Source organism: Oncorhynchus mykiss, chromosome 2, assembly GCF_013265735.2.
Source record: "Oncorhynchus mykiss isolate Arlee chromosome 2, USDA_OmykA_1.1, whole genome shotgun sequence".
In the NCBI taxonomy this organism is placed as follows: domain Eukaryota; kingdom Metazoa; phylum Chordata; class Actinopteri; order Salmoniformes; family Salmonidae; genus Oncorhynchus; species Oncorhynchus mykiss.
Genome location: NC_048566.1, coordinates 71,104,102 through 71,248,280, shown reverse-complemented (window position 1 = coordinate 71,248,280; position 144,179 = coordinate 71,104,102). Strand labels below are relative to the sequence as shown.

The 144,179-nt window shown below is 42.8% G+C and overlaps 1 protein-coding gene and 2 long non-coding RNA genes across 3 annotated transcripts; 2 read left to right on the top strand and 1 right to left on the bottom strand.

The window, feature by feature from the left end:
- The first annotated feature begins 84,223 nt into the window (after positions 1-84,223).
- Positions 84,224-114,016, top strand: LOC110495479. The gene is made up of 3 exons (XR_005037744.1): positions 84,224-84,464; positions 96,238-96,324; positions 113,226-114,016. It is a non-coding gene; the product is annotated as an uncharacterized LOC110495479 (long non-coding RNA).
- On the bottom strand, positions 98,307-139,379 carry LOC110495464 (multiple C2 and transmembrane domain-containing protein 2). The gene is made up of 23 exons (XM_021570741.2): positions 139,240-139,379; positions 137,082-138,171; positions 134,843-134,902; positions 134,643-134,739; positions 131,607-131,749; positions 131,304-131,380; positions 131,112-131,223; positions 130,979-130,999; positions 128,280-128,480; positions 127,436-127,566; positions 127,023-127,209; positions 126,752-126,845; positions 126,537-126,639; positions 126,335-126,437; positions 126,110-126,211; positions 125,873-125,947; positions 125,409-125,528; positions 113,375-113,494; positions 112,276-112,317; positions 106,647-106,756; positions 106,349-106,458; positions 102,222-102,319; positions 98,307-99,973 (listed from the first exon to the last, which is right to left on the bottom strand). Exons 2-23 carry the CDS (start codon positions 138,126-138,128, stop codon positions 99,914-99,916), a joined length of 3,213 nt encoding a protein of 1,070 aa, XP_021426416.1. The 5' UTR covers positions 138,129-138,171; positions 139,240-139,379; the 3' UTR covers positions 98,307-99,913.
- Positions 139,380-142,549: 3,170 nt separating this feature from the next.
- On the top strand, positions 142,550-143,975 carry LOC118941478. The gene is made up of 2 exons (XR_005037743.1): positions 142,550-142,888; positions 143,624-143,975. It is a non-coding gene; the product is annotated as an uncharacterized LOC118941478 (long non-coding RNA).
- The last annotated feature ends 204 nt before the right edge of the window (positions 143,976-144,179 follow it).

The following is a 144,179-nucleotide window of genomic DNA, read 5'->3' as shown; positions in this document are numbered from 1 at the left end:
CCCCCTATATCCAAGAAGTTAAGTGACCGCTTATGTCGCTTATGTCTGCAAACCAACCAACCTCATACTATAAGTATCATCAAGTATTTTCACAGCTTGCTGGAGTATTGCGAACTGCTGTAGCGCAATGGTCAGAGCAGTGTGCTTCTGCTTCGAGCATCACGAGTTTGTGCCTGGTGCTCGGCAATCTTTTTTTTGGCGAGTGCCAAGGAAGGCATATATTGACGATCTCAGGACCTTTTCAAATGCAGAAATAAAAATATATTTCTAGTGATCAGGCTAGTTGCTGAGCAGGATGAGCAACCCATGGTGTCAAAAACACTTACAAATGTCTAAATTTGACCTTTCGAGAAATGTAGATAAACATCAGAATCTGAAGTAACATTGGAAAAATCAGGAGCTCATGTTAGCCCACTTACATGCTCTAGCATTCAAAAGTAGCCCTGCTTAAGGCTATGAAATACCTGTAAATTAATAATCATATCAATGGGTGGAATCAGAGAATGAATGGCTGCAACAACGGTCTGACAAGCACATCTGACACCTGGCGCTGAATAGCAAATTAGGCTTAATTAGACAAAGAACAATTATATTTTTTGAACAAGATAATAAGATGTTTGAATGACAGTAGTATCTTGTTTGAACAACTTACTATCTCGATTGAACAACTTACATAAAATCGAAGTATTTTTTGGGAGGGTTGAGGACTTCACGACTTCTGTATATTTGTATATTTTGTCATTTGTATTTTTATGTTTAGCTCACATAATCATTTTAAAGTTTCCATTAAGGTAATAGTATAAATGTGGCAAAAACATGTGTAGACATTAATAAATGCATTTCTATAGCTTCCTAAATATATTTTTTTAACAGTTGGGGAGTGCCAAGATGGAGGTGCTGTGGCTTCAAAACAGAACCCCCTTGTTAGTCATCTAGTGTATACATAAATCATTGTTCAAGACACAGAGACTTTCAGGTCAGGAAAGGTCACAGAGGTAACATCCTTGCGTGAAGGCCACATTGTTCCACCCACTTATATGGATCAAAGGCTTATATCAGATGGCCATGAGCTGCCTGTTGCACCACCAGGGCCTGCGATCTGAACTGCTCTCCACTTGGTTTATCTAGCTGTTGGAGTGGAGAGCCTCTCCTGTCCCACTATGTTCTCTGTTGTTTAGGGACAAACATGACTAACAGGGTGTGTCTGAGCCATTTGACAGCACCTCTTTGGGGAGTCACTCTCAGAAAGAGGATATCCCAAAGTAATGCTGTTGTGGTTTACATTGAAGACAAGCCACAAGGGAGTCAGACAACGACAGGGCAGGATCTTCCCTAGTCTTTAAATCTAAGTGAAAGGCCACTTTAATATTAGGTGTTCAATGTTCTCATTGGGGCCAGTCATAGGATTTGACATTTATGAAGTGCTTTAGTAATGTGTGTTATCACTTACTGGCCTTTATCCATGGCTTTATGTGACTGGAAGCATTTATTAAAGTGACACACAACAGTTACTTTAAAACTTGGGCTGTCAGTGCTTGGCATTGCAAAGCTGTCCTAGTCTGCAACTTGGGGTTAGGAAGGTTAATACTGCCAAGTGCTCAAAATTCAAATCGAGACAGGAGGAGCTCATTGATGAATGACTGATAGTTGACCCCATATTTCACTTGTCATTGTCTCCACTAGAGGTTTGTCAGAATAGGTTTACAGCTTATCCCTTTAGTTGTCTCCATCTTTCCTCTGCGTTGTCTCCATCACAGCAGATAAGTCAATCCCTTATCACAACTCATCGCCAGGCCTGATTAAATAGGATCTGCTCTACAATCAGTTTCCCTAACCTTAGGGTTATGTTTTAGATGATTGTGTGGTCAAACTGACAAAATAATGCAACAGGCGAAATGAAGAACAAGTTCTGCTTTATCTACTAACAGGTCACAAGTTGACTGCGGGTATTTATATATTTGTATTTTATTTGTTCAAATGTATGAAAAAACAACAGTATGAGACATCATACCGTGGTTATTTCAAAATACCCTGGTATACCGCCTAGTGTGTGTGTGTGTGTGTGTGTGTGTACACATGCACAGCTTCTGATCTACCTGGGAAATTCTACCCAGTGAAATAGACTATTATTGAAGGCAGACTCAGTCAGAAGTTACATATTCTTTGGAAAAGGCATTTTAAGAACTGTAGGCTAAACATTTTGTTCCTTGAAACCTTGGTGAAAGTTAAAAATTGACTAGCCTAACCATGTTTTCCCTATCCTAAAAATGACCTTTAGATATGGACACTTGCCAACAAAACACGTGATACCACTTCTCTGTCACATGCTATACAGCTAGATGGTGATCCCAAAGTGGCCTGATTTGGTCACTTTTGACCTCCAACATGCCCATGTCTTGTGGAAGGGCTGATACCCACATTTTACCCAATGTTTTGCCCTTTCCAGAATTTAGCTGGAGGATAAGATACTGGGACCTTGCAATGATTAGGGCAATGTGTCAGTCAGAAGCATTTCAACTCTAAGCCAGCAATTAGTCCTATCAACATTGGATCAGTAGTCTGGTTGAGGAATCATAAGACAAAGTGTACTGTACTCAACAAGCATGATTTGATTTGATTCTGATTCTTAAAGGTCAGTCCAAACAGACTAGGCTTGATGTAAGTGTATTACAAAGTTACTGCCCAAATACACCAGCGTGTTCCAACATACTACTTTTTGACACAACATTAAGACGTGGAGAGAAAGTATGTTGGACCTACGTTAAGGAGCATGTTACATACATGTTGTATACTGTTCTCTTGGGATATATTTTTTTTAAAGTTACCATAACATGGCCACCCTTTCCCCAACCAACACATTGACAAACCTTGAGGAGTGTCTGTGTACAGATAATGCAGAGAAAGAGACAAAGTACAAAGAATAGCCTACATATCAAAATGTTCTGGTAGTGCTGTCTTCTTGCTAGTCTCCACCACTGTGTCTTAGCTCCATTGATCATTGCACATGACAGTGAGTTGGCAATTATAACGTCAATAAGATGCTATCATCACTGGTCTGACTTCCCTCATCTCATCCCTGCACTGTACAGAAACCCTACTAGAGCAGACAGAATCCCCCTGAGTCAGTCTCCCCCTGCCTACCCCCTGCCTAGCCCCAGCACCGCTGCACCACGCAGCCATTAACCACCATTACCGGCAGGGCCATTTCATGGTCAAAGAGCATTTCAGTGTTAGCTCTCCCTGGGGCTACAAACTCACCCATGTGAGTTTCAACCATGCATGCTGAGCTACATACTCAATGTTTTACATTTCCCCTATTCTTCCTTTTATTTTTCCCCCTAACATCTCCGTGTTGTGCACTTTGACTCTGCAAGTGTGACACAACGGAAGTTAACTATACATGATCAATAGTGTGTAACTCTTGGGGGAATTGGGCAGTTATACTGAACTTCAAATGCTGCTAAAGGAAATGTATCCTCAAAGGCAAGTCAATGGTATGTTAAAGCTGGAATTGAATGCCATTTGTTTATTGCATCACTGTAACAATAACATAGAAGTGATGTCAGCCCTAAGTGGGCATTAAGTCCGAAAACTTAAGGTTAGGCATTAACTCCATATTGTTATGGTAAGGGTTAAGATTTTGGAGAGGCTTAAAACAAAAATATCAGAAACAACATTCTATTGCTGGACTTGAACATGCTATCTTTGGCACCAAAGACAGATGTTTATGCCCATTCACCATCCCAGTCCATAATACAAAACTGAAACCAGCTTGAAGCTAACAGCGCTCACCATTACCCCTAGTGGCCAGTCATTTGGAACTGCTTAAATGTTAACCATCCTGATTATGGTTCAGATTGTGTTAAATCCTCCATTGGCCAAAACATATTACTCAGCTTACTTTCCATGCCAAACGTTAACACCGGGTTTGAGTCCTGCACCTAAAAAAACAGATGTAATGGCTAGAATGGGGTTGCCTTACACAGGCATGATAAAAAATGTCCTATAGGTGCTGAATCTGTAACAGTGTTGGGAGTAGGGTGAAAGCTGATATTTATGCTGGTGTAGGATAGTAATTGCTTCCAAATGCAAATATTTGGGGCTTCTCTCAACCTTATTTCCACTATCCCCCTGTGTGGAGACTGAGTCACACGTCGGAGCATCTGGAATTTTTCAAAAATAAAGTAATCAAAATTGACGCATGCTGCTCTGTGAAGTTTATTCCCAAGAGTAAGCAATCTGGCTCACAATCAATATGCAGTGTAAAGAAACGTTTTCATTAACAAATAGCAGTGCTTTAAATGATATATGATATTATACAGCAGTGTGGAACATAGCATGCAGCTGTTGTCAGCAGCAGACAGTGCAGTCTTGTGAGGGGGCTGACTGCCATCTGGCTGATCCCATTGTGTTGAGTTAAAGCTGAGTTTAGCCTTCATGTTCGAAATCTCATGTTTGACCAACCTGGCAAATTTTACTAGTGTTATCTTCCAACCTCTATGCATTTCCTTCAGACCAATTCTCTCACTTTCCATATACTGTATACAAGTGGAGGCTCATCAGCGGAGGAAGGGGAGGACTATCCTCAGTGAATTTCATAAAAATAAAAATAGTGAAACATTAAAAAGTTATCATTTATAGATAAAACTATACTAAATATATTTACATCACCAAAAAATGTATTAAACACACTGTTTTGCAATGAAGGTCTACGGCAGCCTCTAGCACTCTGTAGGGTAGCACCATGGTTTTGCCGGAGGACAGCTAGTTTCCATCCTCCTCTGGGTACATTGACTTCAATACTAAAACCTAGGAAGCCCGTGGGTCTCACCCCTACCATAGACTTATACAGTAATTATGACAACTTCCGGAGGGATGTCCTCCAACTTATCAGAGCTCTTGCAGCAAAAACGTACATGTTGTCCACAATTAAAGGATCAGATAATTAATCTAGTACTGAAAGCATAAGCTACAGCTAGCTAGCAGTGCATAACATGTGGTGAGTAGTTGATTCAAAGAGTGAGAAAGACAATAGTTGGAACAGTTTTTAACTAATTAATCTATCCAGAAATGAAGGAGAAGCAAGAGGGAGAGAGAGAGAGCTAGCTATATTTCATATTTTTGCAGCTAGCTAGCTAGTTTAGCCTACTCAAACACCTGGCTGAAACATAGAGGGATGCTATGTTAGCTAGCTGGCTATGGCTATCCAACACTGGAACTCTTCAAAGTCAAGATAAACTTTTGATTATATTGATTTATTGCCACCAGGGCCCACCAATGTAACTGATAAACTGCTTGCTAACTGTACTTTACTACATGATTGTAACGGGTTTACTAACGTGTTAGTTCTAGTAGCAATGGTGTTGACTTTACGTTAGCTAATATGGTGACAACGATGTAGGCTGTGTGCAGCGGTTATGATATGAGGGTTTGGCTTTGAATGTTTTTTTCACTTGGTCACAGACAGCTAATGTATTGTGCACTGAAGTTCACAAGCGAAAGGAAAAGGTGAGAGGAGGAGTGCGAGAAGGAATGATACTTTCTGGCTGCTATGAAAGTGAACTGTGTTTGTGTGTGATCAGGAGTGTATTCATTTCGCCTATTCTGTTGAAAATCGTTTCTTAAACTGAAGAAAATGGAATGAGGAAAAACATACCTGAATATGTCCAATAGAAACTCTTGTTTGCAACTGTTGCACTAATGATTACACCCTAGATCAGCTAGATGCAGGCAAGATTGTGCAAGGCGGTATTGAATGTGTCAATGTCTGTCACCTTGATTACTCAAAATTTCCCTCGACCTGTGCACCTACGTTGTAAACTTTCATTAATAGGCTAGGTTGTAGCAACTTCATGATGGGTATAGGGAAAATTTGAGTATCATGTAGTAAGTAGCCTAACCCTATCCATGTTACATTGTCCTCCCTCATCTTAAATGGCACCGACCGCCACTGCTGCATACATCCACCTTGAGACATGTTCTACCAAATCTAACAACCAGGTCACCAGCACAAGTCAAAAAACAACATTATGAAATTAAAAGATGCTTTCTTTCTGCACAAGATAAATGCTATTTTCAACTATTCTGGAAAACTTTCTGTCTAGTTATGATTAAATGGGGCCCATATAGTCAATTCTGTGATGTACAGTATTATGCTGCATTTGCATTCAAGTAAAAAGCCACTACAATGTCTGAGGTGGCAGGATATCATTGTGTATACTCTGTAGGTGGTTCTCAGGGAAGCAAGGGATAGAATATTCACCCACTGTCAAAATGCACACAAGCTCAACAGCCCATGGAGCTCTGACAGTCCCCACAGCTGTACATTTTATGCTATGTGAAGCCCAATAATTAGCATTCAGTTTTAAGCTAAGGAAAATAAATGGTCATTCATCCATTACTGCACACACCACGTTCATAAATGTGTCAATGTTTTGAGGCCTCAGCTTTCAGAATGAAATTCCCTGTTGTTCAGATTTGGTATAATTTGTGTCACTGTTACAGTTGTCAGCACTAAGCTGTCAAGGTAAGCCATCTTCCTCTCGTAGAAACCTAAACATGCCAGTTCTGCCTCATGCAACTGGTGAATGATAGTCAGATGGGATCAGTCCTTCTCAGTATGCAGTTTCCTCTCAGTTGAACCAACCAGCTGTTTGTTTTGTGATAATGTTCTTTTTACAGATTTAAGTGGAATACATTTCTTTAATGTTTGTTATAGCAAATCAGTCTAATAGTAAAGAGGGTTTGGAACATGTACAGTTAAAGTCGGAAGTTTACATACACCTTAGCCAAATACATTTAAACTCAGTTTTTCACAATTCCTGACTTTTAATCCTAGTAAAAATGCCCTGTCTTAGGTCAGTTAGGATCAGCAATTTATTTTAAGAATGTGAAATGTCTGAACAATAGTAGAGAGAATGATTTATTTCAGCTTTTATTTCTTTCATCACATTCCCAGTGGGTCAGAAGTTTACATACACTCAATTAGTATTTGGAAGCATTGCCTTTAAATTGTTTAACTTGGGGCAAATGTTTCGGGTAGCCTTCCACAAGCTTCCCACAATAAGTTGGGGTAATTTTGGCCCATTCCTCCTGACAGAGCTGGTGTAACTGAGTCAGGTTTGTAGGCCTCCTTCTTTTTCAGTTCTGCCCACAAATGTTCTATAAGACTGAGGTTAGGACTTTGTGATGGCCACTCCAATACCTTGACTTTGTGGTCCTTAAGCCATTTTGTCACAACTTTGGAAGCATGCTTGGGGTCATTGTCCATTTGGAAGACCCATTTGCAACTAAGCTTTAACTTGTGCTTCACGGTTGGGATGGTGTTCTTCGGCTTGCAAGCCTCCCCCTTTTTCCTCCAAACATAACAATGGTCATTACAGCCAAACAGTTCTATTTTTGTTTCATCAGACCAGAGGACATTTCTCAAAAAAGTACCATCTTGGTCCCCATGTGCAGTTGCAAACCGTAGTCTGGCTTTTTTAAGGCGGTCTTGGAGCGGTGGCTTCTTCCTTGCTGAGCGGCCTTTCAGGTTATGTCGATATAGGACTTGTTTTACTGTGGATATAGATACTTTTGTACCTATTTCCTCCAGCATCTTCACAAGGTCCTTAGCTGTTGTTCTGGGATTGATTTGCACTTTTGGCACCAAAGTACGTTCCTTTCTCCTTCCTGAGCAGTATGACAGCTGCGTGGTCCCATGTTGTTTATACTTGCGTACTATTGTACAGATAAACGTGGTACCTTCAGGATGAACCAGACTTGTTTTTCTGAGGTCTTGGCTGATATCTTCTGATTTTCCCATGATGTCAAGCAAAGAGGCAATGAGTTTGAAGGTAGGCCTTGAAATACATCCAAAGGTACACCTCCAATTGACTCAATTATGTCAATTAGCCTATCAGAAGCTTCTAAAGCAATGACATCGTTTTCCGGAATTTTCAAAGCTGTTGAAAGGCACAGTCAACTTAGTGTATGTAAACTTCTGACCAACTGGAATTATGATACAGTGAAATATAAGTGAAATAATCTGTCTGTAAACAATAGTTGGAAAAAGTACTTGTGTCATGCACAAAGTAGATGTCCTAACTGACATGCCAAAACTATAGTTTGTTTAAAATAAATTTGTGGAGTGGTTGAAAAACGAGTTTTAATGACTCCAATCTAAGTGTATGTAAACTTCCGACTTCAACTGTATATACTGCGCACTGCATAAGTACTTAAATGTGGGTTTGGCCCTTTGTATAAAAACGGTATATTAACTGAATAGAATCCTCAGTTTACATTTCACTATAATGTCAATAAAGCAGACGCGTTTGTAATAATTGTTCAGATTATCAACAAATTTGTCTGAGGATGCATGCATTTACATAATTGAATGCCACCAAAATAAAACAATTGGGATGATACTTGTTAGTGCACACTTATTACAGTATACATAATTTATTAACAGACTGTAACCTACATCATAACTAGTTCTTTTCGTTGTTTGGTTTTAGAGAAAGGTACCGGAAACAGGATATTCCACAATCCAAGATCACATTTTCTAAAAAAAATAAAAAATCTCCATAAGATTGAGTGGCATTGATAAACAAAGAGAGCGAGGTTGTTCTGTTGTGTGTGTTTTGTCCTACAGGCAGAGTAGCAGGACGAATCAGCAGGCCTCAGGACAAACCTCCTGTCACTAGAGATGGAGAGCCTGGCCAACTGCATTGACTGATTGTTAGCATTAGTGGCTGTGAGTGTGATTAATATGCCTGCCCCTCACATAGCACTCAGGAAGAAAGAGAGGTGTTGCTTAGAACGAAACAGGGGTGGCCACATTTCATCGTTTTAAAGAAGATAATGCATAACCTCAGCGAGGCTGGCTGTATACGTAGCATGTGCCAGAATGGATGACTCTGGGAGTCCAGGTGCCGTTGCATTAATTCCTCAAACCCAAATCAGAGTGAATGTGTACCCTGGCCTAATGAGCTTGTTGTGTGGGATGCTGTGAGTGCTGCTGAGATGCTGGGAGAACACACTGTGCTCCGCTTTACTGAATTCTCAACTCTCATAATTGCTGCACTATGATGATTATTTTCTTCTTCCAAGCAGCCCCTTAGCATCTGCTTGTTTGCCTGGGCCTCCTGTCTCCTACAGTACTGTCATACCACTCCCTCAGCTGACACACACACACACACAGACTGGGCCTGTAACATTTGCCTAAACATTTGGACTCAAATTGGAGAGGATTAGGTTCCCATGCTGATATTTCAAATACTGTGACTGTACCACAACCATTTGGTTTTAGTGGAATGCTGTCTGTCACTATGCCCTGGGACGCCACAGGAAGGAACAGAAATGTCAACATTTGGGCTTTAGAAAATACATGCCATGCAATCATCCCCTCTGGCAGAAATTGATAGAATACAAGCTCAATAGAAACAGTACGGTACACTTCTATAGAATACTGTGAAAGTGATTAATATGGTGACAAAGGAAAGAAAAGTGATTCATGCTTAATCACAGAGGAACCCTAATCCGGGACAGACATGACATGAGGACTCCCTCATTCAATCTCTGTGAACCTTTCTGAGAAGGCTTTGAAATGGCCAAGCGATTCTCAACATCTGTAAGAGGTTCATCTGTGCAGCAGAGATCGTGGGCTCAGGCCCTCCCTCTGTGCCCCTATGGAAAAAGCGGCCTGCCAGAATGAGCAATGATGCTGAGGGCCCTGATTATTAGGATTAATTGTCTTTTAGCCGTGCAGTGGAGCAAGTGTGCCAGGATAAAGCAAGGTGGAAATAATAAAGGCCTGTGAGTAGTCAACGTGTTTTCCTTCAAGCCACCCTTCACGAGACGGTTGTTTTAAGGTCCTTCGTCTGTCATCGCCAATGAGAATGGCGTTAAGAAAACTTCTCTTCGAAAAGGACAATGAGCTGTGAAGTATAGCTTTTCACTGGGGTATACTGTACTTACAGTCATGTAAGGGATGACTGGGTTTTTAGCAAATACCATAGATTTAGAGTAAAAAGCGTTATAGTGGGTGGCCCTCTACCTGCATACCTGCCAGGGTAACACCCAGGGGTATGTCTTAAGTGATGTGATCTGTGCTCTTTGTCATGTTCCCTTGACCTCCTATACATCACTGATAGTAAAGCTCCCCCTATCACTAGCATGTGGCTGCCTGGCAAGATGTAATGCTACATGACAAAGATTCATGTGTTTTAGAAAAACAGAATGAAATTATTGTTTTCATTTCCTCCACATTTTAGGTGGGTTGGTGTCTGGGGAAGGCCATAGTGGAGGTGCTTTCAAGCTTCTGTTGAGGTAGAGAGCACCTGGAATGTCCTAAGATAAACACATACAGAGGAGCCTGTCAAGACCTTTTATATTACAATATTTTTATTAGCAAGCTCAGTGAGGATAATGTTGCTGTTTGTCAGTGTACAACACAAATGATGACAGCTATGCTGTCACCCAACACTGACCTCTTAAAACTAATGGGGATTTTGGATTCAGTTTGCCTTACATTACGGTAATGGATATGTCTATCTACTATTGAAGTGTTTGTTTTATCTTTACTCCAACATTTTTTGAAACCCATAATGTGGTAAAGTTGTTTTGGGTACACCTCCTCAAAGTCAAACAGACCGGATTTCAGGGGAAGTTACAAATAGATACCTGACTGCAAACAAAGCACCCAAACAGCTGTCACTTCCAGGCATGTTCATTCATCATTATTAGATAATAAGTAGGGAATAGCCCCTGAAAGCCTCTATTACCTTCATGTACTCTGCACAAGTGTACCACCGATAACAGATGAGGCCGGACCCAATGTAAAATGAAATTGCTTTTTATATTGGTTGCAATTAATGGCTGTTAGAAGCAGTGCAGCTCAGTGCATTTGAGGATGTGTCCTATCGACTCTTCCAGGGAGGAACCTATCAGCTCACCACGGGCCTCTGACTGCATGCAAACTATTCTAATCTGTTCACTTTCAGACAAGCCCCTTTGAATAACTTTCAAAAACTTTCAGTTTGATGATGGAATATCTGTCAACAGGATGTCATTAATGTTGTACATGATTAAGTGTATTTAGGACACTTGTCAAACTAAAGTTTGGAGGTGTCCCAGGTTTTTGCAAAGGCAGAACGTTTCACCCACCGCAGGATTATATTCTTATATATGTTTTTAGGAAACTTGGCCCTGTTAATGATATTGTAAGTGCTCTGGCATTCAACGACATGCTTGACATGGAATTTCTCTCAAGGTGACAGGGTTTTAGTTCATTTCATTTTGACTAATCATTGTTGTCTGTTTCATTAATTACATTAAAATGTATACCTGTCCACTTCTATATATCCTTTACAATATTACCCTGTTAGTGTATGCATGATATTTGTCACAAATACCACCGAAGGTTGCTCCCCTTGCTGTTCGGGTGGTGCTCGGTGGTCGTCGTCGCCGGTCTACTAGCTGCCACCGATCCCTTTTTCCTTTTTGTTTGTTTTTGTCTAATTGTTTTCACTTGTTCCTTGTTGGGGTTTTGGGATGGGTGTTATTTAAGTTTGTTTAGCCCGCTGGTGTTTGTGCGGGCTTGTGGTTATTTTACTTTAGTGGTGTTTGTGTAATATTGGTAACAGTGGGTTTGGGTTTTCGCTGTCCGGTATCTTGGTAACAGTGGGTTTGGGTTTTCACTGTCCGGTATCTTGGTAACAGTGGGATTGGGTTTTCGCTGTCCGGTATCTTGGTAACAGTGGGTTTGGGTTTTCGCTGTCCGGTATCTTGGTAACAGTGGGATTGGGTTTTCGCTGTCCGGTATCTTGGTAACAGTGGGTTTGGGTTTTCGCTGTCCGGTATCTTGGTAACAGTGGGATTGGGTTTTCGCTGTCCGGTATCTTGGTAACAGTGGGTTTGGGTTTTCGCTGTCCGGTATCTTGGTAACAGTGGGATTGGGTTTTCGCTGTCTGGTATTTTGGTAACAGTGGGATTGGATTTTCGCTGTCCGGTATCTTGGTAACAGTGGGATTGGGTTTTCGCTGTCCGGTATCTTGGTAACAGTGGGATTGGGTTTTCGCTGTCCGGTATCTTGGTAACAGTGGGATTGGGTTTTCCCTGTCCGGTATCTTGGTAACAGTGGGATTGGGTTTTTGCTGTCCGGTATCTTGGTAACAGTGGGTTTGGGTTTTCGCTGTCCGGTATCTTGGTAACAGTGGGATTGGGTTTTGTTGCGACTTCGTTTTGGGCTTCACCCATGTTTGTCCCTGTTACTGTGCTTGAGGACATTAAAGCGTTTTTTCCCATCTACCTTCTGCTCTCTGCGTCTGACTCCACACCCATCACTATCCCGACGTTACAATATTTCACATTTTACAATCCTTGTGTCATCCTTGAGCATTTGTTATACTGTGTTTTCCCATTTGAAAGGCCGGTTTAGTTGTCTTTGTAATTCTGATTAGTTTTTTTCTGTTTTCTTTTAGTGTTTGCAGATACCTCTGGGCCACAGCAAATCTCCCAACGGCCTCGGCTGTGACAATATGTTGGTTGAAAATAAGTCATAGGAGAAATCCGTTTGATTCTGGGGTACAACTCAGAATCTTGCATTGCCTTGGGTGAGAACACAGAGGAGGAAGATAGAGGTACAGTACAATGGAGGCACTGAACATGAACTAATCAGTGCTTTGGGGATATATTTGTCCCTCTTCGACTTTCAAGGGAGGGAGACTGTTTTGAAGTTGTTTCTCATCCACAACATATCTTCCCTGCAGCACTTCTTCTTCATACTTCCAATAATAGTGACTGGTTCAAATGCCAAATTGTGCATTGCTCTGACATATTGCCCACACCATGTGGTATCATCAGAGTATAATGTGTGTGCGTGTGTGTGTGCATGTGAATATGTGTATGTGTATGTGTATATTAGGATGGCTGATGGCAGTCTACCAGATAGTCACGAACCTAGAGGACTACATTTACCATTTCAAAGATGCCTGCTTTTCGGAAGTTTACACACACACTCTCACACAAGCACACTCCCACACGCAGCTTCCTCAGCTTGTCAATGTGCAACGTGGGTTGCGGAGGCTTTGCACGAACAGATGGGAGGAACACACCGGCGGAAAATAAAGTTAAACTAGAACAAAATGACTATGCGAGTGGCGTGGCCGCCCTTTGTTTGCCAGGAAGGTGATCCTCAGCATCTGGGGATGATGGAACGCATGATTAAAATGACCAGAGGGAATGATTAATATCTCCTTAAAGCACACACTTCCAGCTTATCAATCATCTCATTACTCTAGAAATGTTAATTGTGTGAGGGGAGGGGCCCCTGAACCATGAAAAAGTAGCCCACCCCTCGACATGTTTACTTACACAACAGAACAGACCCGATAACTCTACATGTGCATATCCCACCACTCCTTTCACATGCAAGATCTTAAAGCATGATCATTGTACAGTATATAGAACATTATTTGCAGTTACTTCAAAGGGAGACATGTTTACATATTCCATGTTGTCATTATAACAACGTATTGCATTGCTAATGTTTCTACTTTCATTAACGAGTTTATTCTATCAGAGTACCTTGTAGAAGGAAACAGGATTACACCAAAGGTGAAAACATACAATGATCAGCTATAGTAAATTGATGCACTGCGGTGTAATAAAATGTAAGCGCTATGACAATTAACCCTAATATATTTAAATATTTAAATAAATGATGCAGTGTTTCCGTGTATGTGTAGGCTGTGTGTGTGTGTATGAAGATTATTTAAACAGTTAGCCATGGTGAGTGTGTTTGTGGCGAGAAGAGTGGAGGTAGGGGTCCCTGTGCCTACGGTGGCCTGGCTTGCCCTTGCCTCGCCTCCCTCCCCCTGGCTGCCGGTGTGTCCTACTCTCTGCCCTCTCTGCTCCGCTGCGCTCGCCCCCTCCCCCCTTCCCACCTCTCCCTGCGTGCCTGCGCTGCCTGAGCCAGCTGCTCCTACTTCATCTTCAGCAGCGTCACCAGGCGGGGTATTAATCATGTTTTTCGAGGGGGACACTCCGCTATTTATCTCCCTGACACTTCCAGCATTCAGAGGCCCGTTGCTGGGCACAGCCCATTGAGTAGTAAGATTACACATTACCTCGCTCCATTGCCTCTCCCTGCCCTCTCCATTGACTGGCTGTTCAACAGTGGCATCGTGCTTGCACGATCGGACATAATTTATGCCTTACATGTATAAAAAATACTATCCTGTTTTTTTTCCCTTCCTATCCCTTTTAACTTGAGCTTAAGTGTAGCATGTGCATTTGTAATGGTAATCATATGTCTGTGCTCCTTTATACGTACAGTACAAGGCATACGTACGTGCTACTTTTGTATTTGCTTCACATGGAGAGTACATTCAGAGTAATAGTTCAAAGATAGTTGAACCTTGACAAGTTAAGATGCTCTATGACAATATAGTAGTGGTGGATTCATTTTCCTTCTTTTTTAAAGAATCCCCCAATTGTTAAAGAGAGAGTTCATGCAAATTACAGAATGGCATGTTGGTTGTCTTACCCTGTAAGCAGTCCATTAACCAGGTATGACAGCAACCCATGCTTTGGTTTTGTTTACCTGGCAACTGCACTAGTGTATTTTATACTAGTACAATTGCTCAGAGAAAGAGATTTTGTTTACATATTCTTTATCAAAATTATTGACGCCCCTGTTTTCAATACCTTTGAGCCGTTAAAAAAAATATGTTTTAATAGTTGGAGAACACATTGGGAGGGCTCTTATACCATTCCTTCATAAAGAATCCTTCCAGATCCTTGATATTCTTCTTCTGTGCTTATGGACTGCCATCTTCAATTCAAACCACTGATTTTCAAATAGTTTCAAGTCTGGAGACTGAGATGGCCATTGCAAAATGTTGATTTTGAGGCCAATTAACCATTTCTTTGTGGATTTTGATGTGTGTTTGAGGTTATTGTCTTGCTGGACGATCCAAGTTTCAGCTTCCTGGCAAAGGCAACCAGGTTTTTGGCTAAAACATCCTGGTACTGGGTAAAGTTCATAATGCCGTTCTCTCTCTCCATCTCTCAATTTCTAACAAAGTATTTCTGCTCATGTGTCAGTATCTTCAAGTTCAGAATCGTGTCTCGAGATCTCACATTGGTCTCATCCATCTCAGTATGCAAGACTCAGTAAACTAAGGAGGGAGTTAAACATAACATACTGTACAGTGTGAATAAGACATCAATAGTCTGATGAGCTGTTTATTTTAGGGATTGGGATATCAGAGACAAGACTCACTTTCCACTCACCAATACCACCTGATAATGTGGAATTTCTGTAATTATGTATTGGTAATTTGCCCTTCAGGTATCTTGTAAATCTTGGCGGAGAGACTGAGGGGTGATAGGTGGCTATTAACAAGATAAAACAGCCCCTGGGCAGTCAGTGTAGGGCCGAAGGAGACCTGTGTTTTTCTTCTCCCCCCGGCCCCCTTCTTACCTCTCATATTTCCTTTCTATACTGTAGTTATAAACCAAGCTCAGGCTTTAGAGATGAGTAGAGGGGGCGGAAAACTTAGATAGAGAAAATAAATGCTTGCCATCCCATCAGTATGTGGGCATGCTATATCACTACTTAATTGTAGCTAACTGTTTTGGGTTTCTATTTTGTCATGGGGACTCCAATGGGCCTCAGGAGAAGTGATTACAGTCAAAGAGAAAATCCAATCCAAGCTTTTTTTCCTCTTTTTCTCAACACTCCCCGGGGACTTGTTGCAAGCACATATGGTTCAGATTCCAGGTGTGAAATAGGCTTAAACACCAGTTATTTTATGGTGTAAACACTGGAGAAATATTTTCAGACTTGTAACTACTTAGCATAGATTAGCCTTGCCTATACATTTCTCCTACATTAACTGCACACAACGATTTTACAACACACCTTAATGTCATAGTTTTAAAACCAAGGACTCCCTGTCCCGCTGCTTAGGTCAGTTGTTTTATGAGAGTCCAACCACATCCCTCCCCTCTTCCACTCCCCCCCTCCCTCCTCCCCAGGCCCCTGCTGCCAGTGGTCCAGGCTTGCTGGGTTAATATGAAACAGGAAATGGCAGCATCAAGGCTGAGGGGTGTAATGTCTGCTTACACTGCCTGTAATTGGTTGACTTCAGAACCATGAGGAGTGGGTGTAAGTGATGGTGGGGGCTATGGGGCAGGGGGCTAGCACCACTTCATAAAGCCACCATAAGACAGCTATAGCCTAAGACCTAACACAGCTAAGTAAGAAAATATAGTAACCTAATTTGTCTCATATTCTATGTATCTTATATTTTTTGTTTTTATGTTTTTCTGTTGTGACCTAGAGACAAATATTGTGCAAAGTATTATCATCTCCCCGCAATATTATCAGTAAGATTTACCCCCACCTGTCAAAGTATTTATTTTCATTTTAGTGTGTGTATGTTTGGGTTGTCTGTCACTTGGTATTTGGTTGTAACTGTCATCTCTGAACATAAGTTAACCATCAGTCACAATGTCATTTCTCATAACACTGTTGGCTTCTGTGTAGATGGTGGCTCTTACATGAAAGGCCTGGACTCCTCTCAAAAACCTGGGAAATGGAGCTCGGAATATAGGACTGATAACAAGACTTTGGCTTCAAACAAGTAAAACATCAAATACTTCAGCAGTGTGTGTGTGCGTGCGGTGAGTGTGTGCAAGCGAATGTGTGCGTGGCTGCACGTATGTTCACCCACAGACATTTGTGTTTGTGTGTCTTTACAGCCAAACCCACCCATCTTGAGCTCTAATGACACAGGCTGTTGTGGTTGAGGCCATGGGATTTGGACATACATTCACCTTACTTTTGATGAACAGAAATTGAGACCAGAAGAAAGGGGACAACATTTGGACCAGGGATTCACCAAAGGGAATAAGATGAAAAGGGAAGGCCTAGATGGGGGTAGTGAAAATACTGTCATGACCAACAGAGTGGCCCATTCATCTGCTGTAATTCAGGGCATTAGTGCCTTGTATAGGATCAGCATTGTCAAGGCTACAAACAAGACTTGTTATAGACTTCAGTAGTTCTTTAGATGTGTTCCACTGCATTCTTTCATGTAGTACATTTCACAGTACAATCCTAGTAGCTTTCATTGTTGTGGTATGATAGTAATAGCAATATTACTATCAAAAGGATCATCATAGGATGTACTGTAATGTGTCAGCAGTAATACACAATATTGTCCATGAACCTGGTTTTTCTATAGATATTGTATATTCAACAAAATAACGTAAATATTTATAAACATAATAATTTGCCTTCCTGAAGTTAGTTAACCCGGTCATTTGTCTGTGATTAAGCTGGGGAATTTGTGTCTCTACCCCAATGCTCTGACCTTACGAGTAATACTTCCAATAATAAAGTCTTGCCATGATGAATCACCTCTATCTGGCGCTGAGTCCTGGAGGACTGGTGATATTCTATCTCCAAATTTCCTACTGATTCTGATCATACTCTGTAAAGTTGTGGCATGACCTCTCTTTAGAATTCTCTCCGCCATGCTGTTCTCTGTGCATTTGAGCCTCTCCTCAGTGGGAAGACTCATTAATGCTTTTGCAAGTGGCTTTATTGCAATGTCTCATTTTTGGACTCTATGATTGATTGTTGACATAGAAATAGATTAGAATAGCTCTCTCCCGTGATTGTTTTGTTAATCAACTACAGACTATCCATTACTAAAGGCATTTTTTGTTTTCCCAGAATGCTTGATCCCTGTCTATATCAAGTCTATTTTATTTCCAGTCCACATTTAAAAACACAGCCAACGACTCCGGAAAGTCATATCAGCAATGGATTTACCTTTATGTATTAAAGTTAGCGTTTGTTTTTCAAGAAGTAGTTAATATTGTTTCTGTCTTAAGTAAGTTTAAGAAGCTATTAGAAGTAGATGGAATATACACTGTATGCACAACAGATAGAAAGTTACTGTCAAATTATTCTTAATGGTTTTCTACGCTTTGTTTTCAATGTTTAATTATTCTTTACTTTGCTTTTATGTTTTCTTTGTATACAAGGCATTAATGCCCTGTGTGTGTGTATACAATTTTTCTTAAACATTTTTCATATTTCTTCAATCATATTTTGATCAGCAATTTATTGAATTCTTAAAGCAAGTACGTCTGCTTATTTAATCAGTGTATTTGAGGTGTGTGTTTAAGGGGTTGTTCATTAAGGGCTCTGTAATGAAATAACTCCTGCCATTTCATTTGTAATTTTTAAAATTGTATTTAGTTAGTGGCCATTTGCCTTAATTTGATAAAAAAATTTATGGAAAATATGCATCCTTCTTTTGGGTGTTTTTACGCGATTATATCCAAGTATAAATCAAATATTGATCCATTGAATGTATGATGGCCAAGTCCTCTTAGTTCTTCATAATTAACTCCTGCTGTGTTCCTTCTATTGGATTATACAAGACCCCCTCGTAGCACTATTAATATCTTTCATCAGTGTTGTACTAAACAGGACATGTGTCCTCAGCATGCATTAGAATGGATATGTTCATTTGAACTTCACAGTTGAGATTGAAATTCCAATCCAGCAAAGGGAGAAAAATCATTGATCCCTTATTGCCGTCCCAAAAGGGTCCACCGGTGAGGTAAAATTAGGAAGCCCTTAAACTCTGCAATTGGCAATAATGAGCTATCATTACTCAAATTACAACAAGCACTGATTGGGTTTATAGTAATGAAGAAAACAACATGATCAATCATCATCAAGGGCCCTGGCCGTTATGCGTGAGCCCAGGCCGTGTGCAGTGTGGAACCCAGTGTGGCTGCTGGAGCAGGGCTCCATCTATAGGGGCCAGGCTGGAGCAAGTCAGTGGGGTACACATCCATCCTCCATGATCAAACTCTCTGTATGGGACACAACAACTTTGCTGTGTCCCAGACAGTCCTGGCATTCACTGTTCTCACCCGTACCATACAGTAATTAGTCAATTATACGCTAACTGCATTTGATAGATTAGGGTATGGAGGATTTAGTCAGGATTCATTTGGGTCTGTGCTCATCAGTAAATCCTAATCCATGGAATTTGCAATGTGTTTATGTTCATAATGTATCAAAACCTTTTGGAGAAAAGCTCTTGATATTGCCTTTATTATTGCCGGAGTTTAAAATGAATTTTAAAGAATAAAAAACAATGAAATGAATAGCTAGTTTTTTATAATCCCACTTTAAAAGAATAGAGCAGAAGAGAGCATTTGCACGACCTATTATCATTCTAATACCCTGCTGCATTTACTTGCTGACAAAAGAGTTTTCTAAAGGAAGTAGTCTTGAGGAAAGGGAAGTCATTTACACCCATGGTTCATCATAGATGCTCTGTGAATATAAGAGACCCACATAGTACAGCAAATCTAAGGCATATATGCAGATGGCCAGATGTAATCCCTGTGGTGATTAGGAAATATTAAGTGATGAATTATGTGACGGATGACGAGAGAAAGTAAGTGTAGGTGTGTGTGTAAACGTTTTACTATACTTGTGAATGCCAGAAGTCCTCACAAGAATAGTAAACCAACTAAAATTCAGAGAAGTGAGGACATTTTGACGGTCGTCACTTGTAAAAAGGCTATTTTAGGCTCAGAGGTTAGGTTTAGGGTTAGAATAAGGGTTAGGGGTAAGGGTTAGGCGTTAGGGTTAAGGTTAAGGTAAGGGCTAGGTTTATGGTTAGGGGAAATAGGATTTTGAATGGGAATCAATTGTTGGTCCCAAAAAGTCCTCACAAGTATAGTAAGACTTGCGTGCTTGAGAGCTCACCTCAATGTCGTATAATATGCCTTGCCATTTCATGTTGCTGTTTTCTTGTTGACTGCATTGTGAGACGAAGCCTACTTCTCCTCACCTATTTCTCCCCATTCAGCTCCTCCAATGTGGTGAAGCAATCGGTAGACCTACACCAGCAAAGTTGCATTGCTGATCCAATCCCTGCACATATTCACTGTGCATAAAAGCTCCTAAAGTTGCCTACCATCAATAATGAGGTCTCATTTACACAAATTACTCTGAACGCTGATTAGGTATTATCTAACGGCAAGGGCCACCTCGATCAATCATCATCAGCCCATGGAGCATCAATGGACATCGAAAGGTTAACCCAGATCTAGGAGGCCCCTGGCAGTGTCAGCAGAATCAGTGAGGGAGGGCCTCTATGCTGTCGATAGAGCAGCCAGACAATTAGGTAATGATTCAAATAGCAGCACCTAGGAGTCAATAAGAAAATGAGCCATCCCGGCATAATTTGAGAATGATTTGTTTACCAATCTATACAGCCATAGAAGAAAGTCACTGAAGTGCAATGTATTAAATGCAGGTTCTTAGGCTCGGCCATTACCAAATTCCTGAAGTGCTCTCCTGCATGTGTTCAGAAGTGTATAGAGAGCAGGTAGGCTCACTCTGGGCCTATGGATACAGGCTAATGCATGATCTACCACCATTTTGGTTTTCAAGGGTGGTGTTCTTACGGTCTACAATGACACGGTAGTGGTTTGAATAGTTTCATCATAAGGTCCGACCACAGGGGTTGTAAATGGTACTGATTTGTCATTATAAAACTAACGAATGCACCATAGAATTGAAATGGCTTTGAAGCATTCTCTAGGAGGGTTCATATTATATCCCAATGTTTTGGGTGTCTATTCTACACGTTGAAAACAGGTTTCTTCTATTCCACATACTGCCATTATATTGGCTCGCCATCTTACATCATTGTCTTGTATCTTTTCCAGTTTCAGCCATTTGTGTTTGTTTATTGAGAAAGTTTGTGTAAGTTCAAGTGTACTGAGTGTCTGTGTGCTTTGTGTCATCTGTGTGGGCAGAGTGTTTATGTAGTCATATATCAGAGACACATAGACATGGGTCAGAGATGTTCAGAGCCTCTGTTCTTCCAAAAAACAGCTGGTAGTTTGCTATGAAACATCAGTGATAATGGCAAGTTGTGGCAGGATACAATATACAGGTTGTGGACTGATAATAAAGATGGATGGATAATGGTGAGATGCTTCTGTTTTTAGAGTGTGTGGAAGTTGAGGGAGAGAGAAGAACAAGAGGCCTATGCTACAGTAGAACAGAGATGTTGGTCTGATAGACTGCATGCAGAAGCTGTTTGCTGGTTACCGACTCAGGGTTTGAATATATTATCTTGGAAAACCAAGAAATAGGCGTACACTCGTGTAGAGTATTTTCAGTGCAAAAGAGATGAGATGAGTTATTCAAACCATAGGTCTGTACAATTCCTGACATTTGCCCAAGCAATCCCGAGTATTGCATGCAAATAAAGATAGACTATATCCTAGCAATGGACCAGTCTTTTACATTAACTTACATTTTCTCTCTACTTTCAAAGAATGCCAGGTTTGTGTTAGTTTTCTATTGGTGTTATTCTTTGTATTCATCCTATCTCATCACAGTCATGAGTTGTACATTCAGGGAATGGCCTCATCACTGGTTAAGCCAACTCTAGGTTGATTTGAATAAGGAAATGAAATCACATCTCTTTCCTTCCTTGGCCTTCCATTGTGTGTCTATCACTTACTAGGGACAGAATAGGAACATGTCCCCTAATTTAGAAAATTATTTGCACTGAGTTGCTGAGAACAGATAGCAAATAAGAGCCAATCGTGAAGAGAATGAGAGTGCAGTCTCCTAGAACACCCTTGCATAAAATGCACTTTCCCTCTCTACAAAAATGTATATTTACATGTAATAGGTTATGCAACCTTGGATGGTTCTGTTAAACTGTGATTCATTTTGTTTGTGTGTTTGTTTCCCTCTTGGCCACAACAAAATGGTGATAACAATTTGATGGAAACCTTGTTTTACATTTCCATGTACATTTTGTTTGTGAAGGACACATGTCTAGCCCTGATATCACCTGGTATTGTTAAACAAGTCTTCCCAAAGGCTCATGTACCACTAAACCACAATCCTAAATATCGCCTCACAACCCTGCACCAACTACATTACATCTAGTTCAAGTCAAACATTTGCTCTTAGGAAAGCCTGTTACCCGTATCAGCTGGTGGTCCCTGGTATACATCTACCCCATAAGTCAGGAGTGTGGAACATGCTGTGTGTATCCCCTAATACAAATTAACTCCTTTAGCTAGGTCCGGCAAATTGATAATAGCTTATAGCAGTGAACAAACAGAGCAGGGTTCTTATCTAATGGATAGCAGTAAGGCATGGCAGTGTTATGATGAAGCTCACAAGGCCCATTGCCTCTGGATCGAGGGTGCTGTCTCACGACTGGGATTAACACATGTCCCCCACAGCCAAGTTGCATGCAGCTCCCTGTCTCTGGAGCTGCAGGGTTACAAGTGTTATTACTCTCACCTTTTAGAAAGGCTTTAGACAGAGAGATTATTAAATTAACCACAGGCCACTGCTTTTGTATCCATAAGTACGTAAGCCACTCTTGGGGCCATGCTCTCTGTATCTTATGATGCGAAATCTAAAGCCTGTGTTGCACAGAGGAGCCAGTAGGTTTGCACCTGTAGTTGCCTTTTTGTCGAATGCCACCCTGCTCTTTAGATCCAATGTAACTCTCTCCACCCTGAAATGACACAGACTTAATAGTACACAATAGGTAGAATAGTATATTATAGATACAGTTGAAGTCGGACGTTTACATACACCTAAGCCAAATACATTTAAACTATTTTTTTGTTATTATTATTTTTTTTACAATTCCTGACATTTAATCCTAGTAAAAATGCCCTGTCTTAGGCCAGTTAGGATCAGCACTTTATTTTAAGAATGTGAAATGTCAGAATAATAGTTGAGAGAATGATTTCTTTCAGATTTTATTTCTTTCATCACATTCCCAGTGGGTCAGAAGTTGACATACACTCAATCAGTATTTGGTAGCATTGCCTTCAAATTCCTTAACTTGGGTCAAACGTTTCAGGTAGCCTTCCACAAGCTTCCCACAATAAATTGGGGTAATTTTGGCCCATTCCTCCTGACAGAGCTGGTGTAACTGAGTCAGGTTTGTAGGCCTCCTTGCTCTCACACTCTTTTTCAGTTCTGCACACACATTTTCTATAGGATTGAAGTTAGGGCTTTGTGATGGCCACTCCAATACCTTGACTTTGTTGTTCTTAAGCCATTTTGCCACAACTTTGGAAGTATGCTTGGGGTCATTGTCCATTTGGAAGACCCATTTGCAACCAAGCTTTAACTTCCTGACTAATGTCTTGAGATGTTGCTTCAACATATCCACATAATATTCCTCCCTCATGATGCCATCTATTTTGTGAAGTGCACCAGTCCCTCCTGCAGCAAAGCACCCCCACAACATGATACTGCCACCCCTGTGCATCACGGTTGGGATGGTGTTCTTTGGCTTGCAAGCCTCCCCCTTTTTCCTCCAAACATAACGAGTGTCATTATGGCCAAACAGTTCTATTTTTGTTTCATCAGACCAGAGGACATTTCTCAAAAAAGTACGATCTTTGTCCCCATGTGCAGCTGCAAACCATAGTCTGGCTTTTTTATGTCTGTTTTGGAGCAGTGGCTTCTTCCTTGCTGAGCGGCCTATCAGGTTATGTCGACATAGGACTTGTTTTACTGTGGATATAGATACTTTCGTACCTGTTTCCTCCAGCATCTTCACAAGGTCCTTTGCTGTTGTTCTGGGATTGATTTGCACTTTTGGCACCAAAGTTCATTCATTTATAGGAGACAGAACGTGTCACTTACTAGGGAAAGACTTCCATGAGACAGAAGGCGTCTCCTTCCTGAGCGGTATGATGGCTGCGTGGTCCCATGGTGTTATACTTACGTACTATTGTTTGTACAGATTAACATGGTACCTTCAGTGGTGGACCAGACTTGTGGAGGTTTACAATTTATTTTCTGAGGTCTGGCTGATTTCTTTTGATTTTCCCATTATGTCAAGCAATCATTTTCTGGAATTTTCCAAGCTGTTGAAAGGCACAGTCAACTTGTGTATGTAAACTTCTGACCCACTGGAATTGTGATACAGTGAATGATAAGTGAAATAATCTGTCTGTAAACAATTGTTGAAAAAATTACTTGTGTCATGCACAAAGTAGATGTCCTAACCGACTTGCCAAAACTATAGTTTGTTAACAAGAAATTTGTGGAGTGGTTGAAAAACGAGTTATAATGACTCCAACCTATGTGTATGTAAACTTCCGACTTCAACTGTAGGCAAACCTTGCAGATCTTACCTTTTTAATTTTGTTATTAGACTTCCATGAACCTCCTGCTGTCAGGAGAGTTTGTTTTATCTAGCTGAGATGGCTATACTTTAACATGAGAGAATGATTGGCAACATCCACTCACAGAAAACTGTACAGTTTGTCACAAGCAAGCATCCCTCTTTTGTTCCAGTACTTCAGCTGTGCTTTTCACATAGTGAATTCGCTAAATCATTGTCAATAAATAAATCTGATCATTTTCAGAGAAGACAGCTGTTTGTGTGTGACAGCTTTGTTGTCTTGACTCGCTGCATCCTGTCATTCTCACAGAGGGAGAAATTAGTTTTATACACCCTGACTGCCTGCCATCCAGGGAGTGGAGACATTTGCACATGAATCAATTGTTAACATCACTGTACTCAGACAACTCTGTGACAGCTCAAATACATTGAGAGATGTTGTTGTGCACTTTTTTCTTTGTACAGTAGCATCCAAAGTTTACGCAGGTATTTTTTTCTGGTGGTGATTCAGAGATGGAATATCAAGGTTATTGCATCACTATGAAAACACAAGTGCAGAAAGCTTCAGAATTATGGGCGTGACAAGAACAGGAAACTAGATAAAACATTTTTCTTTTTTCAAAATATCCCCTCTTTCAACAACTACTTTGAAGTGAGTCACGCGGATTATGATTAAGGCTCTTGTTACTCAAGATAACTGCTTGACATTTGCTAAATCAGTCAGTGTCAGTCTTAGGTACTAAATTTTCCATCAACTTGAAAGCTCTCTCCAACTTTGGCATTTTGCAATGTTCCGTTACTCAAGCAGGATTTGCTATTGTATCAATGAACAAAATATACACTTGGTACTATAGAAAACATAAAGTATGTTTTTATTCCAGAAATAACATACAGTGCTTTCCATCCCTACAATCTGTTTGAAAATTATGATGGCATTGTAGGGGAAAAATAAGATTTTCATTGTGGTGAAATGTTAATCTTCCTCCTTTACCCCATTTGTAGCAGTCTTAGTGTAGGCTTCAAGTATACGTCTTGATGTTGGCTACAAGTAGACGTCTTGATGTAGGCTACAAGTAGCAGTCTTGATGTAGGCTACAAGTAGCAGTCTTGGTGTAGGCTACAAGTATAAGTCTTGATGTAGGCTACAAGTATAAGTATTAGTGTAGGCTACAAGTGTCACGTTCTGACCATCGTTCGTGTGTGTTTTCCTTGTTTTAGTGTTGGTCAGGACGTGAACTGGGTGGGCATTCTATGTTGGATGTCTTGTTTGTCTATTTCTATGTCCGGCCTGATATGGTTCTCAATCAGAGGCAGGTGTTAGTCATTGTCTCTGATTGGGAACCATATTTAGGTAGCCTGGGTTTCACTGTGTGTTTGTGGGTGATTGTCCTTAGTGTTACTTTGCACCAGTTTAGGCTGTTTCGGTTTTCATTACGTTTATTATTTTGCACTGTTTGTATTTGGATTCATGTTGCTATAGTCACAATAAACATGGATCGCAATCTACACGCCGCATTTTGGTCCGACTCTCCTTCACACCTAGAAGACCGTTACAGAATCACCCACCACAACAGGACCAAGCGGTGTGGTAATGGGCAAAGGAAAAAGCAGCAGCAGGAGCAGCGCGAGGAGGTATGGACATGGGAGGACGAATTAGACGGTAAAGGACCTTGGGCTCAGCCAGGAGAGTATCGCCGCCCCAAGGAAGAACGGGAGGCGGCGAAAGCGGAGAGGCGCTGGTATGAGGAGGCAGCGCGGCGTCGTGGATGGAAGCCCGGGAGTCAGCCCCAAAAATTTCTTGGGGGGGGGCTAACAGGGAGTATGGCTACGCCAGGTAGGAGACCTGAGCCAACTTCCTGTGGTTACCGGTGGGCTAGAGAGACCGGGCAGGCACCGTGTTATGCTGTGGAGCGCACGGTGTCCCCAGTGCGGGTGCACAGCCCGGTGCGGTACATTCCAGCTCCGCGTATCGGCCGGGCTAGAGTGGGCATCGAGCCAAGTGCCATGAAGCCGGCTCTACGCATCTGGTCTCCAGTGCGTCTCCTTGGGCCGGCTTACATGGCACCAGCCTTGCGCACGGTGTCCCCGGTTCGCCTGCATAGCCCAGTGCGGGCTATTCCACCTCGCCGCACTGGCAGGGCGACCGGGACCATTCAACCGGGTAAGGTTGGGCAGGCTCGGTGCTCAAGAGCTCCAGTGCGCCTGCACGGCCCGGTCTATCCGTCACCACCTCCACACCCCAGCCCTCCGGTGGCAGCTCCCCGTACTAGGCTGTCTCTCCGGCCCATCCGTCCAGAGCCTTCCTCCTCTCCAGCGCTGCCGGAGCCTCCCGCCTGTCCGGCGCCTCTGCCGGAGCCTCCCGCCTGTCCGGCGCCTCTGCCGGAGCCTCCCGCCTGTCCGGCGCCTCTGCCGGAGCCTCCCGCCTGTCCGGCGCCTCTGCCGGAGCCTCCCGCCTGTCCGGCGCCTCTGCCGGAGCCTCCCGCCTGTCCGGCGCCTCTGCCGGAGCCTCCCGCCTGTCCGGCGCCTCTGCCGGAGCCTCCCGCCTGTCCGGCGCCTCTGCCGGAGCCTCCCGTCTGCCCGGCGCCTCTGCCGGAGCTTCCCGTCTGCCCGGCGCCATCGGAGCTTCCCGTCTGCCCAGCGCCGCCAGTGCCGCCCGTCTGCCCAGCGCCGCCAGTGCCGCCCGTCTGCCCAGCGCCGCCAGTGCCGCCCGTCTGCCCAGCGCCGCCAGTGCCGCCCGTCTGCCCAGCGCCGCCAGTGCCGCCCGTCTGCCCAGCGCCGCCAGTGCCGCCCGTCTGCCCAGCGCCGCCAGCGCCGCCCGTCTGCCCAGCGCCGCCAGCGCCGCCCGTCTGCCAGGAGCCGCCAGCGCCGCCCGTCTGCCAGGGGCCGCCAGTGCCGCCAGTCAGCCAGGGGCCGCCAGTGCCGCCAGTCAGCCCAGCGCCAGCGCCGCCAGTCAACCAGGGGCCGCCAGAGCTGCCAGTCTGCAAGGAGCTACCAGTCTGCAAGGAGCCGCCAGAGCTGCCAGTTAGCATGGAGCAGCCAGGGTCGCCAGTCAGCATGGAGCAGCCAGGGCCGCCAGTCAGCATGGAGCAGCCAGTGCTGCCAGTCAGCATGGAGCAGCCAGATCTGCCAGTCGACCAGACTCTTCCAGATCTGCCAGTCGACCAGACTCTTCCAGATCTGCCAGTCGACCAGACTCTTCCAGATCTGCCAGTCGACCAGACTCTTCCAGATCTGCCAGTCGACCAGACTCTTCCAGATCTGCCAGTCGACCAGACTCTTCCAGATCTGCCAGTCGACCAGACTCTTCCAGATCTGCCAGTCGACCAGACTCTTCCAGATCTGCCAGTCGACCAGACTCTTCCAGATCTGCCAGTCGACCAGACTCTTCCAGATCTGCCAGTCGACCAGACTCTTCCAGATCTGCCAGTCGACCAGACTCTTCCAGATCTGCCAGTCGACCAGACTCTTCCAGATCTGCCAGTCGACCAGACTCTTCCAGATCTGCCAGTCGACCAGACTCTTCCAGATCTGCCAGTCGGCCAGACTCTTCCAGATCTGCCAGTCAGCCAGGATCTGCCAGAACCGCCAGCCAGCCAGGATCTGCCGGATCTAACTACCTGCCTGAGCTTCCTCTCAGTGCTGTGCTACCCATCAGTCCCGAGCTACTTCTGTCCCGAGCTGCCCCTCTGTCTCGAGCTGACCCTCTGTCCCGAGCTGTCATTAAGAAGGGTCACCTATCTAGGGACGCTAAGGAGGTGGACTAAAACTGTTATGGAGTGGGGTCCACGTCCAGCGCCAGAGCCGCCACCGCGGACAGATGCCCACCCACACCCTCCCCCATAGGTTTAAGTTGTGCGTCCGGAGTCCGCACCTTGGAGGGGGGGTACTGTCACGTTCTGACCATCGTTCGTGTGTGTTTTCCTTGTTTTAGTGTTGGTCAGGACGTGAACTGGGTGGGCATTCTATGTTGGATGTCTTGTTTGTCTATTTCTATGTCCGGCCTGATATGGTTCTCAATCAGAGGCAGGTGTTAGTCATTGTCTCTGATTGGGAACCATATTTAGGTAGCCTGGGTTTCACTGTGTGTTTGTGGGTGATTGTCCTTAGTGTTACTTTGCACCAGTTTAGGCTGTTTCGGTTTTCATTACGTTTATTATTTTGCACTGTTTGTATTTGGATTCATGTTGCTATAGTCACAATAAACATGGATCGCAATCTACACGCCGCATTTTGGTCCGACTCTCCTTCACACCTAGAAGACCGTTACAACAAGTATAGGTATTAGTGTAGGCTACAAGTATAAGTCTTGATGTAGGCTACAAGTATCAGTCTTGGTGTAGGCTACAAGTATACGTCTTAGTGTAGACTACAAGTATAAATCTTGGTGTAGGCTACAAGTAGAAGTCTTAGTGTAGAATATAAGTAGCAGTCTTAGTGTAGGCTACAAGTAGAAGTCTTTGTGTAGGCTACGAGTAGCAGTCTTAATGTAGGCTACAGTTCCTAAAAGCTTGTCTAAATGCCAACATTAACAACCCAGAACGATTTTCAGCCAAGTTAAGTACAGACTCAGGCTGCTCCTAGACATTTGAAAGCCATTGGCCTCCAAGTCACAACCCATGGGTAATTAAGTATTAGGAAAATGAAGATGTGCTGACCTGCTGTCGGCACAACAAGACACTTACACAACCAGGCAGGCAGTGGCACATTGATCCTCTGTGGTGAGAGGAACCCTCTCCAGTTACAGTTCATCCTGCTGAACATCTCGTAAACGTTGGGCCAGTGTCAGTGCTCTCCGAGTGCTCCCAGTGAAAAGATAATCACAGCGATCAGTGTTATTTTAAAGCTTGACCAGCCACAATAATCTGTTCACATCAACAATCGTGCACTCACTTGTGCCTAATGGCTTTTAAATTCACTGGCCCCCTCCAACTCACAGCCCGCCAGCTCCGAGGCTGATCAATTAAAACGACTTTAACATTTATAGGCCCATCAATAAGCAGTCCCCTTTGGCTCAACAGTTCTTGCCTACGACATAGTACAGGCTGGCTTTGGTTTGCATGTGAGGAGTCAGTTGTTTTCAGTCGATCGGCTTCAATGTCATAAACAAGGCAAATTCACTGCCAGGGATCGATTAGATGGGAGCTAAATGTTGATTTACTTTCAGTCTTCATGTCTCCAGAAAGGGCTGTCCTCTCTTTAGTCTGTTCTCACCTGTACAGCAGGCTATGCAAGCTCATTGAAATTGCTGTAGATTGTTTATGGAATTCCTGTCATATTTTTGGAGTATACAGTGTGTAGTTCTTTACGTAATGGCTTGTCTGTTCTGGCTTAGTTTCCATGTGATGTTTTCTCTGATTAAACTATCTTATTGTACTGCACTACAGATCGTTAAACAGACTGATGCGAATCCTTGAACAGGAATAGTTTTATTAGGGAGAAACCTACTCTACTGTACGAGGGAAGCGGGAGTTGCGTTCACCTCAGTGTGGTATGAGATGAGTTGGAAGTTGATGCTATAAATGGTCTGCTCCCTTAAGGGAGCCTCACTTGACATGTGTTACTAAATCTTACAGAGCTGCCATCTGCCTCCGTGTTAACTGCTGGGAATGCTGACCTCTGCCGGCACTAAGGTCGTCCAAACCTGATCAAATCCTGAGTGGCACACTCACGATCCTCCAGGATGCTAAATGTGAGTTTTATACTTTCTTCATGTTGCTATTTCGATACTACAATTCATTAGATCTGTGTACAACATTCTTGCTGAAGCGTGTAGTGTAGCCTTCACCCCGGATGTGTGTGTATGTGTGTGTCTATGCATGTTTTTGTACTTGTATGTTTGTAGTAGAGTTACACATACAGTAGTAGGCTACAGAAAAGGGCACACATGTTAGTGAACCCAAGGCCCGGGCCATTGTGGGTGCAAACGAAGGTCATTCCAGCTGGACTCCCATTGTAAACTGAGGGCGTTGCTTCTGGCCATTGACAGGATACCCATGACCTCCTGCAACCTTAACATGCTGAACACCACAATTAGCCAAGACAGAGTATAGCTGAGTACAAACACAGGTCTCCTCCATTTACATGTACTGACCACTGTTGTTTACATGTAAACTCAGCAAAAAAAGTTACGTCCCTTTTTCAAGACCCTGTCTTTCTAAGATAATTCCTAAAAATCCAAATAACTCCACAGATTTTCATTGTGAAGGATTTAAACACTGTTTCCCATGCTTGTTCAATGAACCATAAACAATTAATGAACGTGCACTTGTGGAACAGTTGTTAATATACTAACAGCTTACAGGCTGTTTAAGGCCAATTAAGGTCACAGTTATGAAAACGTAGGACACTAAAGAGGCCTTTCTACTGACTCTGAAAAACACCAAAAGAAAGATGCCCAGGGTCCAAGATGCCCATCTGTGTGAACGTACATTTGGCATGCTGCAAGGAAGGATGAGGACTGCAGATGTGGCCAGGGCAATAAATTGCGATGTTCGTACTGTGCGACGCCTAAGACAGTGCTACAGGGACAGCTGATCGTCCTCGCAGTGACAGACCACGTGTAACAACATCTGCACTGGATCGGTACAGCCGAACATCACAGGTACAGGATGACAACAACAACTGCCCGAGTTACACCAGGAACGCACAATCCCTCCATCAATGCTCATACTGTCTGCAATAGGCTGAGAGAGGCTGGACTGAGGGCTTTTAGGCCTGTTGTAAGGCAGGTCCTCACTAGACATCACCGGCAACAACGTTGCCTATGGGCACAAACCCATCATCGCTGGACCAGACAGGACTGACAAAAAGTGCTCTTCACTGACGAGTCGCAGTTTAGTCTCACCAGGGGTGATGGTCGGATTCATGTTTATCGTCGAAGGAATGAGCGTTACACCGAGGCCTGTACTCTGAAGCGGGATCAACTTGGAGGTGGAGGGTCCGTCATGGTCTGAGGCGGTGTGGCACAGCATCATTGGACTGAGCTTGTTGTCATTGCAGGCAATCTCAACGCTGTGCGTTACAGGGAAGACATCCTCCTCCCTCATGTGGTACCCTTCCTGCAGGCTCATCCTGACATGACCCTTCAGCATGACAATGCCACCAGCCATACTGCTCGTTCTGTGCGTGATATCGTGCAAGACAGGAATGTCAGTGGATCGGAGGGTGAGGGCTAGGGCCATTGCCCCTAGAGGTGAAATAAATAAATGTCCAGGAGCTTGCAGGTGCCTTGGTGGAAGAGTGGGGTAACATCTCACAGCAAGAACTGGCAAATCTGGTGCAGTCCATGAGGAGATGCACTGACTGTTACTTCTGATTTTGACCTCCCCTTTGTTCAGGGACACATTATGTCAGGTGTTGAATCTTGTTATGTTCATACAAATATTTACACGTTAAGTTTGCTGAAAATAAATGCAGTTGACATTGAGAGGACTTTTCTTTTTTTTGCTGAGTTTATTTGCTGTATATGTTTTACTCAGTAATGCAATGTACGTGGGTTAAGTTTGACATAGTGATCGGAAACAGACTGTGTAATAGAAGCTGTGGAGATAGTTGGGGGTGGAAACACTTGCCCGGAGCGTGAGGTCATGGCTTTGACATACCAGGACCTCCGTCCTTAGAAGTGACTGACAGGAGGCAGCTTGCTGATGCCTTTCACGTGGGAATCCCAGCTTGCAGCAATTTTAAAACGAAACCGTCTGCAGGACTTTATGGGAACATTTAATTGTGAGGTTTTTGGGTCCCTGTCTGTTTCTCTTAAAGAAAAAAACCCATCCTAAGTTTGTTAGTTCAGATAACATTTTAGTCAGAAGAAAGAGCAGCTGTGTTTTCAGTCCACTCCTCAATGTCGTCCAACATACATTTACGGCAAAAAATAACTCAAAGATCATTTGAATACCAATTCACTTTTTTAAAGTATTTCTCCAGAGTTGGTGTTGAACTAGTATTGCTGTCTTAGAACAATGAACTTATGATGACATATAGTGGAAATAAGAAACCTCACAGAGCACCATCCTGTCAGCTGTATAGCAGCGGTAGCATCAGTGATTTTAAAAGAGTCTTTCTGCCATGTACTATTGTGCAATGTAAATTCTTTAAACAGTTGGCAAGCTAATAAAACATACTGTATATTAGCTATAAAGCCATTAATTCTCCATACCTCAAAGACATATTGCTTAATGGACAGTGGGGGGCTGCAGCAGGCTTTACAGAATGTGCTGTATGTTCTTCACTCAGTCCTGTGTGGAAGTTTAGCAGGCTTATTATTACTCAAGGGGGGGGGGGGGGGTTCTTCACTGTTTTCCTACCGTGTCCCATGGGTGTCTTTTCCAGCTGTAATGAGGCCTCCAGGACCACAGAGCTCTCTTTAAAACGGGGAGCAATGAGTCCATGTTGGCACAGACAACAGGGATTTGCACTCCTCAGTGGAACGGGAAGGTCACTGAGAGGAGTTTTATTTTGGGAATCTGTCTTGTTTCTGAACCGAACAGAACTTAAAGGGACACACTACAAAGCCTCTGTGGCTGTGGTTGTCTATCAAAAATACAATGGCATGAAATAAAGATTTGACAGCTGTGGTGGCTACCCTCACCTTGATGTTAATATTGTGAGTATGGAATATCACATGGGGCAATTTTACTTGAGTATGTGCTAGTTCTTTGTAAAAGGGCATATATGTCTGACATTTTATAGGCATTTTGAAGTTGAGTAATCAGAGCTTTGAGAAAATCTTTCAAACTTGTGTCACTTCAATCAAGCGCCACAGAATAGTTCATTCACATGTCAAAGACTATTATGTCTGTGTCCTGCTTCAGCTTTTCAAGGTCAGCACTGAGGTTAACTTTCAAAGAGGATAAATTGTAAGTTTGATTAAATGCATAGAATAAAATATACGTGACATGCATATAAAACAGGCTATGTTGAAGATACACTACATGATCAAAAGTTTGTGGACATCTGCTCGTTTGAACACTCATTCCAAAATCATAGGCATTAATATAGAGTTAATGCTATAACAGCCTCCACTCTTCTGGGAATGTTTTACACTATAACTTGGAACATTGCTGCGAGGACTTGCTTCCATTCAGCCTCAAGAGCATTAGTGAGGCACTGCTTGGCTCACAGTCGGCGTTCCAATTCATCCCAAAGGTGTTCGATGGGGTTGAGGTCAGGGCTCTGTGCAGGCCAGTCAAGTTCTATCCACACCGATCTCGACAAACCATTTCTGTATGGACCTCGCTTTGTACACAGGGGCATTGTCATGCTGAAACAGGAGAGGGCCTTCCCCAAACTATTGCACAGAATCATCTAGAATGTCATTGTATGCTGTGGCGTTAAGATTTCCCTTCACTGGAACTAGCCCAAACCATGAAAAACATCACCAGACCATTATTCCTCCTCCACCAAACTTTACAGTTGGCACTATGCATTCGGGCAGGTAGCGTTCTCTATGCATCCACCAAACCCAGATTCATCCGTTGGACTGCCAGATGATGAAGCGTGATTCATCACTCCAGAGAACGCATTTCCACTGCTCCAGAGTCCAATGGCGGCGAACTTTACACCATTCTTGCCGATGCTTCGCATTGCACATGGTGATCTTAGGCTTGTGTGTGGCTGCTCGGCCATGGAAACCTATTTCATGAAGCTTCGGATGACCAGTTTTTGTGCTGATGTTGCTTCCATTTCACAATAACAGGACTTACAATTGAATGGGGCAGTTCTAGCAGGGCAGAAATTTGACGAACTGACTTGTTGGTAAGGTGGTATGCTATTATGGTGCCAAGTTGAAAGTCACTGAGCTTTTCAGTAAGACCATTCTACTGTCAATGTTTGTCTATGGAGATTGCATGGCGGTGTACTTGATTTTATACACCTGTCCGCAACCGGTGTGGCTGAAATAGCCACTAATTTGAAGGGGTATCCGCATACTTTTGTATATATAGTGACCTCGCTCTCTCTTGTTCGTACTGTATCACCAAGTCCCTTTAATGGACTTGGGAATTAGACATCAACATTTTGAAATTGTACGAAACCGAGAAAGGTCAGCCAATAACTTGCACGAAGGGTAGGAAAAACACTATACACTTTCAACAATTCATGCTGCGTTTAGCCTGAAATGGGTCCTTCACTTGCCCACCATTCACCCCAAACTAGAGGCGCTTCAGTGTAGCACCTGCTAACCCAGGGCTAGGTAAAGAGGACACAGCAGGCCTCATGTCATCCCTCTCCACCCTTAATAGCAGTCCCCATCCCAGTGAGCCTGCCACTCTAACACATTCAGGGATAATTACCCCTGACAAGAGGGCAAGTCATCAGCACAGGCCTGATAAGCATTACAGCCAGATGACAGCGTACAGAAGTGTATTAGCAACAGTGTGACATATCACATTACCACTGTGAATATAATAAAGGAGATCATAAACACTAAGGCAGCTTTAAAGACGAGCCATCTCTTTCCTCTCCCAGCAGGCCATTACATCCCATTTACGAGAGCTGATATGTTGATTCCAACTGTCACCTTGGAATATAGATATTGACAAGATTAAGACACATTTGAACCATTATAATGCCAGATAAGCAATTAACTTATATCATGACTTGAGTAATGGTAAGAATCCTGTTGTCGTAGGTGGTATAGTGATATTATTTAGTGAATTGCTTTGCTGGTATCACAAAACGAACATGGTGCTGCACAAAGTTCAGCATCAATCTCTTGTGAGGAGCAGAAGAATACAATCTACTTTTGGGAACATTGTCTCATGTTTAGCTGATAAACATGTACATAGTTCTACAGCAACATTGCCACATTTTTAAAGAACGGTTTAATGACATTTTGAAAATGTGTCAGAATGTGTGTACATGTTGGACATTTGGGCAACTAAAAAGCCATTTTCCTGAATTGTTTTAACACTTGTACTAAAGAAAGAGCCATGTGTAACTGGAGCCCTAAGATACTGGGGCAGGTCTTGAACCTGATAACTTGTACATGTTTTATCACTGTTACATTATAAATGATTTCCGCAGACTGGGGCCTTGTGGGATCATATTCTGTCAGCTTCAGTTCCTGGTAACATCATTTAATGATATTAACACATTTGCAGCTCTAGTGTTTCAGCGTTATCTGGGAAATCTTAACCGCCTACATGGTAAATACTTGGTTATGATATTATCAGGAGCAGCCCATTGTTCCCAGGGTGTATCAGATGGCTATTAAATGTGTGGCAGCAGTGCTAGTAACTAAACTCATAAAGGCCTGTGACGCTGTCTAACAGCCTGCCTGCATTTCCTGTTGTAACTGAGAGAGGTCGGCTGGAAAAGCAAGAAAGAACAGCCGTTGTAATGGATGCAGAAGCAACATTTTATGGTTTATTTTTCATGGCTCCATGGTGCTCTGTTAAACCTCTCATTAACCTCCTCTTTAACTTCCTCTGCCACATTTGATACAGTATTTTTGCTTAACTTCAATGGTGCCAGTGCTAATGAGACCAGCAGTAAACTGTGTGTCCGAAATGAACGCATTTTAGGGTTCACACTCTTATACAAGCCTTTTGTAATGTTCAATTAGCTTCAAACTATTTGTATAGATTCTCCTTCCAAATTGAGCGCTTTCATTAGGCTGTACATTTACCTTGCCATTTATTTTTTATTAATGCCATATGCCACATAATGTTCCAAGGGCAGCTGCCAATAAGTTAAGGTACACATGTAATCGGTGTATAACTCCTGTTCTACAAAGTGGCAACAGTATGTGGTTATTTTTAAACCTTGACATGGCCTCAATCATTTAGCTCACTTTTATAGCCATAGGGTGTCCACATTCATCACCATACAGGATGCAGGATCTTAATTTGAGCCAGTTTTCTACAGCAGGAAAATAATCCTGTAGCAACAGGAAATGTTAATTATTATGTGGATTATAATTAATGGACATTTTTGTAGGGGTTGATACATTTTTCGTAAGGGAAAAATAATTCTGAAATTTCTAAGTGAAAATGACAAACTTCAAAAACATTTTGAAAACTCAAATCCACCACAGTTGGTGTGGTGGATTTAAACCACAAATCCACCAAATCCTGCAACAGGGTGATCAAAATAAGATCATACAGCTGTAGTGTTTCTACATTCAGCCAATGACAGGCTCCTCAAACATACCAATGCCCTTATTAGAACCCCATCAGGTTTGACTAGTGGAAAGATATTTTACAGAGGAATAAGGCAATATGAATGAAGTTGAAAGGGGTAAGGTGCAGCAAGAACATAATGAACAGATGTCATCATTATAACTGGCTGAGATTTAGTAGGTATATTTCAACGTTTGTGGCTTTTGTTATCTAAATAAGAAAACTTGACTTGTAAATCTGATACTAATGAAAATGTACATGGAATAACGAGCTGCCAGATATGATTCGGAGCAACCATCCGGACATGTCCTGCTTCTGTGGTCGCACAAGACATGACACATTTTAATTTGAGCACGGAACTATGCCAAAGCTCATTTCATGCGGCGGACAGGGAGAGGGATTTACCTCCACTAATGGAGTTCAGTGATTGCAGCATGTCAGATAACTAATAACCATAAGGAGTCATGGGAAGTGAGTGACGGGATAGACCTAGAAGGGTGCTAAGGGAGAGTGTGTGTGTGTTGTTTAAGGGGGAGGCCTCCATTGTCACAGTGCTCTGTAACACTCTGGATTTCTAACAAGCACAACAGAGGAGATGGGGAAATGTTCACAAAACCTCCTTAAAATCAGACCTAAGGGGCCATAAGCAGCGTCACTCTAGACAGCTATTTATCGGAGATGACAGTTTGCAAATATCTCAATCTTGGAAAAGGCACTCTGGGTGACACTGAGGAGTGCCGTGAAATTGGAGGAGTCAGCAGGCAGCATTTATTTCATCTAGCTTTCTCCAATGAGGTACAGTCGCCTGACAGCATGAGATTGCTGCCAGATACGTCACAGCAGTCCCAACAGACACTTTAATCCATTCTGCATAGATCAGAACTAAGCAGTCTAATGAAAATCTAAAAACTCAAAAGAGAGAAAAAGAAAGGATAAGATAGAACTGCCATTATTAAGGTAGGATCTGAATCTGAAAGTAGCAAGAGTTTAAATGTCCTGTGGAAATCATTACAGCCTAAATTATCCGTTTTAAACCCCCATCATGTTGCATTGAGTGTACAGAATGTACAGTACAATTGTTAATATTGTCGCTGTCAGATGAAAACCTCTCATCTCCAAAACATACGTTTTTCAAACAACCATATTTTACCATTAATGAACATACAATTTTGATTTTGGATACATTTTCTTGGTCCTAGATTCATGAAATGTTCAGAGTACACTGAGGACAGTTACTGCTTTCAATATGTGTAAAATTAAATATGCAAAAATGTAGCTACAAGGTTTTCATCAGACAGTCATAATATGATTTACAGTAGAAGTCAGAAGTTTACATACACTTAGGTTGGAGTCATTAAAACGTTTTCAACCACTCTACAACATTTCTTGTTAACAAACTATAGTTTTGGCAAGTCGGATAGGACATCTACTTTGTGCATGACACAAGTAATTTTTCCAACAATTGTTTACAGACAGATTATTTAACTTATAATTCACTGTATCACAATTCCAGTGGGTCAGAAGTTTACATACAAAGTTGACTATGCCTTTCAACAGCTTGGAAAAGTCCAGAAAATTATGTCATTAGAAGCTTCTGATAGGCTAATTGACATCATTTGAGTCAATTGGAGGTGTACCCGTGGCTGTATTTCAAGGCCTACCTTCAAACTCAGCGCCTCTTTGCTTGAAAATCAAAAGAAATCAGCCAAGACCTCAGAAAAAAACATTGTAGACCTCCACAAGTCTGGTTCATCCTTGGGAGCAATTTCCAAACGCCTGAAGGTACCACGTTTATCTGTACAAACAATAGTACGCAAGTATAAACACCGTGGGACCACGCAGCCATCTTACCGCTCAGGAAGGAGACACGTTCTATCTCCTAGAGATGAACATAATTTGGTGTGAAAAGGACCTTGTGAAGATGCTGGAGAAAACAGGTACAAAAGTATCTATATCCACAGTAAAACAACTACTATATCGACATAACCTGAAAAGGCACTCAGCAAGGAAGAAGCCACTGCTCCAATAACACCATAAAAAAGCCAGACTATGGTTTGCAGCTGCACATGGGAACAAAGATTGTACTTTTTGGAGAAATGTCCTCTGGTCTGATGAAACAAAAATAGAACTGTTTGGCCATATTGACCATCATTATGGTTGGAGGCAAAAGGGGGAGGCTTGCAAGCCCGAAGAACACCATCCCAACCGTGAAGCACGGGGGTGGCAGCATCATGTTCTGGAGTTGCTTTGCTGCACTAGGGACTGGTGCACTTCACAAAATAGATGGCATCATGAGGGAGGAAAATTGTGGATATATTGAAGCATCATCTCAAGACATCAGTCAGGAAGTTAAAGCTTGGTCGCAAATGGGTCTTCCAAATGGACAATGCCCCCAAGCAAACTTCCAAAGTTGTGGCAAGATGGCTTAAGGACAACAAAGTCAAGGAATTGGAGTGACCATCACAAAGCCCTGACCTCAATCCTATAGAAAATTTGTGGGCAGAACTGAGAACGAGTGTGCGAGCAAGGGGGCCTACAGACCTGACTCAGTTACACCAGCTCTGTCAGGAGGAATGGGCCAAAATTACCCCCATTTATTGTGGGAAGCTTGTGGAAGGCTCCCTGAAACGTTGACCCAAGTTAAACAATTTAAAGGCAATGCTACCAAATACTAATTGAGTGTATGTAAACTTCTGACCCGCTGGGAATGTGATGAAAGAAATAAAAGCTGAAATAAATCATTCTCTCTACTATTATTCAGACATTTCACATTCTTAAAAGGAAGTGGTGATCCTAACTGACCTAAGACAGGGAATTCTTACTAGGATTAAATGTCAGGAATTGTACAATTCTGAGTTTAAATGTATTTGGCTAAGGTGTATGTAAACTTCCGACTTCAACTCTATGTCACTGTCCTAGCCTCCAACATAGCATTATGGCTGCTGTAAGGTATGTGCTCAGCCTCTCCTCCCTAATCCCTCCTCCCCACTATTCCAGGGTGTATATATCAGTCCCAGGGCTTGGATCTAAGCCATGTCAAAGCCAATGGCTTCCATGAGTCTGTAGATTAGAGGAGAAGGGAAACGATGGTGTGCCAGCAGGTATGTGCAGCTGAGGAACACTGCTGTGCAAACATTATTTAACAAATAAGGAAAATATTTTCTAAAGGAAGCTAATAATTCACCGTAAAAATTGAGGGAAAGGTGGGGAGGAGGACGCAAGGTATAAAGCATTCCCTCCCTCCCCAGCCCTCCTCCACCCTCTGCCCTAGATCATTCCCAGCATGTTTTCCGAGTTCCAAACAGGGTGATTTAGTGCCATTGCCTCTGCCTGTGCTCATATGGCTCTTTCAAATATAAACATGGACCAAAAGGTGAACATTAAAATGTAATTATGGTAAGTGCAGGCATATGTAGAATCCCAGACCTATTCTGTAGAATCGACATTTCAGTCAACTTTGAACTCTGACCCCTAAATGAGGTCTGGAGCAAACTGACATCATCATTATCAGCTGCAATTTTTATGATTTCTAAAATACTTTCATTCATAAGAAGCTCGGCTCAGCCCTGCCTCTCACACAAGTCAGGACCCCTTACCTCTCCCTGCAGTATCAAACGGCATAAGAGAATGCCAGTGTGTTTAAGGCCGGCAGCACACATGAGAATGATTATCTAGCTGACATAATGCTATGACCTTTAGCTGTGATCAGAAGTGAAGGGGAGTATGGCCTCAGCAGTCACAGATACCCTCCAATCAGCAGTGACTTCCCTCTCCCAGGCCTCCTGACCTCCCCCAGCATGACACAACACTCTGGCAGTCCGTCCAGTCCTAGTGGTTAAATGGGAAAATCCACTCAAAAACTATATTTTAGTATTGTTTTCATTAATCCATTGTTGATACAGTCCCATTTTTCTTTTGCACGTCAGAAGTCGAGTTTTCAAGAAGCAAATTATCACCAGCCATATCATCAAATGATGCATTTTGGGAAGTCTTGTGTCAATTGAGAACAGTTGATTAAATCAGTCAGTGGTTCAGCTGTTCCAGAGGTAGCTCACTTGATTCAACTTGTCAATTAACACAATAATAAAACCTATGGAATTTTAACAATATAATATGCCTGACTGAAATAAAAAAACCTGTATGGTTCTTCAAAAGGATCTACAAATAACATTTCAGACTGAGAAAGGTTCTTTATAAAAAATATTCTCCTTAAAGTATGGGCGACAGGTGTAACCAAAAGGTGGCTAGATTGAATCCCTGAGTTGACAAGGTAAAAAAAAAATGTAATTCTGCCTCTGAACAAGGCAGTTAACCCACTGTTCCCCGGTAGGCTGTCATTGTAAATAAGAAGTTGTTCTTATTAACTGACTGCCTGGTTAAATAAATACAAATAAAGGTTCTATAAAACTCATAAAAAAGTGTTCTATATAGCCCCCCCCCCCAAAAAAAAAAGGGTGGGGGGCTATATAGAACTAAGCTAACTATAGCTTACCCTGGAAGCCAGCTGCACCAATGTGTCAGAGGAAACACTGTTCAACTGAAGTCAGCCTGCAGGTGCATGGCCTGCCACAAGGAGTTGCTAGAGTAAAAAATGCATGGCTATATACAGGGAGTACCAGAACCAAGTTGATGTGCAGGGGTATGAGGTAATTGAGATGGTTAAAGTGTCTAGGCAACAAGATAGACAGTAGCAGCAGCAATGACCTACATGTGTGCATATGTTGAGTGTTGGTGAAGAATGTGTGGGTAGAGTTGAGTGTGTGTGCATAGAGCCAGTGCAGGTGTCACTGGTGCACTGGTGCACTGGTACTGCTTGTTGTGAGATAGCAGGGGGAATGGCTTGGGTGGTTGGAGTCTTAAATTTTTTCTGACACGACCTGGTATAGAGGTCTTGGATTGCAGGGAGATCGGCCCCAGTGGTGTACTGGGCCGTACTCACCACCCTCTGTAGCGCCTTTCGGTTGGGTGCCTTGCAGTTGCTGTACCAAGCGGTGATGCAGCCAGTCAAGATGCAATCAATGGTGCAGCTGTAGAATGTTTTGAGAATCTGAGGGCCCATGACAAATCTCTTCAGCCTTCTGAGGTGGAAGAGGCGCTGTAGTATCCTCTTCACAACTGTCTGGGTATGTGTGAAGAATGTGATTTCCTTTAGTGATGTGGACGCAGAGAAACTTGACGCTCTCGATCTGCTCCACTGCAGCCCCATCGATGTGGATGGGGGTGTGCTCGTCCCTCTGTTTCCTGTAGTCCACGGTCAGCTCCTTTGTCTTGCTGACGTTAATGGAGAGAAAGGTTGTTGTCCTGGCACCACACTGCCAGGTGATCAGTTCTACCACCGTTGTGATGTCAGAAAACTTGATTATGGTGTTGGAGTCGTGTGTGGCCACGCAGTCGTGGGTGAAGAGTAAAGAATTAAGCACACACCCTTGAGGGGCCCCTGTGTTGATAGTCAGCGTGGCTAATGTCAGGAAGTCCAGGATCCAGTTGCAGAGGGAGGTGTTCATTCCCTGGGTCCTGAATGTGTTGTTGCCTACCCTCACTGCCTGCGGGCATCCCGTCAGGAAGTCCAGGATCCAGTTGCAGAGGGAGGTGTTCAATCCCTGGGTCCTGAGCTTGGAAGGGACTATATGGTTGAATGCTGAGCTGTAGTCAATGAACAGCATTCTTACATATTGTAAGTATTCCTTTTGTCCGGGTGGGTGAGGCCATCTGTGGATCTTTTGGGGCGGTATGCGATTTGGAGTGGGTCCATGGTGTCTGGAATGATGGTGTTGATGTGAGCCATGACTAGCCTTTCAAAGCATTTCATGGCTATAGAGGTGAGTGCTACGAGGCGATAAGTTCTCTTATTATGAACATTTCTGATCACATTTCTTGCAGTCAAGTTGGCTTCTTCCTCCCTGACACTCAAACCATGGGTGTGTTCAGTTTTCTATGTTTCATGACAGTCTGTACTGAACAACATGTTTCCCCAGCCTTTGAGGTACATTCGCTCCTGTTTGGTGGGTGTGGTGAGGTGTGGCCTGATCAAAATGGGTGTGACCATCTGAAATTGCAAAAACTCGTGCAGCACACCTTGTGGTAATTGTCCTCACAATCACAACGTTTTTCATCTGGCCGTGCAGTACAGTACCGTTTCAGTTTAATTAAAAGTTAATTCTGTCACACTGAACGCAACCCAGTATGTGGCTATAGGTGTAGCTTGGGAGTGAACAGCCTATTCACTTATCAAGAAACCATGGAAAATTGTGGGTTACACTGTCTGAGCTGCCGAAGTCTCTCACCATTAGCTTGGACAAATTGAAAACGCTAGTCATTGGCGACTCCATCACCCACAATATTAGACTTAAAAATAATTATCCAGCGATCATACATTGTTTACCAGGGGGCAGGGCTACCAACGTAAAGGCTGATTTGATCCTGGTGCTGGCAGAGGCTAAAAGTGGCGAATGTAGATGGTATAGGGATATTGTTATCCACGTCGGCACCAGCGATGTTAGGATGAAACAGTCAGAGGTCACCAAGCGTAACATTACTTCAGGGTGTAAATTAGCTAGAAAGATGTGTTGGCATCGAGTAATTGTCTCAGGCCCCGTCCTAATTAGAGGGAGTGATGAGCTCTACAGCATACCCACAAAACTCAATCGCTGGTTGAAAACAGTTTTCTGCCCCTTCCAATATTGAATTTGTAGATAACTGACCCTCTTTCTGGGACTCCCCCACGAACAGGACCAAGCCTGGCCTGCTGTGGAGTGATGGACTCCATCTAAGCTGGAGGGGTGCTGTCATCTTATCATCAACATAGACATCTTATCATCAACATAGAGGGCTCTAACTCCTCTAGCTCCAAAATGAGATAGGGTGCAGGCCAGGCTGTTAGCCAACCTGCCAGCTTAGTGGAGTCTGCCACTAGCACAGTCAATGTAGTCAGCTCAGCTTTCCCCATTGAGACCGTGTCTGTGCTTCGATCTAGGTTGGGCAAACTAAACATAGGGGTGTTCGCCTTTAGCAATCTCACTGGAAAAAAGACCTCCATTCCTGTCATTATTGAAAGAGAGTATTATAACATCTCATATCTCAAAATAGGACAACTTAATGTTAGATCCTTTACTTCCAAGGCAATCATAGTCAATAAACTAATCACTGATTATAACCTTGATGTGATTTGCCTGACTGAAACATGGCCTCTCCTCCTGGTTACACTAGTGATCATATCCCCCGCGCATCCCGCAAAGGCGGAGGTGTTGCTAACATTTGCGGTAGCAAATTTAAATAAAATAAATAAAAATGACTACGTTTCTGTCTTTTTAGCTTCTAGTCATGAAATCTATGTAGCCTACTCACTTTTTTTATATCTACTGTTTACAGGCCTCCAGGGACATGTACAGCGTTCCTCACTGAGTTCCATGAATTCCGATCGGACCTTGTAGTCATGGCAGATAATATTCAAATGTTTTGTAACTTCAATATTCACATGGAAAAATCCACAGATCCACTCCAAAAGGCGTTCGGAGCCATCATCGACTCAGCGGGTTTTGGTCAAAATGTCTCCTAACCTTCGCAGCGCTACAGTCATTCCATGGATCTAGTTTTGTCCCATGGAATAAATATTGTGGATCTAAATGTTTTAATACGTTTGCAATCACAACAAATGATCTGCTCAGACCTCAACCAAGGATTATCAAAAGCCACGCTATAAATTCTCAGACAACCCAAAGATTCCTAGATGCTCTTCCAGACTCCCTCCACCTACCCAAAGATGTTGGATTACAAAAATCAGTTAACCAGGATCTAAATTTAGCGTAATACCCTAGATGCAGTCGCACCTCTAAAATAAAAAACATTTGTCACAAGAAATTAGCTCTCTGGTATACAGAAAATACCAGCGCCCTGAAGCAAGCTTCTAGAAAATTGGAACAGAAATGGGGCTCCACCATACTGGAAGTCTTCTAACTAGCTTGGAAAGACAGTACCGGGCAATATCGAAGAGCCCTCATTGTTGCCTACTTTTCCAACCTAATTGAGGAGAATAAAACATATTTTTTGATACTGTCACAAAGCTAACTTAAAAAGCAGCATTCGGGGCCTCCCGGGTGGCGCAGTGGTTAAGGGCACTGTATTGCAGCGGGAGGTCCGTGGGGCGACGCACAATTGGCCTAGCGTCGTCTGGGTTAGGGAGGGCTTGGCTTGTAGGGATATCCTTGTCTCATCGCGCACCAGCGACTCCTGTGGCGGGCCGGGCGCATTGCGCACTAACCAAGGTTGTCAGGTGCACGGTGTTTCCTCTGACACATTGGTGTGGCTGGCTTCCGGGTTGAATGCGCGCTGTGTTAAGAAGCAGTGCGGCTTGGTTGGGTCGTGTATCGCAGGACGCATGACTTTCAACCTTCGTCTCTCCCGAGCCCATATGGGAGTTGAAACGATGAGACAAGATAGTAGCTACTAAACAATTGGATACCAAGAAATTGGAGAGAAAAAGGGGTAAAATTATATATTTTTTTATAAAAAAAACTATGATTAATTCATGAACTTCTTCGACGAAAAGATCATTAGAAATCAAATTATGAACTCCTCTTTCAATCTGCGTATTTCTCCAAAACTCAGTTGTCCTGAGTCTGCACAGAACTGCTAGGAACTAAGATCAACGGAGACACTCACATGTTTTATACTGTATTTCTCAACATATTCACGAAAATAGTCATGGCCTCTAAACCTTCCAGCTGCCTACTGAACCTTATTCCAACTAAACTACTGAAATAACTACTTCCTGTGCTTGGCCCTTCTATGTTGAACATAATAAATGGCTCCCTATCCTCCAGATCTGTACCAAACTCACTAAAAGTGGCAGTAATAAAGCCTCTCCTGAAAAAGCCAAACCTTGACCCGGAAAATGTAAAAAACTATTGTCCAATATCGAATCTCCCATTCCTCTCACAATGTTATTGCTGTTGTGCAGCAACTCATTGCCTTCCTGAAGACAAATAATGTATACGATGTATACGAAACGCTGGTCTCGTTTTAGACCCCATCATAGTACTGAGACTGCACTCGTGAAGGTGGTAAATTACCTTTTAATGACGCCAGACAAAGGCTCCTTTAAAAAAAAAATTATTTCACCTTTATTTAACCGTGTAGGCTAGTTGAGAACAAGTTCTCATTTGCAACTGCTACCTGGCCAAGATAATGCATAGCAATTTGACACAATACAACAACACAGAGTTACACATGGAATAAACAAAACATACATACAGCCAATAATACAGTAGAACAAAAAAAACAAAAAGTATATTTACAGTGAGTGCAAATGAGGTAAGATAAGGGAGTTAAGGCAATAAATAGGCCATGGTGGCGAAGTAATAACAATATAGCAATTATACACTGGAATGGTAGAATGGTGCAGAAGATGAATGTGCAAGTAGAGATACTGGGGTCCAGTATGGGGATGAGGTAGGTAGATAGATGGGCTGTTTACAGATGGGCTGTTTACAGATGGGCTATGTACAGGTGCAGTGATCTGTGAGCTGCTCTGACAGCTTGTGCTTAAAGTAAGTGAGGGAGTTATGAGTCTCCAGCTTCAGAGATTTTTGCAGTTTGTTCCAGTCATTGGCAGCAGAGAACTGTAAGGAAAGACGACCAAAGGAGGAATTGGCTTTGGGGTTGACCAGTGAGATATACCTGCTGGAGCATGTGCTGTGAGTGGGTGCTGCTATGGTGACCAGTGAGCTGAGATAAGGCGGGGCTTTACCTAGCAGAGACTTGTAGATAACCTGTAGCCAGTGGATTTGGCGACAAGTATGAAGCGAGGGCCAACCAACGAAAGCGTACAGGTCACAATAGTGGGTATTGTATGGGGTTTTGGTGACAAAATGGATGGCACTGTGATAGACTGCATCCAGTTTGTTGAGTGTTGGAGGCTATTTTATAGATGACATCACCGAAGTCGAGGATCGGTAGGATGGTCAGTGTTACGAGGGTATGTTTGGCAGCATGAGTGAAGGATGCTTTGTTGCAATATAGGAAGCCGATTCTAGATTTTATTTTGGATTGGAGATGCTTAATGTGAGTCTGGAAGGAGAGTTTACAATCTAACCAGACACCTAGGTATTTGTAATAGTGCCGTCCAGAGTAGTGATGCTGGACGGGAGAGCAGGTGCGAGCAGTGATCGGTTGAATAGCATGCATTTAGTTTTACTTGCGTGTAAGAGCAGTTGGAGGCCACGGAAGGAGAGTTGTATGGCATTGAAGCTCGTCTGGAGGTTAGTTAACACAGTGTCCAAAGAAGGGCCAGAAGTATACAGAATGGTGTTGTCTGCGTAGAGGTGCATCTGTCCTTGTGCTCCTCGACCTTAGTGTCGCCTTTGACACCATCGATCACCACATTCTTTTGGAGAGATTGGAAACCCGACTTTGTCTACACGGACAAGTTCTTGCCTCATTAGATCTTATCTGTCGGAAAGATATCAGTTCGCCTCTGTGGATGGTTTGTTCTCTGACAAATCAATTGTACGTTTCAGTGTTCCTCAAGGTTCCATTTTAGGACCACTATTGTTTTCACTATATCTCATGGTGATGTCATTCGGAAATACAATGTAAACTTTCACTGCTATGTGGACGACAAACAGCTGTACATTTTGATGAAACATGGTGAAGCCCCAAAATGTCCTACCCTGGAAGCCTGTGTTTCACACATAAGGAAGTGGATGGCAGCAAATGTTTAACTTTTAAACTCTGACAAAACAAAGATGCTGGTTCTAGATCCCAAGAAACAAAGATATCTGTTTGTTATGAAAATTAATCTTCATGGTGATCAAGAATATTTCAAGGGCAGCTTTTCTACATCTTCGTAACATTGCAAAAATCTAAAACTTTTTGTCCAAAAATGATTCAGAAAAGCTAATCCATGCTTTTGTCACTTCTATATTAGACTACTGCAATGCTCCTACTCTCCAGAACACAGATAAAGCAATAAAAAAACTTCAGTTAGTGTTCAATTTGGAAGTCTTTGTGGTTCCAGACTTCTTCCATTTAAGAATGATGGAGGGCACTGTGTTCTCTGGGAACTTCAATGCTGCAGAAATGTTTTTGTACCCTTCCCCAGATCTGTGCCTCGACACAATCCTGTCTCAGAGCTCTATGGACAAGTCCTTTGACCTCATGGCATTGTTTTTGCTCTGACATGGACTGTCATTTGTGGGACCCTTATATAGACAGGTGTGTGCCTTTCCAATTCATGTCCAATCAAGTTGTAGAAACATCTCAAGGATGATCAATGGAAGCTCAATTTCAAGTCTCATAGCAAAGGTTCTGAATACCTATGTAAATAAGGTATTTCATTTTTGTGTATACATTTGCAAACATTTCTAAAAACCTGTTTTCGCTTTGTCATTATGGGGTATTGTGTGTAGAGTGATGAGAACTTAAAACATTTTTTTTAATAAGGCTGTAATGTAACAAAATGTGGAAAAAGGGAAGTGATCTGAATAATTTCCAAATGCACTGTATGCTGTTTAGAATGTAACTGACACAATAACTCTGCGATGGTTTTCCAGACACAATGAGAGAATGTGAAATGTAAGCCTCACAGTTTATGAGGCACTGGCTGTTTGTGTGCTGATATTTTTTAATTGCTTCAGACAAATTTGTTTTGAGACAAGTGTCAAATTCTGGAACATTAAAGTGCATTTCGGCGGATGGAGCACGTAAAAGGCGTGTCCTCAGGGAGTACTGTGATGCGCTGGTAATGAGTGGAGGTAATGAAAGACTTCACACTGACAGATGTATCCATTTAAAATAGTAATAACAACAGTTAAGATGGCAAAGAGCAAATTACACACAACTTTCATTAAAGCACATGTTTATCCGAGCTCTGCAGGGACCTATCATTTTTATCCAGTTTCCAAGAAAATAAGGGAATGCACAACTATCATTGCCCCTCAAACAAGGTCAAGACGGTGATAGAGCCTTGAAAACATGTGCAACAGGGTTAGGTTCCCCCTGAGGACAGGCTTAATTCACAGTGTTACACTGTATATCCACTATTGTGGATATCAACATGTCATCAGAAAGGTCTTCGCTGAGGCCTGCTCTTCATCATATGATATGGAGGTTAGGATATACAGTAGTCCAAAAGTTGATGCTGTTAGGGGAATGCACTTATTTATGAATGATGATAGCTGTATTTCTTCAGGAAATGCAAGTTATTCTAGGAATAGTGATATCTATAAAATATGCTATATTTAAATTGCATTTCAAATCTATCGCTCTCACATGCTCATTTCTGCTAGCTAACAAACAGGCAAAGAAAGGTAGCTAGCCAATGAATGTGGTTTTGTTTTGATTAGCTAGCTAATGTAAAGTTTTACCAGTCAGTTTAAAACATGTAGAATACATTCCAGCTCCGGCATACGCTCCCTCTCCTGCCTTCTTGTCATTCTTGTAATCTAAAATTGTGCTGTCAAATATGAGTTCCCAGAAAATCTGAAAAATTATTAGGGGATGCAGCCAGGTAAAACAACATCAGAATCATTCAATGAATCTCACCCAGGCGGCCATGTAGGCGTGTTTTGCACCGGCTGAAAGTTGATTACATTTGATTTGGAACCGGGCTGCCCCTGGGTGTGAGCCAGGTGCCCCACTCTGTCCGACAGCGAAGTCTGCTCAAAACAATTGACGTAATTAAGCAAGTGTAGTAATGAGTGGATTTGTGTTTTCACGTGCAAAAGTGATTGCTTCTGATGAAAACGCTTTATCTGCTTTCTTTCCCCGCTGACGTGATGGGCCATAGCCTTGAGTACCCCAGGCCAGATTAATCTAACCCTCTCACTACTTGCTTAAATTGTGCGCCATGCTGTGCGCAATCAATAGAAAATGAGATGCTTGCTAACCTGGTCAGATACGTGACTAAACAAGTCTGTTTTCAACAGATCAACTGTTTTAGACGATTGTATTTTAACCAAGTAAGAGAAATAAACATTCAATCAGTACTGAGTGAATTAACAAAATTATTTTGGAACAAACGCTTCCAGACTGTTCGTTTAAATGGGCTGTCAAAATCAACATTTCTAGAACGGGGTTTGTAGTGTAATGGTTAGAGTTATCACCTGTGGATCTGAAGATTGTGGGTTTGCCTCCCAGAGGTCATGAACCATTATTTTGTTTAAAGTTTTGACAGCTCCCTCAAGACACAAACACACATTTATTTTAATTTACTAGGTGGCTCTTATAAGAGCCTTTAGGTCCGTGGAGTGGCAGGCAAGTGGTGGTGTGTACTACTGCTTGCATCTTGCTAGAATGAAGGAGAGACCAGCTCTCAGACAGGTTGTTGCCCTCATCCATGAGATGCACGCCATCCCTACGGTACTGCCCAGGGACACAATGCGTTATGGCAGTGGGATGTATTGTGGGCATGCTCCTGTCACGGGGAAATACAAGCTAGCCCAAGTGGACCTGACAAACGACTTTTGCCAATTCAAATGCATGCCATACATATGGTACTTCGCACACTATTAATATTTAAACCGTATGTTCTGTTCCAAATCTGTGAGTACTCCCATCTGTTTTCATATTTATACTACCATTTATAAATGTGGGAATGTATGCTCATTTACTGGAGTTGGACAATTGAAGACAGAATTTTTAAGGACATTTGAAGCTAAATGATTTAGAGCACCTATGCAATGTCAGATTTGTAAATACAGTTGAAGTCGGAAGTTTACATACACCTTAGCCAAATACATTTAAACTCAGTTTTTCACAATTCCTGACATTTAATGCTAGTAAAAAATGCCCTGTCTTAGGTCAGTTAGGATCACCACTTCATTTTAAGAACGTGAAATGTCAGAATAATAGCAGAGGGAATGATTTACTTCAGCTTTTATTTCTTCACATTCCCAGTGGGTCAGAAGTTTACATACACTCAATTAGTATTTGGTAGCATTGCCTTTAAATTGTTTAACTTGAGTCAAATGTTTTGGGTATCCTTCCACAAGCTTCCCACAATAAATTGGGTAATTTTGGCCAATTCCTCCTGACAGAGCTGGTGTAACTGAGTCAGGTTTGTAGGCCTCCTTGCTCGCACACACTTTTTCAGTTCTGCCCACCTTGACTTCGTTGTCCTTAAGCCATTTTGTCACAACTTTGGAAGTTTGCTTGTGGTCATTGCTCATTTGGAAGACCCATTTGCAACCAAGCTTTAACTTCCTGACTGATATCTTGAGATGTTGCTTCAATATTTCCACATAATTTTCCTCCCTCATGATGCCATCTATTTTGTGAAGTGCACCAGTCCCTCCTGCAGCAAAGCACCCCTACAACATGATACTGCCACCCCTGTGCTTCACGGTTGGGATGGTGTTCTTCGGCTTGCAAGCCTCCCCTTTTTCCTCCAAACATAACGATGGTCATTATGGCCAAACAGTTCTATTTTTGTTTCATCAGACCAGAGGACATTTCTGCAAAAAGTACGATCTTTGTCCCCATGTGCAGTTGCAAACCGTAGTCTGGCTTTTTTATGGCAGTTTTGGAGCAGTGGCTTCTCCCTTGCTGAGCATCTTTTCAGGTTATGGCGATATAGGGACTTGTTTTACTGTGGATGTAGATACTTCTGTACCTGTTTCCTCCCGAATCTTCACAAGGTCCTTTGCTGTTGTTCTGGGATTGATTTGCACTTTTCACACCAAAGTTCATTCATCTCTAGGAGCCAGAACGCGTCACCTTCCTGAGCGGTATGACGGCTGCGTGGTACATTGTTGTTTATACTTGCGTACTATTGTTTGTTCAGATGAATGTGGTACCTTCGGGCATTTAGAAATTGCTCCCAAGGATGAACCAGACTTGTGGAGGCCTACAATTTCTTTTTTTTAGGTCGCTGATTTCTTTTGATTTTCAAATGATGTCAAGCAAAAAGCCGCTATGTTTGAAGTGAGGCCTTGAAATACATTTACAGGTACACCTACACTTGACTCAAATGATGTCAGTTAGCTTATCAGAAGCATCTAAACCATGACATCGTTTTCTGGAATTTTCCAAGCTGTTTAAAGGCACAGTCAACTTAGTGTATGTACACTTCTGACCCACTGGAATTGTGATACAGTGAATTATAAGTGAAATAATCTGTCTGTAAACAATTGCACAAAGTAGATGTCCTAACTGACTTGCCAAAACTATAGTTTGTGAACAAGAAATTTGTGGAGTGGTTGAAAAACGAGTTTTAATGACTCCAACCTAAGTGTATGTAAACTTCCGACTTCAATTGTATACATTTATTTTTTTTCAGGGGGTGGATCAGCTTTAATATTGAGGATAGATTGTTGCTTCCATCAATGTAATTGTCTGCATCATTTCCATTCCCCATATCTTTTTTGGTAAATATACACACTACTGTTCAAAAGTTTGGGGTCACTTAGAAATGTCCTTGTTTTAGAAAGAAGCTTGCTCGATTGTCTTAGGAGAGGTCATGGGAAAATTTTCCAGTTTACTCCATATTGGCTATGGGTTTCTAGTTTTTCACTTCCCTTTGGAAAATCAGGTGTTAATATTAACTAAATACTAACTACATGATTTCTGTTTCCATTTGTCATTGTTGTTTACTTCTACTTAAGTTGTATTTCTTTGTTATGCTGTATTATAATGTGGTATAATAAGGTTCCATCTACCATTCCATGTACTATTCAAAAGTTTAAGGTCACTTAGAAATGTCCTTGTTTTTGAAAGAAAAGCACATTTGTTGTCCGTTAAAATAACATCAAATTGATCATAAATACAGTGTAGACATTGTTAATGTTGTAATGTTGTAGGCAGAGTTCCTCTGTCCAGTGTCTGTGTGTTTTTGCCCATCTTTTATTTTTATTGGCCAGTCTGAGATATGGCTTTTTATTTGCAACTCTGCCTAGAAGGCCAGCATCCCGGAGTCGCCTCTTCACTATTGACGTTGAGACTGGTGTTTTGCGGGTACTATTTAATGAGGCTGCCAGTTGAGAACTTGTGAGGTGTCTGTTTCTCAAACTAGACAGTCTAATGTACTTGACCTCTTGCCCGGTTGTGCACCGGGGCCTCCTACTCCTCTTTCTATTCTGGTTAGAGTTTGCCAGTTCGCGCTGTTCTGTGAAGGGAGTAGTACACAGTGTTGTACGAGATATTCAGTTCCTTGGCAATTTCTCGCATGGAATAGCCTTCATTTCTCAGAACAAGAATAGACTGAGGAGTTTCAGAAGAAATTTCTTTGTTTCTAGACATTTTGAGCCTGTAATCGAACCCACAAATGCCGATGCTCCAGATACTCAACTAGTCTAAAGAAGGTCAGTTTTATTGCTTCTTTAAACAGGACAACAGTTTTCAGCTGTGCTAACATAATTGCAAAAGGGTTTTCTAATGATCAATTAACCTTTTAAAATGATAAACTTGGATTAGCTAACACAATGTGCCATTGGAACACATGAGTGATGGTTGCTGATAATGGGCCTCTGTACACCTGTGTAGATATTCCATTAAAAATCATCCGTTTCCAGTTACAATAGTCAATTACAACATTAACAATGTCTACACTGTATTTCTGATCAATTTGATGTTATTTTAATGGACAAAAAATTTGCTTTTCTTTGAAAAACAAGGACTTTTCTAAGTGACCTCAAACTTTTGAATGGTAGTGTACTACAGTAGCGATGTTGGAATTGTACTTCAAACTATGTGTAGGCAGGTTGCTTAGGATTCAAACTTTCTCAAACTGCCTAATTCATACTCTTAGAGGAGGTTCTTCCTCGTGAATTCCCTTTCTTTTTCGGCTTCAGACCAATGCCTATTCTCACTGAAAAAGTTTTGGGTTTTTAATGAAGATATATTTTGCATCATTTGCTGCAAATGTTGTTCACACTGTTTTGTATAATCCATAACTAAATATATAATAACTGCTTCTTGCAATGCCCAACAGTCTACATAATGTTGTAGGCCTACAGTATTTTGCTACTGAAAATGTATGATTGCACAACAACAGTTTTGTTTCACATTAACAGTGGTTCTGGAAGGGATTCTGAATGTACACTTTGCCTGAGGACATCGCATGACTGGCATTGTAGTTTACCATTATACAGCAGTATACAGCAGTATATCTCTTGGTGGTGAAGTGATTTAATTCCACACAAAATATAATTTCAGATGATGATACATGCCATTCAAACAGTGCACATATGTCACTTAAAACAATGCTATACACTGAGTGTACAAAACATTAGGGACGACATAGAATGACCAGGTGAATCCAGGTGAAAGCTATGACCCTTATTGATGTCACCTGTTAAATCCACCAATCCGTGTAGATGAAGGGGAGCAGACAGGTTAAAGAAGGATTTTTAAACCTTGAGACAATTGAGACATGGATTGTGTATGTGTGCCATTCAGAGGTGATTGGGCAAGACAAAAAATGTAAGTGCCTTTGAACAGGGTATGGTAGTAGGTGCCAGGCAAACCGGATTGAGTGTGTTAAGAACTGCAACGCTGCTGGATTTTTCATGCTCAACAGTTTACCTTGTGTATCCAGAATGGTCTACCACCCAAAGGACATCCAGCCAACTTGATACTACTGTGGGAAGCATTGGAGTCAACATGGGCCAGTATCCCTGTGGAACGGTTTCAACATGTTGTAGTCCAAGCCCCGATGAATTGAGGCTGTTCTGAGGGCAAAAAAGGTGTTCCTAATGTTCTGTACACTCAGTGTACATTTACCCGGACGGGTCATAATGCATTACTTCTGCATGCATGGCATAGATGGTCGAGAGGAGAACGTCACGTGGTCATCCATATGGATGATGAGGCCGCTTGGTGACTTGGTAAATTGCATTCAATGGAGCAGGGCAGTGGTTCTCATCGGGCAGATTCTGGTGTATTGGCTTGGACCAACCCTTTCATCCCATGGCCTAGCTGTTGTCTCAGGTACAGACAGTCAGTGAATCATTAAAGGTCAATCGACTCCAATGACAGGCCATAACAGTACCTCATCCTTGTCTGATGGAGAGAGGAGGAGTGCAGGTTAGAAGACATGGCTGGAGTGTACCGCAGGGCTTCTTACCTGTGCATTCATTTGTGGCCTCTAATTGTCCTGGTAACCGAGAGCTGCTCTGAAGACAGCTATAGAACTCTCTGTTTGGTGTTGTTGGGGAGTCACGGTAAATGATGGATGGTGGGTCATTGAGTGAAGATCAACCTTTTCTCGTGTGAGCGAGTGTACAGTGTGTGTGCGTGTTCGTGCGTGTGTGTTTCCACTCAGTGCCGCCTCCTTCTTTATTCCAGGTGGGGTTCTCCCCCTATTTATCCTGATTTAGTGTGGACAGATATTATTTTAAACAATGGTGTGGCCAATGACTCAAATCGGTGGTGTGAAATTTTGGAGGATGTGTGCGTGAACGTGTGCGTGTGTATGTGTTTGTGAACTGTAGCTGTTGGAGTCTCTTTGTGGCACTAAGAAATGCCTCTCTCTCTGTCAGCCTGCATGGAGATGGGCTGTGTGTGCCACAGCACTCCTGCCCACACGCCTAATGGCTGGGATGCGGAAATTAGTTGCTGGCTCTCGCTGTGTGTGGAGGCAGGGGATGTGTTAATTGAAAGTTAGGATCACTTTGTGACCATTACAGGGAAACCTGAGATGTGTTAACGCGGTGGAGTCAGGCAGCACCTGCTGTCACCGGCTAATTGTGTTGGGTTTGGTCATGTCTGTCAGCCAGGGCTCCCATCATGCTCTGCCTCCAGTTACATCTGTATTATTACCAGGGTTGACATTATAGCAGCCACAGGGGGGTTCTGGGTAACCTGCGACCTCACTGCCATGTCTCAGACAGAAATGCTTCCAAAAAATAAGCAAATATTCTTTAATGTCTTTAATTTTGTGGTTAATTCAGTGTTTACATTTTAGTTTAAGAGCCTTACATTTATTTCAGTTTCATGTTGTATTTTGTTTTTATATGTTGTGTTTGTAGGGGATATATTGATTTAAGCAAGAGAGAGAAACGAATGCTATGCATTTTAAATTCAGCTTCACTTACATATGCATGATGCACTCCTGAACCAGGATGCTGTGAGGATGACTGGTGGTGAAGCCATACTGTGCTTATGAGGGCCAGCTAGGGGCAGCTATGTATAATCTGATTTAGAATGGAGCAACCTCCTATTTATTTTTAATTGTCCCACTGTAGCATTTAAGAGCTATTGATCCCAGGAAAAGCATTAAATGACAGAATCACTATTACTGTTAATACGCTGCTTGGGGAAGGTACATCAAAGGACATTTTAATGTCACTGACTTTCTAAGGGAATTTGAAGGCGGGGTTTGAACAGGCTAGCCAATGAGTGAAAAGGACACACAATAGACAAACGCAGAAAAGAATGTGAGGGCAATTTGCAGCTAATCAAATTGTATCTGAGCATTGATTTTCAAAGTAGAAGTTTATGCTGCAGGAATTTCAAAAGCTGACACCATTGAAAAGTCAAATGTTGTGTTCCCATGGTTCATCCTTTAAACTGTGAGTGGCTACTGGGAAAGGGTGTATTGCTATTCATAGAGAAAGATACAGTATACAGTTTTACAGTGTATTATATTGAGGGAGAGACCTGTAAAATAATGGATTGAGGAACTTTTTTTTTATGAAGCTCATAGGTTTTGACAACTGTCTCCTGTCAGATATTGTTCAATCAGCACATTCATGTCTTCAAGCTTCGTGTGGTTGCATCAGATATCACACCTTTAATCTAGCCAGGCCCTTTGTTGAACAGTTGACTTGCATCCTCTCTACTTGCAAAATATGGTCCTTTCAAGTGACACCTCCCCCTTCTTCTGCCACCAACCCCAGATGTTTTGATTAGCAGCGACTCGTATGCTGGTCAGATCCCGGGATTAATGATGGATAATTTGCCTAAGGTTGGCATGGCAAACCGCCTCGCTGCCAGCCTTTGGATGCCATATGGGCAGAAGCAGCTGTTTTCATTACTCTCCCTTGCCCAGATGTGTCAAACAGGATGCCGGCTTCAATCCACAGTCTTGCTGGCACTTGGTGGGGGGTGCTTTCTACTAGCCTGGCAGCTAATTACTTTAATGTAGCCGAGGATGGAGGCCCTGTGTGTTTTTTAAAGGCCTTTTACAAACAGCTGAATGCCAGCTGTCACCTCTGTGCACAATGAGGGAAGACAGATAGATGGTGCCCGAGCTACTGATGAGTGTGGCCATGGGCACAGACACATCCCAGACCAGGGGCAGAACAGAGGCAAACAGGCCTCCTCTCAGGAACAAAGGGAAGGTCATCTCAAACACACGCTGCAGAAAGCCACCGCCACCGCCACAGCATCATACTGACTCCTACAGTCAGACAGTGAACTGATAAACGTCTGCTGCTTTCAGATAACACCTTTTCCATGAAGCTCATGTTGTCAGGTTTGTCCTCCCAACCTCCAGAGATGGTTGTTTATGTTCTGTAGATAGAATCAGTCTCTGATGCTGCAGTAATGTGAGCAGGGGAAGCAGAGTGCCAAGTCACAGCGAAGACCACACACAGGATCAGCTGGCACAGGAGCAGAGAACACAGAGCACAAACAGAATGGAGGATGGTGCCAAAATGTCAGCCATGTCTTTACACAAGTTTCCAGGGACCAGAAACATGTGTTACAATGTTCCCAGTTACTATAGAGTAACTCTTTGTTGTTCAGTGTTACAGAAAGTCCTGAGATTTGTTATAACTGGTCATTTTATGTTGTTATTAGCATATGTAATACAATTCAGAAGATGTAATATTTCCCCAGCAAACATACATTAACACATGTCAAACTGTTTGAATAATACAGATGATAGCTCAGCACATTCAATCAATATCATCATTACAGCAACACAGGGCATCAATACGTTTTCATTTTAGTGAGTTCGTTTTTTCTCTCGCTTTGGTACTGTTTCAAATCAAATCAAATTTTATTGGTCAAATACATGTGTTTAGCAGATGTTATTGTGGGTATAGTGAAATGCTTGTCTTTCTAGCTCAAACAATGCAGTAATATCTAAAAAAGTAACATCTAACAATACACACAAATCTAAGTAAAGGAATGAATTAAGAATATATAAATAGATGGACGAGCAATGTCAGAGCGGCATAGACTAAGATACATTGTAATAGAATAGAATAAAGTACATGCATACAGTGCCTTGCGAAAGTATTCGGCCCCCTTGAACTTTGCGACCTTTTGCCACATTTCAGGCTTCAAACATAAAGATATAAAACTGTATTTTTTTGTGAAGAATCACCAACAAGTGGGACACAATCATGAAGTGGAACGACATTTATTGGATATTTCAAACTTTTTTAACAAATCAAAAACTGAAAAATTGGGCGTGCAAAATTATTCAGCCCCCTTAAGTTAATACTTTGTAGCGCCACCTTTTGCTGCGATTACAGCTGTAAGTCGCTTGGGGTATGTCTCTATCAGTTTTGCACATCGAGAGACTGAAATTTTTTCCCATTCCTCCTTGCAAAACAGCTCGAGCTCAGTGAGGTTGGATGGAGAGCATTTGTGAACAGCAGTTTTCAGTTCTTTCCACAGATTCTCGATTGGATTCAGGTCTGGACTTTGACTCGGCCATTCTAACACCTGGATATGTTTATTTTTGAACCATTCCATTGTAGATTTTGCTTTATGTTTTGGATCATTGTCTTGTTGGAAGACAAATCTCCGTCCCAGTCTCAGGTCTTTTGCAGACTCCATCAGGTTTTCTTCCAGAATGGTCCTGTATTTGGCTCCATCCATCTTCCCATCAATTTTAACCATCTTCCCTGTCCCTGCTGAAGAAAAGCAGGCCCAAACCATGATGCTGCCACCACCATGTTTGACAGTGGGGATGGTGTGTTCAGCTGTGTTGCTTTTACGCCAAACATAACGTTTTGCATTGTTGCCAAAAAGTTCAATTTTGGTTTCATCTGACCAGAGCACCTTCTTCCACATGTTTGGTGTGTCTCCCAGGTGGCTTGTGGCATTAAACTTTAAACGACACTTTTTATGGATATCTTTAAGAAATGGCTTTCTTCTTGCCACTCTTCCATAAAGGCCAGATGTGTGCAATATACGACTGATTGCTGTCCTATGGACAGAGTCTCCCACCTCAGCTGTAGATCTCTGCAGTTCATCCAGAGTGATCATGGGCCTCTTGGCTGCATCTCTGATCAGTCTTCTCCTTGTATGAGCTGAAAGTTTAGAGGGACGGCCAGGTCTTGGTAGATTTGCAGTGGTCTGATACTCCTTCCATTTCAACATTATCGCTTGCACAGTGCTCCTTGGGATGTTTAAAGCTTGGGAAATCTTTTTGTATCCAAATCCGGCTTTAAACTTCTTCACAACAGTATCTCGGACCTGCCTGGTGTGTTCCTTGTTCTTCATGATGCTCTCTGCGCTTTTAACGGACCTCTGAGACTATCACAGTGCAGGTGCATTTATACGGAGACTTGATTACACACAGGTGGATTGTATTTATCATCATTAGTCATTTAGGTCAACATTGGATCATTCAGAGATCCTCACTGAACTTCTGGAGAGAGTTTGCTGCACTGAAAGTAAAGGGGCTGAATAACTTTGCACGCCCAATTTTTCAGTTTTTGATTTGTTAAAAAAGTTTGAAATATCCAATAAATGTCGTTCCACTTCATGATTGTGTCCCACTTGTTGTTGATTCTTCACAAAAAAATACAGTTTTATATCTTTATGTTTGAAGCCTGAAATGTGGCAATAGGTCGCAAAGTTCAAGGGGGCCGAATACTTTCGCAAGGCACTGTATGAGATGAGTAATGCAAAATATGTAGACATTGTTAAAGTGACTAGTGTTCCATTATTAAAGTGGCCAGAGATTTCAAGTCTACGTATATGGTAGCAGCAGCCTCTAATGTGCTAGTGATGTATGTGGAGAAATTTCACAACTCTTAGTACAAAACTTTAAGCACATTTTCAATTGACTTAAGTACAACACACAAAATCACACAGTAACTGTTTCACCAAGCCTAATCAATGTTTCATGTAGAAATACCTTTCATATAAAGTAATTGCCTTTCACAATGCAATGCTCACAATACTTTTCACATGATTCTTTTCTCATTATTATTTTGTTTAAATACATTTGACCATCACTTAGTCCAACTGTGCTTAATGGTTAATCACTTAACCTTTTGGTAAACCTATAGATTCTAAACTGTTTTTTTTCTACTATATATGGACTTTGAGAACTACAGGAAGAAAATGTGTGTTTATAAAGTATAAACATCTAAATTACATGTATGATACATGATAACCATACATAATGACTACTCGTTATTAGTAATTGATTTAACATAGTGGTAACCACAATTGGTCACTGTATAAAAGGGTGTGTGTGAACACTTGCAATTTCTTTCAACATGGAGCAGGTTAGACAGCAAGGGAGACGGGCCAGTCAGAGAAGTGGACATGGGCCCCGTCAACGAGGTGGACATCAGAGAGAGGGATGCAGACGGCAGGAAACTGTTGTGTCTAATGAAGTCTGGGCCAGAGGTCTTACCATGGCAGAGGCTGCCAGATTAGTTCACCCCAATCTTAAAAGAGAACATTTTGCCAAGAAAACCAGTAAGTCTGCAAGATATGCTCTATGCTTTACCATTACATTTACAGTAAACTACATATTGTCAGTGGTGGAAAAGGTACCCAATTGTCATACTTGAGTAAAAGTAAAGATACCTCAATAGAAAATTACTCAAGTACAAGTGAAAGTCACCCGGTAAGATACAACTTGAGTAGAAGTCTAAAAGTATTCGGTTTTAAATATACTTGTAATGAGTACGATGGGAGACAGAGTGCTGGATTTCAAGCGCAGGGCAGGGCGCAGCAAGGTTTTTTCTGTAAAGGACCACAGGAGGAGGCAGGTAGCTCCGAAAAGGTAACAGCACAGGCAGGGAAAAGGCTAATAACGTAGTCTGAGAGATCAGGTAAGAGGTTGATGACAGGACATCTGATAGGCAAACGTACAGGCAGGGAATAGGCAAAAAGGCATCGTTAGTGAGGATGGCCGAAAACTATGATGCACAGGAGGACTAACATGGAAATAACAGCACTCCGAATAGAATGTGTATCAAAACAAACAATACCTCACAATGATGGGGTGCGAAGAACTGAACTAAATAGTGTGTGTAAATGACATACAGGTATGTGAACAGGTGATCAGAATTCAGGTGATTGGGATCTGGAGAGTGAGCTGTGTTCAGGGGATCTATGTTTTTGAGAGTGTGAGCTGGGAAGTGAGCTGCGTTCAGGGGATCTATGTGTTTGAGAGTGAGTTGGAAGCAGATGTTACAATACTTAAGTATCAAAGGTAAATGTAATTGATAAAATGTACCTACGTATCAAAGTAAATGTACAAGTACAAATATAAATAATTTCAAATTCCTTATATTAAGCAAACCAAATAGCACAATGTTATTGTCATTTCAATCTACAGATAGCCAGGGACACACTCCAACACTCAGACATCAATTACAATTGAAGTATTAGTGTTTAGTGAGTCCGCCAGATCAGAGGCAGTAGGGGTGACCGGGAATGTTCTCTTGATAAGTGTGTGAATTGGACCATTTTCTTGTCCTGCTAAGCTTTCAAAAAGTAACAAGTACTCTTTCAGTGTCAGGGAAAAAGTATGTGGTAAGGCCATTGAGTTGAACGATGACACCAATGTTGCATCCAACAGCCTACCAACAATCTCCCTCCTTTTGAAGAGACACCAGGTATCTATAAAACACATTTACTTGGTGCCTTTTTGAGAGAAACAACAATCGGGTGAAATAACTGCGATCCGAGTATGTTCAAGTATAGCACTATGTACTGTATTACTGTTACTATTTGATACACATGCTACTTGACAATATCATATTGGAAATATACTGTTAACATAACTAACCAAAAGATATGTTTAGATGGTGATGGTGCTTGATGCTGCTGTGAACCATCACAAGTATATCTCTGGTCATGAAAAGGGCCTCAACCTGGCCAAACTCGGCACCATGGGCGGAACCTCATCGACCAACGGGCGACCGTCAAATTGCCTCGACAATGTGGGGGAAACATCTCCATGTGTGCAGCTATCTCTGAAGATGGTGTGGTAGGACATAGGCCATTACTTGGATCCTACAACGCTGCACACCTCATTGTGTTTCTCAAGGAACTTGAGCAGGCCTGTCAAGGTGATGGGGTCACCTATGTCATTGTGTGGGACAATGTCAGGTTCCACCATGCAGAGGTAGTTCAGGTATGGTTTCATACCTATCCACGATTTGTGATCCTATACCTTCCCTCATACACTCCTTTCCTCAACTCTATTGAGGATTTTTTTTCATCTTAGTGGTGGAATGTGTACAATCGCAATCCCCATGAGCGTGCCACCCTCCTTCTGGCCATGGATGAGGCATGTGACGACATCAATGCAGACCAATGTCAAGTTTAGATTCGCCTTGCCAAAAGGTTTTTCCCACGGTGCATGAACAATGACATTCACTCTGATGTGGATGAGAATGTATGGCCAAATGCTCAAGACAGGCTTGGATGCAAATTAATGCGTGCTAAACGTTATGTTTTATTTTCATTCAATTAATTTGATTAATGAAATTTCTTACATTTGATCACATACAGTACAGCTATGTTGCAATTATATCTGAATAATAAAATGCTTTCTTTGCATGAATGATTGTAGAGGATGTCTTCATTGATCACACCTTTGATTACACATTGGTTAGATATTATGGAAATTTCTGATTTTCTGTCAATTTTGTTGGGTAATGTAAGTGTATTGCCTAATGTGAAAACGGTGTAATTTACAGTACTGTAGCATATTCCGTTCAGCAGCAGTACTTCTAACGGCGATTTGAAACACATCTTGCATTGTTTGCTATTGGATTAACTGGTAGTTAAAACGGCTAAATTGAAAAGATATCATTATGTTGTGTTTTGGTGATTAAACCAAGAGAAGCTAACCCTGTAGACTTAGCTTTTCGAAGTAATCACCTTTACACCCCGTAGGCTTAGCTTCTCGAGTGTTCAACTTTATACCCCGTAGGCTTAGCTTCTCGAGTGTTCAACTTTACACCCCATAGGCTTAGCTTCTCGAGTGATCAACTTTACACCCCGTAGGCTTAGCTTCTCGAGTGATCAACTTTACACCCCGTAGGCTTAGCTTCTCGAGTGATTAACTTTACACCCCGTAGACTTAGCTTCTCGAGTGATCAACTTTACACCCCGTAGGCTTAGCTTCTCGAGTGATCAACTTTACACCCCATAGGCTTAGCTTCTCGAGTGATCAACTTTACACCCCGTAGGCTTAGCTTTTCAAAGTGATGCTTTGACAGATGTAATTGGTGTATGTCTTTACCACATGAGTAATGCCAGTCAATACTAGTGTGACTTCAGGGGCAAAAGACAATGGAAGCTATGCCTTTGTTCTCTGTCTGCAGACAGTACATAACTAATGTACACAGAGCCCTGGGTAAATGTCATGTTTTCTTGCCTTATGGGACACTCAAGAGAGCTTAAATTCATGCATCTTGACTTGAAGAGTCATTGAAGGTTACACTATTGATATGACACAAAACATGAGTGGATCATGAGTTCAGTCTGTGAAACCCTTTTCTCCAGCTCACCCTAGCTAGCACTCAGTCACTTGGGGGTTTTGTTGATGTGTACAGTATTGATCACAAGCTTGTTTGCTTTTATTAGGGAAAAAGATGGGAATGAAGTGCATTTAGCAAAAACAAAAGATGCTCATTAAGTAAGAGTAAGCATTTGTCCCTCTGTATTTTTTGGCTACATTTTGCTCAATTGAGTTAGCTACTGCACCATAAGGGTAGGGAAGAAGCGAATCCTTAAACGATTATTATTGTACAGACAAATGTTTCTTTATTTCTCTGTTGTGGCACATAATTGGATATCTGTTGTTTTGTTTATCATTGCCTGCCTCATGTAATCTACTGTGTGGTGAGGAACCCCTTCATTGTCCTTCTTTAGTCATGCTCACTCATGGGTGTCTGCGTCTTCTCCCATAGGAACCCATTATTTTCCTTTACATGCAAGAGCTCACTGGATTGTGCATCATACTCACTGAGGGACTTGACACTTGTTTTGTAGAGCTCATGCATTTGTACAGTCTGCTCCTGTCTAGTGCAGGGGTGCTTCTCATTTTGAAAGCCCGACTCAATGTGAAAGCGTTCATATTGAAAGTCACATGTTTGGAGAGAGCATGAAGGGTTATACTGTGGGAGAATGAAGCATAAAGGCAGGGATACCTCATCAAGCATGAGCTTGATTTGTTGAGCTTTTTCCAAATCGCAACAAATTGATGATAAGATTAGAGCTTGTTTGCACCTGTCACCTATTCATTTCGTAATTGTTAGAGTGTGCAATTGCTTGCTTGTAGCTTTTAGCTTTACCTGAAATCAAGTTATAAAACATTGTCTATGTTTGACACAGTACTTCAGTCATTATTCCTATTAATTTCGTTAGTTGGATACTCCAACTGGTCTACCATTAGCTACCAGTAGCTCGCAGCCCACCTATGAGTAGCTCGCCAAACAATTCTGAAGGTACATGCAATTTTCACACGTTCCACCGCAAACTGTCATAAACAAAACAAGTATCAGACCCCACAAGCTCCCACAGTTACAGTTACTATATAATCAATGCAACATTTACATCATCCCGTCCCTGGTTAGCCACTATTTGCTTAAAAAGACAAACCTAACAAAATCTGCCAATTAATATTGCATTTGTCTGTGTGTGGTGCGCACGTTGTCTATCACTCCGTGTGTAGCCAGTTTATGTGATAACCGTCTTGTGTGTTGACAGAAGTACTTTCCCAAAACCTTCTTAATTAAATGTTAACTGAAAAGTAGCCTTACATGGCAGAAGTATATAATGAGTACGTATATCATTTGCCATAAAATGAGCAGCAGCAGTATAGAACCATCGCTAGACCGACACTTTAGATGGCACATTTGTCATGCCCCGTTTACATTGTGATGTAAAGCTAGGCTAGGTTGAAGATACCATTGTAGCTAGCGACTTCCACCTAATAATAGTCATCAATAACAAATGTCCTTACCATCACAATGAATTGAAACTGGAGGAAACAGTCATATAATATAACTAACTTAACAGCTTATTTAACATTACTATTAAAATAGTACTCACTTATAGGAACGGATAAATGTTTACAACTTGCTAGCTGTCCCATAAATCCAACCAGAAAACCACATTGTCATCTTCTTCTGTGGTTTGGTAACTTCCTGTTCTTCAACGGACTCTGGCTGACTGAAGACGACGCAAAGTTAGAAAAATGTACAAGAATGCGGCGTCCGTTTCGCAACGGAGCCTTGAACCGCAAGGGGGCGTTGCTTTTCCGCTTTTTTTGTGGACGTTCCCATTAAAATGACATCTGGCCCAATGTAACGGAGTGCTTATGGGTAGTGTGAACGAGGCTTCACTAGATGCACAAATAAAGGGCCAGATGCATAATTAAAGGGGAATTACACAAAAAAATCTAAATGTGTTTGTTTTCTTCCAGACCAAAAGTAGAATGTCTTCTGATGTGATTTAAGCATTGAGTTGTTTCTCTATGAACAATTGTTATTTTAAGAATAAAAAACAACATAATTTGGGAAAATATCAAAAAGAATTTGGGAGAATTCTTATAAGGCCTCCCTTAGTTGTTTATTAACCTTTACTTTACTAGGTATATTGACAGAAAATAGTGCACTACTTTCTCTTGTACACTAAGGACCTCGGGAAGAGTTACAGGGGAGAGGAGAAGAGAAGAATGTGCCTGTCACACCCTGATCTGTTTCACCTGTCCTCATTATTGTCTCCACCCCCTCCATTTGTCGCTTGTTTTCCCCAGTGTATTTATACCTGTGTTTCCTGTCTCTCTGTGCCAGTTCATCTTGTATGTCCAAGCCTACCAGCGGTTTTTCCCATTTTCCTGCTTTGCCTTTTCTCCTTTTTCTAGTCCACCCGGTTTTGACCCTTGCCTGTTCTGGACTCTGTACCCGCCTGCCTGACCATTCTACCTGACCTCCAGCCTGCCTGCCACTCTGTACCTCCTGGACTCTGATCTGGTTATGACCTTTTGCCTGTCCACGACCATTCTCTTGCCTATTCCCTTTGGATCTATTAAACATCTTAAACTCCAACCATCTGCCTCCTGTGTCTGCATTTGGGTCTCGCATAGTGTCATGATAGTGCCTATTTAAAAGCTATAATTGATTTTGTAGCTGGCGACATATTTCTTTTTTTTTTAAGTCGCTCTCATGCTAGGAAAGGTTGGAGACCCCTGCCAAGGTGATGACTTTCTCTCAGTAGTTTTATGGCACATTGAGTCTCCCACCTATTTGACTGGGAGTCACATTATCAGTTCTATTTTAGATCTTTTTTTATTTTTACCCCGTTTTCTCGCCACTGCAACTTGACACAATGCCCACTTAACCCGGAAGCCAGCTACACCAATGTGCCATAGGAAACACTGTGCACCTGGCGACCGTGTCAGTGCGCATTGTGCCCAGCCCACCACAGGAGTCACTAGAAAGTAATGGGACAAGGACATCCCTGCCGGCCAAACCCTCCCCTAACCCGGGAGACACTGGGCCAATTGTGTGCTACCCCATGGGTTTCCTGGTCATGGTGTCTTAGACCACTGCACCACTCAGGAGGCCTCCACATATTCAGTTCTAACATAGAACATACTGTTCACAATACAATACATTTTAGTCATTTGTTTTACCCTCTTCATTTAAAGTATCTAAGGTGCTAATCAGAGTTTGAGCTCATTACTGAACTTCACAGTGACTTAACATTTTTTTAGTTTTAGTAATTGTTTTACTTTTTTAAAAGTATTGTTATATGAATTTATTTTCTGTCATTATGGTCTGTTTGATACATTTTTTTCCCACTTAAAGAAACATGGTTTGGTCCTAAGCCACATTCAATTACCAAGTATGTATTATTGTTCTCTCTGGTCTATGGAAATACTATGTCTGAATAGATTTGAAGGGAAAATGAAATTCGGAGTCTGAGTCTCCACGCCCCCACTGAAAAGCAGTCTATCCAATGCTTTGATTTCAGCTATGAAATTATAACTTGAAAAAAAAACAAAGAAGGGAACATATTGTACTCATTCAAATCTAACTTTGTTCCCCCAAACTGGAAGATTGGATTTTCTTTATTAAATTAGCCCTCTTCTTCACACACTCAAGGGGGCCATTGGCTCAAGGCAGTGAGAAAAATGTCTGGGTTTTGGGGTGCAAGGCTGGCATAATGCTGGTTTGTGAAGAGAATGAAATGTTTTGTTCTGGTGGTGCCCTTCTGCAAGAAAGGGTCCATTTGGACTCCCGTTTTTTAACTGGCCGTCCCTGCTTTCTTCTGTGCTCCTCTGTGTTGTGCCAGCTTCAGCCCTGAGCCTCTCACCGAGAGACAGCTTTGATGTGGCCCCGCTGGGCCGCCGCCCCCCCTGTGCCCTGATTGGTGGATGGCTGGCGGGGCGATGTGGGAGTGGATGGGGGATGAAAGCGCACGGGGCAGCGAGGGGGCACCTGCACACAGAGCCTGGCCTGTGTGGCTCCTTCATCTTCAACCGCTTCCCCTGACCGCCGGCTGAACTCCCGTGTCAGCGACCATCACACGGTCGCTGTGACCTCTCCATCTCTGCCTGCCTCGTTCTCTCTATTCACTCGGTCTGTCTCTGTCTCTCTCTCTCTACTCACTCAATCGCTCTGTCTGCATCTCTTATTCCTTCTCCGTCTTTCTCTCCAACTCTCTCTCTTTCCATATAAGTGTATTATGAGAGTGTAGTTGTCAGTTGACAGGTGTAGTATGTGTTGTGTATTCAGCTGAAATATACAAGGTGAAACAATATGTTGCAAGGATATTGATGTCTGTGCCTCTGGAATTTAACTGGTCTTTGTACAAGTGATCCCAGCATGTGCTCTGAACAAAATTAATACATTGCCAATATACAGTTATAAAGCATTTACTTTGTGTTGGATCTTCATCTAATGTCATGTCATACTAATATTCCAGGAACACAGAAATCAGTTTCACTGTAAGGGTGTGGTAATGAAAATTGTAATGACAATTTTAAATATTTTACATATTAATATTAAGACAATATCCATTTAATGTGAAGCAGATGAAAATTTGCCAACATCTGTCAAGTTTCAGCTGTAGGGCTGATTGATTTGCCACTCTTGACCTCTGTGGGAATTTGATTAACCATAAAATGGTGCATTATGTCACCCCTATTAGGACCATTTAGTATTGCCAGAAGGTCAGAGCAAAAAATACCTCTTTTTCACTTTTATTGAGATGTCTCAGCAATAAGGGCACTGTTTCAGTACAGCTGTATGCCAAGAAGGCGCAATCAACTACAATGAACTCCTCTGTGCCATCACATTTCAGACATTTCACTGTGTCCAAAAGAATATGTGATGCGATTTCTTACAAATAAAACAAATAGAAAGAAGAAGAAGAGAAAAGGAATGTTGCCCGGTTGATAAACTCAAATAAATGATTTTAGTTTGAGTAACATGATTATAAATTCATTTTGGTTTATCATGTTTACATAAGCTTGGATTCAGTATTTTGGATGTGAATAAAAAATGATCACATTTTAAGGCCAGAAGAAAAACTTGTGTCTCTGATTTGACGAGTTTGTGAGTACCTGAGAAACTATTTATTTTTCCCACTTACGGCGTTGCTGTTGAACTAATACTTACGAGGCTTGCGACAATGCATTGTCTATTAGGCTGAGATGATAGTTGTGTATAGATTTACTGCAGTGTGTCTGTATGAGTGGGGTTGTCCAAATAACGTGCTGTATTTTCTGCTAGACCGGGGTCCTGACCTTACTTACCTTATGCTGCCGGTGTGTACCAATGTCCCAGGTCTCAGGGAAGACTATATGATTATGATCCCTCTGCTTTTTAGAGCCGTTTGGAGAACAGAGATCTGAGCTGACCCTGTGTAAATGCAGTTGTTGCAGAGGGGACCTGCTTGTAAATGAGGGTCATGGTTCAGGTGCTAGAGGTCACAGGGGTTGGACCTCTTTGTGCATGAGGGCGCCTCAGTGCCTGCCTCCTCTTCGACCTCCTTTTGCTGAACGTGCATTCGATTGTGTTAGGGCCGATAACGTATGGAGCTCAATGGCAACAGAGTCACCTCTGGGCCCAGCGAGATGTGAAAGGTGACAGGCAGCAGGATCTAAGCCAATAGACCTCAAAGAGCATCTGTCAGATGTCTCAGACAGAAGTGTGTGCTCAGCAGTCACAAAGCACTCTTTAAAAGCGACACAGTGATTGTATAGATGGACAGGTGGTACCTCACTATTGTCTAGCGCTGAGTTTTGTTTAACCTTTTACAACATCCCATGTTTGTTTGTTGTTTACTTTTCCCCCATTAAGCTTGGGAGATCTTTCAAATACTCATTTATTCTGACGCTAAAGTTTCAGCTTATACATTTCCATGTCATTTATCTATTGTTTCCTTCTTATACCTAACTACCTGTCCAGACGTTCGGTGGGAAGAGCTTGAAGGAATTGCCAAAGGACGTGTGAAAGTGCTGCACTTCTGGCCGCGCAAGAGAATTTCAGAGCAAAGCGTCAGGACTCACAGCACTTAGGCCCAGTCCCAAAGGCTGTGACTGGCGCAGTGGGGCCCACATTAGCTCAGCCACAGCTCTCTGAAATGGACTCGCCTGAGCGGAATGAAGCACATAAGGCACCTTGCACACCATGCCAAGGGGTTTATCAGGCACAGATCAATGGGCGCCTGCATTCTCTCAGAGCGCCCGAGCCACAAGGGCAAATACAGTATCTTGGGGGGGTGGCGGAAGTCATACTGTATATAGGCTTAGGGCTGTGTATGTGTGTGTGTGTGTCTCGCCTGCTTTAATCAGGTTGTCCAACAGCAAACACTGTGCTGTCAAGTGAAGCGTTTCAGGCGGCAAAGCCTTTCAGTCAGAACAAAAGGTGGGAGAAGCCGTGGGACTGCATGGCCCAACCCTCTCATTCGCTGAATGCTCCTCAGTTCTCCAGTGGAGCTCAAAAGGCCTTTGCCCTTCCAGCTGTAAAATTGGCTGACAGGGAGCCTCTAAAGCCCCCCACTCATAGATGAGTCCACACAAACTGCAGCATTTACTCAGGCTGATTGAGTCTTTTCATCAGGATGATATTTCACCCAGGTAGCGACTGAAAATTAAACATTACTTCAGGGCCTGTTTTGGCAAAGGTTGTGATGATCATGATTAGATTATAGCGGCATTATAACCAAAGCTATCCATTGTTACATAGTTTATGCTAATCAATTAACAACATATCGAAATGCATATATTAGCTATGTATGATAAGCTTCCAATAAGTCTTATAAATATCTATTTTAGATAATCAGACAAAATTAAATCCTACTAATTGAGGTGATGTATCTACAGGAACAAAGCTGAGTGATACACGTTTCCCTGGAAAACACATTGGGAAAATATTGATTTCCAGAAAAGATGTATCTCTGAAACCATAGGGACGGCCTATTAACAGAATGAATAAGAAAGAAAAATCAATGGTAATGTCCAAGTAGATTTCCGTCTTCTAGCTAGCTATTATAATAGTGTGGAGCCTGAAAACTCTCTCAGCCTGTCATGATGGTGGCTATGTGAACGCAAACACAGCCATTAGTTTCTCATAATGTTGATATTTGGTAGCATCTTGTTAGCATGTAGTTCCTTGAAGGCCTTTAATTCTGTGATTCAGAACCTGTGTCCGAAAATACACTAAAGTGTATCCTTTGGAAATTGACACTGATAAGAAAGATTACAGCAAAAGGACTGCTGATTAGAATAGGAGGCGGCATCCTCGAGCCATTTGTAAATGTATGAAATTGGCTAACGACAAGGTCGTGGCCGTGGGCACCAGGATATTGAGCAGTACAGAGGAGGAGATCTGCAGTCGGCACAGAGCACCAACAGTCAGGGCCTCGCCATGTTGTTGACATGATTCCTAGGATTCTCCTTTCATCACGGCCGCTGCCACTCTCTGTCAGGAGGAAAGAGAAAGGATTGTAACTTTGGCCCTATTGTTTAACATCTCCCAAAGACGGAGGACACAGAAATTATTCTGAAGAGCAGAAGACACACGGTGGAAAACGACCTTTAACTGCACTTCCTTAGCTGAATCTCATCCAATTAGAGCACTGTATATTTTCCCTAATAGCGGCTGATGAGGCAGGGCCTATGAGCAAGCACGCCCGACCGGCGTTGCTATGCAGCGAGATGGCTGCTTAGCACCGGAGGAGCGCTAGGGAATAAGTGAGCAGAGAGCTTTAATTTGATAGGGTTAGAATCCTGCAGGCTCCAGGGTCGGGGGTCATCAGGAGCTCGTCTCACACTGAATATGAAGAAATCACAAGTAAATTGCTTACATCTGCTGCCGGTGGCTGGGAGGGCTATGATTGGTTCCCAGAGGTGTGCACCATCTCACGCGGGCAGCGGAAGGGGGCCTTGGTGCAAAGAAGGCTTGTAATTTGAGTAATTCTGCATTAATAGATGTTAAAAAATCATTGGAGCAGCTGGTTTGAAAAGCAGAGCCTTTATGAAATGCTTGTGGATCACGGGGGTGTTTTTTCCACCTTCTTCTTTAAATGTCTCTGCTATTATCACTACAGCCTCTTGCAAGTGCTCGCTCGCGCTCTCTCTCTCTCTCTCTCTTGCGCTCTCTCTCTCTCTCTCTCTCTCTCTCTCTCTCTCTCTCTCTCTCTCTCTCTCTCTATCTCTCTCTCTCTCTCTCTCTCTCTCTCTCTCTCTCTCTCTCTGATGGAGGAGATGATGTGGTGCATATGCAATATGTCAGACAGGAAAGTAGATAAATAAGGCAAACAAAACCGCCATGTGAAAATGACTATCCATCAACATTGTCCAAGGCCTGGAATGAAGAAAACAGCTTGTAATATTACTGCTCATGAATAATGCTACTGGGGTTTGAAGTTCAAGATGCAGCATATTGCACTCCCCACGTTTGTCTTTTCCACGTATAGAATGTATAGGTAGGTACCCAACCACCTCCTCCGTAATTGCTAAACCATTAAATGTGTTTTTGTTTGTGTTAGTAACTTTGATAGATACAGGCATGCATTTAGTGAGGAGGAGTTACTTTACATTTTTTTATTTGGATTCAATCACAATCAAGATATTTTGTGGCGCTACAAATATTTTTCCTCTAACCAATACAACACTTGTCGGGCGCTCATATTTCTCATCACAGCCTTTACTTTGGGATTGTGTCCAACAGAAAATTAGACAGGCTGTGAATTATCACAAATGCTCTGGCAAATGACACTCCATTGGAAGGTCTTTGTCATCAATTATGTGTCTATTAAGAAACAGTCAATCAGTCAATATGCAAATAGCCAACCCTCCAATGGCTCAGTCATAGACAGGATGCTGTCAATAGCCCATCTGATATGATTTAACTGTGGAGGAACTAGGTGCTCACCTTAGTGACTTCACAATCCCATTCACCATTTGGAAACCATCCTCTACTATTACTGATTTATTGACATTAAGCAAAGATTTTTAATGAGGAAATTGAATGAAAATATATTATTTACATCAGACTCGTAGAGTCTCTCTCCTTATGTGGTCCTTATGACTGACTGATCATCATTTTGTAATATTATGGAGAATGGATATGGGATTGAATTGCTTCTCTCTCTGTTTTTGCCCAGCCTGGTCTCATAGACATAGCAAACTAAAATCAGGGACACTCAAATTAGTATAATATGTTACGTTTGGTTTGGTTACATAAGACAGAAGTTTACTTAAATCAAAAACAAAAGGAGGGTGGTTGGTCGGAGTGGATGGGTGGGCGTATAACGTGAACGTCTAGAAACCCAAATGGTGCATTTTAGTATCTCATTACAGACAACTTTAGCATTTTAGCTAATTAGCAACATTGCAACTACTTAGTACTTTTTTCAGCTACTTTGTAACTACTTAGCATGTTAGCTAACCCTTCCGCTAATGCTAATCTTAACCCTTTAACCTAACTCCTAATCCTGACTAGATTCAACCCTAACCTTAATCCTAACCTTAACCCCTAAACTTAACCCCTAACCTAGGTAATGTTAGCCACCTAACTAACATTAGCGTTAGCCACCTAGTCACCGAGCTAACATTAGCCTCAACAATTTGTAATTCGTAACATACGAATTGCAATTTGTAACATATCATACAAATTGTAATTCATAATATACACTACATGACCAAAAGTATGTGGACACCTGCTCGTCGAAGATCTCATTCCAAATTCCTGGGCATTATTATGGACTTGGTACCCCCTTTGCTGCTATAATAGCCTCCACTCTTCTGGGAAGGCTTTCCACTAGATGTTGGAACATTGCTGCGGGGACTTGCTTCCATTTAGCCACAAGAGCATTGGTGAGGTCGGGCACTGATGTTGGGTGATTAGGCCTGGCTCACAGTTGGCGTTCCAATTCATCCCAATGGTGGTCGGTGGGGTTGAGGTCAGGGCTCTGTGCAGGCCAGTCAAGTTCTTCCACATCATGCTGAAACAAGAAAGGGCCTTCCCCAAACTGTTGCCACAAAGTTGGAATCAAATAATAATCTAGAATGTCATTGTCTGCTGTAGATTTCCCTTCACTGGCACTAAGGGAACTAGCCCGAACCCTAAAAAACAGCCCCAGACCATTATTCCTCCTCCTCCAAACTTTACAGTTAGCACTATGCATTTGGACAGGTAGCGTTCTCCTGGCATTCATCAAACCCAGATTCATCCGTCAGACTGCCAGATGGTGAAGCGTGATTCATCACTCCAGAGAACGCATTTCCACTGCTCCAGAGCTCCAGAGTTCAATGGCGGCGAGCCATTGTAAAGGTGGCATCCTATGACTGTGCCACGTTGAACGTCTCTGTGCTTTTCAGTAAGGCCATTCTACTGTCAATGTTTGTCTATGGAGATTGCATGGCTGTGTGCTCTATTATATACACCTGTCAACAACGGGGGTGGCTGAAATAGTCTAATCCACTTATTTGTTTGGGTGTCCACATCCTTTTGTATATATAGTGTATCATACGAAATGGATGATGTACATCCACAAATCAGTACATACCATAGCAAACGTAACATATCATACTAATTTTGGTGTCCCGGATTTTTTTAATTATGTTACGTCTATCCCTGAGTCCAGGTTGTTCTGCCCTACAGCATTTGAAGCAGCAGCAGCAGTACATTTGACTAAATAAAAACGCAAATTGGATGTCTGGCGGACTAATTTGATTTCCGAAAAGCTGAAACCGAGACCCTGTTAGCTACCTCGAATGATGGACACTAATATTATGTTCTCACTTTGTAACTGCAGTTTTAGTGGGTATCCCTTCCCAATCAAAACAACTGCCTCCAAAACATTATTGCATTATGTTACCATTTTGAACCAAATGACTGTGAACTGGCTCCGCTTCATCGGAGAAGTTCATGCACAAACACATTGCAATTACTGCTGCTTGACTCCTGTTTCATAGAGTCCAACTGTCTGTGTGAGGTAACTCACAAACTCTAGATAATGGACTGTGTTTGGAATATCATCTTTGTTGACAGTGACATGGACATGGAGTTAGACATTTTTCTGCCTATTTAAACTAGAATGCAAATGATTTCAACCAAGTCTAATTCTTCTCTCACAGTCAGAAGTCAGAAGTGCTATTTATACACTTCAAGATTATTTGTTGTATTTTTAGAAACCATTATTCTGCTGCGACAACTGTCAACAGAGGATGAAAGAAGAAAAGAAGTCTGGCTGCTTTATAAGAGTGCTGATGGGTCTGCAGCTTTCACATCTTCTCCCTGTCAAGAACAATATATTTGCCTTATTAACCACTGAGCTGGTAGCCTTTATTCAGATTCTGACATAAACCAACTAGATTATCAAATATGGCAACTCAATTTGACCATAGGTCACACTGATAACGTGTCTGTAATACATTATTTCATGACATACAATGCATTTGGTTTTCCTCAGCCAGCGCTTAGGTAGATAAAGTACTGTATGCATTTTCAATATTCCTGTGCTCAGGAGACTCTTTATGTCCAGTATATAGATTAGTGTGCCTCTGCGCGAGCTGAAGGAAGACCTGATAGTCTTCACCGTTCTCCATAATTGCTATGACAGACTCACTTAGGCTGCTCCTCCGTCTAACGGCATTATTGACATGGATATATCTCAGCATCTTTGTGGTAGGGAGAGAGGGCCTACCAGTCCACCATAATGGCTGGATATGTACAGTGTGGAAAGGAAACCAACCTTTTATAATGATAGGTAGGTAGTATTCCACTGGGACATCTTTTAAGAAGGAAAGGGATTAGATAAATTAGTCACAAAGTCATGTGAACATTTTGACGTTTCTTTGAAAATATTTACTGTATGCAATATTCATGAAACGGTTTGTGAGAAAGCCAGATGATAGTAATCATCAAATAAGAAACCAACTTCAAAATATCCTGTTCAAATGCACAAAAAAAGGAATTTGACCAAAACTTGTTTGCCTCCATCTGTCAAAGACTCTCCCTATTAAGCAGAAGGCACCATTACTCTGATTCCCACTTGATATACATTTTTTATGTCTAAATGTTTCCCATAACCTTGTTGCTTAAGTGATTTGTTAGGGAAAATAAATACATAATAATTAAAAGAGGAGGTTTGTTTGGCTCATGAATCAGCAGTGGGCTGTGATTGCTGTGGCTCCAGCTGAAGCTGAGGCTGAGGTAGCTAGCTAGCTCAATAAGCCTGCTTTCCTCTTCAACATTGGGCCATGGTAATGAGAATATCTGGAGGTCAATGGGGGTTACTCAGTCTTCTTCAACAGGAAATTAGCTTTTGGTGGGCTGTGTTCCCAAGGTAATGAGCAATGTGTGTGTATTTAATCTTAGCTAATATTGTTATAATAACTAAATGAATTATTAAAAACAAGCATAGCTACATTCTGAAGACCACCAATGTGAGGGGGATCCATGGATGCAGCATTACCCTACCAGTTCTATCAGTTCAGTGAAGCTTGGCTGTGAAGTAGAATAATTATGCTCATTTGGAGAGCAGGGTCAGACAATGCCTACGTTGATCAAACGTTACAGTGGATTTTCCACAGGTCTAAAGAATAGGGGCCATGGTCTCTGAGCAACTAGAACAAGACCTCTGTTTTCTGGGATCAAAGGTCATGGTTATGTTTGCAAAGCCCATCTTTACTATTTGTTATTCTATAGGTTTAGAAAATAAATAATCATTACCAGAGTGCAATTTAATTGTAAATCATACCGAATGTGAGGCAGTTATTATTATTTTTTATACTTACATAGCTCAGTTTATTCATCTTTCCTCCCACACACATATAACCAGTCCAGTTCTAATCTGTTTCTTCTTTTTTACCATTGCAAGGTCATCATTTCCTTAGCATCTATTGTCACGTAGTATAGTGAGGACTATGAATCTAAAGTCATAACATGCAAATGTATTCTCCGTATTGTATAACCACGTGCATCTGGCATGATTGGGTAGTGAGGGACAAATTGTCCTCGGCCAAGACGTTCTGCGACTCAGCAAAAGCTAATGCTGATCTTCTTAATAGCACAGCTCTGTTCACATCTCCATGATAAAGGTGAGCATCGAGAGAGAGGAGAAGGTGATTGAATTGCAAAATGAAGAGCCCTCTTTTGCACTGAATAATATTTTCTCCTTTATGCATATGGAGACGAGCTGGACACACTTCATCCAGAAATCACAGATGAACAAATGCATCTGTTTGGTCCAAGATGGTGTAAATACTTTATTCATATGATGCTAATTTCACCCTGTCATTTTGATCACGTCATTCTCTCTGGAATATTGCAATTAAGTTTTGAGAGATAAAACATGCCAACTGCTCTGCATTTCAAGGCTTGATTGGACTATCAGCCAGTCAGTATGGCGCTGTGGTTTTCATCACTGTTAATTGATCCTTTCTTTAATTAATCTGGAAAGGAAAGCCCATATCTCTATCCTGTCTGATGGTCTCCTCTGTCCGTCATAACATAATAAAGGCCCTATCCTACTGTTAGTTACTCTGCCTTAGCCCCTCGCTCTGGCACTCTGCCAAATGTACTATTTATGGAGCACCTAGCTATAGGCAGGTTCTGCTATATGCACTCCAATGTCTGGGTTCATTAACAATACTTTAGCTAGTTACTTTTCATTTGCATGCAGTCACCTTAGTATGCCTTTAATAAGGATGTGTGGGTTAGTGGTATTCCAAGCTTCAGACCTACAAGTCGCTTGAGCACTGGGCATCCCAACTCCTCTCTCTCTCTCTCTCTCTCTCTCTCTCTCTCTCTCTCTCGCTCTCTCTCACTCTCTCTCACTCTCGCCATCAGATCCTGCTTCCTCTCTTCTTCCGCACTGCGTTTCTCGGCCCACATACTTAATGTGTTAGAGGCACCAATGAGGTTTTCTTTTACAATCATACTGCTACCTCTATACAATCATACTGCTACTGCTTTTACTCAGATGTGTCTCATGCAATCTGGTGGTGCATAGTCCATCACTAGCACCATAATCATCTCAGATACAATCTTCCTTCAAGAGTAAACTTGTCAGTCTTAAGCCATTTGAGCTTTCCTGGGGCAAAAGGATTAGCCAACATTCAGCTAACTTCAGTATCACTGAATATATTCTTTACATCATTGTCCTCTATTCAGGAGCCATAGTATTTGGAACAGCAGGTGACTGAAACTTGAATATGGTACTATATTATTTCAGATTCATAAGACATGGGCTTACCTGAGGCATTTTTCCAACTGGTTTCTTTGTTCAATGTAATTGTCTCAGTTCAGGATTTTCAGGATTTTCACAGCTCTACTATGATTTTGACAGAGGCACAGTACTTGCTATAATGATTACTCGTAGGAGGTGTCAAATAAGGTCTTAGCCCTTGGGCTTTTTGCAATGAAAGTGTGTTTCTTTTTTTGTGGACGCAGTTAAACTTACAATAGGACCATAAAGCGTTTTCCTCCAACAAACTGTAACGAAATGGATGGGAGGCAGCTGAGAAATGAACATGTAAGTATCTGTTTCTGTCTAATTAAATCCGAGGGCAGTCTCAGACCTGCTACTGCCAAGAGCTGGATCCACAGAGCTGCTGGGTCTGCTGCTACTGCCTTTTGTGGTAGCATACTGCCACCTATAGCTCAAACCCCAATACTCACCATGACCACAAACCTTTGTCTGCCTGTCTACTGTCAGATTACTGAGGAGGCAAGTTAGGTGGTGACAGATACCTGATTTCAGTGTCATCAGTCAGCTGGTAAGATAAAGCATTCTTTTTAAGATCACATATCTCTTTTGATGCTTCTTTATCACTATTTATACAACATACACCTGTAATAACACTAATCATCAGAACAGGGGATAATGCAACCTCACCTCCTTATCGGCTATGATATGAGAGTGAATTGTGTTTTCTTAGTGTAGGCTTTTGGGAAGCCACATTAGTTGTTTGCTCCTCCTGAGAACAAAGGAGAAGAAGAGGCAGCTGGAGGAGCAATTGTTGTCCATCAAGGGCTATTGAGAGTTCAATTATTTATCTTGTGAAGTGTTCCAAGGATGTGGTCAGCTCATCAGGGTCATAATGCACACAGAGAGAGGACATGTGCATGAGGCAAGGGGAGTAGGATGTTGTTGTAGTTAGTGAAAAAAGTCAAAGCGTTTCCACATCCCCGATCCTCCCACGGTTCATGCAGTGGTTGTGAGGAAGTCTTGGACTCGCCACCTACGCTCCTCACATCTCAGCTGGTGAGCTGTAGCAAGACCTTAGTGGTTATCTCTCTGACTTTATTCAGCTGTTTAAGACAGCAGTACAGACAGGCAGACAGTATCACTGTACTAACATAACACAGCATGCTGTACACCCAGTGATTTAGAGGATAGTCAATGTGAAAAGTGTAATCAATGCCATATTGGGTTTATTGTCATTATTAGATCATTTGTTCTTTAGGCCTCTTTGCTTGTATTTGTAGATCAGTGGTACAACACATTTTCCTAGCCAGGATTCTGAAGGTTTATGAAAATGAGCCTTTGTAGCTGCCCTACTTTCAAAATGTTCAAAGCGCATCTGAAAATGAGAGTGAATTGTATAGGAGTATTTATAATTTCTCTGTTTCAGAATCCATCACCAATCTGTTCATAGCAAATTTCACCTTCAAATTTACAGTTAATGTCCATCTATTGTTCTCGGTGAAATGGACTGGGAGATTTAAGAGAAATGACATATTTTACACTGAACTCAATAATCCATGAAGCCGGTTTTGCTTAAGTCATTGTGCAGTACTGTGAGTATGTTAACACCATTAAATCACCTCAAATGTCTTAGTGATTCAATCTTTTTCACAGTGGACGACAAGTGAATTGAATTCCCCCAAAGTGCCTGTCCATTTCCTGTCTGTGTGTGACGAGCAGCGAGGCTGCTGGGAGAAGCTCAGATTCACTTTGTCTTTCAATTTTTTTTTACACCATTGCAAAATGTGACAGCACATATTTCTAACAAAAAGATTTGAAACTTAACTGACCAATTTGTGTCGTTGCAATGCTCAAAATATAATATTTCAACCTTCAATGACTGCAGCACCAAACGTGATTGAAAATCTATTCCAGAATAAACACCATACTTTCATCAACCATTGCACTTTACCATAACTAATTCATTTTAGCCCAGAGCGATGTAATATATTTTCTCTCATCCAGACAAGTAGTATTTATCCTCACCATTTTTAAGAGCAGACAAGATCCATGCAATCCCCAAATGCTGCTCCTCACCCAGCCACCCACCCACCCAGCTGCTGCCCCAGCCTTGGCCCAGCCTGTCAGTGGTACTCTATAGCACGGCTGCGCTTAGTGGCCGTGACTCCTTGACCTGCTTTCCCGCTTTGCTGTGGCGACTCCTGCGTGAATAGCTGCTGGCGCCTCTCTGTGGCCTGTCTCCCAGATCAGGACATAGTCTGAACACATAGAATGGGCTCTAGCACCACGCACTGTGGATAGTCTTTGATTGGGTTATTTTACTATGCGCTTCTTTTTGTCGGCCTGTTTCTGCTCTGCTTGACAATGCCCTCCAGGTCAGGTATGAGAATAACAATAGGCGTCTCCTTCTATGTTCCTCAAAGACTGTATTGTTCCATTAGCATGCTTCATTCTTTCAATGCTAACAGTCGGCATGAATAAGGATTATGCGAGAACGCAGACAGAGATATAGGCCTATACTGTTTAGATTTCTTTTCAGAAAGAAGTGCATCAAATGCATCCCTTTGACCATCGTTTATACAATGGACTAGCAAACGGGGATGGATGTACGGAATGTATGCGTGAGAGTTAAATAGAAATCGGCCTCATAATGATGCGGGGACAAAGCATGCAAGTGTTTGAAAGCCTATGTAAAGGTCCAGTCAGTGACCTCTAAATGCCAAACTAAATATGTCTGTAGCCATAATAACTTTTATAATTTGAATGATGATGATACCATTGCAAGTCTCTTATGCACAAGCACTTATCATCTGTGAGGGAAAGCTATCCACCATCTCAGTACCATATACATGGAGGGAGGCAGGGTAGACTAGGCTCTAGGCTGGGCAGCACTGATTCCCTCTGACAGTCTGGCTCTGCTTGCTACCTGCCTAATCCCTGGCTCTTTAAAATTGTGTTTGGAATAAACTGACTAAAGGGAATAGGGCTTCAGAGTGCTGAAGGAAATGGAGAGCTCTTTAGGTTTGATTGACAGCTCTTGTCAGTAAGTCTTTCTCAGTAAGAGGCACCTGCCTCAGCCCTTGTGGAATCCACGTTCCAAAGCGAGGCGCAAAGGCGTTGTCTTAATTATCCCCAGAAAAAAAGAAACACAATTAACAGTAAAGCGTTTAGGGTAGAGAGATTATTTACTGGGGCCCGTCCAGTGGAGACAGACGCTGGGCGCTCCTGGGAGACGGACATGTCCGTCAGCATAGGATGGCCAACCAATCCAATTAAATCTCAGATCTTTCAGCCGGTCAGAGACAAGCCAACGGTGTTCATCATCCAACAATGACATTCCTTTGGTTTTTCATTTAAATCCAATGTGTTCTCAAGACAAAAGGGTTCTATTCAGTCCAAGACTACATGGTGAGTTGCAAAGCTATGCAAGAACAGCAATAGTTTTCATTGAGAAAGCATCTCTTACAATACACTAAAACACGTACGATTACATTGTGTTTATCCAAGGTTAAGTATGAATACAGTGTTCATGAAGGTTGTCTGCATAAGGTTCAGTATGGCTGTGAGTGGCTGGTAAAGAAAGGATCCTGTAAGAGCCTGTATGTAGCCTGTATATTAGAAGCCTTGGTTCTCAGCCATCTACATGTGAGGTAGGTCACTCAGGGTCATGGACATGGGGATTCTGATTAAGACGTTGATGGACGTAACAAAGGAGATGGGGGCTGTGACAGAGGGAAGATGCCAGTGCTTTTCTACATGAACTTTGCAGAGCAGACCCTCCAGGCAGTGGCATGCCAGAGAAAGAAGGATTGTGGTGAGCCAAAGAACTTTACTTCAGGAGAGGCAGACCAAATGAAAGTCTGACACACTGGGTCCCCAGGTCAGCTAGCAGGTGGGAATAAGATGGAGGAGAGGGGGGGGGAAAGAGGGTGTAAGAGCAGGGACGTCACATCTGGCCTGAATTAGGAAGGTAATACGGCGCGCCCTGAAAAAGTGTTTGAGGATCTCGGAGGCAGATCTCCTTTCCTAAGTAACACCAGGTCAGTGTGTCACGGGGGGCAGATCAGAGTGATCATAGCTGGGTCTTTGAGGAGCAGGTGCCACTTCTACTGCTGTCTCATACTGCTTAACTGTATGGAATGTCGTTAATCTAGCATTATCATAGGATATCTACGCAGGGGATATTTTAGGTTTTACTTTACTTGTAATAGATCTTGTTCAGTATTTCTCATATTGTACATATTTTATCAGATGCGCTATATCACTCTGAAGGCAACAATGGCTGTGGTGAATGTTGAACCATAATTTTACCAGTGCACTGTAGGGGAAAAGCAGAGTCCTGTGTCCCATTTAATCATAGTAAGTGGATTACCTCACCTCACATTACCTCATCCTCTAATTTTAAGATATCACAATATAAAACCCCTTGGCCAGCTGATTTAACATCCCCTGACCGCCCACTGCCAACTATTAACAGGGAGATACATTCAGTGAAAAAAATCCTCTGAGAAGCCAAGAGTAACAACAGCGTCTCCTAATCGTCTCATAATTCCCCCTATGGCTCTATCACATTCAATGTCTCACACGGCTTCTCTCCCCCTGCTACCATAGCAGGGACTGACATTTTGGAGAATTGATTCATCGCTACATTAAGTAATGCAGTAATCAATTACTAAGACAATTTCTCGGGAAAAACAGAAGCATTTTAAAAGAGGCATTAATGTCACTATTGGAGGAATAAAATGGTTTGGTTGCAATGTGAGCTGTATCTGACTGGGAGCGCTCTGAGCCTCTGCTCAGTCGTAACTTACCCGAGCAGCACAGTGAAGTGGAAGGTCTCTTTTTCACGCTACCATTTTCATCCCATTTAATCGAATTCCCCACTATTGTTATCACATCTACAAAACAATTCTGTGGTGAGGTTACCCAGAAAGTGAGCTTGCATCTGCTCTCACGGGGGAGTGGGAAGAGCAGCTGTGGACAAAGAAGACAGTGTGAGGACCACAGAGTAGGAGATGAAAGGTAAAGACACAGCTACAGTATAACACACTTTTACTGGCTACAATGTGGAACTGGAACACACAGCTTTGTTATTCAAGGTTTCGAGAGGATACGGGTCATTATAAATATGGTTCCATTGTTGTTGTACACTCTATTACAGTATATTCCCCTCCACTATAGTAGGATGCTAGTTTTTGTTGTTGCACAACATAGTTCGACCAGGTAGTTATGTGGTGGCTTCAGGGGGACTTTTCTAACAGAATTGAAACACAAATATGCCTTTGTTATCCTGTAAGTCATCTTAAGTGCTTTAATGAGAACGGTATTGTCTCCACAGCTCACTGAGCTACCCTAAACCTAGCCCAAAGACACAGAGATGGAATCTGAGCCAACAGCATTTTAGTTTAAACAGCTTTTTAGGCTTTCCTCGAGTACATTGTGCACCCTTGTGGTTTAACATAAGAATTACTATTATCAAGTAATGGTCTGTGCAATACCATTGGATTAGTTTAGTATGCAATAATGAGTCCATAAAGATGGCTCATTATCGATATACAAATATACAGTATCATAGCAATATTGAATTATGTAGCATTATGCATAATTTCCCCCAATAACCTGTCCTATGAACTTGTAAAATTGTAGGCTAGTGTTTTGCTACACTACAAAATTCCTCAACCACAAACTTCCGGGCCCATCCTTGTGAGTTCACTGAACTTTTGCAGTGTATTATACACCAGTGTACCCATACTCATGGGGTGATGCTGCAGGGCCGGGTGGTTGCAGCTCAGTAATGATTTACAAATAACAATAAACTAAAGAATGAACAAATCAATAAATCAGTAGATCTCTGGATATTTGAGAGCCAACCTTATTTCTTTATTTATCTGGATCTTTTATTGTTATCGTCTCTCCAAGGCAGGAGCAGGAATCCCAAATGATCCGAGGGGTTAGGGGGCGCGGCGCCCCCGAGCCCCTAGCCCCATAGCGGAGGTAACGTATTCAATGGCCTGGGGCGAGTGGTGGAGAGGAGCAGCCCTGCTGCATACTGATGGCAGGGAAAGGAGGCAGTAATTGGAGCTGCAGAGGAGAGGGGAGAGGAGGGCAAGCACTAGGAGATGATGGCTTTGTTTTGCCTCTCTCTGCCTGTCTGTGCCGCTCAAACTCCTCCCCCCACACCTCTCCCTCTCACACTCACTTACTGCAGATAGGGAGGAATAGAAAAGAGATACTTGCTAATTGGTCTCTTGCTGCTTGCTTAAAGATCCATAGGTTTATTTCTAGGGTTTTTATGTCTATTGAAACTAATAAACGACTTATGTACTTGTGTGTATGGTAATTCAAGAATTACATAAACCTATCATATATTGTTGTCGGTTGCATAGCGCACAGTGGCATGTGTTAAAGATGGGTATTATTAATAACATGCAATTGTGTGAATATAACACAATCTTCTACATCTACATGTCCATGCAAAATAACTTAATGGGATGTAGGAACATGAATAGATCATTTTATGCTCTATTTGTAACTCCTGGCTATAACACACCAGCCTGGAGTCTATGGAAGGCAATTTAAAGCTGTCTGGAAGGATGTAAATTGGTAAATATCAGTTTAATCAGAGCACATCTCAGTTAATTAAGAAAATTACACTGACAAACCGTCTGAAGCTGATATAAGAACGCAAGCCAGCATGGCAATCAGAACCATCCCTTATGGTTCAGCCACACAGCTCCCTCATGTGGGTAAGAAACCGTGCTCACACAGTATGCTGCAACACTGTACAGTAGCTTAACATCACTATCTAAGAAATGGTACAGGAGGTAGCATGATTTTACATCTAGGCATGATTTTACATCTATATAGTAAGGCTGTTTGTGTCTTATGCCCTGAAGAATTGTATTCTTAAAACATTCACATCATCATGACATTCTGATCTGTTGACACAGATTAGTGATGTGAAATGCTTGGCTAAAGGCCAGAGTCCTGGTGGCGGCGTGTTAGAGTCATTGCTCCCCACCAGCCCAGACTGCAGTGAACAGGTTGAAGCCAGAGCCTAGAGCCTGCGGGTCAGTGGAAGGACGTGAGCAAGTGGAGCTTTCATTTCCTGTCAAAGAGGAGCAGCGAGGAGCTTTCAGAGGGATCAGTCGCAGCCTAATTGGGCCCCGGTGGGTGACACGGCAGCGTCGTAAATAAAGCAAACACAGTTTTAGTGTCTCTGCCACTGGACTCTTTAAACCTTCATCACAGAGCAAGCACTTCCAATGAAAGACCACATCTAATTACTTTGCTAGAGGTTAGTTTTTTAATTGATCCTTTTTTCCATATGCATTTATGTTTTTAATCAGAAATTAGAGCATACATTTCCTCAGTGCTGGAGGACCTGGTAGGGGACCATAATTAGCAGGCTGGTGCCTGACACTATCTGCTGCTGTTTAATACGCTGGTCTGGTGTTACTCTGACAGTACTACTGCATGGTCACTCTGACAGTACTACTGCATGGTGTCACTCTGACAGTACTGCTGCATGGTGTCACTCTGACAGTACTGCTGCATGGTGTCACTCTGACAGTACTACTACATGGTGTCACTCTGACAGTACTACTACATGGTGTCACTAAGATAGTACTGCTGCATGGTGTCACTCTGACAGTACTGCTGCATGGTGTCACTCTGACAGTACTACTGCATGGTGTCAATCTGACAGTACTACTGCATGGTGTCACTCTGACAGTACTACTGCATGGTGTCACTCTGACAGTACTACTGCATGGTGTCACTCTGACAGTACTGCTGCATGGTGTCACTCTGACAGTACTACTGCATGGTGTCACTCTGACAGTACTGCTGCATGGTGTCACTCTGACAGTACTACTACATGGTGTCACTCTGACAGTACTACTGCATGGTGTCACTCTGACAGTACTGCTGCATGGTGTCACTCTGACAGTACTTCTGCATGGTGTCACTCTGACAGTACTACTGCATGGTGTCACTCTGACAGTACTGCTGCATGGTGTCACTCTGACAGTACTGCTGCATGGTGTCACTCTGACAGTACTACTGCATGGTGTCACTCTGACAGTACTGCTGCATGGTGTCACTCTGACAGTACTGCTGCATGGTGTCACTCTGACAGTACTACTGCATGGTGTCACTCTGACAGTACTACTGCATGGTGTCACTCTGACAGTACTGCTGCATGGTGTCACTCTGACAGTACTGCTGCATGGTGTCACTCTGACAGTACTGCTGCACGGTGTCACTCTGACAGTACTGCTGCATGGTGTCACTCTGACAGTACTGCTGCACGGTGTCACTCTGACAGTACTGCTGCATGGTGTTACTCTGACAGTACGACTGCATGGTGTCACTCTGACAGTACTGCTGCATGGTGTCACACTGACAGTACTGCTGCATGGTGTCACTCTGACAGTACTACTGCATGGTGTCACTCTGACAGTACTGCTGCATGGTGTCACTAAGATAGTACTGCTGCATGGTGTCACTCTGACAGTACTACTGCATGGTGTCACTCTGACAGTACTGCTGCATGGTGTCACTAAGATAGTACTGCTGCATGGTGTCACTCTGACAGTACGACTGCATGGTGTCACTCTGACAGTACTGCTGCATGGTGTCACACTGACAGTACTGCTGCATGGTGTCACTCTGACAGTACTACTGCATGGTGTCACTCTGACAGTACTGCTGCATGGTGTCACTAAGATAGTACTGCTGCATGGTGTCACTCTGACAGAACTACTGCATGGTGTCACTCTGACAGTACTGCTGCATGGTGTCACTAAGATAGTACTGCTGCATGGTGTCACTCTGACAGTACTACTGCATGGTGTCACTCTGACAGTACTACTGCATGGTGTCACTCTGACAGTACTACTGCATGGTGTCACTCTGACAGTACTACTGCATGGTGTCACTCTGACAGTACTGCTGCATGGTGTCACTCTGACAGTACTGCTGCATGGTGTCACTCTGACAATACTACTACATGGTGTCACTCTGACAGTACTACTGCATGGTGTCACTCTGACAGTACTGCTGCATGGTGTCACTCTGACAGTACTACTGCATGGTGTCACTCTGACAGTACTGCTGCATGGTGTCACTCTGACAGTACTGCTGCATGGTGTCACTCTGAAAGTACTGCTGCATGGTGTCACTCTGACAGTACTACTACATGGTGTCACTCTGACAGTACTGCTTCATGGTGTCACTCTGACAGTACTGCTGCATGGTGTCACTCTGACAGTACTACTGTATGGTGTCACTCTGACAGTACTGCTGCACGGTGTCACTCTGACAGTACTACTACATGGTGTCACTCTGACAGTACTACTGCATGGTGTCACTCTGACAGTACTGCTGCATGGTGTCACTCTGACAGTACTGCTGCATGGTGTCACTCTGACAGTACTACTGCATGGTGTCACTCTGACAGTACTGCAGCATGGTGTCACTCTGACAGCACTGCTGCATGGTGTCACTCTGACAGTACTACTGCATGGTGTCACTCTGACAGTACTGCTGCATGGTGTCACTCTGACAGTACTGCTGCACGGTGTCACTCTGACAGTACTGCTGCATGGTGTCACTCTGACAGAACTACTGCATGGTGTCACTCTGACAGTACTGCTGCATGGTGTCACTAAGATAGTACTGCTGCATGGTGTCACTCTGACAGTACTACTGCATGGTGTCACTCTGACAGTACTACTGCATGGTGTCACTCTGACAGTACTGCTGCATGGTGTCACTCTGACAGTACTGCTGCATGGTGTCACTCTGACAGTACTACTGCATGGTGTCACTCTGACAGTACTGCTGCATGGTGTCACTCTGACAGTATTGCTGCATGGTGTCACTCTGACAGTACTGCTGCATGGTGTCACTCTGACAGAACTACTGCATGGTGTCACTCTGACAGTACTGCTGCATGGTGTCACTCTGACAGTACTGCTGCATGGTGTCACTCTGACAGTACTGCTGCATGGTGTCACTCTGACAGTACTGCTGCATGGTGTTACTCTGACAGTACTGCTGCATGGTGTCACTCTGACAGTACTGCTGCATGGTGTGACTCTGACACTACTGCTGCATGGTGTTACTCTGACAGTACTACTGCATGGTGTCACTCTGACAGTACTGCTGCATGGTGTCACTCTGACAGTACTACTGCATGGTGTCACTCTGACAGTACTGCTGCATGGTGTCACTAAGATAGTACTGCTGCATGGTGTCACTCTGACAGTACTACTGCATGGTGTCACTCTGACAGTACTACTGCATGGTGTCACTCTGACAGTACTACTGCATGGTGTCACTCTGACAGTACTGCTGCATGGTGTCACTCTGACAGTACTACTGCATGGTGTCACTCTGACAGTACTGCTGCATGGTATCACTCTGACAGTACTACTGCATGGTGTCACTCTGACAGTACTGCTGCATGGTGTCACTAAGATAGTACTGCTGCATGGTGTCACTCTGACAGTACTGCTGCATGGTGTCACTCTGACAGTACGACTGCATGGTGTCAATCTGACAGTACGACTGCATGGTGTCAATCTGACAGTACTACTGCACGGTGTCAATCTGACAGTATTACTGCATGGTGTCACTCTGACAGTACTACTGCATGGTGTCACTAAGATAGTACTGCTGCATGGTGTCACTCTGACAGTACTGCTGCATGGTGTCACTCTGACAGTACGACTGTATGGTGTCAATCTGACAGTACTACTGCATGGTGTCAATCTGACAGTATTACTGCATGGTGTCACTCTGACAGTACTACTGCATGGTGTCACTCTGACAGTACTGCTGTATGGTGTCACTCTGACAGTACTACTGCATGGTGTCACTCTGACAGTACTGCTGCATGGTGTCACTCTGACAGTACTACTGCATGGTGTCACTCTGACAGTACTGCTGCATGGTGTCACTCTGACAGTACTGCTGCATGGTGTCACTCTGACAGTACGCCTGCATGGTGTCACTCTGACAGTACTGCTGCATGGTGTCACTCTGAAAGTACTACTGCATGGTGTCACTCTGACAGTACTGCTGCATGGTGTCACTCTGACAGTACTGCTGCATGGTGTCACTCTGACAGTACGACTGCATGGTGTCACTCTGACAGTACTGCTGCATGGTGTCACTCTGACAGTACTACTACATGGTCTCACTCTGACAGTACTACTGCATGGTGTCACACTGACAGTACTACTGCATGGTGTCACTCTGACAGAACTACTGCATGGTGTCACTCTGACAGTACTGCTGCATGGTGTCACTAAGATAGTACTGCTGCATGGTGTCACTCTGACAGTACTACTGCATGGTGTCACTCTGACAGTACTACTGCATGGTTTCACTCTGACAGTACTACTGCATGGTGTCACTCTGACAGTACTACTGCATGGTGTCACTCTGACAGTACTGCTGCATGGTGTCACTCTGACAGTACTGCTGCATGGTGTCACTCTGACAGTACTACTACATGGTGTCACTCTGACAGTACTACTACATGGTGTCACTAAGATAGTACTGCTGCATGGTGTCACTCTGACAGTACTGCTGCATGGTGTCACCCTGACAGTACTACTGCATGGTGTCAATCTGACAGTACTACTGCATGGTGTCACTCTGACAGTACTACTGCATGGTGTCACTCTGACAGTACTACTGCATGGTGTCACTCTGACAGTACTGCTGCATGGTGTCACTCTGACAGTACTACTGCATGGTGTCACTCTGACAGTACTGCTGCATGGTGTCACTCTGACAGTACTACTACATGGTGTCACTCTGACAGTACTACTGCATGGTGTCACTCTGACAGTACTGCTGCATGGTGTCACTCTGACAGTACTGCTGCATGGTGTCACTCTGACAGTACTGCTGCATGGTGTCACTCTGACAGTACTACTGCATGGTGTCACTCTGACAGTACTGCTGCATGGTGTCACTCTGACAGTACTGCTGCATGGTGTCACTCTGACAGTACTGCTGCATGGTGTCACTCTGACAGAACTACTGCATGGTGTCACTCTGACAGTACTGCTGCATGGTGTCACTAAGATAGTACTGCTGCATGGTGTCACTCTGACAGTACTACTGCATGGTGTCACTCTGACAGTACTACTGCATGGTGTCACTCTGACAGTACTACTGCATGGTGTCACTCTGACAGTACTACTGCATGGTGTCACTCTGAAAGTACTACTACATGGTGTCACTCTGACAGTACTACTACATGGTGTCACTCTGACAGTACTGCTGCATGGTGTCACTGACAGTACTGCTACATGGTGTCACTCTGACAGTACTACTGCATGGTGTCACTCTGACAGTACTACTGCATGGTGTCACTCTGAAAGTACTACTACATGGTGTCACTCTGACAGTACTACTACATGGTGTCACTCTGACAGTACTGCTGCATGGTGTCACTGACAGTACTGCTACATGGTGTCACTCTGACAGTACTGTTGCATGGTGTCACTCTGACAGTACTACTGCATGGTGTCACTCTGACAGTACTACTGCATGGTGTCACTCTGACAGTACTGCTGCATTGTGTGACTCTGACAATACTACTGCATGGTGTCACTCTGACAGTACTGCTGCATGGTGTCACTCTGACAGTACTGCTGCATGGTGTCACTCTAAAAGTACTACTACATGGTGTCACTCTGACAGTACTACTACATGGTGTCACTCTGACAGTACTGCTGCTTGGTGTCACTGACAGTACTGCTACATGGTGTCACTCTGACAGTACTGTTGCATGGTGTCACTCTGACAGTACTACTGCATGGTGTCACTCTGACAGTACTACTGCATGGTGTCACTCTGACAGTACTGCTGCATTGTGTGACTCTGACAATACTACTACATGGTGTCACTCTGACAGTACTACTACATGGTGTCACTCTGACAGTACTACTACATGGTGTCACTCTGACAGTACTACTACATGGTGTCACTCTGACAGTACTACTACATGGTGTCACTTTGACAGTACTACTACATGGTGTCACTCTGACAGTACTACTACATGGTGTCACTCTGACAGTACTACCACATGGTGTCACTCTGACAGTACTAGTGCATGGTGTCCATTTCAGAAACTTAAAAGGACCACTTTTGGTCAGATTTAAAGTGATGCACTACATCATCTATAACACTATGCTTATTAGAATTCCAAAAGTTGATTCAAGCATCAAATTAATAAGCAAGACAAGAGGATAAACCAACTGAAAATATTCAAGGCCAAATTCAGTATGTATTGTGCTGGGGAAGGCGGAGAGGCGTGAAACACACAAGTAGCTTTGAATAAAGACATTGATTGAAGATATGCGAGGTAGTTCCTGAAATACCGTTGGTTACTCTAATAGATGAAAATAGTATGGTGATATGATGTTTGTGTCAGTGTGTTATTGTGTGGCTGTTGATATTTCAAATGTGTAGTGTATGCTATTTTGGTTAAATATTAAACTTTTAATTGTAATGTCTGCTTCCAACTCACACTCTCAAACACGTAGATCCCCTGAACGCAGCTCACTTTCCGGCCCACTTTCCAGCTCACACTCTCAAACACATAGATCCCCTGAACGCAGCTCACTTTCCAGCCCACTTTCCAGCTCACACTCTCAAACACATAGATCCCCTGAACGCAGCTCACTTTCCAGATCCCAATCACCTGAATTCTGATCACCTGTTCACACACCTGTATGTCATTGTCACACACTATTTAGTTCAGTTCTTTGCACCCCATCATTGTGAGGTATTGTTTGTATCGTGACACACTTCTATTTGTAGCTCTTGGTTTCCCGTAATTTAATCCTCCCGTGTATGATAGTTTTGATCTGCCTCACTAACGACGCCTTTTGCCTATTCCCTGCCTGTACTTTATCGGATTTCCTTTTATCAACCTATTGCCTGATCTCCCAGACGACATCACTAACATTTTCCCTGACTGTACTGTTGCCTTCTTGGCCCCCCTGTGTATGACCTTCTGCCCGCCCCTGGACCCAGCTACCTGCCTCCTCCTCCTTTACAAATGAACACCTGCTGCGCCCTGTGCTTGAATACCTCACCAAAAACGACAGATGGATTCAGCGGAGCTGCAGCTACGTCTGTCCCGACAGGAGGAACGAATCAATGAACTCTGCGACCTCCTTCACCAGTCCCTTCCTGCTTCACCGATATCAGGTGCCACAGCCTCCTCTCGTTCATCTCCCCCATATCCATGCGTAATAAATATGACGGCTCCCCAGGGAAATGTCAAGGATTTCTCATGCAATGTAACCTGTACATAGACCATCACCCCGCTGACTTAATCTCTGACAAAGACCGGGTGGACTTCGTCATCTCCCTACTCACAGGCAAAGCTCTGGATTGGGTCACAACCCTGTGGGCCGCTCAAAGTTCTGACCTGCCATCTGAATCACATTTCCACAACCTCTTCAAGGAGGTGTTCGAACATTACGTTTCAGGTCGTCAAACCTGTTATGTGAGCTGCGACAGGGCCATCGCTCCACCACTGAGTATACCCTTGAGTTCCGCACCATGGCTGCCGGCAGTGGATGGAGTGAACCATCTCTCCTTAGTCTACCGGATGGTTCTTAATCGGGAGTTAGACCAAACTGGCCTGCAGAGGAGATTTAACGAACCTAAACCAAATAAATCTGGATGTCCATATCCATTGGCAACGTTAATGGTGTTGTCTTCTCCCATTCCTCTAATCCAGCTCCTGAGCCCATCTTGCCTCCATCTTGTGTTGTGGACCGCAGACCTATACATTCGCCCATTGCCTGCGAGTCTTCCACGCCCTTCTCTCATCCACCATGGTCTAATAGCCCCAAACACATGCAACTCGGCCATCGGAGGTTACGTGAAAACCTGTGCCTCTAATCCCCCCCCCCCCCCCCGTTAGGATTAATGCGCTGGACGGACAACCTCTCGGAACTGGTCTTGTGACTCGCAACTACCGAAAGTATCACCCTTCAGATTGGCCTCCTTCACTCTGAGGTCATTCAGTTAATGGTGTTGTCTTCGCCTAAAGAACCCCTCATCCTCGGTCACCCCTGGCTAAGCCTTCACGACCCTTACATCTCCTGGCGGCAAGGGGAACTGCTGTCATAGTCTCCTGCCTGTTTTAAGAACTGCTTCAGTCTACCCTGTTGAGCCACCTCTATAGAAGGATCGGAGTCTGCCATTCCAACCCACATCCCACCTGTATATGCCCAGTTTCTGAGTGTCTTCAGCAAGAAAAAGGCGTCCATTCTGCCCCCTCATCGCCCGGAGCACTGCGCGATCGACCTCCCTCCTGGGGCATCGCCCCCTAAGGTTCGGATCTACCCCTTGTCCATCCCAGAGAATGAGGCTATGGACACCTATATAGAAGAGGCCCTCGACATGGGATTCAGCCGTCCTTCCACGTCTCCCCCGGCATCCAGTTTCTTTTTTTGTGAAAGAAAAGGATGGTAGTCTCTGTCCCTGCATAGATTATTGACCACTCAATGACCTTACCATCCAAAATTGCTTCCCTCTGATTCCGGACGCACTAGAACAAGTTGGACAGGCTACCATCTACTCCAAACTGGACCTACTGAAAAGCCTCTTCACCTCTGCACCCATCCTTAGGCAGCCATATCCTACCCTTCTTTTTGTTCTGGAGGTTGATGCGTCTGAGGCAGGCGAAGAAGCGGTTCTCTCTCAGCGGATAGGGACACCTCCCAAATTACATCCATGTGGCTTCTTTTCCAAGAAACTGTCACCCGCTGAGAGGAACTATGTCGGGAACCGAGAGCTCCTCGCCATTAAGCTGGCTATCGAAGAGTGGTGCCACTGGTTAGAGGGAGCTCACCACCCATTCCTTGTCCTTACCAACCACTGCAATTTGGAGTACTTAAGAAGTGCTGAGAGGCTCAACCTCAAACATGCTCGCTGGGTACTCTTCTTCACCCGCTTTAACTTCACTGTCACCTATCTGTCTGGCAAGAAAAATGTGATGGTTGATTCCTCATCCAGTCTGTTTGACTCCCATTCTTCTAATCCAGCTCCTGAGCCCATCTTGCCTCCATCTTGTGTTGTGGGAAATACAATCAGCCCTCCAAGAGACCCTACGCCACGACCCAGCACCTCCCGAAACCCCTGCAGGCAAGACCTACGTTCCGGCATCAGTCAGACGCCAAATAACGCAGTGGTGCCATACCTCGCTAAGTTCTGGCCATCCCGGGATCACCCAGACCGTGGAGCTGCTGACACGCAAGTTCTGGTGGTCATCCCTGACAGCAGACGTCTGAGATGACGTTATTTTCTGTCCCGTCTGTGCATGGGCAAAGAGCCCTCGCAAATTACCTACCAATAAGCTCAAGCCTTTTACCTACACCACACAGACCATGGTCCCACATCACCATGGATTTCCTCACTGATCTGCCAGACACTTCGGGCATCACTACTATTTTAGTTGTAGTGGACCGGTTCTCCAAGATGTGCCCACTCATCTACCCAATGCCATGGAAATGGCCGAGTGCATGTTCCAACAGGTGTTTCATCTGGATAGGATGACATCATTTCGGATCGGGACCCCAGTTTGACTCCAGGGTGTGGCGAGCCTTCTGCGACCGACTGAGGGTCTCCATCAGCCTATCCTCTGGATACCATCCCCAAACCAACGGGCAGACGGAAATAGGGATGTACCTTCGCCAACACTGCACCCACCGACCACACAAGTGGAGTCGCTATCTAGCCTGGGCCGAATACGCACAGAACTCCTTGGTGCAAATCTCACTCCTTTTCAGTGTGTCTTCAGATACTAACTCCCCCCCCCCCCCCCCCCGCCCCCCCTCATCAACTGTGCCTGCCGTCGATGAGTGGTTTGGGACAGAGTGAGCAGGTTTGGGAGGCTGCACATCGGAACCTACATCAAGCTTCCCTCTCCCAGAAATTCTTCACTGACCGGCGTCACCGACCTACTCCACTCTTCCACCCTGGGCAACGTGTGTGGCTCTCTACCCGGGACATCTGGCTTCGTGAACCCTGCAAAAAGTTTAGTCCCCCGTTCATTGGTCCCTTCAAAATAACATACCGCATCAATCCTGTCACCTACCGTCTGCAGTTGCCCCGCCATTTCCGGATCTCCTCATCCTTCCTTATGTCCCTTCTTAAGCCTGTGAGGTACAGCCCTCTCCATCCACCAGTGGCGCACCTCCGTTTGATGTTGGCGGAGCACCGGCTTATTCCGCCCAAGCCCTCCTTGACTCCAAGAACCTGGGTGGTCGCATCCACTACCTGGTGCATTGGAAGGGTTACGGAACTCCAACTCACACTCTCAAACACATAGATCCCCTGAACGCAGCTCACTCTCTAGATCCCAATGTGCTTGAAACCAGCTCTCTGTCTCCCATCATGTTCATTACATTAATATTTAGCTTCTTTTAAATTCACAGCAGATCAAAATATATCAGCTCCAGATTGGGCTTCTTTATCACGCTAGATTTTCCCACCATGACTTCACTTTGTAATTCTGCTGTGTCTCTTTCCTAAGGACTGCATATACATATTCATTCTGATGCTATAGAATGTGTCAGAGGTGTCCTAACGGTGTCCTTGATGAAAGGCTATTCCTATTGAACACTTTTGCAGTCATCCATGTGCCAGCCACTATGGAAATGTGTTTTTCCTCTCCCACTTTCAATGAAACTAAAGTTGATCTGTACTTATCTCTATTGATACCTGATTTTATTTGTATTTTTTTCTTCAGGGTTTGCAACTGCGAAACTATCAGTGTCTTTAGCAGATTTAACAAACCAAATATTGTTCTCTTTCCTCAGGGGGCTCAGACTCACATTGCATTCAGTGTTAATTCAAAGGAAATATGCAGTTAGATTATTCTGTGAATTGCCTGACGCCTGACGCTTGCCTGACGCTCACACTAAGTACAGAGCATCGAGGTAACGCAAGAAGTTAAAGGCTTTACAGTTCTATTGCTTTTTAAAACTGTATTTTTTATTTTTAAAGTCAGACCTGAACTCTGTTTATCCTACAAATATGTTCAAGGTTCTTTGTCAAGGATGTAGAGCTTTAGTTCAATTTTATTTGTTTAACCAGGGTAAACTCAGTAGCAATTGGCACTGTTTTTCAGGGAGTCTTGGGAAGCTATCTTGAAGAATAAGAAAATAAAGTTGAAACCAGTGTAGAGGCATCTTGATGACAATGTCCTAGCTTCCAATACAAATAACGTTTTGAATTACTGACCATTTGAAGGTTCTCTCAGCAACAGTAACAATTTGGTCTGACCTGATTGGCTGCAAGGCCCTGGTTTCTGTTCATGTGACATTGTTCCAAGGTAGGCAGTACAGTAGCTATCCTGAGGCCCATGTCAGGACCCCCTGATCCTAGAGCAGTGCCTGTCAGGCCTGCACCTGTAACAGAGACCTTGTGGCCCTGCATCCAGCATGTAGGGCCATGCTGGGCCACAGCACTGCCTCCGACATGCTTTGCATTCAACCACCACTCACGGCCCAGGCAATGCTCCAGAGACTGGCCGTGATCCCAGCTGTTCGCTTCATTTTAATGCACTCTGAATAATATTAAAGCAGAATCAGTTGAATTTATTAATGCAGGCTGCCCCTCTGAGAGATGCTTTTAAAGGCCAATGATTTAATTTAAGCTCTTAAACCCTCTATTTTTGATATGTTACAAAGAATTATGGCTTTTGCCATGTCTTTACACCACAGAGTACAGTGGGCCACTGTATAAATTATTACCAAACCATGACTTCTGGAAACAGCCACCATTAGCAGTCATATTTCCACCCCTTATCCTAGAGACCATATCAGTCCCTGTTCTTGCACTTTCTTGTATTCCTGTCAATCGAGTTTGTTCTTGAATAATGAACGACACTGTCAGTATAAAATCTATTTGCATGGTTTTTTGTAGTTGACACGGAGGATAAACCGACTCCTACAGAGCAAACTAGCACCTGAATATAGGCTTGGATGTCTTTTCAAAAGCTCCACATGCTGTCTCCTCAGGTACATGCTTATGGAGGAAGACCAATCTGGGACTGTAGCACCACAATCTGGCCCGTCATTTGGATGTCGTTACTGAGTTGATTCCAGGTGAGTCTTCCACTTTACTGGTGTCAAGGTCATCTTAGAGTAGGCCCTGACCTCTGGCATTTTAATTCAAGGCAGCCCAGACTCAGGGCACTAGTGCTAATCTCATTGGCCCGTTTTTCAATTGGTACCACTAGAACAAATAGCTATAACCAAAGAGATTTGACACCTGTAAGTATAACCAAGAGTAGTGCCTCTGTCACTATGCAGCACTGGGGTGAAATAGTGTCTCCATGATGGGAGGTCAGAGAACCATCACGAAATCACTCATGTAACAATTACTAAAAAAGAGGTGCGGAGTGTAGTGGCATAATAAAATGAAGCCTTTGCTGGCATCATCTGAAAGGCAGGGCGGTACACCTGCGAAGGAGAGAAGGGATCACATCAGTGTTCTCTGTGTTTGCGCTTGCTAGTTTGACGCCCGCTTCAGGGCTGCACATCACAGGAGCGACTGCTGAAAAAACAGGTTGTAGGGGTCCTTGCGCACAGCCTGCCTGTGGTGCTGCCTGAAGGACTACCATGGAAACAAGGAGTGTGACAGGCTCTGGGGGGATCCACCACAGCTGCAGGCACTTCCATTTTGACAGACTGATGAAGACATCACTGCCACACAGCGCACAAAAACAACAACAACTAGTGGAAAAAAATATGATCCAGGCAATGTTAACTGCTATGTGGCTCAAATGTTTATTAGCAAGCTTGTAAAACATCCAGGGAGTTTCTAATGCATTCAGGGACCAGATTGCATGGTGACTTATCTGCTGAGATTTGGGCTTTTCCCTAGAGGGAATAGAGTTATAAATTATTTCTTAAATATGATTACCTCTCTATGAAGAGGAAAGAGACATTATGCTTGGTGAGAATTCTATGGCAGTCCTAAACCTGTCTATATCCTGTCTTTAACTCATTGAATGAATGACTCAACATTAACAGAGGGCGTCCAAGCCCAAAAGCTCAGTGCCAGTGACTTGACAGCTGGGAAGCAGACAGTCTATTCACCATGACCTCTCTTAATACCAATGACGTCATTTGCCTTGATAATATCTCCACTGATGACAGCTCCAACCTCTTAGTTCCCAGAAGTCCCCAGAGCCAAGCTCAATTCATCAATATTAGCCAACGATACTCATGTCAAACATTATGGAACAGGTAGTGGTTGTAACTTCAAGACAAAATGTCACTTAATAGTTATTTGGTCATCTCTTTCAGAAACAATGCATCAGTAACAAGCTGTAGTTATATTTCTGTTTGGAAAGTTCTGTCTTGTATTTTTAGAAGTTTTGAATCCTAACGAGTTTCTAGGATCAAACATATTGCAGAGCACATCACTGTATGTGTGAGATACAGCAGTATTGGAGTGTGTTAAAATATGATGATTAACAGTACCCAGGGAGTGATGCTTAATTGGTTTCACCTGTCGGGACACCTCATTGGTTCTTCTCTGTGGGCACCCCACCTCCTCCTCCATGCCACCCCCACCCCACCCCCAGTGGAGCCCAGAATGCATCAGGGTTTCAGCTTGTATGTGGGATTTAGCTCGTCAGAAGCTCAGGGTCACCTCCACTCCCCCTCACTTTGAAATGGACCCCTGGTGGCAGCTCCTGGGAGAGCCCAGTGATGTCTCTATCAGCCTGTCAAAAGAGATAGCCTGGGGCTCCACCAGGTCCCCCTGAGCCAATCAAACTCTTCACAAAGCACAGATAGATGCTCTTTCACCAGCGTGCTACTGCAGAGGAAGGAGATCACCCGCCCTCCCGCCCGACTGGGATGCTCAGCACACCAATCAGCTAGAACAAACTTCCAGTGCTGGGGTCCAGGGCTCGCCTCAGCCAAAACTCTGCTCAAACTAGGGCTATTTTTAAGTGTTCCTTGTTTATTTTATTTACTCTTTCTTTGAATGAGCAGATCTGAGAACACACCAACTAAACAATAAGTTATTTCAAAGGCCTACTGTGTGGAGATCCAACGACAAAAAGGACTCTAAGAACTCTGATAACATGTTATATGATTAAAGTTCCACTGGTACATGAGCAAGAAATACTCCATAAGGATTTTATCCAATATGTGCAGTCTGGAAATGTCATGAGGAATTGATTTCCCATTAAAAAGAGATTGTAATTTGTCAAAGGCAATGAAAGAGCCAGTTAATGTAGGCCCATCAAGGATAAAACTGTTTGAAAATCATCACATTCAAATCTAATACATATAAGATCTAAAACAATCTTCTAAACACACCAATAATCATCTCTAAGTAACATCACATCAATGTTTGAGGCTAATCGTTGTGAATAATTTGAAGATGCCTCGAAGCAAACCGTGAAAGACCCTCTGAGGATTATGTCTGATGGAGTAGGGAGCATATGTTACTCTTCCAGCAACTCCATCATGGAGAGAAAGACTATCCCCTGTGTGTAGCCAACATTTGGTAGTTGAGGTGATTTTAGTGGAAACGTGAAGCATTAAGTGCTGAAGATGAAGAGTACTCTCTGTGAGATGAGCGCCTGCTCATTTGGACCCTGTTATTGTGAGAAGGCAACAAAAGCACTGCATTAGCCACTGCGCCGGACCGACATACAGGGCTTTGATGTGAGCTCGGTAACCAAGGCACAGCGGTGGCCGATGCATGAGCTCTGTTCCAATGGGTGTGTTGTGTAATCAGATGTATTTACTGTGTATTCAGGGAGAGAAGTGGTGTAATCCATTCCCAGTGCAGTTAGGAAGAAAATCATTGTGGAGCAACTACAGTTTGAGATTGGATTTTTCGAGGTTTTACAATTCATCACATTTTCATTTGAGAATTGACAAATAAGACAGACATCAAAACAGGAAACGTGAGACGTTGCACTAGAGTATCAAAGTTACATGTGTCTAACTTTCCTTTGAATCTGTTCAGAAAATCAATTCTTCATAATACAAAATATTTGATCAAAGGGATTGTACAGAGTTGATTTTACAAATTAAAATAATGATATGCACCTTGAATATAAAAAGGCTTTGTATAAACCGTTATGAGCATCGGCCTACATAAAAAGACAACCATAAAAGTACAAAATTAATGCCTGTAATACTTTACCTAAAGTCTATATTTGAGAGATCAATTTAAATTGGTAGGAATGTACAAAGTACAAAGTATTAAATGGATTTAGCACACCTACAGTATTACATATACCAATTTGCCCTCATATGAAAATAAAATGTAAATGATTCAAAGCATTGCAGCGGTTCAGATATACTACTCAAACCAATAAAAGCCAAACAGCAGAGGTCTGAGTTAAACCAAACTTTCTAGCTCTCATTCTTTTTCTAAAATGCATGAATGGATGCGGGCAGACGGCGTCTCTGGCTCTGTGATTGACAGCTCCATGTGCTGCCTCCCTAGCCGGTGCAGTGCACAGCCCCTGTCAGGGGGGTGGCAGACACACAAACGGGAGAGCGGCTGACTGCACCCCCACAGCAGGGGGCACGGGAGAGGGGGGAGCAGGCGGTGAGGGGTCGCAGGTTCTGCTGGCACTGGAGCGTTGCCATCGTAGCGGACTGGGCCGTGCCATTTTCAAAAGGAGCCCGGGCCTTTCATCCAGCATGTCCGAGGGGCTTACCTTCTCCTCCGTGGCGGGCTCTGGACGCTGGGCGCTCTCAGCTCGCTGTACTGCACCTGTAAAAACAAACAGGAGTTTGGTCGGAGGCAGGTAATCTGAGCTCAGTGGAGCGCACGGTAATGGCTCCCCCGAGGAGAGCTGGTGCAGGGGAAAGCGAGGCGGGCTTGCCTGTAATGAATCATTTTTTAAACACAGGAGCAGAGGGGATTAATCACAGGGAGGAAGGATTTGAGAAGTCAAGGGTTCCGTACCAGCGCACTCCCCCCTCCTCTGCCACAATCGCAATATTAGAAGCAGACATCAACTGTTGAGAAGACCTGCCAGTGAGGGAGTTGTAAAACTGCATAATCGCTCATTGCAAGTTGTGTCCTTTCGGAGAAAACTTTGTACGAAGCCAAGAATAGCCTCAGCCAGGGGTTTCTTAACTAGAGTAGCAACTGGCATCAATGGGATGTCGAATTTTACATGCTTCAATGGGAACTAAAAGTTGACTTTGATTTCATCCGAGAAAAGAGACCTGCCACATTTTAACTTTAAACCCCAGTTTCCTTTCAGTTATGTTTGCAGAATTATGCTCAACATCAAAGATTTCAGGTTTACACAGATTCCTACACGTCCAAACATATTTGTAACATAAATCAAGGCTGAAAGTCTAGAATTAAACTTCCAAATTGGAACTTACTATGGCAAATGGTTGAAAAACTAAGTATCTAAAATATCTTTGTCCAATTTTGTAGTCTCTACTGAAAGTAACAGGCCCCAAAAATGAATCAAAACAACCATAATGCGAAACCAATTGATAGTTGGAAAAAGATTTAGAAACTTGACAAAATGAAGTTTGAAGAAAAATTGAAAAAAGAAAAAAAGCATTTTTGTTGTTGCTACAACAATAACATGGTTCTGTTGAATCAAGGTAGAGAATCCATACTAATTACCAAACCCTGATTATTAGAATTGGAGATGGAATGAATGAGGGAACAAAGTGACTGCCGTCTGCATCAGAACATGAAACTGTTAGAACTAACAGATGCTTCTTATTTCAGGACAGACAAGCTCCTGTCAGAAGTCCCGGTTTGGGGGGGCTTTGTAGATTTGCACAGGCACTAATTGCCAAGTAATTTTGCTGTGAGACAGGAGCCTGTTTCCAGCCTTTGTAATATGGCTAGACTGTGTCCATACCTCGGCCTATCTAAGGGTTGGAGTTCTAAGGTAATAACTATTGTTATGGTTCTTGTCTTTGTCTTGTTCGGCAGATTATTATTCACAAAACTTTATCTACTGATGAGTCATTATGAATGTTTTGTTTTGTTATGTACCCACCATCCATGACATAGTTCATCTGTAAACTAGACTAAAAAGTATTGTCCCAATGGAGTCATTTTTAAAACTTTAACAATGTGTCACATAAAAGATGTGAGACATAAAATATGGCAAATCTAAATGTATTCATCTTGTTGTTTTGCCAACTTTACTCAGCCAAAAAAATCACATAGGCTTCTCTCCAACATCACTGAACATTTGGCAATAACTCTCAGAGTGACAACATCAAGGGGGCAGTGGAGAAAGAGACTGGGGTTCATTGTCTTTCTAGATCCAGACAGTCACGTATCCTAGCTGAATACTGTTTGTGGAGTACTGTACCTGGGAGAGGAAGGCACTGTTTGCTGCTCCGTTTCCTGCCCACACTCAGCCTCTCTCAGTCAGAGACCAGAACAGAGAGAGAACAGGATGAACACCCAGTACCACGTACCCTGACAGCACCCTGCCCTGGCAGCTATCTGCTACCAGCCCTGTGATGTAACGGCAAATGACATATCAGCCATGGCTAATATATGATCACATATGGCAGCCAGCAGGATGGCCGGGTCTCACGACTACATTAATTGACTCCCCCACCCTGATGTGGCGGGGGCCACGTCAGAGTGTCTATACTGACACAGAGCTGGTCACACTAGCCACAGACAACCACAGACGTCAGGGGCCCTCTGCCGGCCCCTGGCCAATCACAGGCCCCGACGCCACAGCGCTTTTATCACAGAGACAAAACTGCTAATCAGGGACGAGGCTGGAGCGATATGGTGGAGGACAGATCAGAGCAGACCCCATCCAGGCAACGGGGCAACTGAATCAAACCACCGACAGAAATAATTGGGCCAGGGGTGCTTTAAACGCGTGAGTTCATTAATAATCAAACAATGCCAGAGGATATATTTCCCCAACACTTGAGAATTCTGTTAGAGCAAATAATGCAGATATCTTCAGGGAATTCCCTCCCTCTATGTGTATGTGAAATTGAACCCTTACCTTTTGAACATCAGAAGGCACCCTCTTGAGGAAATCCAGTATTTCATTATTGTCAATGGCATACGGGTTGCGTAGCTTCTTGGTAAATTTGTTAACGCCTGTGAAAACAAGGACACATTAATAAATAAAGGTGTCATCGAGACCTGAATATTTTTACAAGGAGAAAACAATCTTGTGACCCCATCCCTAGCTCTTTCACCGCTGTATGAGAAATTGCACCTTGTGATGGTATTAAATTGATCCCCTGGAACTAAATTGAATCTGTATATCAATAAGATGGTGGGGTTGTATGGACAGGGCATTGATATGTATCATCATAATAATACACTACATGTTCAAAAGTCTGCTCATCGAACATCTCATTCCAAAATCATGGGCATTAATATGGAGTTGGTTTCCCCTTTACTGCTATAACAGCCTCCACTCTTCTTAGGAAGGCTATCCACTATATGTTGGAACATTGCTGCAGGGATGTGCTTCCATGCAGCCACAACAAGCACTGATGTTGGGCGATTAGGCTTGGCTCGCAGTCGGCGTTCCAGTTCATTCCAAAGGTTGTTTGATGGGGTTGAGGTCCAGGCTTTGTGCAGGCCACACCGATCTGGACAAACCATTTCTGTATGGACCTTGCTTTGTGCACAGGGGCATTGTCATGCTGAAACAGGAAACGGCTTTCCCCAAACTGTTGCCACGAAGTTGGAATCACATAATCGTCTAGAATGTAATTGTATGCTGTAGCGTTAAGATCTCTGTTCACTTGAATTAAGTGGCTTGCCCGAACCATGAAAAGCAGCCCAGACCATTGTTCCTCCTCCACCAAACTTTACAGTTGGCACTATGCATTCGGGCAGGTAGCGTTCTCCTAGTATCCACCAAACCCAGATTCGTCCGTCGGACTGCCAGATGGTGAAGCGTGATACTCACTCCAGAGAACACTTTTCCACTGCTCCAGAGTCCATTGGTGGCAAGCTTTACACCAACTCCAGCCGACGCTTGGCATTGCGCATGGTGATCTTAGGCTTGTGGGCGGCTGCTCGGCCATGGAAAACAATTTCATGAAGCTCCCGACGAACAGTTCTTGTGCTGATGTTGCTTCCAGAGGCAGTTTGGAACTCGGTAGTGAGTGTTGGAACCGAGGACAGATGATTTTTACACGCTATGCGCTTCAGCACTCGCCGGTCCTGTTTTGTGAGCTTGTGTCACCTAACACTTCGTGGCTGAGCCGTTGTTGCTACTAGACGTTTCCACTTCACAATAACAGCACTTACAGTTGACCAGGGCAGCTCTAGCAGGACAGAAATTTAACAAACTGACTTGTTGGAAAGGTGGCATCCTATGACGGTGCCACGTTGAAAGTCACTGAGCTCTTCAGTAAGGCCATTCTACACTGATGTTTGTCAATGGAGATTGCATAGCGGTGTGCTTGATTTTATACAGCTGTCCGCAACAGGTGTGGCTGAAATTGACTAATTCAAAAGGGTGTCCACATACTTTTGTATATGTCGTGTATACAGTACCAGTCAAAAGTTTGAACACACCTACTCATTCAAGGGTTTTTCTTTATTTTACTATTTTCTACATTGCAGAATAATAGTGAAAACATCAAAACAATGAAATAGCACATATGGAATCATAAAGTAACTAAAAAAAGTGTTAAAAAATATGTTATATTTGAGATACTTCAAAGTAGCCACCCTTTGCCTTGATGACAGGTTTGAACACTCTTGGCATTCTCTCAACCAGATTCATGAGGTAGTCAATGGGAATGCATTTCAATTAACAGGTGTGCCTTGTAAAAAAGTTAATTTGTGTAATTTATTTCCTTCTTAATGTGTTGGAGCCAATCAGTTGTGTTGTGACAAGGTAGGGGTGGTATACAGACAATAGCCCTACTTGGTAAAAGACCAACTCCATATTATTTCAAGAACAGCTCAAATAAGCAAAGGGAATCACAGTCCATCATTACTTTAAGACATGGATGTCAGTCAATGCAGAAAACAACTTTGAACGTTTCTGCAGTCGCAAAAACCATCAAGCGATATGATGAAACTGGCCCTCATGAGGACAGCCACGGGAAAGGAAGACGCCGAGTTACCTCTGCTGCAGAGGATAAGTTCATTAGAGTTAACTACACCTCAGAAATTGCAGCCCAAATGCTTCAGAGTTCCAGTAACAGACACATCTCAACATCAACTGTTCAGAGGAGACTGTGTGAATCAGGCCTTCATGGTCGAACTGCTGCAAAGAAACCACTACTAAAGGACACCAATAAGAAGAGAGACTTGTTTGGGCCAAGAAACACGAGCAGTGGACATTAGACCGGTGGAAATCTGTCCTTTGGACTGAGTCCAAAATTGAGATTTTAGGTTCCAACCGCTGTCTTTGTGAGACGCAGAGTAGGTGAATGGATGATCTCTGCATGTGTGGTTCTTACCGTGAAGCATGGAGGAAGAGGTGTGATGGTATGGAGGTGCTTTGCTGGTGACACTGTCTGTGATTTATTTAGAATTTAAGGCACACTTAACCAGAATGGCTACCACAGCATTCTGCAGCGATATGCCATCCCATCTGGTTTGCGCTTAGTGGGACTATCATTGTTATTCAACAGGACAAGGACCCAACACACCTCCAGGCTGTGTAAGGGCTATTTGACCAAGAAGGTGAATGATGGAATGCTGCATCACAAGACCTGCCTCCACAATCACCCGACCTCAACCCAATTGATATGGTATGGGATGTGATGGACCGCAGAGTGAAGGACAAGCAGCCAACAAGTGCTCTGCATATGTGGGAACTCCTTCAAGAATTTTGGAAAAGCATTCCAGGTAAAGCTGGTTGAGAGAAAACCAAGAGTGTGCAAAGCTGTCATCAAGGCAAAGGGTGGCTACTTTGAAGAATCTAAAATTAAAATATATTTAGATTTGTTTAACAATTCTTTGGTTACAACATTATTCCATGTGTTATTTCATAGTTTTGATGTCTTCACTATTATTCTACAATGTAGAAAATAGTAAAAATAAAGAAAAACCCTTGAATGAGTACTGTAGGCATGTCCAAACCTTTGACTGGTACTGTATGTTGGCAGCTCAACAGTACAGAGAATGCTGTAATGCAGGCAGCAGGTGCACAGTAACACAAACATCCATAAGAGCTTTTGAACAGAGCCTGGTGGCTGACTGCAGAACATACATTTCAGTCCGTGTCCAAGGGCGACTCAGGTCCTCTGAGTACACATACAGTACTAAAGCCTGGAGCAGAGATTACCAATCTCCCTTCCCCCTTCCCCCTATCACCACTCCACCCCCAACCACCTTTTCATATCAGTCAAACAACCAAAACATTTCTTCTGTTTCCATTCAAATAAAGTTTATTCTTTATCTAATTTTCAATACTGTTATTTCCACCCATTTGGTTGCATTCCACACTCTTTCTAGAAAGCAAACAAATACCTCTAGGTTCTAATGAGACCATATATTCACAGCTAGCTACATCGCTTACCTCGACGTGTACACAAAGAACCTAAGGACCTAAATGTGTGCAGACGACATGAAAGGTTTGCGTTACAACCAGAGATGGGGGTTAACTGGGGAGTCAGGAGAGTGTATCAGTGCTGTTGTTTGATATGATTTTGGTATTGATTGTGTTGGAGGCAGTGTGGAAGTACAGTTAGTTGTGGGCTAACAGCTGGAGGAGGAGTGTCTGTTTCCCTCTGACCGCTGAGACGACTGTCTTCCTCTGTAGGACTGGAGCAGATAATGAGGGTTTACAACAGGAGCCTACACTGCCCAAGGACATCCTGTTTTATATACAGCATGATGCTCTCTGCCTTGCCGCTCGGCTTTGTTTTCTCACAGACCCTGAGCCTAGCCTCAGACTGGTCTGCTTACATCCCCCACTGAGTGAGCTCTGAGCACAATGGGCCTCTGGAGTTAGCAGCCTGAGCTCTGGGCATTACAGAGATGTGAGGATGGCTGTATGTTCAAATTACTTCAACACGTTATAATGATAATGGATATAAGTGCTATTCCCTGTAATTGTCTTCTTACAACAATGTTTGGCAGAAGGGGAAGCTATCCATTCCAAAATACAGTATGTATTATTCAAATAATGGTGTATATTTGACTTACCCCATATCAAGATAATGTAGCGCAGTGGGATGTAGTATAATGTTGCTGTTGCCACAAAGAGAACCAAGCAGGCCAGGCAGGACAGGAAGGGCACAGACCAGTTGAATGTGCTGTGGATGAAATATTACATCAAATAAAGTCAGAATATCATTATGACTAAGAGTGTACAAGATACTGCACAATCAATAATGTAGTTGCTAGCCAAAGCCGTATACACCCACTGTTACAGAGAATATTGAACTCCAGTATACTGTAATGTGTTATGAAACATTTCCAAAACTTTAAATGTAAAACTTACTTCTTGACTCTTTCCCCGATGCATGCGATTTCATCCAAAATGTTTTGGACAGTGATGACGATCTCCTGGACCATATGGATTTTGTCCATCAGTCCCTTTTTCCCTGATTCCTAAAAACACAAAGGCACTGATGAGGTCTACTGTGCTGCATGTCAATTGTTTGAGGAAGCAGACAAAGCCCAGTTTATCTCTGCTGTGCTATCATGAGTAATTGATCTATTGAATAGCCTATAATGAGCAAACGATGTCTCTTCAGACTATGCTTTTGAAAATGAGGCAGATTCAATGTTGAAAAGCTGTCATGAGGATGACTGAGATTTCCACTTTTGTCTGCCACAAACAATGGAAGTACTCTACATCTAAAACACAGATTAACTGGAGGATGAGAAAGACATAAAATGGCCATCAGTAATCAGGCAGCAGGCCAGATGACCCAGACAGGAAGAGCAGACAGAGGATGTATGGTGCAACTTGTAAGGGAGTCCAATCCCACAAGTCTCCATACAGCGGGTTTGGACTTGTTCTGCCTGTGCTATCCCACCCACCTCTATACTCAGTCTGTTTGTCGGTCTGTCCTCACACCTCTCTGTGTGTGTGAGGGAGAAGTGGCTCAGCCACCCCAGAGCGCAGGGTTGTAATCATTGGATGTATTCTCACTCATATACAACTCTCATATCATGTGAATGGACTACGGCAATGTCCACCTTCATCACCAACAAAGTGTATATATAGTGTTATAGTGTTCATTTTGTATTGATATATAAATATCATAGTGCAAAAGTTGTGATATGATACAGACATCTTATATAGACCAGATGGCCATGGTATGGGAAGGTGTCAGTCAATTTCAGTGTGTGTGTGGGGGGGGGGAGATATTCTCAGGCTTGTCTTGAGTTGAATTAGACATGATCAGATGAGTGCTGCTAACAGCAGAGGAGAAGCAGCGCTGGGAAGCTTTCCAGAAGGAGAGGCTGGAGATGATAACACCAGTAATGCAAGCTAAAGAGGGCTGAGAAGACTCACATCAAAAGGAGGACATAATGACAGGAATGATGACAGAGAAGAGTGAGGGAGAGAGAGGGGAGGGGAGGTATCTGATGGAGTCTAACAGGAGGCTTGAGGATGTCTATATGTTTGTGTTAGAAGGCAGTTCCAGCCCCAGCCTGGGCTCAGTGACAGTGTCCAGACAGAATGCTTTTATCAGAGTCTCATGAGGCAGCCCCTGGGAAAACACGCTGTCCGCCAGGCAGCACAGAGCAGCGAGACTCCCCACTGTCAGTCCCCAGTCTCCTCCACAACAACCACAGGAAGAGAGCAATTCCCACGAGGCCGCTGGAAATATCTCAAATATGCTCTCTCAGAGATCCTTGAAGAGAGTATTATCCCATAGTATGATACAATAGAGAGGGATAGTACTGTAGCCTATCATCCTATAAAATAGATTACTATCCCATAGTGTAATACAATAGAGAGGGATAGTACTGTAGCCTATCATCCTATAGAATAGATTACTATCCCATAGTGTAATATAATAGAGAGAGAGGGATAGTACTGAAGCCTATCATCCTATATAATAGATTACTATCCCATAGTGTAATATAATAGAGAGAGAGGGATAGTACTGAAGCCTATCATCCTATAGAATAGATTACTATCCCATAGTGTCATACAATAGAGAGAGAGGGATAGTACTGAAGCCTATCATCCTATAGAATAGATTACTATCCCATAGTGTAATACAATAGAGAGAGAGGGATAGTACTGAAGCCTATCATCCTATAGAATAGATTACTATCCCATAGTGTCATACAATAGAGAGAGAGGGATAGTACTGAAGAGTATCATCCTATAGAATAGATTACTATCCCATAGTGTCATACAATAGAGAGAGAGGGATAGTACTGAAGCCTATCATCCTATAGAATAGATTACTATCCCATAGTGTCATACAATAGAGAGAGAGGGATAGTACTGAAGAGTATCATCCTATAGAATAGATTACTATCCCATAGTATGATACAATAGAGAGAGAGGGATAGTACTGAAGCCTATCATCCTATAGAATAGATTACTATCCCATAGTGTCATACAATAGAGAGAGAGGGATAGTACTGAAGAGTATCATCCTTAGAATAGATTACTATCCCATAGTGTCATACAATAGAGAGAGAGGGATAGTACTGAAGAGTATCATCCTAAGTATCATAGTTTTATAGAAGAGAAACGGTCTGCAGCGAGACAAAAAAAAATCCAACCTCAGTCTAATGTGAATGCAGAATGCGTATCATTTACTTCACATTAGGTGTTAATTTAGCTCTTTCTCCTGAGCTCTGAGTCACAGCAGAGGAAACTGTTTGTGCCTGCTAAAAAGCCATTAAGATCCATGTCTGTGTGCTCCTGATGGACAGAGAGCTGCGCACGGGGAAATGAGAGCTCACTGGATAGCCTCATCAGTTAGAGATATGAAAGGGAATCTGAGCCTATCTAAAATTGATTAAGGCCCCCTAAACATGAATTAGGATTCAAATCTGATCAAGTCTGATATTAACTCTTATTTAGAACAAATAGGACTGTGTGCACAAGGTAGATGTAGCCAAAGATGACTTAGGTGAAGAAAAATAAACAATAAGAATAATAATAATTGAGGTTTCTTTGAAAAAAAAATAATTCAAATGATATGTACTTTAAAGTATGCATCAATAAGCTCTCATGATTATCACCTTTCATCTCCCTTGAAGTCCTCCATCTCCTTAGTGATGAGCATTGGAAGTCCTTTACTACATCACTCATTTGATGATATTATTTATCTTCGTTCATTTTCCCTTTTAGCCGCCTACAAAATTGTTCTGTGCTGCTGGTAAACAAAAATAAATAAAATGGCTTCCTTTGAAGTGAAAGGGATGGGTATACTGGTGGGGATGGACCACATAAATCATAAATGTGTACTGATTAGGAAACCTGTGTCAAATCATATTCTCATTTCAGATGAAATTGTAAAAGCTATACCTTTTAAAGGGAACAGATTTGATCTCCTGCACAAAGGTAAATAGAAAATGTGGTTTCACAGGCATGTGGGGCATAATAAACTGCTGAAAAAAAAAGTTAATTTAACATTGCTTTAATTTGAATAAATGGAACCAAATTTGAATATTCATTCAAAGCTTGACTGAATATTTTCTAGTGACTTATTCCACAAAGAAGAGAAACGTTAATCTTAATGTAAAACACCTGTGATTTTGACGTGGATTCTTTTATGATATTAAAACGAGCTAACAAACAAATGGATGCACAAACAAACGTGTGAGGAGTGAGCAGCTCCCAGAGGCAGTACGTGATACATACCTCCCATGATGCACATCACTGACTATGACATCAGCAGTCTGTCTAGCTGGTGTGCTGAAGGTGACCCAGTGGTGACTAGGGTCTGAGGGGGTAAGGGAAAGCACCCCTTCAGCTCAGTCTGTCACCCCCTCAACCCACCTACCCAACCCCCTGCTCCCCTGGGCAGTGCTTGAGGAGCAACACTCCCCCCTATTTACCCTGGACCAGCCATACCAGCCAGGGGCCATAGAAGACCTGTTTTTATCTTCTCTGTTCATTGTGGTGGAGATCTATGGGCTTGTTTTGCTTTTCTAGTTTTTTTAATGTTATTTAATAAATATTGTCCATCTACACAATTGATACCTAAGGCCAAAGGGAAGTCACTTTGGCCACACATCATTTGTAAGCTGTCTTTTTCCCTGAGGACAGATTTGTTCAGAGAGAGAGATCTGTTGTGTATTATCCTGATGTAACGTAGCCGGGCCTTTCGTCTCCCTTTAACGTCATGCTCTCACATTCCAACTGCTCTATCGGAAGTTTACATATCTCCTTCCTCCAGGGGAAAACAGGGAAAAAACATTTGAGTGGCAATGGTAACCTTCTCAGAGGGAATAGCCTTTATTCACTTCTTAGCGAAAGGACTACAATAAAAAAATTGTGCGTTTGAAGTCATGAAATTTAACACTGATCACTCTTTAACCCCAAACAGTTTGAAAGAGCACTTTGATATGAAGTGTAAAGCTACATTGCTTGGTCTGTCTGCCTGATGTCACATTTAAGTGACAGAAAAACCATAACACGACTTTCAAATAAGCCACTTTAAATTAAAGCTGACATCTTAAAACAAACACAGGCAACTGCTTAATTAGTCAATGAAAGCAGATATTTCATTTTCACAGAGTGTGAATGGGCTTAGTGGGCTCACGTTAAACCTTTCAGAGAGGACTTCAAGGAACAAGAATGATTTGGTTTAAGCCGTTACACTGAGCTCCACAACACATGGACATGTATTTGGAAAAATCTACTCCCTGCTTTTTAAAAACATACTTATTTTTTAATCTAAAGGAGAAAACAAACAGAATAAAAACACAAAAAAGCCAAATCATTGAGGATGAATGAAATTATAAAGACCTGCTACTAATGCTCCTATTCAGTAGTAGAAGTATTAAAAGCAACAAAAGCAGCACATCCTCATTCACTATTCATGCAAACACACAATTGTCATATCATTACTATTTGTTTGGGGACTGGGTTGTCTTTTCTAAGCTATGATTACAAACGCAGTGCAACTAAGTGTAAGCTGTATTACGTGTATGCACACATACCATGAATTAGCCTGTGCTTTCAGACAGGATTTGGAGGACAGGCCTGTTTTTTTAGCAGAGGGTGTTCCTCTCCGTAGATGATGGTAGCCCCCGGTCATCACAACAGAATATATTAAGCACATTATGGATATGATTCCTGGGCCCAGGCGCACTGCAGAGGGGTCATTGCTTGGAGGCTTTGCAGCAGCTCCACACTTCCCCACTTCTCCACCATAAAGCAATAATACACATCCCATTAACTCTTGTCTCTCCTAACCAAAATGAAGGGAAATGTCTAGATAAGAGGAACAAGGAGGAAAAGACATGACACTTTTGTCTTCTTCTTTTGGTGTGGGCAGCAGTGGAGGCTGTTGGGAGGAGCTATAGGAGGATGGGCTCATTGTAATGGCTGGAATGGAATACATTGAACGTCCACTGGCGGACAGGCATTCAAATAATTGTTTTGGTATTATCAAGTTCAGATGAACGATTATAAATAAGGCCTCATTATGAATATAGAGATCCAATTGTTTAAGCGACGGATAATCTTGATAGAACAGTAAGTACATACTCTTAGCCTCATTTGTTATTGTAGGGAAAAGGTTCATCTCATAGTAACCATCCCATTTAGAAAAGTCTAGTGAGAAAATCTTCACTCGCTGCTAATATCTCCAACGACAGACAAACGTCAATTAATGATGCAGTTTAGCATAGATTTGGAGTTTAAAAGGGCTGGGACACTGCGGCAGAGCACATTTGTAGTGATACTGAATACTCAATGAAATAGACTGCAGGTGCTGAAGGAAATGTCTTTGTTCACATGCTACTACTGTTTACCTACAGTCTGTCCTAATTTTGAATGCATGAAATGTTCTCGTCTTGGGTAAAGACAAGCTTCTGAGAAAGGATTTCCAGTGGAACTATGCAAAAGTCCCAACTAGAACTTGCACAGCTGGCATACAGAATATACTATAGAATAGTCCAAAATTAAGGAAATAAAATACCTTCTCATCTTCCTCCTCATCATCGGTCATGTTCATGTTCACCTACATGAGAATGGAGAGAGGTAGTGTGTTTTCAAATGGACAAGGACACATGCGGGCACTGGAGCATTTTGAACAAACACCTAGTAATGAAATTCTGCTCTAGTACATATACCCCTATTGGGAGAGGCCTGTTTCCATAGAGACGGCATCACAGGGGTGACCTCACACAAAAGGAGAGGTGAAAGAGGGCCTTCCTCACAAGAGCACTGTCACAGCAAAGCAATCTAATTTCTTCACAACATAAACACAACAGAAAAACAGAAAGAGGAAAAAAACATTTAATTTGGATGCTGTTGCCTAGATCCCTTTACATCAAGTCATCCCTGACCCCTGCATGGTGCACACTGTGACATTGCCTGGGAACAGGGTTGTGTTACTGCCGGGCACAGGGTCACAGAGAGGTGAAAGAGGCTCCACACTGGATATGAGGGTGAATCCAGGCTTTAACATTTCCCGGGGACTGCATCTTTGCCAGCAGCCTCAAACAATCAGTGAGCTAGGGTTGGGGATGGGGACGTTGCTGCAGGGAGGGGATGTTTGCAGGCCAAGGCCCCGGCCGTCGAGATGGCTTACAACACAGTGAAATTGGAGGGCATTGAGAAGTGTGAACAGCATTAACCTTTACAGACATGGCTAGGGGAGACTTGATTTCCATAACCTAGGCTTTGATACAGAGGAGATAGCCATGTCATCTTAAGAATGTACTCAATGCACTTTGTCTACAACAGTATCTACACAACATCAATACAATGTTGTATGCTGAAATAATACTGTATTGGTATCAACATGGTAAAAAAAATACATATATTTTTTATTAATACATTTAGCAAAAAATGATGCTAAGGGCATACTCTTGTCACGCCCTGATCTGTTTCACCTGTCCCTGTGATTGTCTCCACCCCCTCCAGGTGTCGCTTATTTTCCCCAGTGTATTTCTCCCTGTGTTTCCTGTCTCTCTGACCGGTGAGTGGGCCAGGAGAAACATGAAGAGCTGCTGTGACATGTGTAGTATAGACCAGAGCTGTATGGAGTACAGTACAGTATAGGAGACACTCACCAGGTCCTGATTGCTGCTGATCCTCTCTGTGGTGATCTGGAAGTAGTTCCAGCCAATGAGCAGCAGCAGGAAGAGAGGCAGCATGAAGAGCTCCCAGGCCCACACCGTCACTATGAAGATCTGGAAGGACAGGAAGGACAGGGTGGGAGAGGGGGAGACTCATGAACAACACGGATACAGCACGGCGGGTGGCACTGCCCTCATACAACATGGGCCAGAACCCAAGCCCAGACATCACGGACACAATGTCCTCCTCCCACATCCCAGCATTCACCACTCAAAACAAACAATGGGTTTACCCACCACCCATGCCCCATGAACAACACAGCAGACTGCAAAGCTATGCCACGACACTATACAGCAGGGTACCCCAACTGGCGGCCTACGTTTTCTGAGCACAATGTTTTTTTTCATTGTTGGACATAAAAGACTGTAAAAACACCAGAAAATCAGCTTCAAGGTATTCCCACGCATAACAGAGAGATATGTGATCATATACAAATGTAAGCAATGTTTGAAATATTATGTTCTAGTCAAATATTATATCTGTTTTGGCTTCTTGTGATCAATTTGCAGTCTACAAATGATTTGTAATTATGTTCTGGTCCCCTGACCATCCGCACAAGAAAACAAATTGTCCTACGGCTGAATTTACTTGATGATCACTGCTATACAGCATCAGAGCCCCCTCTTAGTGGCTGGGAAGTAAGAGACCTTTGGGAAGGATTTTTAATATTCCAAAATCCAATTTATTTACAGAGATAACATGTGCTGGCAGTGTCCCTTTTTGCAGAACAGAAAGTCTGACAAGAGTAGGCTGTCTCTTATACAGCATATCTAACCCTCTTAGATTGGGAAGCATTCAGGCTGTCTGACTGTGACAAGGCGCATATGGCAACTGGAGGAGCATTTGCAACGTTTACCTCTCCACAGCGATGATAGTGAGAAAAGCCAAGACCCCTGGTAGAAATAAGATGGATCACACTGAATGAGTAATCCCTCATAATTCTGTAAAGGAGCGGCGCTAAGAACAGCGAACAACACCCACTGCACTTCACAGCAGAGCACTAATTGGACGGCTGCATTTAAACCCATTTAGTGACAGCCTAATGAGTCTGGCTCTAGCTGGAATTATCCACTATGTGTGAGGAGGAGCGCACTAGCCTGTTGACGTAAAGAAATAAAAAAAAAAGTCCTAAAAATGTAGTTTAAATCTATTACTGGGTAACACTTGGCGTAGACATTCATTTTACCCATTTCTGGCATTTTTTTATTTTGTAATGGATATACGCCATTCTATAAATCAAATCAAATTTAATTTTTCACGTGCGCGTGTAGACCTTACCATGAAATGCTTCCTTACAAGCCTTTAACCAACAATGCAGTTAAGAAAATAAGAGTTAAGAAAATACTAAATAAACTAAAGTTTCAAAAAGTAACACAATGAAATAACGTGGCTATATACAGGGGCTATTGATACCGAGTCAATGTGCGGGGGTACAGGTTAGTCGAGGTAATTGAAGTAATATGTACAAGTACTGTAGGTAGGGGTAAAGTGACTATGCATAGATAATAAACAGCGAGTAGCAGCAGCGTAAAAAAAGGGGGTCTATGCAAATAGTCCAGGTAGCCATTTGATTAGTTGTTGGCTTGGGGGTAGAAGCTGTTAAGCAGCCTTTTGGACCTAGACTTGGTACTCCCGTACTGCTTGCCGTGCGGTAGCATAGAGAACAGTCTATGACTTGTGTGCCTGGAATCTTTGACAATTTTTAGGGCCTTCCTCTGACACCACCTGGTATAGAGGTCCTGGGTGGCAGGAAGCTGGGCCCCAGTGATGTACTGGGCTGTACGCACTACCCTCTGTAGTGCCTTGCGATCGGAGGCCGAGCAGTTGCCATAGCAGGCGGTGAAGCAACCAGTCAGGATGTTCTTGATGGTGCAGCTGTAGAACATTTTGAGGATCAGGGGACCATACCAAAACGTTTCAGTCTCCTGAGGGGGAATAGGCTTTGTCGTGCCCTCTTCACGACGGTCTTGGTGTATTTGGAACCATAATAGTTTGTTGGTGAGGTGGACTCCAAGGAACTTGAAGCTGTGTTGTTGCCTACCCTTACCACCTGGGGATAAAATACAATTTAATCTTTGAAAGGTTCAAAAACTCCTCTTTTCTTAAACTTTGTTTTCATGAGAGGAAGAACTTAACCAAAAGGTTGAAAGAAAACAAACCTAGTAACTTAGAACACCCAATGAAATGATAATTGGGATGCCTGCACTCCAATAGCTCACTACAATAGCATGCTGTGCAGTCTGAGTGTGGACTGCTTGGGGCTTGTTACAGTAACAATATGTTTGACTTAGTCCTGAGACAGGATGTGAACCGGTGGGGCCTTCAGGCCTCCATTTGAGCCCTGTAAACAGCAGACTGGTCTTGTCATATCAGCCTGTCTCCAGCCCTACTGGCTCTGGGGCAGTCTACCTACTGCCACACAAGGCCTAGGTTCAATGGATTCAAACTGCCACCAGGGAAACGTGAACCATGAGTAATGCTGTAAACACTGGGCCCTCACAGCCCTAGGCTTCGTTCAATAATATCTGAGTAATGTGAAGTGTAGGAACAAGCAGAAACACGGTGGGATAACCAAGATGTGAAGACCTAATATGAACAATATGTTACTGTAATTTCTCCATAACAAATGAGCTGAATTATGCAGCGACAACTAACACTGGTGGGAAAACCTAAAGGTAAAAAATGAATATGCATGATGTGTGGAGGTAGCTTCAAAATGTCTCCTTTAGGTTATGAATAACCTACGTCATATGTTGTCACCTCTATTCGCATGAGGCTATTCTAAAGCGACACTGTTTTCAACCCACAGGAATTCAGCAGGCTGGCAGACAGGTAGCCTGTCATATCCAGAGTTTTCCCTTTAAAATAAAAAGAAAGGAATAAAATTTGCCTGGAAACTGACATGAGCCCAGCAGGAATGTTGAACCTCTTGCCCTCCCTGCAAAAGCTGCTACATAAACCACTAAAGTCTAATTGCCTGGTCTCTGTCTTCCTGTGCGAGTCAACAGAGGGAGCCAATTCATTTCCTCCCAGGGAGCCGGCAGAGAGAATCTGTCACAGGTATTCATAATCGCCCACTAATGCAAATTTCAGCTCACCGCGCTCTGGCTTGGTGGACAAGATAAAAGCCTAGAGAAATACAATGCCTTTTGTATAAACTGAGCGCCTAAATGAGGGTATAAACCAAAACTGTCAGAAATATCTTCTCAATTCCTCCCTCTCGGTTTTTAAACACTAATACAAATTTGACTGTGAACATCTGGGAAAGCCTCTCGGATTCCTTCGCTCAGGCGCACAGAGCTGCCTCTTAGCCGTCAGATATCCCTCATTAATGAGCAGAGGTATATTTTTCCTCCTGTCTCCTCACATTCTCTGCTGCTTCTGTGAAATGGAGATGGAACTAATTCCCCGCTAAGTGGTTTATGTTTTATTAGCGCCAAGCGTGAGTGATTAAAGGACGGTGTGGACAAAGTGCAACCTGTCAGGCTTAAGTGTAAATTTATATTGAAAATAATCCACCTTTTAATTGGCCTCAAAGTTGGGCTATATTTCATTTCAGTCTTGAGAGCCTTCCTACTGTATTTTCTATCCCGCTACAAATTACACATGACAACAGGAACCTTAATGTCCAAAATACTACAACACTAATATGTTACATGAGCGGTAAAGCAGTCATTTATTTCACCAAAAGGACATAAAGCAACAAACAGAAAGCAGGGAAGCTAATAATTAATGATCTACCTGAAAGGTACGTTTCCACACAGCAGAAATGGAAAATGAACGACTTGTAATTGAACAAGTGTTAGTATGTCTGGGAGGAGTGTCTTTCATGTAGAAAACCTCCCTTGACAAACACCATTTAGCTGAAAAATGCCTGCATGATAATGCATGCATGGGGTGTCTAGGGGGAAAATAATGAATTAATAAAACTATTAGCGCGCGTTGGAGTAGGTGATGGAGATGTACTCTCCTTAGCCACCTGTAAGCGCCTGGAGAAGGACCGACCCTGGGCTGCGCCACTCTGCCAGCGGGGTTAACAACAGGCTGACAGATTTGTTTTATAGTGCCATTAATATGATTCCAGTAAATGCATTCTGCGCCTTCTCATGCAGATCCCCTGGCCAGCAGAATCCAGCACCTAATAATAAAGCACTCAGCGATTAAAAGTGTGAATAAAATAACTCTTAAAGCTGAGCAAGCATGGCAGCTCACACCACCCACACTCTCCCAGGAGGGGGAGAAGGGACCGCAGCAGGAACAAAAGGACAAAGATGCCCTCTCCAAGAGTTTCTACCATCCTGCAAATTGATTAATGGGAGAGAGGCCCAGTCTACCAACCCAGACTACTGACTGACAGACTTTAACACTAGACAGGAGGTCTGCCAAACCCGGCATGTCTACACAGCTTCATGTAAACATATACCACAGTATATACTGCATATGCCAACTAATGAAATGTGATGATATAGAGAATTATATTTAATCCTACAATTATAGCAATTATTACCAATAGCGTATCACTCATTAACCGGACATTACGCATGTGTTACAGAGGACACAGTAATTACAAATACAATACTACTGTAAACAGCTCTAATGGGAAATATTTTATCTTCTGTGTTCATCTCATATTTACCCGTGGTTGCGCTTGGAAAGCTACTGTGGCTAAGAGAAAAACTGAGCAGAGAGAGAGGAGAGAAGAAAGCCAACCAGCATTATGGCGGTCAGTCAGTGGGGATGTGGATGGATGCCAGATTACATGAACATAGCTGAATAAGTTTAACAAGGCTGACTACAGGCTCCAGGGGTATGTGTGTGTGTGTGTGTGTGTGTGTGTGTGTGTGTGTGTGTGTGTGTGTGTGTGTGTGTGTGTGTGTGTGTGTGTGTGTGTGTGTGTGTGTGTGCACGTGCGTGCGTGGGACAGATCAAAATACCAACATGTAAAAGGGGGAAAAACGTAATATAGATGTACTTTTCTGGGTGAAATCAAGGGCACTAGGAGTAATCTGCATTGCTTCCTCAATTAAAATACAAAAAAAATGGATTTATAATGAATCAAAGGCCCCCACTGGCCAGGCTGGAACAGAGAGTCTGGTTGAGGGCTAATGTTGGGGATGCTACTGGGCGGCAGGCTTTAAAGCATGTGTAAACCCCGAGCAATGAGACATGTAATTTGTGGTGAGCTCGGGCCAATACGGGGACAGGCTTTCAGGGGGTGTCGGAGGCAGAGAGGAAGCAGATAAGATTTCTCTGCAGGGCAGGTAGAGTGTGTGGGCAGCCATGGTGCTCGGAGCTAACGCTGAATAAATATTTAAAATATGCTCAGCTCAAGTCTTATCGACTAGGGAGAGCGAGAGCGAAAAAGAGGGAGAGAAAAGAGAGATGCTGCATTCTACTGAGAGTGATAAAGGGGAAATCTCATCTCCCTCTTGAGCATGACCATATCAGCTGTAGAAGCTCCACAAAAGAATGTATACACAGTTCACACAAATAAACCATTGGTATACATAGAAGAGTTTCTGATAATCCATGGCCATATCATTTTTTTTTTAAAGAAACTCTTGTTTTACTTACTACAGTGGCTTGTAAGTAGTGTATGCCATGGAACAACAGTAAATCTAACAAATTAATATCTAAACTCCATCAATTTGAATCAAATTCTAATCTGGTAATTAATTTAATATTTATGAATCTAATTTAGTTTATCTGAATAATGATTAATAAAACAAGGAAATTGAAGGTTTCCAAATCAATGAATGTTAGCTAAGAAAATTCTGCGGCTAGTTAGGCGCCAGTACTACAGTACCAGTAGTAATAGTGGGCTCTTTATCAAAGGGAAGGGAAGACAAGAGAAGAGCGGCAGGGTATTAGCATTAGCTTGCAGGCCTGGTGTTAGCCGTTGTCTCCCTGCCTGCCTGTCTGACACATGCCAAGGCTGGAGCATATCTGGAGGCAGGGTGGAGTGAGGCTGGACCAGGGTTGGACCAGGGTGGTCAGCAGGGGCCCCGTGGTGCCTGTCAGTGGTGGCCACTCCGACCCCAAGCTCCAGCACTGGCCACAAGTGTTTAATCCGTGTCGGGAGCGTTAACACTGAGCGACCTCCTGGGTGACAGATCCGCCATGCGAGCCTTTTCCCCCCGAGGAGGTGGGGAGGGAGGGAGTGGCGTGGACTCTATTTCCCTTCCCTCCCTGTCAGCTCGACTCACAGACACATTAGCGTGCCGGGGCCGAATCCTGCCCAGTCACAGCAACACACAGGGGCGGTCAGGTCGCAGGCTCTGCAGCAGCCGCCTGGGGAGGTGTGTCCTCTGTGACTGGGAAGGTGGTGAGCGTGTTAGAGGCAGTCATTATGATACAGCACACACCACGGGGCCAAAGAGCTCTATTTTCATGTCATTCAACAAATGTAAACGCCTGGAGTTTGCTAAATGGCGTTGGCACTTGGATTGGAACTAGTGCTCTGGTAGGACGACATGAAAATAAAGCTCTTTGGCCATGAACAGCAGTGGTGCATTTTGCGTCGAAATAAAGTTGAATATGCAGAAAATAGCCCCATAATTACTGTAAAATATGGTGGTGGAGCTTTGATGTTTGCTTCCACTGGTCCTGAGGCCCTTTTTAAGGTCAACGACATCATGACCTTTACCCAGTACCAGGACATGTATGCCAAAAATATGGTTTCCTCTGCCAGGAGGCTGAAACTTGGCCGCAAGTAGATATTTCAGCAAGACAATAACCCCAAGCACACATCAAAATCCCCCCCAAAATGTTAATTGACCACAAAATTCAACATTTTGCAATGGCCATCTCAGTCTCCGGACTTCAACCCCATTGAAAACCTGTGGTTTGAATTAAACAGGGCTGTCCATAAGCAGAGACGAAGGATATCAAGGATCTGGAAAGATTCTGTATGGAGGAAGATCCCTCCCAATGTGTTCTCCAATCTGATAAAATATTTTAGGCTCAGGGTAGTCATCCTCGCGAGGTCAGGTGTTGAAAACAGCTAATAATTTTACCCCTATCTTTTTGAGAGAATACATTTCTCAGAGCATTTGTATTATTAAGTTTCTTGAGCATAGAGCATCAGTATTTGTATTTTATTTATTTTATACATTCTTTTTTTTTGCTAAGGGTGGCAATAATTTTGGACCTGACTGTAAAACCGCTACAGACACACAGACAAAGCACCACGGCGGATGCACCAACACAGAGGCCTGCAGTGTTAATCACAGCAACATCATCTGGCTTGTTTATCCTCTTTCATGCCACTTTGTCATATTTCAAAAAGTTTATGAAAATGAATATATTTCACAATACAAGCCAATGAATTATTAAAATAAACTTGCATATAACATTTATTATTTTGCAGGAAATCTGTTATTTTAGCGCTCTAATTGAAAGAGGACAACAGTCTGCCAGAGAAAGGCTCTCTGTACTATAAGAGGAAGCATCTCAAGGTTACGGTTACCAGCTAGCCCCAAGAGTTGTCAACTGACACACTGCTATCCACAATGGCGACTCAATAACAACAATACTGATTATTTTTTTTAAAAGAAGGCATCGCTTAATGTTTCCAGATACTAATATCCTATTCATTAATAATTAATACATCTCAGACTACTTTCTAAATCATGCACACACACACATCACCATCAAGGGCTGTCTCCCTCTCCCTCCCTGCCACATTCCCACTGCAAACTCTGTGAGAACTCCCACAGCCATAGAGTTTAAGAGTGTAACCCCCCTGAGACTGCAAGAACCCACTCCTTTAAGGCCAGCCAGCCGAGCCACACACAGTCCTCCAACTTTTTCAACAGAAAGAAAGCAGATGCAGAGAAAGGAACGAGAGGAAGTTTCTCAGGCACTCACGCAGTTTGACTTTATACTCCTCTCACACTCTTCTGGTCATACATACTGCATTACTGCATTGCAGTAAACCAAAACGGGGCAGATCAGTGCTCACCAAACATGTCATTTTGGGGGACGGTGTTAAACAGAATAATTATAACAGCGCTAATTATGCCTTTGATCCTGGCCGTCCTGGTATTCTGGGTAATAGCCCCGGCCGGCGCGGAGGGGGGGTTGTGCAGCGACACCTCACAGGTGGTCCCCCGGGACCACTGGATCCAGATCTGACCCTGTCCTGCTCTCATCTGGGAGACAAGGAGTCTATCAGCCCAAAAAAGCAGCCTTGGCAGCTGCCAACTGTGTTTACAGCTGCACCGGATCAAACATTTATCAAATACCATCTTTAAATTCTGTGATGAGAGGCAATCAGCATTTCACAGGCTGTCAAATGATGTCTAAAACAGTTGCTACCTGGCAGTGTCAAAAAGAAAATGGTTCAAATAATCTCATACGGTATACAGGTTTCTTCCTAGTCAGAACTCCTGACAGACGAGACTAGCTCATATGTTAAAATATTAATTCTACCTAAATACTTCAAGCGCTCTAATGACAGCAAAGCTCAAAAATCAGCTTTCAAGTGTAAATGAACCCCTTTTCATTTTTATACTTACATCCATTTCATCTAAATCAAAATTGTTCTCAACTTTAAACTTCTGAAACAGATTAATATGGCCAGCTAATACATGCTCATTTAGTATGTTTGAGAAACTTCTGTTCTGTTGATCCAGCGGATCCACAGAATGGAGGACTTCACTTTCACAGTATTTTCCCATGAAGGATTCTAGTTGGGAGCAGTAAGTGATCTCCCATCAGGCTCTCCACTACATAGTTCAGCAGTGCTATAGCTCCCTCTACAGGCACTGAAAATGTCTGCAGGAAAGAACTCTGGGTGACCCCTCTCTCTGCAGTTGCTGCTGATGTATAGCACATTCATCTAGCTCAGTGTTGGGGAGAAGCACATTTAAAAGGGAGTTATTTGATGAAGATTTTAGCTGTCACGCTCTCTCTCTCTCAGAAGAAGGGGACATGCCGTTGTCAAACTTTAGAAAAAGGCACTTCCTAAGCTCATTACTGTAGCATAAACAAGCACTGAAAAATATATACATTTCTTGTTTGCATTTTCGTTCACTGATGAGGTTTATGAGGCTTTTGTAGGAGAATTTTTTTTTTATGTGTGAGAAAGATTATTTTAACATGACCTAATTAGAAAGTCGCCATTTTAAAACAAACCTATGGGTGGAAAATAACTTCCCTTACAAAGGAGACAACGCAATCAGAATCAGTAACCTCCAGCCTTGCAAAAAATGACAGTGCTGCAGAAGTTTGCATTCCTTCGAGGCTTCCTCTTCGCATTATATTACTCTATGGCAGTAGAACGCCTGATGAGCCATCAATCTTGATTTCCAAACAGAGTACTTTCTATACCCAATTTACTCAGAATACATACTTCTCTGATTGCCACAGGGAAAAGTTATGTGCCTGAGAAGTTTATAAAAAATTCTAACATTCTCCATACATCCCTCTGTTAACATAGACCAGACCTGATGCAGACCTACAGGGCAAAACATTGCCAATGCAGCTCATGGGAGATTAGATTGCAGTGAACTTTTTGTCAGACAAATCTCTCATACAAACTAAAAATACTTTACACATACCAAAAGGTATTTTATAACGCACACATGAAGATCCACATTCCCTGAAATGATTGCTTCATCTGAGCAGCAATGTATACTGCATGTTGTGAGCAGGTCAGAGCATTAGCCTATGGGACTTACAGCAGCTTGGTGGCTAAGGCTTCCTGGTAAGGCACTAGCGAATGATCCCACAGTCCTGGGATGAAACCACATCAGCGGTAATGCATTACAGGATGCATATGGAGTAAAACAGCAGGAATGGTCTAGCTGGCTGATAAATAATGTATTGTAATGTATATTAAAGGCTGAGCCAACACTGCAGCCGTTCCTAGCAGCATATTCTGAGAACCAGCAGAAGCAGAGGCAGAGTGCTGCTGTAGAAAAGAGCAGACAGTCTTCTAATTATGCACATCTAAGAGGCAAGCAGAGGCCATCTGTCAGTGTCTGAATCAGTTACCTTATTACCAGTGCCTAAAGATATAAATATAGGAGAGGGAGCTGCTTTCATTAAGGCACACGGTGGCATGCTGCTTCAGATGGCTCCAAACACAAACTTAATTGCAAATGAGGACTTGTTGTGAGGAGGAGTGGCCCTAGTGTGGCTGTGCTGTCGCTGACCCCGCAGAGGGCCAGGGCACTAGCATGTGTAGTGGTATGTCACAGGGCTTGTAATGGCTGTCAAGGCCCCTCGGCTGCCCTCTCGTCTCACATGGCAAGGATTTTGTCTGTCTGTGTTTTTACTCACGCCCAGGAGTTCTCTGACTGTCGATCCGAAGGCCATATTCCGGCTATGATTATTGCTGCTCATCATGCAGTGAGGTGTTGTGGATGAGATGCCTGATTAGAAATCAGAACTTTTCTCCGGTCTAACTCTATCTGCTGGTGAGTGGGTGATAAACACTACTTATTTATCAGCAGGCTGATTCACTCTCTCCTCAGGCAAGTCTCAGGCACCTTTGACACCAGCGCTTTGGGAAGCACACCTCATTCCAGAGGAAGCCATAGGGCTCAGTGGACTGCAGATAGCCAGACTGCTCTATTGCAGTGTCTGTCTCTAAATAGAACTGCCTGGGTACCAAACTGTCCATCTTCCTCCAATGAAGATAAGACAACACACAGAAAACATTTCCTTACTTTCAACAGGAGCACTATGCTCATACTAAATCAACAAAAGATCTATCTACTTACAGTATACATTTTTAGATATATTTACCCCACAGTAATAAAATAATGTACATATTTCTGGCAGAGGTATGCCAGAGTAATCCCTGTTTTTCCCTCCCCAGATCTCCTATTTGTGGGCTTGTCTTGAACAGCAGGTGTAGTAGAAGTGAAAAAGAAAGACTACCACACTCTGGTGGCCTGCACAGCATCTCATTTTAGATGGGAGCCAGGAGATGGCCCTATACCGCTGACCTGTCACCTGTCAGCCGGCCTACCCTGACTGCCTGTTCTCCTGCCCGCCCGCATGGCTGACTACCTGCTTTTCTCCCTCAAAGTCTCTGCCTATGCACTTGCATACAATATACTCTACATTCCCGTCAGTCAGTATGTCTGTGTGTCTGTGTGTGTGTCTGTCTGTCTGTCTGTCTGTCTGTCTGTCTGTCTGTCTGTCTGTCTGTCTGTCTGTCTGTCTGTCTGTCTGTCTGTCTGTCTGTCTGTCTGTGTCCATACCTGTACCACAGGCTCTGATATGGTGAGCCAGGCCATTGCCTGAGGGGACATCCACCTGAGGATCAGTGAGCAGGGTTTAGAGAATACACCAGGTATGAAATGCACGTCGTCCCGAAACAGAACATAGAGAGGAATAAAGGCTGTGAAGAAAGGGATCTGTCTGTGACCGCTTCCTCACCCTGACTTGACGCTGCCAGGGCTTTATGGCAAGAGGATGCTCTTAATCATGACATTACATGTACTTTAAGGGGGATTCACGGGGTGAAATAAAGATTATTTCAGCTTAGGGCAATAGATCACAACGCCTCATTAAAACCTCTAAACAGAGACATTTATACAAGGTTCAAATCTCACAGGCCGACTGTCACTCCTCCTCCACACAGAAGAGCAGGGGGAATGCTTTACCAGGAAGTCAGATGACCAAACGGCCAGACCGAAGCCCTTCACATAAAGCCCTAGTGCCAGAAGAACACTGAAGGAAGACTAGTGGGGTTTGAATTAAAGGATAGAGCACAGCTTCTACTTTACTTTCAAATGCAAAATGAAGATGGGAGCTTCGATTCATTGGAAGTACGTGACTGAGAAACAGTAACAAGAATCTAGATATGTATACCTGATTTAACCATACTGTCCATTATCTATTTCACATAGAAGGAAAGGGTTCAAATGTTCTGCAGTGAAATAGGACAGAGACACCACTTGCACAGCCCAAGGCTTGGCGCTAGTTCATTAACATGGGGCAATGACTTACCAGGAAGGCTATTATACTCCGCTGCCTGCTCTCCCACTGAAAACAGCTTTTAATGTACTGTAACGTATGCAGCAGTGCCATGGTGATTTTCCGAACTCTGTAGATATTCTGGGCAAGGACCTAATGGGAGAATCAGATGGCAAATGGCAGTTAGCATGACTTGATTAAAGGCTTTACGTGTATGATTCATAAGCAGGTTTATTCAGGTTTACTCAAGGCCTTATTTGCTGCTGTGTGGCTTTACTAGTTTGATGTCTGGAGTTAATAAAGCCAATTAGTTCGACTATGACCAATCAAAGCTTCTATGCTGCTTGCCTGTGGCAGCTTTGTTTCTGTTACATGAGGGGCATGTTCCAGTACTCACACTTCACTCCTTCATCCAACAAATTGTGTCTACCATGCTTTATGTGTATAAATCATGAATCTTAGATTATATAGGCCTAAAATTCATTGCTAAAACAAACCTTTTTGGCAAATTTTGGGTTGTCCTCCAGGAATTTTTCCTCTATTGGTTTGAAGGTTCTTATGCCGGCTCTAACCTGAGAAAGATATTACAAATGATCAAAGACAAATCCAATCCAAAAGCAATGAGAAAGAAACTCAATGCAATTGGAAAACTCAGTATACAGTGAGTTGGGTATATGACTGGGTCATCTGTCAAAGAGCATTAGCTAGGCTAGAATCAGCCAGGGAGTTCTTACTGGGTTATAGTGGACCTCCATCACCAGTGAGATGGTCCCTTTGGCCGGACCCCCCCAGTTCGCTTTCTTTAACCCCCGGGTGACCTGCTGTCCATTCTGAACCTGTAGCGGTGGAAAATGCATTACAATCAATAGCACCTCTCTGACCCATGACATGTTTTACGACTTGTCAATGTCAATGAATAAACTATAAGCCCCTTATAAATCCAAAGATCCCCAACTTACTGTGAGTAATGGAATGGCCACTCTGCCCAGAAGGTCTGGGGCTTTGTCTCCGTCTTCACCAAAGACCGTCAGCTCCAAAACATCATGGATGTCCTTTATTGGGCTGCCAACAGATAACCAGTTAGTCCGAATCCGAAGGAATACATTCACTTGCATCAATGTATGCAAAGTACACTAAAAGACCAAGTAAAAACACATGTACAATGTAAAGACTTTTTTCCACTCAGGGCTGAGTGTTTTGTAGATGGTGTGAGTCTGTAGCCTGCTGTTCCCCAGCTCCAGTACACAGAATGGATCACTTTTCCCTGCAAAGAAAGAAGAAAGCTGTGTTAAAATGTGTTTGCAATTGTAGATTAACTTAGCCATGTAACTTAACCAGTTAAAACGGTAATGACTAAAAGTGGAGTGATACATCACCATTGAGATCAGTTGATGTGAGATCTGTGGCACTGACAACCTTGACTTGAAGGAAGCCAACCTCCCTCAAACTTTTGTGCGAGTTCTTCAAACTCTGCAAAAATAAAATGATACAAACCAGTCTTACTTAAATGTATTAACGCAAGCTAGTATTCCTAGAGAGCTTTTGAAATGTACTTACTAATCTACTGGTAGCACTTATATTAATTCAACCATGTAAAATATCAAAAGTGGCATGAATAAATAGTAATATGTCACTAAACATGCTAACATATTTCTCTAGGATTTGGTCCCTCTCGTCTGGCTGTTCCAGGGGAGTTTTGTTGAATTCGTTGATGGACACCCCACAGCAGGGGTTGAGGGTGGCCAGGAACACCAGCCTGCCCTTGTCTTCGTCCAGGACATGAGTGTAGAGCTGCTGAGTGGCTACTGGCAGCCTGGACAGGTCCACCTCAAACCTAGATAACGATGGGATCAGTCTTCAATATCACTACTTAATAAGAATCAAATTAAAATCAAATCTAATGTATTTATAAAGCCCTTTTAACATCAGCAGATGAGACAAAGTGCTTATACAGAAACCCAGCCCAAAACCCCAAACAGCAAGCAATGCATATGTCTATTTCAAAGAACAGCAGTCGTACCACAAAAACAACACTCAGAATCAAGCAAATCAATACTCACATTCCCCAGGATTCCTCGCTCTTCCTGCCTCTCTTCGCAAACACCTCCACCTGCAGTGGCTCCAGACAGTCCTCATACTTGTTGAAGTCAAACCTCTCCCTCCACTGAGGGTTGGCTTGAACGCACAGGTTCTGGGGGAGAGAGAAAGAGCAGAGTGCTGATACAGTACTGTAGCGTAGGTGGTCACTGGCACAATCACACACAGAGCCTGGTGTGGAGCAGTGTCAGGTTTAATGCAGTGTCACAGTGAGCAGAGACTACATGACAGGTGGATTAAGTCTTCATTCAGTGCTACCAGGAAGGGGCGGGGGAGAGGAGAGGAGGGTTTTTTGTGTGAGCGCACCTCAGCCTCCTCTCTGGGATCGTAAACACTGACAGCATCCAATTAGAATTAGCTTTGTTCAACAAACAAGCTGAAACGAAACCAGAGGTTTACAGAGAAATGACATGAAAACACAAGACGGGCGCACTGCGGAATCATCAGGGGGGAGGCCAACAAGTAGAGGTAGATGAGCAGGGCATGCTGGGTATGCAAATCAAGTAAAGCATAGTGAAGCCCTCCACCTGAAGGAGAGCATAGAAGGGAGATTGTACAGTGGCAGAGAGGCCCAGTCTAATGAGCTGCTCTGCCATGCCCCAGTGAGCCAAGGTGGAGGTGAGCCACTGACAGGCCCCTGCTGAGAGAAAGGGAGGGAGAGAAGGAGAGAGAGGGAGAGACAGAGAATGAGAGAAAGTGGGGGGTGAAATGCCAGTGGAGAGCATATGCAAAAGGGTAGGGGAAGAGAAAAGAGGAATGGAGGAGGCAAAAAAACCCAAGGAGAAATAGATTAGGAAAGAAGCTCACCTTGCTCTTGTACTTCTGCTCTCCCAGTCTGTAGCGCACATAGATGTCCCCCTGGACATTTTCAGGCATGTCCTGTCCCTCTACCAGGGTGATACCAAACACTCCACTCCACAGCTGGCTGTTCTTGGTGGCCTCAGCCGAGCGCTGGATCTGGGCTTTATCTTGGGGCTGGGTTTGGTTCCCCTTTTGGTTCTGGACTCCCTAAGAGACACAAATATGGACACACAGCTGCATTAGGACACCCTCCATGACAAAACACTCTGAGTGGCTACCCCACTTCATTCACCTGCCCCTCAAATCTGGCACCTCATTACATATATGGATTGCATGAAAGTACTGTAGGACTCCGCTAGGCTCCAGACCCTCTCTGTTTGAGAACATTAGCCCATCTCCAGTGACAGCAGCAGAGCCACACCAGTGAGGAGAGGTGCAGTTCCTGGAGAGAGGGAATGTCAGTGAGCAGAGCACAGCAGCCAGATGTCCCTGGCTGTGACAGTCCCACTCATCACAGACCCAGAGACAGAGTGGGGGGAGGCAGGACACTTGGCATACTGCACAGGAGACAGCAGGCAGCAGTGAGTAATGATGCAATCCAACCACACAACCCTCTCATCAGCAAATTATGCATGGGTGTACATACAGTCTGGGAATGATATACACAGCATTGTACACATTGGTCTATTCTTCACTGAATCCCAAACCAAAATGTTGACTGTCTTCAGTGATATCTCTTATCTCAATTGTCCAATCAAATTTCTAAAATAAACTATTAGGGTGTTAAATGTCCAGGATGTCAAAACACTGAGACATCAAGGACAGCCCCTCCCAAATGATCCAACGGTCCTGCCGTGGCACAGCGGGAAACAGAGGAGGAGAAACAGGCCTTGATATGTGTCCCTGTGTTAAAGTTCCCTTGAGCCTGTGCAGTGATAGGCCGTCTCTTTCAAAACAAACAGCAGAGAGAGAGAGAGGTTGTGTGGGCTGACTAATTAAAGAGCAGGGCTATAATCTGCTCTGGCCTCTTTGATACTCTGTCTCCCTCTGCTGCCTTGGCCGGCACAGCTTCAAACGGCTCCCCTGCCACCCAGTCCCTCCCATCTCCTCTCCCCTTCTCTCCAGGGTCACCGCCCACACCGCAGCCCAGGGCCCAGGCTGCTGGGGATCAGAGCCTGTACGCCGGTCTCAGGGACCTGCATTAACATGGAATACCACGGCACAGCGCTGCTCGGCCCTATAAATACCCCTGCTCTGCTCTCTACAGAGGAGGAATACAGAGGAGTGGAGGGGCGACATAAAGTAGGGCCTGGCCAAGTCATCCCAAGTGTTTATCTTGGACAGAGTTCTATCTCAGCGGCCAATAAAACAATTCCACTTAACTGTAAGTGGCCCCTAAAGAGAGTCTATTCCTGGGCCTAAAAGGGGTATGCGATTGCTTCCATATGGTGGGACAGCATGGGGACGAGCAGGATGAGCTCAAACCTAGGTCCATTTGGCTGGTACCTCGGCTCTGTCCATCCACAGCTGTGATATTACATCCTAACATCTGGGTTATTGCCCGCTATGCCTGGGAATTATCAACCTCGCGAATCTTCGGCATCCCACACTGGCAATGTGCCTCGAACATCAGAGCTCCCCCCCACCCCTCCTCCTACACGGCCTCCTCCAGACAGAAACACTATCAAGCAAAGCACAGAAACAGAGTTTTACTGGGGCAGTTGCCATTCACTGTCTCTGTGGTAGTTGTCTCTGTGGTAGTGTTGAGAGTGAACAGGAGTGGGGAGTAGCAGTGGGAGATGAAGAATGACTAGCTTAGTGCTCAGTCCCGGCCATCAGATAGGTGTCAAATGGAACAGTAATTTAGAGAAATATCATCTTTGCTAAAAATATGGGTTCAAACATCACATTAACATTGTCATACGGCCACGGAAATGTCTTGGTACCGCCATCTGCCTCTGCCAAATGACAGGGTACATTTGCACCACGATTTGATGAACATTTTCACGTTGTCTTTCTATCTGCCCATTTATCCATCTGCAGAGCATACAGTGACTATGTGAATTGTACTTTATTTCTTACCTGTTTAACATCAAACTCAGATTCAGAGAGAGATTAAACAGTGGCAGATGAAGTGACTGGATAGGTGTGAGAATAAACCCACAAGCACCATCATGAGAAGAGCACCGGTCCAAAACACATCAACACTAACTGCATCCAATTTCAGCCTTCATCACAATGCTTCAAATGAGAGAGCTGTATTAAGGGCTGTATATTAAACCCAATAAAGGCTCTACTCCAAACTGTGCCTAGTCAACATGTAAATATGCATGGTTTAGTCTGACACTTGAAAATACAACTTGTCATTATGAAACCATGTGTACAAAATACATTATTTAAGGTTGAAAATGCATGCACAAAAAACAAAATCCTGGGTCTATACTTCGCTCTTTGTTATGATAGTCATGTATAATACAGTGATCTACTGCCCCCTGCTGCTGGATATCAGGCACAATCTCAGCCACATTTGGATTTCTCTGACTAAAGTAATGGTTGTACTGTTAGTAAGTCTAGTACTGTATGTCTATTCTAGCAATAGACATTGGCATATACTGACATTGAACAGATTTTAGAATAAAATGCACACAACTAAATTATGCAAGTAGAAAGGAGACCAGTGGAAAATAGAACATTCTAGATCCTACCCTCTTTTTCTGGTGCCATTTCTGTTAACGAGAAGAAGAAAACAAATCAGGAACATTTGAAAATATAGTGATTGAAAATATTGACATTGAAAATTAGGGATGTAACATTAGACTCAAATCAAATCAGGCTTACACGTTTTTTGATAGTAGCGTCTCTAAAAGTGAGGCATGTGTCCATGACGATGACCCCCATGTCATCCTCCAGACTGTTGGGGTCCTCCAGACTCAACACCATCTCACCGGTCCTGGACAAAGAGAGACAGAGACGTACTGCAGTTTACTAGATAATACACTGAGTGATTAGCAGAGCATGTGTATTACTCACTTGTCTAATTCAAGGTTTTTGATGACAATCGTGCTGGAACCCATGAAGTCATCAGTGGTTAGGTCCTTATCGTAGACCTGCAACAGTTAGAAACACCATATTCAATATAAAAACTGTATGTCAATCAGGTTTGGCACAATGAACTGTTATTGCATGTCAGTTGTGTATCCTTTGCAGGCCATAGCTATGACATGATTAGAGTGTCAATCTGTCACTTTTATGACAATATAAGTCCATTGCCGTTCATTTGTAGGTGTTACTTAGACAAACTAAGTCAAAACAACAGATCAACGTGACACTCACCCTCACGTCAACAACCTGCTCTCGATCCTGCAGGGGGAAGGAGAAGGACTCGCTCCATTTTGGATTTAGGTTCTTATACACAACTTTGCTTTTGTAAATCGTCTTCCCTTCCAGTTTGAACTTGACATAAGGATCACTTGTACCTAGAGATTCAAAAACAAAACGGAATGTTCAGAAAATTGCAGATAAAAGCAATATCAGATTATCAACACAATCAATCATGATATGAGACAAATTCGTACTTGCAAAGGGGTGTCATTTATACAACAATTGTATTAAAAAATAAACATACAAAATGTAATATATATGACAGGAAACCAGTCAGATCCGCACCAATTAGAACACACAGAGACTGAGATATGCAGGGATGAGGTACACCGCACATGTATTTATGAAAACAGAGGGATGTATCTGTTTATTTGTGAAAGAGAAGAAACTCTCGCCAGCATGAAGCAACCAGCAAATAAAGTCCTGAAACCAGGAGCAACCAGTGTTAATCTCACAAGCCTGTTAAGTAAGTCGGCCTGGTGGTGGGGTGGGGGGACGGGGCGTCTTTGTCTCAGCCATGGTATGAAGATTGCCTGAAAAATGAAAGCCAGTCCCATGCCTTCATTTGTATGGAGAAATGAAAGGGTGCTTGAGAGAACCTGCAGGGAGGCTTGAATCACATGACAAAGGCCCTGTGGGGATGGGCTGTCAGGCCTGTCAGCTCCCCACTCCAAATGAACATCTCCCAAAGGCAGGCAGGACCCACAGCAGCTCCGCCCTGCCAGTCTGACAGGAAAACCTCCAGGCAACTTGACAGGAGGAGAATGTGGCAGCCAGTGAGGAGAAAAGCTCTGGCGTGACAGAATGGTGACCATTGAAATTAACCGCGAAAAAAGGGGAGAACAAAAAAAGAGAAGTGGGGGCTGGTGGCGAGGGTCCTTTCAGAATATGTAATGACAGTGGATGGTGTTGGTGGGTCTCAGGCACCAAACAGTGGAGAGGCAAGGGGCGTGTGGGTATTGCATCATCATCATGGTGCCATCCTGTCAGGAAAAGTAAGGTCTCAACTAGCAGGGAGCTGTGGCCCGAGACGACAAGGTTAGTGAAGCCACGGCGACAGTTGCATAAGAAACCTTAGCACAAGCTGAGGGTTACATAGAGAAAATAATATAGCCTACATATGGCAGCAGCGGTCAGCCAGGCAAAGAGGTGGAACTTAAGATTGCAGACAAAAAACATGTTTGATTGAATTTCAGCCAAAAACCTCCAACCGATATGTTCATAAAATAAAATAAACAAAATGTTCCAGAGATGTTTGGTTTTCAATAGCAGCGGAGAAATGAATAAAGTCCATGTTGTGTCTTTCAAACAGCAATTCAGTTTATGGACAGTTGAGGTCGCTGCTTCCCCAAACCAATTGCATTGCATCCCAACAAGCCCACAATGACAGTGGGCAGATGACTGAGGAATTGAACAATTGAGATATGCATATGAGAAATATTTTAGTTGTATTTTGAAGGGGAGACTACATCATATTCAGTAAATATTAAATATAACAATCAATAATTTTGGGATACAAACCCCAAGCAGTCAGCAGTATTCCACAAGCCTTCGGTATCTTATCTGCTGTATATAATGGAATGCCATGCACTGGGTGTACAAAACATTAGGAACACCGTTGCACCCCCTTTTGCTCTCAGAACAGCCTCAGCACAAGGTGTTGAAAGCGTTCCACAGGGATGCTGACCCATGTTGACTCCAATGCTTCCCACAGTTGTATCAAGTTGGCTACACTGGTTGAAGTGGATTTAACAAGTGACATCAATAAGGGATCATAGCTTTCACCTGGATTCACCTGGTCAGTCTATGTCATGGAAAGAGCAGGTGATCCTAATGTTTTTTATAAACTGGGTGGTTCGAGCCCTGAATGCTGATTGGCAGACAGCCATGGTATATCCGGCGGGTAGCCTAGTGGTTAGAGTGTTGGACTAGTAACTGAAAGGATGCAAGATTGAATCCCCGAGCTGACAAGGTAAAAATATGTTGTTCTACCGATGAACAAGACAGTTCCTCAGAACTCACTGTTCCTAGGCCGTCATTGAAAATAAGAATTTGTACTTAACTGACTTGCCTAGTTAAAAGGTCAAACAAAAAAAAATTAATACCATGGGTATGACAAAACATGTATTTTTACTGCTCTAAGTAAGTTGGTAACCAGTTTATAATAGCAATAAGGCACCTCAGAGGTTTGTGGTATTTGGCCAATATACCACGGCTAAGGGCTGTTTGCAGGTACTCCACGATGCGTGGTGCCTAAGAACAGCCCTTAGCCGTGGTATATTGGCCATATATCACACCCCCTCGTACATTATTGCTTGAGTATACTCAGTTTATGACATGCCAACATATCAACATCTACTGTCTTATACAGACCAAAATAATAAGTATGACATAAGTTAACATAAACATTTACAACCATTGTGATTTAAGACTAGGGATTTCCTTCAATGTGTTCAGAACACTACGAATTACAGCAGAGGTCCAAACTTCCTAGGATGTATTTTAGCAAACCTCCAGCAGGTGGCAGCTTGTCATTTGTGGCGGGAAAATGTTATTTAACAGCAACAGTGAAACATTGCATGAACTCTCCAACTGACAAAAACATGTTGCATCTAAATTTGCATTGGTTATGAAAACCATACCACATAATTTGTTTCTCCACACATGTTGTTAAGGGAAGGCTCCTGGGTGTGTTTTGGCGTCAGATTCTGGTCTGACTGGAATCACTGTCAAAAATACATTCCACACAGTTAGGGGCCCTTTGTAATGTATGTGCTTCAACTAAAAAATACTTTCTTGATGACATGTTCAAAATCAAGATCAACAAAGTAAATATGATGAATTGCTTTGTCATCATCCTACTCACGGCATAAGGGACACCTTCTCAAGTTGAAAGTATGCGTCTATCAATATACCCAGCATGCCTCAGACTTTACATTCATCCATATGTAGACCTCCAAAAGTACCAGGTTATTTTCGTCCACTTACCATTGCGGTCTCTGATGACCAGGTTCCTGCCCTCCTTCAGGTTGACGGTGAGGAGGTACTTCTGGATAGGACCAGGTGGGCCCCTTGCTGCCACAGCCTGTCAAGGAAAGGAATCACATTAATATGATGCTTTATAGTCTAAAATCTTAGTGTTGTCCATTATCATTGACAAGGTCAGGACATCCAAGTCCAGTACTCACATTGTTGCCTGCTTGACCCTGCAAGGGTTGGGCATAGAAGTCATTGTGCTCATTGGGTAACTAAGGGAGAGAAAAAAATGTAAGCTTATCAAAAAGACATCTACAAAGAATGGAACAAATGTAGATGTTATCATGTTCAGTCACGTTGTTTACCACTTTTTAACCTCAGGTACTATAATTGTACCGGCAACCAGTAAGGCAGGTTTGTAGCCTCAACAATGTCTGGCCTTGTAATAAGACAGATCTACATTTAATACAATGGAAGGGACTTCAGGTCGGCATAAGAGCTACTAAAATAAGGTTTCTTCTGCTCAGCATATACATTATATGAGTATAGGGATTGCTATCTGCAATGGGATTTCTGACAAAGAACCACTGAAGCGTTGTCTTAAAGATAGAATGTTATTTTAAACAGTAACAAAGCGGCCAACCGCCTCTGTTTCGTAACCACTCTATGGATACAAGGACTGACCGTCCATGAAATCAAAATGATCGTTTTAAGCATGTTTTTAAGCTACTGTATACAGTGTTTAATCGAGTACTCAAACGGAAGTCAGAACTCGATCTTTAACCAGAGATTCATTTTTTTCTAATACTGTAAAACTGTCTGATTTATTTCATAACTCTGGTCAAAATTGAAAACAGGGCGACAGGTAGCCTAGCGGTTAAGAGCGTTGGACCAGCTCAAGCTCTCCTATCACAGCACAACTAACTCCATGAGTAGGGCCCTGTGTTTTGGTTAATTTTGCATGACCTGGATTTTCGTCGTTATTTAAAGCTTTTCATCAAACTGTCCGATTTCCTTTTCATGTCAGATGGTCCAGCGCCATCATCATTTTGGGTTGAATTCTCATTTCTGGAAATGGCTAAAAATAAAGGTTCAAATCCAGATTGTTTGACATGATTAACCAAAACACATGTCCCTATCCATGAGAAATCATATGCTTATCACACACAAAGAAACTGGAACTGAATATCCAGCAACTTCGCACAGCCATTGAAGAGGAGTGGGACAACATTCCACAGGCCACAATCAACAGTCTAATCAACTCTATGCGAAGGAGATGTGTCGAGCTGCATGAGGCAAATGGTGACCAGATACTGACTGGTTTTCTGATCCACGCCCATCTGTGACCAACAGATTCCTATCTGTATTCCCAGTCATGTGAAATCCATATATTAGGGCCTAATGAATGTATTTCAATTGACTGATTTCCTTAATATTAACTGTAACTCAGTCAAATCTTTGACATTGTTGCATGTTGCGTTTATATTTTTGTTCAGTATATATGGGGCAATTTGATTTCAGTTGACATTTAATTACCTAACTTACCTTTACATAGTCCTTTTGATTCCTAACATAAGCAAGCACCACTTCTGATGTAGCTGCCTTTTTGAAGATTGTGTTCAAAGATTTGATATTATGGTTTCAATAAATGAATCTTAAATGGCAATATTTTTTTCATCGATATTATATATAAATATATATATATATGAGGCAATTTAGCAATTAGGATGTGTTATCTGTAATGGTTATGATCAATTAGGCATTGTTCCGTACTGTTGGCATATAGATAAATGCAACAACAGAAATCCAGTGCGGGCCGTTTTCTAATTATTATATATATTTTTTCATTCGAGTACTCTAAAACAAATCCTGCAAGTACTAAGATAATCAAAACATTTCAAATGCCCAGTCCTCTCACATTTACATTGTTTACAAACATTGAGAGTAAAACAACTTCATATTTTGGGTTCTGTTGAGTTATGATAGTTGAACTATCATAAGGAATTCCTAAGTTATAATTCTTCAAAATTCAATGGGTATATATCATTAATTTAGTCCAAAAATGGATGTAGCAATTAGGGTTTCACAATCCACGACTTTAAAGTATATCTATTGTAGCTGATCTGGAGACTGATCATAGAAAACTTCTAGGCATAGAGTCAGCATAACAGCTCAAGGGTGTGAAAACCCAGACCACAGTATTTGAATATGAAAAAAAGAGCTTGCAAATGCTAATAAGACCCCAGTGAAAATGCACTGCTTTAACACACTGTACTGTGTCTTGGTCACTAAACTATCCTCCTGTATTACTGTCACATAGAAATATGTATTTTCTATCAAAACATGTGTGAAATCTGTCAGTCCGCATTTAGACTTTACACTGTATGCAGTAGGTCTATATCTATATCTGTGGAGGGTATTGTAAAGTACAAGGTTAGTATGGTATCTGACCTCAATGTCTTCCTGGGGCTCCCTGCAGAAGATGTCTCTGATGTTTGTCGAGAGGGAGGGCTCCCTCATATCCAGGTCCTCAGAGTCAGTGGGCCAGAACGAGTAGGCTTGTTCCTCGAACGGGGTTCCACACACAGAACCGTCCCCACTGTCAGCAGGGGTGCCCATCCTGTCTGGGGTGCCCATTCTGTCTGCCCTGTCCACTGGCAGAGACCATCTATCTGGAGAGATGTTCAGTCTGTCAAGTGGATTTGTAGGAACAGACCATCTAACTTCTGCTGGTTGTTTCCCTCGCTCCCTGGAAGCAGCCAGTCTCTCTGTAACCAGGTTTGTTTGGTCTGAGACAGAAGAGGCAGATCTTTCAGCAGATGCACTCACTTTGTCGCTAAAAGTGACCACTCTGTCTTTAGAGAAGAACAATCTTTCTGTAGAAATATTCATTCTCTCTACTGAAGCAGCCAATCTTGGTGTGGGCACAGGAATATGTGGAGAATTTGATCTCGGGGTAGGTGGCTTTCCTCTGTCCACTGCTGAAGAAGAAGAAGCATAAGAAGTAGATCTCTCTGCAGGTGTGTTCTGTTTGTCTAATGGTGTGTGGATTCCACCCATAAAGGTTGCCATGTCCTCCTCTTCAGATTCTTCATAGAGAGTTTGTGTCTCCACCGGTGCAATCATTTTAGATCCAGATACATTCATGTTATCTATGAAAGTCAAATCATACACAGTCTTTCTACCTGAGGGGCCTGCATCAGTTGCAGTCAGCCTGTCAGTGGATAGAGGGACTGAGTTAACAGAGGTATTATCACCGGAGCCTGAAGAGCTGTCAAAGAAGATGGCGTCTGGGGCTGTGCAGAAGGCACTGTCTGTGGGAGAGGGTTCAGCCTGAACAAACCTCAGGTCCGGCACTGATATACTGCGCCTGTATTGCAGGGGCTTGGGCTTCTTCTTCTCCAGTTTCCCAGGGGTCTTCTTCTTCTTTATGTTGTTGAATTGGGTCTTGGTCTTCTCACGCAGGTTCTCCCACACAGTCTTCTTCTTTGGGTCCATGCTGAGTGGTGCAGGCAGCAGACCACACCTTTTCACACAGAGACTGCAACAACAAGATGAAGTAGTATCAGCATTATTGTTTAAGTAGTACTGTCTACTGAACTCTTACAAAAAAAAGCTTCAGGCCTGACAAACATGATTGCACAATGGTTTTGGTTCTCATCATAGGAGTGGCATTCAGGGACGCTTTTGGGCGCAAACTCTGAATCTATATTGGCACAATGCCCTGAGTGATACTGTAATGATATAATGCCACTTGCCAAGCTTTTGGTACACAAATCACATTGTTATTCAATTTACTGTAGGAACTGCCGTTTACTCGTATCCGTTCACTATTCACTCCTACTGATGACATGGGGTTAAAAAAAGCCCATCGAGCCAAAAAGATACATCTATACAAAGATACAATATTAGCTGTAGCATCTTGTTACGGTAGAGAGAAAGATATCACAGCTTATATGATGAGTTTGTATAGATAATACAAGGCCCAGTGCAGTCAAAAACATGATTTTTTTTTTTTTTTCCCACACTATGATGTTGGAATAATTTAACCAGGTAGGCCAGTTGAGAACAAGTTCTCATGTACAACTGCGACCTGGCCAAGATAAAGCAAAGCAGTGCGACAAAAACAACAACACAGAGTTACACATAAACAAACGTACGGAATAATACTGTGAAATGTTGAACATTATGATAATTTAAGTGTGAGAGTGGTTTCTTCTTGCTTGAGAAATTGCTCTTTGCTAAGAAACTATTTGTTTATTTTTCACAATTTTCAACGAAAACAATCACAGTAAGGTATTTAAGTTGTTACCCATAAATTTGATATTGAGATTAAAACAGCTGCATTGGACCTTTAAGATGCAGAAATCCAATGTCAATAAGAGACATCCAAATAGGCCATTTATAATCTGACCTCATCCCTCTCCTCTCCCCCTCTCAAAAACAAATGTTCTTTACCTGGGCCTAGGCTATATCACCACAATCTACGAGAGGCCCACATCAGACATAGAAAACTAAAATCATCATTCTATAAAGATTGATTAACAAACTATCATAAAATAACAGCCTCAGAATTTGGATAATGAAATATGATGAAACAGCCACATACTTTCTTAGACAGTTACAACGCTGCTCCACAACCTTACAAAGAGGAAATAGAAATATGTTCCAAGTCCGTTGTCTCAGGAAACTTCCAGAGAGCTAGTCAGTGGACTGCCCTCAGACAATAGTATGGTGAAAATGAGGAAGTCCCTTTCAAATGAACTTATAAATACATGCTCTTGCTTCTAGATAGGTTTGATGATTGGGTGGAGAGCAACAGCAGGGCCAAACAGGCCACACCAGTCCCACCAGGTGAGTTTCATGACATAGTGATATTTTCTGTCCACTAATAGCAGGTTGAAGTCGTGGATTATAGCACAATGTATACCTTTACTGTACTTAGCATATTATTTTGAAAAGTCAGGGAAATCCTCAAGTTATGGAAGTGCTTCATAAGAAAGGAACAGAGTAGGTAACTGTGATAATGCTCCCAAAAAACACTAACTAGCTGCTGACAGACGGGAAAGCCTTGCTTGTTCAGATTGTTGGTTTGTTTGTTTGTTTGTTTGTTTACATTGTGTTTGTTTTATCATGAATAGTCATATTTTCAAGTTTGCTGTTGTTCATAAGTATTACAAGAAACAACGTGCATATTTATTTTATTAGTCAAACAATCCCAGATGATGGATTCTGAGTCATGGAGTCTAAGGCATAGTAAAGAATGTAGGCTGTGTTAACTCATTACTGATCTCCAGCTCTTACATCCAATCACTGCATCACTTGTCTGTAGAGAACATAGCCAGGCTGCGTTTCTTTAATTAATCTCTAGTTATTTACAGTGCGACATGGTTTAGCCTAAGCTCATCAAAAGTGAGCATTTATGTTTGCTGAGAATCAACAATAGCTTTCTGTCCACACATGGAGGCTAATACAACAGGCCTAGCAATGTTCACACACTGATTTTCTATGCAGAACAGAGGTGACTCTGTGACAACAGACGCGTTGGGATTCTGGACCAAGCCTTGTTCAATGTTTGCTAATGTCTTAAAGAGCTCAGGCACACATGAAAGAAGCCCCAACTTGGCAACCAGTTAAAAGGGAGGAGTGGGGACCCAGAGAGGGCAAGCCCCTGTGGCAGGTGGCCTGTCGCCCTCCTTCTCAAACAGTCCAAAACCCTGCAAGGTTACTTTACACATGCACACTGGACTAATTCCAGCACCATGCACAGCTGGCCCATAATACTGAACCCCCAAAAACATGTCCTCAAAGCACATGCAAGCTGTTAGCTACAGATTTGTAATGGGCTAATGCAATTTTCCATTACCCGTTACAGGATAGGTTATTTTTGCGGAGCACAGAGAAATTTCGGCCAACATGTTCGTTCTCGATTCGGCCAAACATCTAAAATTGTTTTAAGATGGTCATACAATGGATCATTTAGCTGTTTGATTTTGAATTTTAGGACCCCTTTAGGTATATTTTTTGTAAATAGAAAATGTATATAATAAAATATTGAATTTGGCCTTTACTACTATAGCCCATAAAAACACATTGAATTACACATTCATAAATGGCAAAAAAAGACAGTCAAATAACCTATCATAAGGAATAAGGTTTTGAAGTGTCTGTCCTATATCCTAAGACTCATGTTAAAAGGAACCACCAGCTTTCATATGTTCTCATGTTCTGAGCAAGGAACTTAAACGTTAGCTGTTTTACATGGCACATATTGCACTTTTACTTTCTTCTCCAACACTTTGTTTTTGCATTATTTAAACCAAATTAATGTTTCATTATTTATTTGAGGCTAAATTGATTTGATTGATGTATTATATTAAGTTAAAATAAAACTGTTAATTCAGTATTGTTGTAATTGTCATTATTACAAATGAATAAATACATGTAAAAAAAAAAAATGTCAGATTAATCGGTATCGGCTTTTTTGGGTCCTCCAATAATCGGTATCGCTATCGGCGTTGAAAAATCAACGGACATTTTAGATGTTTTGCCGAATCGAGAACAAAGATAATATTGGCAAGTTAATGTTGGTCTCTGTGTTACACCAAAAGTACATATCCTGTAACGGGTAATGAAGAATCGCATTTGTAGACCCTAGCCTGTGATCATGACTCTCAGTTCCCTTACATTACGCATAAGAGTCATTGAACGAAGGCATCTTATGTACAGGGGAGTTTTGTTAAGAGGCCACACGCTCGGTCTAAACATTAACATTAACATTATCGCTTGCGGTACGGTTTTGGAAGCAGAAGGACCTTGTCTTTTATCAGCAAGAAACATACAAATTAAAATAGATGTTAAACTGATACACACCTTTATGAGGTTAAGGTTAGTGTTCCCACATGGCCAGATCTCCATGTTGCAGCGCGTGTTTACGGAAGACAGAGGGACCACCTGTGCTAATTAGCTATCTGGCATGCTCCGAACACCTGTGTGTAACAGAAGAAGGCCGCCAGAAACATGTTGTCACTGAAAAATACTGTAGGCTGCAACTGTGATAAAGCTAGTTAAAACTGTGTATTTTGCGTTTGTGAAATTATTTTGATGTTATATGAAAGTAAAGGGCTTTATGTTTCTAGAACCGTTTCGCAATTGAGAATCCATTCACATTTAGATGGAGAATTTGGCTGCAAGAGCCAGTCTGCCTCTGAAAATAACATAATATCCTTGTACCTTCAGGAATAAGGGTACAGTAACATTAAGTTCCTTAAGAGTACATCTTGGGCTATGTAGACCCCTGAAAGATAGACAGTAATACTGTGCTTTCAGGTGGCGTTGGTCCATTCAAGGGGATAAAATGCCCTCATTGGAGTTTCTTTATGCATTGCATTGCCATAGATCTATTGGAAAGTGAAGTTGCTCCTAATATTTGTGTCTGCAAGCTCTTGTTCCACCTTGGCAAATCAATAGGGTCAAGGATAGGCCGACTGCTTGTTTGTGCAGGCTATAACACTGATCACATGCATGAGATGGAATGAGGCATTAATCATATAAAAAAAGATGGTCAGTGTTGTCCTGGCTAAATCTAAATGATTCAAGACCCCAGGCAGTATTCCATTTTAATAGTTTCAGAACAAATTGTTATTAATCATTTGTAAATGCATTATAACCCATTAATGAATGGGTAATAACAAATTGGTCAATATAGTGTGATAGCCAGTCAGTGCTTGCCAAATAGTGAGCCAATATTTATTAACAATTATAAATGCACTTACAAATGAGCATAATATTGAACCGTTATGTATCATCATGCAACCTTATTTTCAATCGCTGCACAGTTAAACAATAGTTATTTTCTCACTTTGGGTGTGATGCATTGCTGCTCTGTCACAGAAATGGTTGGTTTTCAGACCAATGGTCAACTCCTATGATATGTGTTGCCCCCCGTTTGAAAGCCTGATGATACATTTGTACACTGATTTATTCCAGGAATGAAGGACTCGTCTGAAGAACTCAATCCATATTATTAGTGTGGTTCGCTGGGTTCTGAGAAATTTCCTCGATTTTGTGAAATCTGCCCATCTGTGAAACGAATTTGAAATACAGACGCCCTGGAACATGCCCAGAATGTTCATGTGACAGTGTGTCGTGAAGAATCAGGATGGACATTGCTATGAAAAGTGTGCAAGCGCCAGACAGAAGAGACTGAGCGAAATAAACGTTGTTCACAAGGTACACATGTTGACAGAGTCGAGAGGGTAAATTCTCGATACAATTTGTTTCACTTTTGGATACAGAAGTTCTGCTGGAGGATTTAGCGCTCTGCTCATATAGCTAAGTTGCTAGCTAGCTAACGTTTTCTAGGCCCCCTTCCTACCTAGCTAATAGGAAACGTTAGCTAGCTAGCATTAGGTAAAACCTCAAATGAATTTTTGAATATGGAAATTATGCTAGACGATTTAGCACTAGTTAATATTTAGCATGATATAGTTAGCTAGTTTGATGGCTAGTTAGCTTTGCTAGCTAGGTAGCAAACGTTAGGTGCCAGCTAGATAGCCAACATCAACATGACAGAATTTTCATGCGTTTTTGGATTAGTACGCTAGCTAGCTAGTTATCTAACCTTTAAACTCAAGTAGCTTTGTCTAGGTAGGTAGCTGATAAGTTAGGTAGTTAGCATCCTTTGTCAGCAAACTAGTGGTTCCATTTTTAAGAATAAAGTACTATCTAGCTAGCTAACTAGCTAGTGTATAAGCAAAATTGTGATAACTAGCAAACCCCTTTAATCTGTATTAGCTAACGTTAGCTATTCGTGTTCGCAAGTAATGTTGAACACTAGCAACGAAAGCTAGCTATTATTGTTATTATTAGCTAGCAGTGGATAACATAAGTAGCTAAGCCTAAATGGTATAAATCATGATAATGATGATACTAGAGTTGTGTTGCTGGAGTGTCTATGCTAAATTGTCATAAATTCCTTTTCTCTCCCACAGATCCCTCAGACTCCAGGATGGGAAATGCTTAACAAGAAATAAAAAGGTGGAGACACAGAAGGATACCATGAGACCCTCTGTTTTATTTTAAATAGTTAATCTGTTGACATTTTATATTCTGACTTGTAACGTTAATGTTTAAAATAGGTCGAAAAAGACACCCCCTGTTTATTTAAATTAGCTAGGCTACTCACTATACCAATGGTAGGCTACAGATTTGAGTCACTGCGGTTAAAATTGTTTTCCCAATGTATCTTTCTATTACATTACATTTTGTTCTTACTATGTATTACATGTTTGAGGAGAGTGTGCTATAAATGTTTGCAACTCGTTAATAAATAGGCAGAATGTTTCCACTTTTTAAGGTATATTTTTCAGCAGTTATAAATGTTGGTAACTCATTTGTTAATGGTCAGATGATTGTCACTTTAAAATAGGGTATCATTTTAGCAGTTATAAATGTTGATGACTCAGTTATAAATGTTCATAGGTCTGACACTTTAAAATAAGGTATACGTGTAACAGTTTACATGATGGTAAATCATTTATAGATGAT

Excerpts from the sequence above, each read along its gene's own strand:
- LOC110495464 (XM_021570741.2), bottom strand. The coding sequence starts at position 138,128 with ATGGACCCAAAGAAGAAGACTGTGTGGGAGAACCTGCGTGAGAAGACC. Across the intron at positions 131,381-131,606 it reads AGCAGGTTGTTGACGTGAGG|GTCTACGATAAGGACCTAAC; the intron begins GTGAGTGTCACG and ends TAACTGTTGCAG. Across the intron at positions 127,210-127,435 it reads AGCGAGGAATCCTGGGGAAT|GTTTGAGGTGGACCTGTCCA; the intron begins GTGAGTATTGAT and ends ATCGTTATCTAG.